This window comes from Archocentrus centrarchus, chromosome 3 (assembly GCF_007364275.1).
Source record: "Archocentrus centrarchus isolate MPI-CPG fArcCen1 chromosome 3, fArcCen1, whole genome shotgun sequence".
Lineage (NCBI taxonomy): Eukaryota > Metazoa > Chordata > Actinopteri > Cichliformes > Cichlidae > Archocentrus > Archocentrus centrarchus.
In genome coordinates this window covers 8,138,263-8,260,919 of record NC_044348.1, presented here as the reverse complement: position 1 = coordinate 8,260,919, position 122,657 = coordinate 8,138,263, and the positions used below count along the sequence as shown (strand labels likewise).

The window sequence follows — 122,657 nt, the reverse complement described above, 5'->3', positions numbered from 1 at the left end:
GTTCTACTTGAGGCTGGCTCCAATAGGGAGTCAGTCCCCATAGACTTCCTTTTAAAATGGCCAGCATTAAAATGCATATTTACAGTTTAGTACAGAAAAGGTTTTTGGCCTCTATGGATAATTTCATCCCTCACAACAACTCTGAGTGGGGTAAATATTTCTCATAACTCACCCACCTGAATTATTGAAGTGGCACAGCCACATTGATTGACAGATATCCTGACAAAGGAGTCAGAAAAAATAAAATATTTGGACCTTTTCACTGTGTGTGCTGCTGTAGCCCTTTGGAGCATATTTCTGTAATCTAACAAAAGGCCTTGATTACACTTCCCATGTCCGCAAGTCTGTAAGGGTCCAATCTGCTGAGTCTGGGTGATATAAATTTTATCACCAGGTGTGAGCTTGAGAGTCTGAGTGGGCGTCACTGTATGAGTCTGTGCATCGCACCCATATAGTTTATGAAAGCAGCTTGTTGTAACATACAAAAGCCAAAGTTAAACCAAGTAAAAACTGTCAACATGTGCTTCACAATGCTGCTTTTTTTTTATCTTTAATTTTTTTTCCTTGCTTCTCCCCTTCATGGTGAACTCCTATGTTGCGCCCTTTCTTGTTCCAGCCAATTTACTAACCAATCAGCATTTGACTTAACACACAGAGTCATCCAGAGTCAGGCTACACATTGCTGGGTTTTTGGGGGACGGCATCCCACGTTATCTACCTGTGGCCATCAGACTCTATAACTCCTCCCTTAATAGGTGACATTGTGTTCATCAGTGTCATTCACTTATCAGTATTCAATTGTACATAAAATTGTTTAAATTTCCATATACATTGTACATACACTATATACATTGTACATTGTACATACACTTATACATTGTACAAAAAAGGACTGTGCATATATATATAATGACACCTATTTAAAAATTTTTGCACTCACAATTTTCATATGTGTATAGATTTAGATGTGTATATAGTCAAAATATCTCTTTAGTCTTTATACTTTTATGCCTTTAGTGTATGTTATTGTGTTTTAGGTTTACTCGTTTAAATGAAACGGTTGCAGCTGTAACAATAGTAATTTCCCTTTGGGATCAATAAAGTATTCTGATTCTGATTCTGATATCCTTCACTTTGCATGGCCAAATACCTACACAAATGCATACAAATGTGCTACCAGGAAAACCTGCTTAAACAGTCATTGCTGGAACCTTTTATTGGATCAACCGTAACACAACAAAAAACATACAGCAACTGCGACAGTGACATTCATCTCAGTCTGAACGCAAATGGGCTTGGACTTACACGGCAGATAATTTCATCTTCTCTCTCCCAGGAAAATTTACCCCACCCACCCCCCAGCTTCTATAGCTTTATCTACTACAGCACATCTTCAGGCCTATTCTCTAGGCAAACTCACTGCTTGAGAACCTTTAACCTACATACCATGAGAACTAGGAAAGACAAGTTATTCTGAGGAATAGAGCGAAGCATAATTACCAACCGGCTGTTAGACAGATTGGCACAAAAGAAATCTGGGCAGTAAGGCACTGAAACAGAAGAGGAAGAAAGGCCTAATGGGGGGCTCTCATGGGGAGGATGGGGTTTTAGCCAAGGAGACATGTTATGGCTGGCAAGAATGTGGTCTGTCTGATTAATCTGGTAACCAGCCAAGTGAAAGAGATGCCGGGATAGGAGTTTGTTGGGTGGCACTGGCAGCGCCAGTGAGCAAATATGACAAAGAAAAACCATAATTTTAGGGCTGAAGAAAAAAATAAAATAAATTGTTTGGCTCCTGTATACAATAAAAGGTGTGGCTGTCATATCTTTTCTAAGAATTACAAGCACATACAGTATACAATATGTCCTATATTTAACAACTTCCCATTTGCAACACATTGCAAAAGTCTATAGCTTGCATGGGTGGTGACCTGCAGCACATGTCATTGTCTAGATAATCATGAATAGAATACAGAGGAAAGCAAAGCAGTAAATGCAACTGAGGATAAGATAAAAAGAAAGTAGAGCAAGAGGTTATGCTTTTTGCACAGTTCAGCATTATTAATGAGCAGCACACCCTGGTCTAGTGTGTTTTACCATTTCACAATGACAATGCTACTAACAGTTATAAAATTGGGGGGTGGGGGGGTTAACTGCTTGTCACACAAAAGTGAGCAACAAAAAGTAACAAACTAAAGTAGTAGATTTAGTTCTCTAAGTGAGGAAGTCTATGGCTTTGGGAAGGAATCTGAGCCCTATGCAGAATCTGCTGCTCTTCCCCTTTAGACTTCCGCTGGGGATTCATCACTAAGACAGAGACCAGACCTCCGAGCATGCAACAGAGCATGCTTGCATTTGTTAGTCACTCAGCCATTCCCCTTTCATTCCCCATGAATGGCACACGCTATAACCAGTGCTTCTTTTTAAAATTTTATTAACATGCTAATGCAGATATTGTCCCATTTTGTTACTGCTGAGCAAAAACTACATGTACAGAGTTCATGAATCTACTTGAGGGGTTCCTATTGGATTACTGACTAAGAATATTCTTCAAACATCTATTTTTCCATCATGGAGCTAAAATGCAGATTTCATGAAGCTAATGCAACTTGTATGTATGTGTGAGTCCTGCTGTAATGAACCAACAGCACTAATATGATGGGGAAAGAGAAAATCCCTTCACAACGGTATGTAACCTCACAGATCAATCCTCTTAACTGATTAAAGCTTTACCACAGGCTGCACTCCCTGCAGCCATTTGCAGGTCAGCCTCCTGCCGTTATGGAACAAACTGGCATTGACACTTATTAGGATCATTAGACCTGTCGCTATCTTCATAGAAATATTAGATTTATTTGCATTCATTTTGAGTGTATTGCTCAAAAAGAAATGAAACAGACTCATTTTATTCTGCTTTGTTAGAATGACCGTGCCTTACTCCAAGAAACACCAGCCTGATATCAATGGTCCAATTATTTTTGAAGTTCTTTCATTTTCTCCCGATTCCACTTCAGTCTTGACCCAGTTTGGCCACTTCAACCATCCAGCAACGTATTTGTTTCCACGCTTATCTGGTGTGTCACAGTTGAGGAGAATAAAAGTAGGTCAGACGAAATATGTGAGGGGCCCTGAAAAGAGGTTACCCAGCAGGCTAGATCATTGTCTCCTAACTGAAGTTATGTGTGTGTGTGTGTGTGTGTGTGTGTGTGTGTGTGTGTGTGTGTGTGTGTGTGTGTGTGTGTGTGTGCGCACGCACGTGTGTGTGTGTGTGTGGTCCAGGTATTGCCAAAGTCAAATATGTGTCTTCCTTATATGGACTAAAAGCAAGTTGCCTTAATATAAATAAACATTCAAGGCTTTAAGTTTTGAATAAAAGGCTAACAGTTGGGAAATGAATGTAAGTCACTGTCTTCTAAGCATGTGCTATTTTGAATATGTGTGTGTGTGTGTGTGTGTGTGTGTGTGTGTGTGTGTGTGTGTGTGTGTGTGTGTGTGTGTGTGTGTGTGTGTGTGCATGTTTGGCTTCTCTGTAATGGACTGGGTGCTCTTATTCAACTGATGCTCTATTTGTGGAAGTATCCATGGTGATAATGATTTGCAGTCATGGAAAAAAAGGGCGAATGGACAAGTGGACACATCTATTTGGCACACATGCAATCTTTGCTCTTCCTGCCAGTTTACCAGTTCAAACAAATGCTGGGAGAGTCTGATACGGGTTATGAGGGTAAAGGTGTTCCAGAAAGTTCCAGAACAATAACACGAGGACAATAAAATGTGGAAACAATATGAGGGAAGCACAGAGAGGGATTAGGGCATCATGATGGCTGAGGCAGAGCTCCAGTCAGGTCCTAAGAGTAATTCAGATTTGCAATAAGATGTTGCTTTACATTCCCATCATCACTACAGCTCCTGAACTCTACTTTCCTTACTTTGGTACAGTACAATCTATGAATACCCTGAGGCAGTGACGATGCTCTTTAGAAAACATTTACAGTAAATTACCGTTTACTGTAACCACAAGTTGATTTTATAATTCCCGCTCTGCTGGGGGCCTGTTTGGGGACAGAGAAAAAGTGCAACACTCAGCAGAGGCTAGCTCCTCCCTTGCTGCAGCTGCTCTCTTTGCAGTTCACCGTGGGGGGATTTCATAACAGCAGTCCAAAAAAGATAAAGACAACAAAGCCCAGACCATCAGTCATCAACCAATCAAAGCAGACATCTAAATAATACATCCAAATACATCCAAAATGGAATCCAAATGTTACCCTCGGTGCTGTCACCGTTGGCTCTGATACTTTAAAGTTCCAGAGCTGTGTGACAGGATTGAGGACATCACGGCATTATGGCATGAAACTGAACCTATGAAATGCATGACACACTGTGTGACAAAGTATTTCAGATCTCTTCAGAGACCCTAAATATCTGTTACTATTACAGTTATGAAAAGCTGTGGGTAGTTCAGCTGTAGAAAGAAAAAAAAAAAGTTTTATCAAAACTTTGGTCTCCCAAACTCAAAGGTAAAATGAAACTGGTTTCCAGGCAATGCAGAATATACTAGCCTAAGCCAACCAATCAACCAGTGAGTGCAAATGCAGAGATGGAACATTAGTCATCTATCATCCCACTCTGTGTTATTTAGCTTATTAAAACCAGGGCGGTAAGATAGAAGGTAGACAACGGATGACTCAAGAGGGAAGAGAGAAAGACAGAGTTTGCTTGGCTTGGCTTGGTGCTGTCAGGGTGGTTAGATAACTGAAGGTCAGGAGCAGAGTGTACTGTGCAGTGAGTCGCAGCGGGCTCTGAAATACTGCAGGCTGGGGCGACTGGGCGAGCTCTCTGCCCACACCTGACCTCAGCGCCTTTCTCCCATCCTCCACTCTCTTCCATAACATGCCTAAGCTCTCGCTCTCTCTCAACATCATTTCCCCCTCCTTCTCCCGATGGGCTAGACATGCATTCTTTCATTGGTGCTAATTCTTTCCTATTTTAACCTCTGAAACATCTGATCTGCTGATGGGCCAGCAAACAAGCTAAACAAACCATCTCATCATTCTTGTGGTGCTGTTGTCATAATTTTGTGCCGCATCATCTTTTTCATCCTTCCTGCCTGTCACCCCGATACTGATCTTGCTATCTTGGAAAGATACCTTACTTCCTAAAATGCACTGCAAGGAGAGATGAGGCTTGACTGCAGATACACATGTTCATCCTTTGCAGAATATATGAAGGAAAGTTCATGTTCTTCCACTCCAAAAAGCATTTACTACCATACTACATGACTTAATGCAAAGTGTACATTTTGCAATATCCCCTTTTACACCCCATGACCTGCAGTGCAGAAAACTCTCTTTTTCACATGACTCTGTGAAGTCTTATAAAATAAATAAACTAAGTACACCCCATGATTCAATAGCCACCTTTATCAGCAAAAACTTTAAGTAATAATTTTCTGAATAATCATCAGGTGCCCAGGTCTGCAAAACAAGCCCAAATCATCACTCCTCCACCACCATGCTCAACGAGGTGTTTATGCTGATATGCTGTGTTTGGTTTTTACCAAATGTGGTGCTGTCCATTATGTGACCAAACATAGTAGTAGAAGTATAAAATTACATAAAATAAAAACAACAAATATCTCTTTCCATCACTGTGAGCAGCCCAGTGTATGACTACATCTGTACTTGTCTGTATGGACAACTGGACACAGGTCAGATCTTTGCCATGAAACCTGTTGATACCATCCTATATTTATGAGTGCTAATGGCTTGCCAAACCAGATAGTAGAAGGCAGAGAGATACTGTAGATAACAGTGTAGTTATTGATGGTGCACTACTTTTTGTGTTTAGTGAAAGAGAAAAGTGTCCCTGGCTGTGGAGAATCTGTAACACAAAGGGTCACCTTGCTTTTCTTAAGTCTTCCTTTTTTTTCTTTTAGAAAAGCTCAAGTGTAATCTGCATACAGAGCAGCTCACAACTGAAGGTAACTCGTTTACAGATTAAGCCACGTTCCTTTAGCAGAACATGCTGACCCAAATCGTTAAGGTCAGAAGAAAAAAAAAAACCCAGATGATACGGGATTGTTACAGTTGTGTTTGGGTGTGTGAATAATGCACACCTGCTTGTGCGTAAGGGAAAATGTTCCTGCTAAGACCCCTGCAGCGGTCTCTGGGCCAGTGTCATGTGTGAGTGTTTGAGGATCCTGTAGTGAGGGTAGGGTATTGTATTTCTATTTTATTTATTAGCCTCTTATATAAGCACCAGCAGGGGGATGGGACATACTGAGACAGGGGAAAAGGGCACTGAGCTATGAAATACAATCAGGGTAGACAAAGTTGGACTGTTATTGAAACAAGTCAACAAAAAAAGTAGGAAAAAAAGGCTTTGCAATATACAGACTCATTCATATTATTGATTTCTCCTAAAATGTGTATTCTCTGTGTTAGCCCTGTGATGAACTGGCGATCAGTCCAGGGTATTAATCACCTCTGGCCCTGTGACAGCTAGGATAGGCTCCAAACCCCTATGACCATGAATTGGAAAAGCAGGTAAGAAAATAGATGAATGGACAACCTCATCATTCTGAAACTTATCATTAAAACACAATTTTACTGCAATTCAATACAGTGGATACAGTGGATACAGTGAAACAGTAAACCCAACCCAACTTCGGAACCAGGCTGCTCTATTGTTATTTTTTTTAAAATCCCCATATATCATTCCCTGTATGCCTATATTTTGTCATTACAAACAATGGCAGTAAGAAACATAGTTTTAAATAGCTCTATATAGCACTATTATCACTTTGACATTTAGCTAAATCTAAATCTGCTGAGAGGTCAGAGGTCAAATGTGACATGACATTTTAAGTCTTTATGTTTATCTTTCAATATGTTGACAATACACACCACACTTGTAAAATTATAGTTTAAGTTTTAAGGGTTTTTGTCAATTTTTGACCAATAAATCATTAAGTTGACCTTGAAGATCTTGGTGGATGTAAGCCATATTTTAATGGATTGTTAACACGATACCACTCAACACCCCTACAAACTTTTCAGAATTAATTCAAAGGTTTTCGAGCTATTGTGTTTACAGACTGAATGGCATGTAAATACTACCATAAACCTAACCTCCTAACAAGGGGGACAATTACTTTTTCAGGTTTGGATAACTTTTTTTCTTTTGATAAATCATTTAATTCAATTCAGTTCAATTTTATTTTATTTATATAACGCCAAATCACAACAGTCATCTCACAACAGGCGCTTTATATTGTAAAGTAAAAACCATAAAATAATTACAGAGAAAACCCAACAGTCAAAACAACCCCTATGAGCAAGCACTTTGTGACAGTGGGAAGGAAAAACTCCCTTTTAACAGGACGAAACCTCTAGCAGAGCCAGGCTCAGGGAGGGACAGTCATCTGCCACGGACAGGACAAAAGACATGCTGTGGAAGAGAGCCAGAGATTAATAATAACTCGTGATTAAATGCAGAGTGGTGTATAAACAAAGAGAGTGAAAAGCGGTGAATGAAAAAGAAACACTCAGTGCATCATGGGAACCCCACCAGCAGCCTACGCCTATTGTAGTATAACTAAGGGAGGGTTTAGGGTCACCTGATCCAGTCCTAAGTATAAGCATGATCAAAAAGGAAGGTTTTAAGCCTAATCTTAAAAATAGAAAGGGTGTCTGTCTCCTAAATCCAAACTGGGAGCTGGTTCCACAGAAGAGGGGTTCTGCCTCCCATTCTACTATTAAGTATCCTACCACAAGTAAGCCAGCAGTCTGAGAACAAAGTGCTCTATTAGGGTGATATGGTATTATGAGGTCTTTGAGACAAGGTGGGGCCTGATTAATCACAGCCTTGAATGTAAGAAGAAGGATTTTAAATTCAATTCTGAATTTAACAGGGCACCAGTGAGGAGAAGCCAATATGGGAGAAATCTGCTCTCTCTTTCTAGTCCCTGTCAGTACTCTAGCTGCAGCATTTTGGATCAGCTAAAGGATTTTCAGGGAGCTTTTAGGACAGCCTGATAATGAATTACAATAGTCCACCCTAGACGTAACAATTACATGAATTAGCTTTTCAGCATCACATTGGGACAGGATTTTTCTAATTTTAGAAATATTGCACACATGCAAAAAAGCAGTCCTACAAATTTGTTTAATATGTGTTTTGAAGGACAAATCCTGGTCAAAAATGACTAAAAGATTTATCACTATGTTACTGGAGGTGAAGGTAATGCCATCTGGAGTAAGTATCTGGTTAGACACCATGTGTCTAAGGTTTGTAGGGCAGAGTACTTTTATCTGAATTTAGAAGCAGGAAATTAGAGGTCTTCCAGGTCTTTATGTCTTTAAGACATTCCTGCAGTTTGATGTGTGTCATCTGGCTTCGTGGATAGATAAAGCTGGGTATCATCTGCATAACAGTGAAAATGCATGCAATGCCTTCTAATAATATTTCCTAAGGGAAGCATGTATAGTGTAAATAAAATTGATCCTAGCACAGAACCCTGTGGAACTCTACAATTAACCTTAGTGTATGAAGAAAACTCCCTGTTTACATGAACAAACTGGCATCTATTATATAAATATGATTCAAACCACTGCAGCGCAGTAACTTTAATACCTATAGTTTGCTCTAATCTCTGTAATGAAATGTTATCGTCAACAGTATCAAAAGCTGCACTGAGGTCCAACAGGACAAGCACAGAGATGAGTCCACCGTCAGAAGCCATAAGAAGATGCTTTGTAACCTTCACTAATGCAGTTTCTGTACTGTGATGAATTCTGAAATCAGACTGAAACTCTTCAAATAAACTGTTCCTCTGCAGATGATCAGTTAGCTGTTTTACAATTACTCTTTCAAAAATTTCTGAGATAAAAGGAAGGTTGGAGATTGGCCTATAATTAGCTAAGACAGCTGGGTCAAGTGAAGGTTTTTTTAAGTAATGGTTTGATTGCTGCCACCTTAAACGCCTGTGGTACATAGCCAACTAACAAAGACAGATTGATCATCTTTAAGATCAAAACATAAATTAATGGTAAGATTTCTTTGAGCAGTTTTGTAGGAACGGGGTCCAGTAGTTGATGGCTTGGAGGAAATAACTATTGAACTTTGAAAGATCAATTGAAGAGAAGGAGTCTAAATAAATACCAACAGTACTGAAAGTAGTTGTACACAAAGATACATATGTAAGATGGTTATGAATAATTTTAGCGCTAACAGTTAAAATTTTATTCATGAAGAAATTCATGAAATATGTAAGTATAACAAATATGCAAACCCCCCTAAGAAATCAGGAAGGAGACAAATACTTTCTCACAGCACTGTAGCTTCAACAAGGTGCTGGAAAAATTCCTCAGAGATTCTGGTCCATACTGACATGATAGCATCACACAGTTGCTACAGATTTGTCATCTGCACATCCATGATGCAAATCTCCTGTTCCACCACATCCCAAAGATGTTCTAAAGATCTGGTGGCTGTAGAGACCATTTGAGTACAGAGAACTCAATGTCATATTTAAGAAACTAGTTTAAGATGGTTTGAGCTCTGTGACATGGCAGGTTATCCTGCTGGAAACAGCCATCAGAAAAAGAGCACACTGTGGTCATCAAGGATTGGACAACAATACTCAGGTAGTCTGTGGCATTTAAACAATGCTCAGTAGGTACTAAGGGGCCAAAAGTCCATCCATCCATCCATCCATCCACTTTCTTCCACTTATCCAGGGGTGGGTTGTGGGGGCAGCAGTCTAAAGAGAGAAGCCCATACCTTCCTTTCCCCAGCCACTCCTCCAACTCATCTGGGGGAATACCGAGGCCTTTCCAGACCAGCTGAGAGACGTAATCTCTCCAGCGTATCCTGGGCCTACCCTGGGGACTCCTCCCAGTTGGACATGCCCAGAACACCTCACCCAGGAGGTATCCTATACAGATATCATCTCAGCTGGCTCCTTTTGATGTGGAGGAGTAGCATCTCTACTCTGAGCCCCTCCTGAATGACCAAACTTCTCATCCTATCTCTGAGGCTGAAGCCAGCCAGCCTTTGAAGAAAGCTAATTTCCTCTGCTTGAATCCATGATCTCATTCTTTTGTTCATCACCCAGAGCTTGTGACCATAGGTGAGTTTAGTTAAATCAGCTTTGCTTATATGCTCAGCTGTCTCTTCACCACTACAGATTCATGCAGCTTCTGCAATGATGCGGACACTGCACCAATCCATCTGTCAATCTGCCCAGTGTGCCAAGGAAATATTGCCCACACCATTACACCAGCAGCAGCAGCCTGAACTGTTACTGCAAGGCAGAATGGACCCGTGCTTTTATGGTGTTTACATTAAATTCTGACCCTATCATCCAAATGGTGTAACAGAAAGTGAAACTTATCACGCCAGACGACTCATTTAGAATCTTCTGCTGTCCAGTTTTGACGAGCCTGTGTTAACTGTAGCCTCAGTTTCCTGTTTGTAGCTGACAGGACCCATTGTGGTTTTCTGCTGCTGTAGCTTATCTGCTTTAACGTTTCACGTGTTGTGCATTCACAGATGTTCTTCTGCATACGTTGTTTGTAACAAGTCAAGTCAAAGTTCATTTCTATAGCATATTTTAAACAACCTCAGTTGACCAAAGTGCTGTACAGGTTATACAAAATGTATGTGATTATAGTGGTTTCATCGTTGCCATCTTGGTTGCAAAAAGCTGTGTTGAGAGGGGGCAGGGTTGACTGTGAAACCACTTGCTCATTGGCTAATGACTTTTCAATTTTGGATAAGCCTCCATTTTGAAACAGTATGGCAAAGATTTTAAAAAAATAGACTTAATTTTCTATTCAGCATTACCCATAAACTCATCAGGAAAGTGTTGACAGAAGTCAAGTCAGAAAGTCGTTTTCCCACAGGGAACCACAACTATTGCAACTTAGTGGCCTTCAGACAGAATGCAGGTTTAGGGCACTTCTGCATTGGCTTCACTTTTCAGATCCAGAAGCTACATCCGTGTTTTATTCTGTTTGTGAGTCACACACATGAAAACACATCACTGTTTACTTTGAGCAGCACCTGGCCAAATACTGACCTATCCGCTGCCTCTGCTTGGCCCTAATTGGCAGAACAGTGCACAATTTAGTCCTGAATTACAACCTCCAAGTGGCTCATGTTGGGTGGTGCGGTGGTTAGCACTGCTGACTCACAGCAAGAAGGTCCTGAGTTTGAATGCACCATCTGGCTGGGACCTTTCTGTGTGGAGTTTGCAGTTTCTCCCTGTGTTTGTGTGGGGTTTCTCCAGGTACTTCTGAGGGATAAGCGGAAGAAAATGGTTGGAAGTGACTATGTGTGGATGTGTGCCTGTAAGGTTCTGCGCTGCTGTGCCACAAGCATAGAAAATGTGATGTTACAGATTTCAGGTACAGGCTGAACAGCAGGGATATTGCTGTAAGAAACATCTTTGGTGATACTGAGAAAGAGGGGGAGAAAACAACAAAAGAAAAAGAGGGTAGAATGCTGCAGTCCTCCCCCTCTGTCTCACCCCTATTCAGTCAGTGCTGACTGTGTAGCAGTGTCTCCCTCACTCCCCCACTCCTTACTGTGTGAATATTGGGTTTACATAACCTACTGCAGTCTGAGATAATGCAGCGCACCACTACTGACGACACCTTCTCCTTAAAGGCAAACAAATACACACAACATTTGCATGCAGCAGCATTAAACATTCATAGTAGCACCATGCATAGATTAGTGTGCTATACTAAGGAGTACAGTTTCTACACACCATTGTTGTCTGAATAAACACACATGTACAAGCATCTGCACGCACACAGGCCCGTTCTGAGTAAATGAAATGGAAACGCTAATGCCCTTCCATCACTCGTTGCTGTCGCCCACAGCAATGAGTGGTTTAGTTGCATAAAAATATCAACAGCTCTTTAAATGCTGCCTTCCCTCTCTTGCACAAAAAGCCTGTACCATGTGAACAGCATTCATGAGGTCTTTGATACTTTCTTTTTTGCAAGTAGTCTCTGGACACATCAAAACTGTGTGTGTGTGTGTGGCACAGAGGAGCCGTTGTCAGGACAGAGAATGCACCCACTTTATGCAACTCTTACTTAATCACTTAGTATTTTACCAGTTCTGTAGGCTTGTTGGCTGCAGCCAGTTCTGTCTGGATGGGGCTGGGTAAGAGGTCACTTTCGAGGGTTGTTATCTATCTCTGGGAAACCAGTGTAATACTTGTGTGTGCGACACTCTGCGTCATTCTGGCTGATGAACTTGAATCAGTTACCAGGATTGTTGTTCCCTACATTCTCCTCTTTCTGTGCGGCTCAGAAGGGATCAAGTCACATTACCTCACTCAACCTCATTTGTTTTCTAACAGCTGGAGGACTGACACTGGACTGAACACTCTTTCAAGGTCCTACTACAGCTTCAGGACTAGAATTGCCCAAAGTCAGCTATTAAGTTTATTTTAAAATATAATGCTGAAATGAGCAAGCAAACAAAAGAGTGTGTGCTTTTTCTTTTTTTTTTAAATGAAGTATGCAGATTAGAAAAAAATAAGAGCCAATAAACAAAATTGCATTTCTTGAAAGTCAGTCTGTTTTCATATATCTCTGCACACCTGAAGGAGTGGAATATTCTGACATACCGAAAAGTTTTGCCTTGAAATTTTTTCAAGTTATATGGATGTCACTTAATGTCATACTGATGATCCTGCTAATGATATAGGGTGACTCCTGGCACACATATGTACAAGGTTCCTTAGTTCAATATCCTTAGTACTCTGATTGGATGATTGAAGCATTTCTTATGTGTGTGTACATATGTTGTTGCCCATTTACCTGATGAAGGTAAGCAAGACAGCGTGGGAGAGTTTTGTTTGCCTCTCAACGCAAAAATCTTGTTCTAGTCTGAAATGTCTCATTGGACACATCGCTATGAAATTCGTCCAGGCGGGCTACTTGGTGCTCAGAGGTAATCAGCATATGTTAGCATGCTAACCATACTGTACATAAAAGATGGACCTAGAGTTAAGCTGAGCCTTTTCCCTGTTGCCATCTTAATGTTTTGAAAGGGAATGAAGGGTGGATCTTACTGAGAAACCAAGTGACACTGCACACTCATACAGTTAAGTCTTGTCAGTAACAGGGAACAGCCACCCCAAAGCGTACCCGTAAAGTAGAAAACGGAAACGTTATATTCTGTTATACTGTGAACTAGTACCTGAGACCATAAAATATCATGACAGTGTGAGGTCATAGATAAAGGAAACCAAAGACCGCTTTTAAGAAGTCTGATTTCTTTTTGCAACCAGTGTCGTCGCCTGGTTCTTGCAATTCTGCAGTGGCTTCACTTTTTGGACCCAGAAGCTACTTTCATCTTTTATGTACAGTCTATGCATTTAACGTGTTTTGGGGGGGCTTTTTTGTCTTTACTGACACTAACAGTCAAGAGAGATGACAGGATAGCAGGGAGAGAGCATGAAAGCTAAACAGTGCCCCCCATTTACCTTTTTTTAAAATTATTTTTATAAGTGACTATATTTGGATTAGAAGGTAGAGTGGAAAGTTCTCACAAAATGCTAGCAAACTTGATTAGTTGGTACTAACATCATGGATGAGCTCTTAGTACAATTAGTGCAATACATACCAACACCATAAACACGTTTCAAGAGGTCCAAGTAAGAAATAAGTGATGCTTCACAGTTAGCACAGCGGCTACAGCTGCCTGTGCTAGGTCAACCTGCAGGTTGCTACATGAGGCTAACAGACTGGTTTTCCAATATGTTGAATAATAAGCGAAGTTAGCATGGTAATCTTAGCATAGCTGCAGGCAGGCTGTCATGTACAGTTTACATTTTATATGAGATTAAAAAATGTGAGATTTTCACATCTTTTAAAACCCTTTGTTTCCTGTCAAGAGTTTGCGATAATAATGGCGACTACACCAAACCAGAAACTGCTCATAACAATGTAATGGACAATTTACCATTATACCAGCAATGAGCAGCACTTTTAAGAGCTGGATGTTTAGCAGAGGAGTGGTAACAGCATCAGTATGGGTTAAAAAAGGGACAGGGGAGGGGGTACGAATGAATGCTTGGAGTTCCTAAAACTGCTTGTATACCAAATGAGTTTCTGCCAGTTATAATTCTGTTCCTACTCCTTCCTCTGCAGGGAGTTTACTGAGGGGGCTCTTCTCCCACAGCACTACAGCTCCTTTGTCTCAATCCCCAAATCCTCTAATCTCTTGCCTCTTCTATCAGGTGGGTTTTGGCAGTGCTGTGAGAACCAGTTGTGCCACCATCCCCTACTCTAACTACACTCCCCAGTTCTTTCCTCAGACATTCACACAAATGCCCCCCCAAACAAAAAGAAACAATGCACTGGTCAATTATATGTTTAGAAAAACAGAAAAGGAAATGCTGCTTCTATGCCATTAATTTAATCTGTTCGCAACCCACAACAATTATACCATTAACGGCCTCCCCTTTAAACGCAACAGTTCGTTTCATAATATCACAACAGCATGATTCATATATATGATTCATGATGTTAAAAATGCTGAAGAGGCCTTGGGAAGCTTTGGTTACATAAAACAACCGTTTTGGGGTTTTTTTTGTTTTTTTATTTCTCACCTCTTCTGTACACAACATAAACAAGCAAACACACAGACACACCCACCCACACACAGATCATAAGAAAAAAAATATACAAAAAAATATGGCTGTTTATATGCCATGTGGGCAAAGCACTGATAATACAGTGGAATGATGCAGGAAGATGAATTATTCGTCGTCCTCTTCCTCCTCTTCTTCATCGCTGATGACATACTTCTTAGCCCTTTTGGTGGCCATTTCCTCGTCATCTTCTGCTTTTCTCTTGCCTGACCCTTCACCCTCCTGTGACAGAGTACGTACAGCTTTTCAGGACTTTCAGATTTTCATTTACAGTTCAACAATGAGTGCAGAAAAAAAAAAAAACAAAAAACATTCTTGCTCTGAAGGACTGGCATTTGCAGTCCTGCTTAGTTACAAAAGACAATGTGAAAAGTTTAATCCTCCACAGTGTCCAGACTCACACTGCCCCCTGTCTGTCCGACACAACACTGCACCTACCTCATCACTGTCTAGCTTCTTGGCCTTCATCAGCCTCTGGGCTTTATCGTCATCAGACCCTTCATCACTATCTGATGAGTAGATCCTCGCTCGCTCCTCTGGACATGAGGCAGAAAGAGAAGAGTATGTGTATCAGACCTCTGTAACACCCAAAAAGGTCTTCATGTGTGAGACAAAATTATAAACAAAATGACAGCCGTGAATGTGAAACACATTCATCCTCACCCCTCAGACCACTTCCTCCCTTGTATTTGCTCTTGATGGCTGCGAGGCTGATCGCGTCCTCGCCCTCCTCCTCGTCATCATAACGATCCGGTTCCAGGTAGCTGCTGCTCAGGCCTCTCTGGTGCTGTTTCTCCCTCATCCTCCTCTGCTGGGACTCCCTGCGGATGGAGGCTCGCAGCCGCTCCTCCTCTTTCTGTCAAGACACACCAAAGTGGGAAGTTTCAAGTTTGACATTTAGTTTCTAGATGCTTACTTGTTTGTTTGTTTTTTTAAACACACCAAGTAAAAAGGTCACTGTTTTAATGACAGGTGCAAGGAAAGTCGAATTCATTTCTCTACAAAACCTGAAAGGTGGCCTTGTCGAAAAGAAGTTTGCCTCAGAGTTCAGCTTATTTGTTTTTGCTCTTAAATACTCTTATCCTGCTTATTGTTCTGTTATTTACATAACATTGGAGCAGTAATAATGCCATTTCCCACTGGAATGAATAAAATGCTCCATCTATATTAAAAGGACAGCTCAAGGCAGAGTGGCAGAGTAAGGATATACAAGAGAAAGGGGAATTACTTTCTCTAATATTCATCCTCCTGCCCCTCTCATGTTTGACAATCAGCTAGTGCTTAGTCAAAAGTATATCTAGACATCTCTCATTTTAATAATCTATATTTTTAAATGGGGACACACAGAATCCACTTATTTATTGTCTGTGACCATCATGAGGTGTCTGCAGTATATCTAGAGAAGGGGTTGGCAAACTTTACTATCAAAAGAGCAATTTTAAAGCAATTGTTGACTTCACACTTGGCAAGATGCAGTCAGACAAGTACCGTTCTCCTGGCAACCACCAAATCCAGACTCGTCCATCAGATTGCCAGACAGAGAAGTGTGATTCATCACTCCTGAGAACACGTTTCCACTGCTCTAGAGTCCAGTGGCATGCTTTATGCCACTGCATGAAACACTTTGCATTGTGCTTGGTGATGTAAGCCTTATATGCACACTCTTCTCGAGCTAATCTGAAGGCCACATGAAGTTTGGAGGTCTGTACTGATTGACTCTGCAGAAAGTTGGTGCACCTCTTATGCACCACCTACGCGCCTCAGCATTCGTTGACCTCGCTCTGTGATTTTAATGTGGCCTACCACTTTGTGGCCGAGTTGCTGTCATTCCCAGTTCCTTCCACTTTGTTATAATACCACTAACAGTTGACTGCAGAATATATTCAGTAGTGAGGAAATTTCACGACTGGACTGGCAAGGAAAAAATATCCACTGGCATGTTTTGGCGCACTTTGAAACAGAGACTTGACTTGGGTAACTGTAAAGTTATGCACGCCACTGCCATCTGAGTCCTACCTAACATTTATAAAATATATAACAGCTTAATAGCTTAAAACAAATTAGTAAAATTAAATAGAAACAATTTCAATTTGATTTTGACTAGAGTCCAGCAGCAGATCAAGCACACCAGTAAGCCAGCAGTGTTAAATCCACTGTTAAATTCTCTGTTTTCCTGCATGTGGCTCCAAAGCCATAAGTTTGACACTCCGTTATCTGAAGCAGGGGTGGGCAATTAATTATCCCGTGGGACCATGGGGCCGCACCAATAAGCTTATACAAGAGATAAAATTAATATTGGGCAGAACTGAGTTCAGCTCATTGATGCAGACCTCCCATGTGGCCCCTTGGGAAAATGAATTGCCCACCCCTATTCTAGAGATATAGAAAAATCCTCAGCACTAACACATTGTACAACTACTGAGCTGACATTATGTTTAGCTCTGAGTGTATCTCCAAAGGCCAGATCTTCATCAAAATTATGAGGGACAATTAGAAACCGTGGAAACTTAGACATATGAAACCTGTGGGCTGCTGTCATGTTTTTTGTACTTTAGTGCAAGCTAAAGCGTTTTAAAGCTGTTCACATTAACATATTTTTTAGTTCTATGCTCACAGCTGCCTTGCAATCAACTGAACGTGTAGCACTGCAGCCTTTAGCTGCTCCTTTCTGCTACTTACAGATCCAGTGCATCAGCACATCCTTTTTCTTAAAAGTAAAACAGCAGCTCAACTGGATTTCAGCTAGTGGTACTGAAACAGCCTGTTTGGAGAAGGCCTAAGTCCAGTAATGTAGAGACATAGTAAAGTGAATAATTATGAAGTATATTTAGATTAAAATTGAGACCCACATTCTGTAGAAATGTGAGACGTGCACTTTCCGCATGTTGCTACTGAACTGTAATTATGACGTTAGCCTAAAAATAAACTGTCACACATTTAACACGAGTGTGTGAAGTTTGATGGGTCTAGCTTGAACAGTAAGCATCTATGGTGTGATCATGAACAGCCTACATCACATCATTCTTGAGTTATGACCAATGTTAAAGTATTTGTGGAACCTGACCTCATGTCAAGGTCGTCTGAGATTTTTAGCAGATGCATCTATAGTGTGAATTTGAGCATCCTGGGTCACGTCGTTAGAGTTATGGCCAACGTTAAAGTTTTTGTGGCACAGACGCCGAGGCTGTGACAATACCTCGACTTTTTCTTCGGAACAGCTGAGCTAAAAAATACAATCGGAGACATGAGAGAATACAAAGTGCTAAAGTTGTGTTCATATGTTAAACTACATTCAGCCAGCACTGCATACCTCACCGCATTGCCTGCATCAGGTGGACAACACCGTAATTAACAATGCAGTCTGCAGTCCTCCTTTGAGCTGACAGCAAAGGCATCACCAGAACTCGAGACTTGCTGACTCTGTTTCCATTTCACTCGCCGCTGCATGACCTCATTATGTAAGCATGTCAGGTTATCCATTTATGTAACTGGCCGCGATGCTCGTCAACAACTGACCTCATCCTAACTTTTTTGGTGTCTGTGGTAACAAAAGCATTCTCAGTCAGGGCTGTGTGCGCTACCTTGATCATTTCGTTGCGATGGGACTCGGGATCTCGCCCAGCCATGGGGAGGATTCTGATCTTCTGTGTCTTGGAGCAGCGATCAGCCAGAGATAGGGTCATCTTCCTGTGGGTGGCGCTGTCTGTGGAGTGGGGTCTGGAAATGCAGAAAAACCAGGATGAATAATAATATTTTTCCAGAACTTCTTGATAAAAGTGCCTCTCTTTAAATATCAAGTCATTTCTGAGTAGGAGGTTTTCACAATTTTTTTCCCCCTTTCTCCTTCATTAAAAGACAAATTACACCTTTGTAAACTGACAAAAAAGAAAAAAAAACAAAAAACTATCATCATCGACTGCCAAACCTGTTTTAGCCCACACTCTTTAAAACTACCTTGTGGAGTTTTTAATATCACCCACTATATTTCTATCTTGGGCAAGCACATTGCACACAGGCCATGTGAAGCACATCCCTGCCAATAATGCAGAATAAATGAAGGAAACTAAAGCACAGGCTGCGATTTATAGTTAAGTGTCATCGTTCATTACTTGATAGCTCCTCAGCAATCCCGCATACATGTGATATTAAGTACATGCTGCTCTTTATATTGCGCTGTGCTCTCATGCTTCAATTTTATGAGCTCCATATAAAGATTAAAAACACTGGAGTTACACTGAGATCTTCTGATGTTATTACTTCATTAAGTACACCTGTTCAACTCCTCCTTAATGCAAATATCGAATCAACCAATCAGATAGCAGCAACCCAGTGAATTTAGGCATGTAGACATGGTCAAGACGACCACCAGAATAGAGAAGAGGGATGATGTAAGTGAATTTGAACGTGGGCATGGTTGTTGGTGCCAGAGAGCTGGTCTCAATATTTCAGTAAGTGTTGATCTGCTGGGATATTCCCACACAACCATCTCTAGGGTTTACAGAGAATGGTCTGAAAAAGAGAAAATATCCAGTAAGCAGCAGTTCTTTGGAGAAAATGCCTTGTTGATCCTAGAAGTCAGAGGACAATGGCCAGACTGCTTTGAGATGGGGAAAATAACTACTTGTTACAACAAAAGTATGCCGAAGAGCATCTCTGAATGCACAACATATAAAAGCTTGAAGCAGATGGGCTACAGCAGCAGAAGACCATACTTGTTGCCATGCCTGTCAGCTAAGAACAGGAAACTGAGGCTACAATTCACACGGGCTCATCAAAATTGGACAACAGAACATAGAAAAATATTGCCTGGTGTGACGAGCCTCAATTTCAGCTGAGACATTCAGACGGTAGGGTCAGACTTTGGCATAACAACATGAAAGCATGGGTCCATCCTACCTTGTATCAGCAGTTCGGGCTGGTGGTGGTGTAACGGTGTAGGAAAATTCTTGGCACACTTAAGGTCCCTTATTACCAACTGAGGATTACATAAATGCCACAGCTGCCTGAGTATTGTTGCTCACCACGTCCATTCCTTTATGACCACAGTGTACCCATCTTCTGATGTACCTCAAAGCGGCCAGTGAGTGTAAATGTGGCCTCACTAAGTAAGCATACATGGATGCAAACAATGTTGCCTAATAGAAAAAAAAAAAAAAAAAAGAAAAAGCCCCCTATTCTAAGTCTTGAATGACGTAGGAAATTCATTAATTATGTTTGCTTGCTTAAAAGTACACACTGTGTTTGTTTGACTTCACAAAAGACATCTGTTGTTCTGTTTTGCAGTGTCCCAGACTATTAGATCCCCATCACTCCAATCTTTTTACAATACAAACACTAATTGCTGACCTCAGCTCATTCATTTAATGATAAAATATTAACTGTGATGTAGCATCAGAATGATGGAAATGCTGCAGCGAATGAAGGTATACGCACCGCTACATGCGTGTGGTTTTAAAAGCCCTTGTCTATTTGACATGATGTATTTTTCTGTGACCTTAGCTTTAGGTTTATCACATGACCATAAGGCCTCAAGAATGAATAAGTGTCATACAGAGTGTCCTTTTGCTACTCAGAAACATAGGTAGTATAGTATATAATAGGTTTCATCCGAGTATATGTTGTAAGGATGTATCTTGTGAATGTTACAAGTAAAACATGAAGTCAACCTTGGATTATGAGCAAGAATGTAAGTAACTACACTTCTGTCATCTCTATCAAACTGCTCCTGATTGCACTCTGTCCCGGATCAAAACTGAATTAAATCATGCCTGAACTGATTTCTGGACACTGGGCCGTGCTCTTTCAATTGTAATAAAATTTGGTTCGTGTGCGCTGATTTTCCTCCCGAGAATACTGAGATTTATTAATTCTGCTGCAATAAAAAGCCTAAACCCTGATCTCTATGTTGGATGAATGCTTTTGTTGCATTCATTTTTGAAGTACCTTAAAGCTGCTTTCAAAAGAAAACAAACAAATTAAAAAAAAAAAAAAAAAAAAAAAAAAAAAAAAAAAAAACCCATCCTATCCATTTGTACACTGAGCACTTTGAGCCCTAATCCTAATCAAAACTCAAATGTTAATACTCCATCAGAACAAATGTAATAATGTTCTGTTTGGGAACACGCAGGACTGTTGCACATTAAGGCAGGTTTGGCCCATTAGATGCATGTGGTATGAAAGACAGAACATTCAGGTGGACTTTTGGGGGGGGGGGGGGGGGGGGGGGGGGGGACTAAGAGGCTTACAGAGTTCTTACTGGGAGAAACCTGTGCAGCTTGCACAAGGTGATCCAGGGACTTAAAGCATTCAGTACATTTCTGAAAGGAGCTTGAATGAAGGGCGCCATTGTGGTGGTGGTTGCTGGGTTTGTTTAGAACATATTTTACTGTCAGGGAGCCAGAGAGAGGAAGAGTATCCCTCACAACTCACAGTCTATGCCTGAAAGGAAAATGTGTGTCTCTGTGTGAGGCTCTGTTTCTAATAGCAGCCTGTCACCAAAGCCACGCTGGCATCTTAGTGCATTACCTGAAAGTGAGTTTAGTTTTGAACACAGCCTGTCCCTGCAGACCGGTGCCCTGTCGGATGAAAAGGTGATTGTGGTCTCCCTGGAGAGGAGCTTTGTAAACATCGAACACTTCGTTCCCCAGGTGGAGAGACATGCTGTGGAAAGAATGGGAAACTCAAAAGCATGCCAAGTACAGAGTTATGTCCTGATTGCAGTGTCACAACCCCGGCATCCAGCTTGACGTAATACACACCTGCCATCAGACCATTTGACAATGCGTGCATTGCTCTCTCGTGTTTCACTTCCCTCCTCGTCTTTCTTCGCTCTCCACCGGATTGTATTCTCCACCTGTGGGGAAAAGCCAATGAAAATCAGGTGACTTAAAAAAAAATCTAAATCTGTCATGCGCCTTCATCCGTCATTTTCAGCCTACACAAACAGCTCTGTACCTTCAGTTTGAGTCTGGTCCGTCCCTCTTCATCCAGCATTTCTTCATCCTCAAATTCATCCTCATAGTACTGAGGATCAAATGGTCTTTAAAAAAAAAAAAAAAAGAGCAGAGTTAAAGAACATCTAATTGGCTAATCGTCAAGAAAAAAAACATCTAAAATATTTGTATTTATTTACACTCCAAAGGCTCTGACCTGGGCTCCACAGACAGGAAATTGGGCAGCTTGACAAAATAAAGGTCGGATCCCAGATCAGTGCTGACTTTTGGGATCTCTACTTCGATACGGGTTTCAGGTGCAGGCTCCTCTTCTGCCTGCTCCCCTTCTATCCCATCCTCTGTGTCCTGGACACACACACACACACACACACACATACACACACACACACACACACACACACACACACACACACACACACACACACACACACACACACAGAACAAGTCAACAAACACTGTATGATTCAGTGACCCATGATAATAGGGATCGGCTCAGCGAGGCTTAGAGAAAGGCTTAGAGAAAGAAGGGATTTTGGTACTTGTATAAAAAGGACTCAATTAAAGAAGCTTGATGATCAGTACAGAAAAGAGACAGAGGGTGAGAGAACAGACAGATACCAGGGGCTGTCCCGGGGTCGGGGGCTTCTCTGCGTCACTGTCTGAAGAGATGTCGTCAGCTTCTCCAAACAGGTCGTCTGCTGCAGTTTTCTTTGCTGTGGAACAGTATGAAGAACTTTAATTACCATAAAGATATCAAACTTTACGTTGAACCAGTGAAGTCAGGTCTTACGTTTTCTGGTTTCGACATCGCTGTCTGAATCTGAATCGGAGGCAGCTTTTGCTTTGGGCTTCCGTCCTATGAAATCATCTTCACTGTCACTTCCCTTTGCAGACTCTGAAAAATAAAAAGCAGCAGGTGAAGAAAGCCGTCTCATTTCCACGTGCCACATTTATAGTACAGGATACGCAAGCACATCTTTCAGTCAAGGAAAACAGTTGACGTTCACAGTATACCTCATGCAAAGAGTCTGTGTGAAAAAAATAATCTCATATTAACCTCAGAGTTTTGAGCTAAACCTCAGAGCTCAGGATAAAACGTTCACAAATGGCCCCAATACATGAAATTTAATGTGTAAAGATTAACACTAAAGGCTGGCTCATGATCGGGTCCACGTGCAGCATCTCTTAGACCCCGGGGGTGTACCTGATTTCCTGTTCCTCGGCCCCTCATCGTCAGAATTTTCTCTTTCTTCGTCAGAGTAGTGACGTTTCTCCTCCTCATCCTCTGACTGGTCACTCTTAGCTCCTCCATCCCACTTCTCATCGTCTGATTGGTTCTCCCTGCCTGAACCGTCGCCGTCAGTGTGAGGGGTGCCCGGCCCTGACTGTGGAGTCCCCGGATCACTGTGCATGCTGAATAAGAACAAACACAGTTAAAGAAATATTCAGATTTCTTCTGTGCCAGAAGGTGGCTGACATTTCTGAGATGGACAGTTTAATCACAGAAATATGCATGACGGTGTACCACGCCTCCCACAGTTGGGATAGGCTCCACCGTGGTTAAGGAAATGGATAAATTGATTAAAATAAATATATAAAGAAAATCTAGTACTCTGACAACAAAGGAAAGTTTAACCTTTTATAGACTAAATCTTTACTTTAATCAGTGGTATTTTTAAAGATTAAGATGAATTTGTTGGAACCAGTGCAAAAGGACAAGGCTTTCAATGTTCCGGTTTAACTATTACAAGGGCAAACATATATCAGTCTCTCTCTCTGTACTCCATACGGATGTCTGCACAGGAATATGCAACATCTATATTCAAGTAACACCAAAAGCTTTCTGGTTTGTGTGTACAGTCCACTTTCAGTCTGAATTTTGTTGACCAATCATGTTTCAGCAGGGTCTGACTGCATGTAGGAGCAAAAACCATGCCTATGATAGGAAAAAAAGCAAGCTTACAAAAAATAACTTTGCATTTGCATTCACAGGCAATGATCAGCACAAGAAACAGGGCCACGTCACAGAAGGCAGGTTTAGTGAAAACTCTGAATTTGTTAACTCTGAGATGAGGGAAATTCTGAGTTTTCTGTTCCACAAATAAAACAGAGGGAACATAAACTCTGAGTCAGTTCCTGGGGTAACAGGCTCTGTGAAAATAACCTGCTCGCTGGCAGGTTTTCTTCCTCAAACTCTGAGTTCCTCTCTGACTCCTCCCTTCCTGCTGCACCTGACTGTCTCTCGGTTTCATTTCCTCATTCATAAAGTCAATATCAAAGCACCTTAATTTGTATATGTGTATAAACATTGAAATCCCTATTTGTTTTTCATTAAATCCAACATGAGCGCTTTTAAATTCAATAAGTCATCAGTGTAAGGATGATCACCAGACATCACTTTTTTTTTTTTTAATCAATTCAGAAAAAAAATAAATCTATAGCATACTTCTATACAACCGGTGACTCTGTAGATAAAAAGGCAGCTGCCAGGTTGTCAGTTAGTTCCACTGCACTGAAGCATTTACTGTATGTTACTGTAATAATCACTGTTTAAATAGAACTAATCTGTGAGAAGCTTTCGAAACATAAAGCACTAATCAATGAACAATCATTTGTCTTCTTGTAATCAGTCACACTGATGTTTGTATTAGTTTTTGGAAACAATGTACAGTACAGTGCAAAAGTCTTGAGCCCACTCATTTTTTTATATTTCACTAGCAAAACAAGAAAGAGGTCCAGCGATTTATTGGAATGTGCAAACATATATAGAAATACAGTAGATAAGGCAAAAGCAGAGTCGGTACTTTCCTAATGAGCTTGATCATCAGAATTTGGTGTGACCGCCTTTATTCTTCAACACAGCCTGAACTCTCTGAGGCAGCTTTCTTGTCATTTCTTTGAGTAGTCTTCAGGAATAGTTCTCCAGGCTTCTTGCCAATCAGACATTTTCCAGATAATATTGCATGGTGGACTAAAATCTGATGGTACTTTTGTGTGTTCATCAGTTTTAACCCTTTAATACTGAACCTGTCACCAGAGACAAGATCTCCAACACCACTGGCTTAAATGCAGCCCCAAACCATGACAGAGCCTCCACTGTGTTTTACAGATGGCTGTAAACACTCACTGTTGTACCTCTGTATATATTTGAACCAAGAATTTTAAATTTGGATTCATCTCTCCATCAGACCTGTTGCCCCTAATTTTCAATCCAGTTCTTGTGTAATCTGGCACACCTCAGCCTTTTCTCCCTGTTTCCCTTCCTTAAGAATGGCTTCTTCACAGCCACCCTTCCACTGAGACCATTTCTGACGAGGCTTCAGTGAACAGGAGATGGATCAGCTGAAGGACCAGAGGCCTCTCTCAGGTCCTGTGTCAGTTCTTTGCTGGATTTTTTTTCCCATTGCTTAAGGACATGACTTTCAGATACTGTTCGTCTACTGTAGGTAGTTTTTTTAGGCCTGACACTTCTCCTTTTGTATTCCACTTGTCCAGTTTCCTCAGATGTTTTAAGGACACACTGCACACCACGCTGAGATATACCAAGTTTTCAGCTAACAGCTCTTTGGGAATCATCCTGTTGGTTTTATGCCTGTGTTATCTTTGACATTTTTGTAGATTCAACTAAAGAAATGGGAACAAATTGTGTTTATGCAGCAGGCTGCTAATAACAAAGTGTCTAAAGATACAATTTAAAACTGGTTCTTTGCTCAGTTGTCTGTTACATAAGACACGACACTGATTCATTCCTTGAGTCAGTGTTAAGTGGCTTAACAAACAAAAAAAAAAACAGTAATTCCTCTGAAAACTGTCAGGTACAAGGACTGGACTGAAAATGAGTGAAAAAGCAGCCAATGTCCCCAAAAAACTTTGAAAGACCTTCAGAACACCTGGAGAACTATTGCTCAAGACCACTTTAAAAAAATAACAAGAAAGCAAAATATAAAGAAATGAGGGGTGGTGCAAGACATTTGCACAGTAGTGTAAATATGAGCAAAGATGAGGTTGGAATTACTTTCCGATTCTAAATTTGGACTAATTTGTTTTTTAAAGTTAGTCTGATTGCAATATTTTTCAAAGGTACAGTAGATGTATGAAAATCAAAAGTTTACTCTCTTCTCTTCCTGTTTTTAAATTTTTTTTTTTTTTTTTTTTACGATAAGTGTCACGTTCTTCATCAACATGTTACTGAATAGTCTGTGTTAATTGTACCGAAGGAATGGGTCACTCAGTGCAATAAAACCCTTTTTTTCATTGAAAATGAATGATTAATAAAGGTTTGACATAGTTTTTGTTTTAAATAAATAATAATAAATGTTTTTTTGAAGACCCCTCGGGGTCCCAGATATAGAGGAGCCTCAGGAAATAAGGGGGGTTTACTCACAATACGAAAAACATACAACATCACAACTAAAGTGTGTCGTTACTCTCTACAAATACATGCAAACGCTAACATGTTAGAACGTCATCTTCTCTGTGCCATCATCTCTAATTACATTGGTTAAGCAGTGAGTGTCGTACCTTCTGTCTGAGCGAACGCTGCCCCTGTCAGAACGAGGGGTCCCAGCACCAGACATCCCGCTGCCAGCCGGGCTTCCTCCGTCCGACCGGTGGCCCCCATCCTCCTCATCTTCATCCTCATCTCGATGGTCGCGCTCTGAACCGCTGTGCTGCTCTGCATCGGAGTGATCATTGTCCCCGCGGTCCGAGTGCATGCTGGCATCTGACTGGTTCCCTGACCGCTCAGACTGGTTGTCGCTGCCGCTGTGTTGCTCATCCTCACTGTCATCTCCAAACAGCTCCTGTTAGGTAGAAGACACATGAGTAAGTTTAGATGTACCATCACACCTCTCTACCGCAGACACGGGACACCTTCACTGTGAGATAAACATGTATAGCGTTTGCAAGATACTTTGAGGTTAGTTGAAGGTTTATTAAATCAATTCAATAAAAGACTAAAAGACTAACATGACAGAAGAAAGATAAGACGGGGCTATTTTTTTACTTTAACTTTACAACTTCTCAGAGGTCACTGTGGAAGCTAAGGCAGCATTTTCACTGCTTGTGTCTGTCTGTGGATTACACAACTGTCCCTAACTGATTAGGTGACTGTCTGAATGATGTCTGCAAAATCCACCTTATTCATACTGGGTTTTCCAGCCTCCTGGCCTTCATAGTCATCGTCGTCATCATCTCGGTCCCTCTCGCTGTCACTGCCGCTGCCCGAGGCATTGCTGGCAGAACGGGGTCTCTCCTGCTCCGAGTCTGAACCGGAGCCAGAGCCAGACTCTGTAAAGTGATAAAACGCACATTTTTTTCTGGTTTGTAGTGCAGCTTGTCATTTCACACATAACAGGTGTCTTTGGAAAAGCACTTGAGTGTCCGTTCTTTAACCTTCATGTGAAATATTAGAAGGTTTTCACACAATAATATAGATGTTATTCAGTACTCTCAATATTCCAGTGATCTGTCCAAACAAAGCATATCTCAGGGTCGTTTCCTCCCTCAAGATGAGATTTTTGTGGGCAACTGTGCATTTAAACGTGAAGGCAAAGAGTCTGTGTTGCCTTATCTGACAGAAATCTGTGCATTTTGCTTGAGTAAATGAAGCATCAATTAGCAAACCTGGTTAAAAAAAAAGCATTACAGCATTTTTTTTAATGGAAAATTTTTTTTTCATTAATTGCAACAAGTCATGCCAGGAAAAGCTTCCAGTTTTAAACTAGTTTTGGACAAAGATGATATCAGCTTCCCAAAATCAGAACATTTATCATGCAGCTTTTTACTGCAGTATCCCTTTAACAGTATGTGTATATGACACCACTATAAACAGCTCCTCTTAGTGGCTTTTTAGACTCTTTTAGCATCAACACAATAAAGTGCTTTGATTCTTTTCAATAATTTGTTTCCTGGATTTATTAAAAACAGTTATCTTGCTTTCTTTATCAGTTACTTGTCTAGCTTTTTAAAAATAGTTCTAGTTATATAAAAACAATATTAATATATAACTGGCAGCAAATAACGTATACACTGTATATTAAGACACTTTTGATTAATTACTTTACATCTGATAGTGCGTTGCATGTTATTTCATGTGCAGCTGGATCAACGGTAGTACTGAAATCCACATCTTTATACGGTCTCTCGTGCTGTTTTTTGTTTTTTTGCAGCAGAGCTGTGGGAATAAATGTCCTGTAGACGACAGTGCTGCACCAGGACGAATCCGATCTGGATAAGCGGGAGTTTCAAAGTTTTGTTTTTTTATTGTTTTTCTAAGTGTACGTAACCGCTGATCACAGGCGCCAGAGACACAAAACAACTTAGCGTTAGGCCCTCCATCTCAGCCGCATCACCTTAATCCACGGAAAACTGATTAAAAACCCCTGTCGCCCGCGCCAAACAAAAGACAAATCAAACTAAGCGAAGGATAAAATGAACCCACGTAGTTCCCATCAAAGTTAAGGTTTAAAATACGTCCTTACAATGAACGTTTTTGTCCATTTCAGCGCACCCGTGCAGCGTTCAGGGACCGCTCTTCACCATCGCGTTAACTTCGTGGCACTTTTCTAATTACACAAACTGATAATTAAGCATACAAACCAACCGCTACCACACAACATTACCTCGCTGATCATTGTCGCTGTCTCCATCACTCCCGAACAAGTCATCTATGTCCGCCATTTCTTCCAAACTGTAGTAAAAACGTGACCTACAGGATATAACCACCGGGCTTGAAGATTTTGTTTCCGGGTCAAGCTGAGCTTAAATGATGTAATAAGTATAATCAGGCGCTAGGGGGCGATGCGACACCCTACTGTACACTCGAGTCTTTTTCAAGAGTTTTCATTTTTCTAGATTTATTTTTGAACCTTTATTTATATAATTTACGATATACAAACTATACACTACTAAGTTTTTGAGTATTAAAAGTCTTATTTTCAGGAAAAAATAAAAAAGACATGTAGTAGACAAATACACAAATGTATGCTTGGATAGACAAAATCACTAAGCAGCAAGTGATATAATAGGAAAAAAAGGGCGTAATTTATTTTTAAAGTATTATAACTTTGGTGCCAGGGTGGCTCAGTGGGTGTGGCGCAGGCAGCCCAGGTTCGCATCTGATCCGTGTCCCTTTGCTGCATGTCTTCACCTATCTGTCTCGCTTCAATAAAGGCAAAAAGGCCCCCCCAAAAAACTTATAAGTTACATATTATAGAGTACATTCTATGATGTCAGGCTTAAATTTAAAACCTGTCTATTTGAAGTGTGTTACAGGTTATTTGTTCTGTCTAACAACATTCATAAGACTTTCCTTTGCTTGCAATAAATTGTGCAATGGCACACACATAATGAGGCCTTGTGTGTGACACTATTCGCTATTGTTCACTTTACAACAGCAGGCTTTTGTGATGCTTTGGAGAATTATATATAAAAAAGATATGAATGAATGAATGAGCCAATGTGACAGACTCACAAGATGAAGCCAGCAGGAATATTACGGTGGAGTTTAGCCTAGTCTGACGTCTTTTATTGTACATTTTAATAGCTGGTTTGTCTTTTTGTTTTTCCTGGGTAGACTGGTGTGTCAGTGTTGGGAGCCATCTCACTGCATCTGTAAGCCTTTATTAATCTTTGTTTATTACCAGATGCTGAAGCAGTGAGTCTTTTTTTTTTATCCATCTGAAACTGGCTCCACCCTGCATTGTTTTGTTTCTTAGAGGAAGTAGATCATTTCTGACACCACAGGATCAAATACATGCTCAGAACCAAGTGCTCTAACATCTTGCCATTAACCGTGTCTCAAGCAGTGTGTTGATGAATGAATAGAAACTGATTATATGTAGCAATGCCTGGAGTAAAACTGTATCAGACATATCTACAAAAAGCATTAAAGGGCTCTTCCTCTCAGCGTCTCGGTGCAGTTCAAATTCTTGGGCTGTTTACTGTAACTGATTTTGGAAATCGGTGGCCGACGCATGTTTCAACACCCTCATCTTTTGTTAATGTTTTTGTGTTAAGGGCAGGGTATCTTGTTACAGTGAACATACAGCATTTTGTGAGCCATCAGGGTATGTGTGTGAGGGTTACAATTATTGGGTAAGATAAGACTTTTAGTGAACACAAAGTGAGCTTTGTGCACGTACACATGTTTGTATTAACTACATGTATAGGGATTCTCAATATCACATTACTTTGTAACTCTGACCTCTTCTTCAAGGTCAAATAAGGTCAAACATTCATAAAATGTCTTTTATCTTGAAATTCTGCTGCCTTTGTTTTTATTGGCAACATCTAGGAAATTAAACTGGTATGTGGGGATTCTAAATATCACATTATAGTTTAATCCAGATATGTCACATTTGACCTCTGACCTCACTTTTACATTTCACATCTGCCTTTCTTACAAGTTGACCTGAAAATGTGATACATCTTTAAAAAAAGTATTGTCAAAAGAAAGAGAATGAGCTGCCTAGTTGGTTAGAAATATGCTGTTGTTATAATATTAAATAATAAGCTCAAGTTATTTCTGTCCAGTTATTTACAAATTAATGCCTATTATTCATTACCTACTCCTACATAATGTTTATGTAATCAAAGTAAACATCTGTCATGCTGCCCTTATCTGATTTTTACTACACTACAAACTCCTTAAAGTCTGTTTAAAAAGAACAAAGAAAGCAAAATGCATATATACAAACTACAATATTGTTACCTTCAAAGTAAATACTGCCCAGAGAATGATCTGCCTTTGCGGAGGTTTGTGCTCTCTGAGTGCTTCTATTTTTCTCTCTCTTTCTCTCTCAACACATGGCAGAATTTACTCAGTTATTATAAAGATGTTATATTTAATTATCATGATGAGTGGTAGTGGCATTCATCCAGAGCACCTTGGTGCACTTCAATTCTTATCCAAATTTGGCCAAATATGTTTTGGAGTTTTAGTCATAGTTAGATGGATACAGATAAACCTTAAATAGTGATTTTTATTTTATTTTATTTTATGCTCCATCTATCTTTCATGTGATTGGCTCTAGTAGGAGAAAGGGCGGGTTAATTAATGTCATTGGTTGAGGCTTGGGATACTCCCATTCTATTGGTTCACTCAGACGTCACTCATAGACTGTTCGGTTCTCTTTTCCTGTGTTACCGCCCTTGGGCTGAGTGAGCAATCAAGCACAGAAGATATCGCCTTGGGAAGACTGGTGCTATTTGGACATTCCCTAGAACGGTCCCATCAGCCTCAGGTAAGGAAATAGATAACTCTGTGAGGCTGGAATCAGTCATCATGACCAGCCGTATAGCTTTGCGTGCTGCCATTTGTATTATGTTCTCTGTGGCAGCTAAACGGCTAGCAACTTGAGTGAACTGCAAAGGTTAGCGTGTTAGCTTCTACATCTCATCGGGTTTGTTTCCTATGGTAGAGTCCATCCGAGAAATGCAGCTTAGTCACCAAGAGCAAGTGTCCCATAAACCGCTTGTTCTGACTTGAACTGAAATGTAGTGGCTTTTGCTAGGCGGCGATAATTACAGTCATTATGGTTACTGTCAGCGTGGGAATCATAAACATGTCAGGAACGGGTTAGCTAACGCCGTTCCTCAGCCCGCTATTTCTCCCGGAGATGAGGGCAGCTAAGTTTCCACCAGAGTATCACACTCGATAAGGTTTAAAAGGTTAGTAGTGCTGTGGGATATGTGGTCTTCTGTTCACGGTTGTTGCTTTACTGTGTGTGAGTATTGCTAATGTTATGCAGGTCTAATATAATGTGAGCTGCCCATCCCTGTCAGCCAGACAGTTCATTGCAAACAGGGAATGAATAGTTCCTGTGATTCTCTGTATAAAGGACATACCTTTGGTGGGATGGCTCACACCATTGTGGCGGGTTAAGGGAAGGCTATGTACTTATTGTCATTTTAATACCTGTCATAAGCTTTCTGACACTTTTTTTTTGTTCAAGAATTAACGTGAGGGTTTATTTGTGTGTTCGCAAAGGTAGTTTCATCAGCAGGGCTCAGTGGTGAATGAAGGGTGTGGCCCAAGACGTCTGTTAGGGCACTTGTGGGTTTTTTTTTCCTCCCCTTTAAGCCTTAGGGCAGGTGGCCTTCCTAGAGCTGGGAAACATGCATTATAACCAAATGATAATGTTGTGGTGATTGCTGACTTGACTTGTTTTTCAGCTCTGCCGCTGCTGCAGTATTGCAGAGAGACTGGCTCTTCAGATAGGTTTTGTTTACACCACATACCTTCACTGAAGGGTGAAACCTGGCTCTGAGCCACAGTCGTAAATAGTGGCTTTAGTTTTTACAAAGAAGTGACGAGCTTTCTTGAGCCTGTATTCATCCGATTGCGCCTGTGAGCTGTAGGGTAGGGCACTCCTTGAAATCTGTTCTCATTATATAATAATGTGGTGTGTCTGGAGAGTGCGGGGAGGTCAGGGGGAATACACAAATCATGTGTGTTTGTTAGAGAAACACCCCACTTCCTGTCTCGCCCGTGCCAGCTTTGTACACATGACTAAAATAAGTTTTCTTTTTCAGACTTTGCTTTTTAACTGTTGAATTAAAAAGGAAACTGTTACTATGAGCCACCAAAGCCTGTCGCTGGCCTATTTAAATCACTCATAAATTTTCTGACACCTATGTCTTACTGTTTTTACTGAAATATGCATCGCAATGAACATATCTCTGTATCAGTGTGATCAAGCCTGCTGTTGATACCCTGGTCTCTTTCCATCTGTTTTCTATCATTTCTAACACTTTCTCTCTCTCTCTGTCTCTGTCTCTGTCTCTCTCTCTCTCTCTCTGTCTCTCTCTCTCTCTCTCACTCACACACACACACACACACACACACACACACACACACACACACACACACACACACACACACACACACACACACACACACACACACACACACACACACACACACACAGAATGAGTAACAACAGGGTGGGGAGAGGAACAGCAGAGAGTAAAACTGGAGGAGAGTAGGTGGGAGGTGGAAGTACAGAGTCTTTTCCCATGGGTAGCGTAGCTGGGTCATTCTAACTATAGTCTTTTTGTGCTGCTGTTGGGGTGGTGTTCTGTAATAATGTAATACCAGTCAGTGCTTCCTGTTCATCTTTGAGCTGCAAATGACTATTCCCCACAGCTTCTGCCGTTGAGTTTGAAACCTCTCAGGCAAGAATTATACTTAGCTGAGATGAAATTAATGTGCTTTAGTTTAGCTGCCATGGGTTATATCATTTACACTAGGGATATCTGGGATGGTGTTGTATATCGTATCACAGCAGGTATGCAATTAGATATCAGACGCTCACTCTTGGAAGGAAGATGGAGCCCCCATGTTTGGCCTGAAATGTATTCATGTATTTTGTTTTGGCTATAATTAAACCAAAGGTACAAACATACTTCACATTGCACTCGCTCTGTTTCTTTGACTTAATTTCCTAAAGAATGGGGTTAGTATTCTTGCTATAAAATGCAGTGTAATTCACCACAGGTTAGCATTAAGGAATTATGGTTGAAGTGATACACATTCTCAAGAATAAAACTTTAACTTTGCAGATGTCTACTGCAGATAAATAAAAAGCATAGAATCTGCCCTGTCTGGTAAACTTAGACTGTTTTATTTATGGCTCTGTGTGTAGCCTGAGTGGACAGGTGAGCATAGCATGCCGACAGGTTTGCAGTGTTATTGGCCTCGAGCCATCTGTTGTTCTGTTGAAGGATTAGCAGACGGGCAGGAGGAGAAAGGAATCAATCAGATTTGACTAATGGATCTTTCTAGTGTCTCCACCTCGACCTGAGCTAACCCATTGTCATCATTATTCCTGTCTCTGTGCTTCATTACTCTGCTGTCTGCACACTCAAAAGTACTGAATAATTTGTTAGTGAAGTGGAAAGCTGGATAAATGGTGTTATGGTTCCAGAACAAGTGAAAGGAAAGACATCTGCAAAGCCATAAAGCCAGCATATACTCCCAATCACAGAATCACCCCTATCACAGAAAATGAACAATAGTACTCCTCCAAAACAAGCAAGCCAACACTTGTGGCGATATCACGAGAAACATGGTGCCATTCCATGAACACAGCCCAGCCTGCTGTTGTGGTATTTGGAGCATGCAGTGTGATTTTCATATGATTTGGATGCATGGGATGTTTTTATCCTGTGAGAGACCATTTAAATTTAAAACCTTTTTGGGTGAATGCTGCTGCTGAAGTTTGGTGCAGCAGCATTAAAGTGCTGTTTTCATCTCATGCAGTTTCTTGGAGTTTCTAATGTAAGCCTTCATGAATTCCATTTTTAAAAATTAAATTTACATGAATTTGCAGGCTGCTGACATCTTCACCACCTTCCCTGAGAAGCATCACTAGCTTAGCTTCACTGCAGCCTGATTTCCCTGCCTTACTGTTAGGAGTGATCCTGTCATACGATTGTACAAAATAACACTGTAGTGATTGTTTTCCAGGGTCCAATTAAACTCCTGTGAGAGTAAGATTACTGTCGATCATTATATTCTTAAGCTTAGATTTAAGTCGTTAGTGACATTTGAGCTTCATCTGCTGGCACTTAGACTTGCAAATGCCGCTGCTAGGACTGTTGATGTCATTTCAGAAATAAATGTGTGTAGCTCTTGTGCACTTATGGAGGAGATGAGGTGAAGAATTAGCTGAGGACAGAGCCTCAATTGTGGAGACAATGAACCGACCAGCGTGAGAGAGACCAACCTTGTTGGACTCCTGAGGAATTCTCTGGACTGGCACTGGGCAAATGGCACTGCATGGTTAAATGTTTAAAGAATCTTTTGGTCAGTATTTGTTCTGCTAAACTGTGTCTTTCAGAGGGCAGCGGTTAGCACTGTTGTCTCACAGCTAGAAGGTCCTGGAATCTACCATCGGCCACCATCGGCCTGGGGCCTTTCTGGGTGGAGTTTACATGTTCTCCCTGTGTTTGCGTGGGTTTTCTCAGGGTGCTCTCTCTTCCTCCCACAGTCCAAAGGCATGTAGTTAATTGGTGATTCAAAATTGCCTTTAAGTGTGACAGTGAGTACTAATGGTTTTCTGTCTCTCTGTTTTAGCCCTGCGACAGACTGGCGACCTGTCCAGGGAATGCCCTGCCCCTCACCCTATGGCAGCTGGGATAGGTGATTGTGATTTGTGATTGTCTTTGAAATGGTTGTTTCTGGGACCAGATCTGTGACCACTAGCATTCAGATGCTGTCTTCTAATGCCTGTCTTCTAAGGCTCAGTTTGACTTGACTTGACTTTTAGGGTTATCCATTAGGTGGTAGTATCTGGTACCAGGTATATATATTTTTTTTAAGTACCTGCTCAGCCAGGGTTCCAAGCGAGCCGAGTCAAGCTGAAATTGTGACGTCAACAGAATGCATGCCGCTGACTCACCAGGGAGTCACTACATCATTCATGAGAGCGGCTCCTTCACAAGAATCAAACCTGCTGTTTTTGAAACGCGGCAATGAGGGAAATGGCTACACACTAACCAACACTGTGGTCCAGTGACGAGGTGCAGACATTTTTGTGCTTGGTGGCTGATAACAGAATCCAGAGCTAGATGGAGCGACTGTGTTTGTACCGCATACAAATTATGTCACGGGCAGTAGGCAACCCCGGAGTTGAGTCTCCGATTACAAAGATACGCATTGCAGATGAGTTGCACTTAGTGGCACAGATTGACTCAGATTTATGGCATTAGCATTTATTCGCAAAGGTTTGCCAATCCGTCCGATAGTAAATGCATTCAGTCCGAGCTACGAACCTAATGCCTATTCTGAATATACACCTATATACACAGTTGTTTCTCTTACAAAAGGGGACTACAACTTTGTTTTTTCACTTCGACAAAAGACAGTTGTGCGAAAGAGTACAAGTTAGGAGAAAGAGCATCTGTGGAGTCGTGCAGGGAGTTTGGAAATCACGAGGTCACTCTGTGTTTGGGCCGTGGCGTGGGAGAAGGAACTGTCTCTTGATTTTATTTGACAGGACACACACTTATTGACTCCTTCACTTATCTGAGCTTTATTTAAACTTAACTGTGATGTTATGTTCAGGCCTTTATTCCCAAAAGACAAAGATACACATGCATTTCCTTGCCCTTTAGAATAAGCTTCCTTTCCTTCTTCCTCTGTCTCAGTATTGTTTTATAAACTTGCCCAAAATTCCCATTTGCAAAGAGTTGTTGGTGATTCTTATGGGATTGGTCAGATGATTTATCTGAGCCTGAGAAAGTTCTGTCTTTGTTCCAGCTGTGTGTGTGTTCACCATTATGACATCATCCCCAGGCTTTATTATCCAACCCAGCTGTGATCAAGTATTGGTTCACAGCAATGAGATAAACAGTCTTTATCTCAGTTAACAACATGCAATTAAAATGCCGTTTTCCTTGAGTCAGCTTAATAAGAGGATATTTCTGCACTGTCTCTCTCATCACAAATGTGTGTGTGTGTGTGTGTGCTTGTTTTCAGGTAACGTCTTCCTGGTTTGGAGCAGTAATCCCAGAGAAGGAGCACTGTGGCTGTGGTCTGGTGTTCGGTGTTGCTTAGCAAGCTATAGCTAGTACCATGGCGTTGTCGTACAAGAAGGATCTGGATAAATACAAGGATCTGGATGAAGATGAAATCCTCAACAAACTGTCGGCAGAGGAGCTTAAGCAGCTGGAGACGGCACTCGAGGAGATGGACCCTGAGGTCAGGGCTCGGTGAGGGTTGGAGGAGCTCCAGGGCTCCTCAGTGGGAGGAAGTTCCTTTGGAAAAGGGATTTATTGAGAAGTGGCCCAATTAAAAATAAAAAAATGTCTCTGCACACATGTGTGTTATTAGATTTCTTATATGAGTAGTAGTTTTTGCAAAAATTGAACTTAATTTAACTTGTTGTTGACAGCTTTATGACTGTTGCTGTGGTTGCAGTACTAGAAAGTAGTAGAAAGTAGACCTGGTTGATAAAGGTTAATAAGGGAATTCCCCCCCCAAAAGTCACATTTTCATTGTTTATCTTCCTGAAATGCATTTAACCTCTCTTAGTCACATGTAATGGTGGCTTTTTTCCTTGTACCCTGACAGTCACACCTCCCACTCCACAGTCTCTATGGTTGGGAAAATAATTTAAAGCTGCAGCGGCTCAGGCTGCCAAGTCTTTGTGAGAGGAGCGACGGTGTAATGAAATCCCCTCCAAGCCTCTGGACGTTTTCTTTAATTTCCATCTAGTGAGGCAAATCAGCCTGCATAGCGACCACACGGCCCACAGGAAACAGGCAGCAGCAATGGGGAAATAATAATTTCTGGATCGCTAAAGAGACCAAATCTAATTTGGTGTGCGTTTTAATGGTTGCAGTGCGTATAGATTTCCAAACATCTTTGTTTACCTCTGCCAAGTTTCTACTCACCTACAACAAAAGATCCACAAATTTCGTTTTTGTGTTAATTTCCTGTGTATCAAGTTAAACTGGTTTATCAAGTTTTTTTCCTCTTTGAGTAGCTTGTCATTCATATTTAATTTCTCTCATGACTGTCAAACATATCTGATGCCAGCTACCTCACAGACCTGAAAGGTGCACTGTCAGAAGTTTGTGAACAAATTGTGCCAAATATTGTTTAGCTTGGATTGTGCAGCTTTCTCAACATGGTACATAATTGTGGAAAATGCATTTAAAGCAGAGCAGCCTGCTTAAATAGATTTGATACCACAGTGGTGCAAGTACCGTCAAGGGAATCATGATGCATTGAAATCTTAAGGTCTAATGTGGCTCCTTGTCTTTTATTTCCAGAATGCTCTTCTCCCAGCGGGTTTACGTCAAAAAGACCAGACGGATAAGAAAACTACAGGACCGTTCGACAGAGAGCGTCTGCTCAAATACCTGGAGAAGGAAGCCATGGAGTACAAGGACAGAGAGGATGTAGTGCCTTTCACTGGAGAGAAAAAAGGTGTGTTTTTTTTCTACAGCGTGCCCAGCTCTCACCAATAACATCGGTAGCACAGTGCTATGAAATGTTAATACTGTATTATGAGGGGGAGTCAAGGTGCACCTGTATATGTAGAAGCAGGTCAAACCCAGCACTAGTTACTGTTCTGCTGTCTTTGCAGGTATTATTAAGACATGTTTGCACTTACATGCAAGCATGTCTGCTATTATGCAGCATGGAACAGTGTTGGGAGGGTATGTTAGGCCTGATTTAGATTTCTGCGTCGAGTCTTTGCAGGGCCTACGTACGTAACCAGAAGCTAGGGCTGTGCGATTAATCGAATTTTGATTTCGATTTTGGCTCCATACGATCACAAAAACAGTGTAATCGACAAAAAAACTATCATTATTAAAATGATTTTGTCACATTACGCTCTGAAAGTTTACTCTTAGGTCCGAATTATGCTTCTGTATAGGGTCTTTGTGGGACTTGCACTGTAACCGGAAACCCGTCTGAATCCGATGCCGTGACCTGACATGCACCTCCCGATTGGCCTTTCTGATTCTGATTGGCCTGTTCAGCACTGCCGATTTCTCCTGTGCACTTCAGACTACTTTTTCCCAGAGTTTATGAATTTATCAGTGAGGAATTAACAATAATCGCCTCAATATAAGGAATAATCATAGCATCAATATAAGGACTCACAGATGTCAGCAAATTTCTGGGGGGGAGATTGCTGAAACTATCTGAATGGATGTGAGGAACAAAGAAGTAAAAAAAACTACAGGGACAAATATGTTTGCACCTGAAAAAAAAAAAACTGACCACAGCAAAGAGTAAGGATCCAGGGAGGGGGAAAAAAAGTCCCAGCATTTTATTTGTTTCTGATATTTCTTCTGTAACTAACACACGCCGGCATTGACAGCACCGATTAGTTTACGTATGTAGTCCCCGCAACGACCCAGCACATTAGTCTAAATCAGGCCTTACTACCAGAGAAAGGGGGGTAGGGGATGGGGGAGGAGGAATCTTAAGGATTTTATGTACACAACACAGTAAATGATTGACAGGAGTTTTCTCACAGAAAGGTAAAAGGTGACTGCTACTGATAAACCGAATAGATTTAGTGTATATAACCTAATCTTCCTGTGTGAAACAGGTTTTGTGATGTATTTGTGGCAATCTTATCCACCTCTTAGAGGAGGCAAAGGTGAAATTCTTTGCCAGCAGAAAAGCAGAAAAGGGAGTTGAGTAGAAACACTAGTGGGTAGAAAATCTTTGAGATGAAAGAATTCCTTTTGTCGGGATCTCCAAAGATCTGAAAGCTCTACTCCCTTGTTGGAGAGGAAATATGGAACTGACATCTTCCCCTGACCTAACCATGGCCTGTTGGAATTTTGTGTGTGTGTGTGTGTGTGTGTGTGTGTGTGTGTGTGTGTGTGTGTGTGTGTGTATATATATGTGTGTGTCTGTGTATATATGTGTGTGTCTGTGTATATATGTGTGTGTCTGTGTGTGTGTGTGTGTGTGTGTGTGTGTGTGTTTGTGTGTGTGTATGCGCACGCGCGCTCGCTTGCAGTAACAACATGGAAAACTCACATCACTCTGGTGGCTCTGTGGAATGCAGCTGATTCTCTCTTCCCCTTGTTAGACTCACCCCCTGCTGATAAATGATGTCACGAGTGTTTGTGTCTCTAGTTTCAAAACTGCACATAATTTTCAGCCTGCTTGAGTCCAGGGTAACATTTCAACCTTCGGGCAACTTAACTCATTGTATTGAAGTTGCTTTGTTACTTGTCTGTATGATTGATGAAGCTACTTTCAGCTGCTCCCTTATTCACAAAGGCTCACTGCAGTGGGTAGCTCTGCATGTATGATTTGGCAGATTTTTATTTAGTTTTTTGTTTTTACACCAGATGCCCTTCCTGATAAACCCCAAAGGGATTTGTGTGGGGATTAAAACCAGGGATCTTTCAGTTGTTGGGCGAAATGTGTAAACCACTGTGAAGACACATGTGGTGATGTGTGATCAATAGAAGCCTGATAAGCATTTTGTTTGTTTAGGTTAGAGCGGAGGGCGTTGCTGGCGCACCAAGGAAAACACAAGCGCACAGCAGATGTGTACCACGTGCCTGCAATCCTCAGTTTTTCTCACGAAATGCTTTTATAGTTGAAGCATTTGACTTTAAGCGTCCATATAATAGAAAGTGACACTGATAGGATACTGCAAGGCAATTAAGCCCATTACTATAAATTCACTGCTCAACATAATGGTTCAGGTTGCTTGATTATTCTGGCTGCAAACACTCTAGTACAGTGTGTGTAACTTTGACTACTTCTTGAAGCTACAGTATATAGATGCCCCCTGAATCAAAACATCAAAAGCGCAAAATTATCAAGTGTTTTTAAATGAGGATTGCTAATTTTAATGCACTCACTAATTGTGTGTATGATTATGTCTGTTCAACATGTAGCTGTGCAGAACAGGCAGGCTGTGAGTTGCAGCTTTGATGAGACCTGCACACCCACGTAACAAGAGTGAAGTCATTTGTCACAGGAAACCAAAGACCAAAAAAAGAAATAAAGATAAGTGTAGGAACCGACCTGGTTATAAGGTGCACAAATCCACATGTTGGTCAGAATTATTTGGAAGAGATAACAAAAGCCGTGGTTTGTTATAAATACCAGTGACAGTTGACAAACCAGTTTTCATCTTCAGCTGACCTAATCTTAACCTCAGTTTGAGTTTGTTCAGTCAATGTATGTTGCATTTGTAAATGGTTGAAATGATAAACTGCTTATTCATAGATGTTGAGATTTTTCACAAAGTATTAACAATGACAAAAACACATTAGTGCAGGAAGTCAATACATGCGACTTGTCCTTGGTGTACCCTGCCTCTCCCCCTGTGACAGGGATAGGCTCCAGCCCCCCTGTGACCCTAAAAAGGATAAACAGAAGAAAATAAATGGATGGATGAAAGTCAGTACCTGCTGCTTTGAGTGACATGTGAAACCCGATGAGAGAAGTGTGCCTCCCTTTGATGCCTAATAGATAAGTTACTGATGGAACTGAGTATTTCATGGGAGAAGCTGATGTTTTTTGAATGGGAGTTGATTGGAGCCAAAGACGGAGGCAGAAACTAGCGACCCCCTGTGGTATTGTGCTTGAAGGCACATGCTCGGTCCATCTTTAATGTACAGTCTATGTGTAGGCCTCTTCACAAACTTCCAGTTTTGTTTGTTCTGATTCTGCGGTTACACACACAGTTTTTAAATATTTTTTTATACCCCAGTGTGATTCCTTCCTTTACTCAGTTGTGTATACTCCTCTGGGATCACAGTGATAAACGTCGTTCGGATCACGGTTCTCTTGGCCCTGGTTTTTCTTTGTTTCTGGAGAGTTGAATTTCGCTCCAGGGGGATTGGCACAGGATGCTGCCTGATGACTGTATTTACCGTTTATTGGCTTTCAGGAAGTGCCAGAGCACCCCACTAGGGAATAGTTTGAGCAATTTGAGTGGCTTGACTGACTTAGAGGAGGGAAAAGAATGAAGGCCTGTTCTCGGGTTGTTTTTGTTTAAGAAGACGGGCAAATGGCACCCGCTGGATGGTCTCTCTGTCCAGTGCGAGTGTTTGGTTGCCCCAGCAGTGCAGTTTAGATTAGCCTCGTCATTGTTTCATGACTTCCTTTTGCGCTTTCTGTTTCTTCCCTCTGATATGTTACCATGGCAATACTGGAGCTGTCAGACAGTCGTTGCTGGTCCAAGTGCAGCTACTCTTATGTACACTTAATGTCCTTGTCAGAAACATAACCAGTTTCATTAAGGATTAATTCAGTATTTTAAAAAACTTCGATAGCAGTCGGTGTAATTTTTTTTAACACACTGACCAAAAAAGAGCAAAACTTCAAATTAAATCAAATATTTTGTGATAAAACAGGTAGAAATGGGTTAAAATGAGACTGCTTTATATGATCCAGGGTCCCACAACCTAATGTCAAAGAAAAAAAGTAAAATGGTGTAAGGAGGCTCATTAACCAACAGTTTTTTTTGTTGTTTTTTTTTAACAGAAATGTGAAGGTTATATAACATCTTGTAAAACCAAATTTTATAAAAGCTGTATTGCCTCCTTTAGGTTTAGAATTTGACTGAAATGTTCTTCTTTTTTCCCCACAGGTAAAGTATTTGTTCCTAAGCAAAAGCCAATAGAAATGCATAAGGAGGAAGTCACGACCCTTGATCCAGAATTGGAGGAAGCTCTGTCCAGTGCCACAGATACAGAGCTGTGTGATCTTGCAGGTAAGAATGAATAAATGCCTTAGAGACTAAGACATCTTTGTTAAAGGGCTTCAAAAACACAAGTTTTTAAAACACACACACAATTGTTGAGAGCTTTCTCTGGGCCCAGTCTTTGCTGGGACCATAAAACAAAAGCTCCTTTCACTCTGTGCTTTACTGGGTTTCATGATGGGGGGAATAAAAAGGCTCATTGAGCAAAATAACAGCAGTGATCTGCTCTGCCATTTAGATTTTGTTACTTTTGCCAACACTGACCACTGGAGAACACACGCATACATGTTGGGCCTTCACAACAGTCACTGAGTATAGAGTTTGCTTTGGTTTGCAGCGATCCTTGGTGTTCACACACTGGTTACCAGTAGTCAGACGTATGATGGAACTGGAAGTAAAGAGACATACAACAGTGAGTACCATAAGTCATTTATCTCCGTTAATTAAAAAGTTCTGAAAAGCGCAGCTTCCTGACCTACTGTTTGTTTCTTAGATGTGGTCAAAGGGGAGAAGATGAACCCAGTATTTGATGAGCCCCCCAATCCCACTAACGTAGAAGAAACTCTGCAGAGGGTGAAAAACAATGACAGCACCTTAACAGAGGTCAACCTCAACAACATTAAGGTACGCAGAAACACAGGCTTTCACCATGTGTGTATATGCTGGCCAGTCCCTGGACCAATGGGCTGTGTCTTTTCTGGCTTTCCAGAACATTCCGATTCCCACGCTGAAGGACTTTGCCAAAGCCATGGAGAAGAACACGCATGTCAAGAAATTCAGCCTTGCAGCCACGCGGAGTAACGACCCAGTTGCTGCGGTGAGAGGGATTGGTTGGTGGGCTTCTCATGGGTTTGCTGGCACCTGAAAACTCCACACTCACGTCTTGTGTGTTGTCTTCTTCCTCCCAGGCGTTCAGCGACATGCTACGGGCAAACAAAACATTGCGAAGTTTGAATTTGGAGTCCAACTTCATCACCGGGGCAGGAGTGCAGGCTTTGGTTGATGCATTGCGAGACAATGACACACTCACAGAAGTCAAGATAGACAACCAGGTACAATAACAAGTTTTTTTTAATTTCTGCTTTTGTACTACAGTTAAAGAAAAAAACAATTAACAGAAGCCATTATCTGAATAATACAAGACTAGCTCAGACTTTCCAGTAATGGAAAAGAAGTAAAGGGAGATTTCACATCTGTATTTTTGGTTCAGCTTAAGTCTGAAACCAACAACGTACATGTGAAAGAACCCTTATGTATAGATCTTGACCCATCTCTTTGTGCGTACTGTAGAGACAACAGCTGGGGACTACTGTAGAGATGGAGATCGCTAAAATGTTGGAAGAGAACAAGAGCATAGTGAAATTTGGCTACCACTTCACCCAGCAAGGACCCCGATCCAGAGCTGCCGCAGCTATCACCAAGAACAACGACCTGGGTATGAAGCACAACACGTACAGACTCAAAACTCTGAGAGTTGTTTAAACTTGCAAAAGTTGGGTGAGTTGTTTCCGCTCACCCTGCCTTCCACCTGCCATCTGTTTTATGGGAATGTTGATGTCATCGCTGAAACATCTGTTCAGTTTCTTACGCCGCAAGACGTCAGTCCACAGTGACGACCTCTGCTCTCTCTTTTAGCTCCTCCTCAAGTCAGAGTCGCAGTAGCACAGGTCGGATGCATGGGTGTGGCTCCCACGTGTGTCGGCGCATCAGTGATAACAGAGATTTGTTTCACAGTCTTTGAATGGAGCATTAACTGTATTAACAATATGAACATTGACACTGCGTGATCCTGCAGCTTTGAGAGTGACGACATCTCACTTCTCGTTTCCTGTACATGCTGACACGCACTGTTGAAATAGGTGTAAACTTTGACCACACAGTTCATGCTGATTCACTTAGCGTGCTCATGATGAACTAACAAGCCTGCACAGGTTAAAGGTTGTGTAGCATGCTTACTTTTGTTGTTGTTCTTGTGTTATTGAAGTCTTTTTGGCATTCGCTTATTGTACTCTTCCTCTCTAGTCCGCAGGAAGCGAGTGGAAGGGGATCTGTAGAGGCAGCGCGCCACCCGTCTCCCAGCCAATCCTGTTTTTCATCTCATTGTGGAATAATTTCAGCCAATGCCCTGGTCTTTCTCATCTCACTGTGTGGAAACTTTAGTCTTGTGCCAAACTGCGGGGCAAGGCAAGCTAAACCAGAACATACATCTGAGAAGAAGGGAAATAACTGGAACTGCCCTCTCCCGTACACATGTTCATGCTTATGTTTATTATGTTGTTATTGAAGGTGTAAATCTTAGTTTTTAGTCATTCATTTCAGCTGCTCCTTGTTTTTTCTTTTTTTTTTTTTGAGCCTTTATATTATCTGTCCTTACTTTTTAACTGCTTTGTTTTCCTTTTATACAATTCTGCAATTATTTGAGCTAATCATGAACATTACCAAGTAACGGCAACGTCAATAACAGCTCTATAAAGACAGTAACTAACACCTAGAAACCTTTGTGTCCTGATAGTTTGCTATTGAGGCTAAAGCTTCTTGTGGAGTTCCTGTATTGAAAAAAGCACTTATTAGAACAATGGGGAGAGCTTTGAAGTTTCTTGATGACTTTAGCTTCAGGAGGTGATGTCATCCAAGGCTTGGCCAATCTACTAGAGACACAGTGGTTATTACTTAGAGATGACTATCAGACTGCTGGCCACACCTGACTGTACAGCTGCCTGTCAGCATTGTGTAAACAAGCAATGTTGTGCAGCATAGTTCAGTCATGGCTCTTGGTAACACTTTACATGAGCAGTTGTTGGTTATTACAGCTGTCTTGTAAAGCCAGAATTACTGCTGAGCTGGTGTGTGGTGTGCACACCAGGTCTGTCAGCCAGTGCTGGTATTGTACTATCAGACCAAGTCACAGACTGTAATATCAAAGATGGATATAGTCACTGCAACATCACCCATTGTTTTATGAAGTCTTGAAGTCTCGTGTTTTGAAACCCAATGTGATGCACGCTCATGCCGCAACATAAAGGAAGTCCCGCCCTAAGTCGCATCCTACTTTTATCATTCTTTTTGATGCTAGTGAGAACCATAACTTAAAAAATATACATTGTTTTTTTATTAAATAAGACTCTAAGTAGCAATTGAGGCCATAAGCTTCAGCTCAAATAGGCAGCAGGGTCACTTATAGACTTCTATAGACTTCTATACATAGACTTCTATACAATCAGTCGTGTTTTTGAGAACGGAAGAGTTGCCCCCTGCTGGCCATTAGAAAGTATGCAGGTTTGAGGCACTTTCTCTTTGGCTTCGATATGTCCATCTTTCATGTTCAGTCTGTGGTTTGACTTGAAACATCCTACAGTGGCTGTTGGTTCGCTCCTCATGTATAATACATACTTTATTTATCAGTATGATATTGCTTTACTGTCATATTCTAAGATCTTGTTTTGATACGGTTCAATTTCTGTTGCTAGTTTTTTTTTTTGTGTTCACTTTATTCTCTTGACAGGAAACTATAACTGTTTTGATATTTTGGAACAAGCAAAGCTACGGTTGCACTGTAAAAGGACCATGATATTATTGCCAGTCATGGCCACAAAGGCCTTGATCTGCTCCTACAAATGTCTGCTTAATATACTTGGTTTCACTGATGCTTAACCATGCCAAAGACTAACACATGCAGTGCTTAAAGTATCAATAGTAGACTTAATGGTTACTGGCTCAGGTTTGGCTTTGTCACAAATCTGGCAAATGGAGTCTGTCAGTTCACAGTAACCTATAAATTTTTTGCATCATACATCCATTGTTTTTCACTTTATGTGGGATGTTCATAGCAGCATCTTCATCAAGTAGTCCAGTGAAGTGCGAGGAAGGTATAGCAAATGGTTTGTATGAAACTTTCTAGTTGTAGTCCTCAGGTTGACTGCTTGTGAAATGTTTCTCTGATCTGCGTCTCCTCGATGGCTCTCAATTTTAACTTTTCACTCAAACTTCCACGCTCTCAGCAGTAACAGATGTCATTTATTAAATATTAGATGACAATGTGCTGCGTGTGCAACAAGTAGACTTTCTTTAGCTTGAGATGGTTATAACAGGACTAATTCAGGAGTTACTTGAAACTTGTATATACTGTTTATGTGTAATAGGAACAATATGCTGGCATGAAGTCATCACCTGTGAACATCATGTTTCTATTGACCAAAAATGTTCTTTCATCAGCCTCACATTCTTCGGACAACAGCTGTTCTTTGGGTTTTTATATCCGTGCACTTTTTCCATGAGCATATCTACTTTGTTTTGTTTTTTTACAACTTTTTTTTTTGTTTTTTTTTCTGGCAGACACTCTGCTATAGGAGAAAACTGCTTCTTTGCTTGAACTTGTTAATAATACTTTGATTCATAATAGCTATATTAATTATATTAAAAAAATGCCATCTCAAATTCAAAGCGTGCACATACCCATAATGTAATATGTGCACCACTTGAACCTTCACAAGTCACTGCTGAGATTTTTTTTTGTACCTTAAATCAAAACCCAGGTGTTAACACAAGGATTATGTATTATAGTAAAACCACAAGACTGGTAAAACGCACTGCTGAATATAAAACAACTTCAATAATAAATGTTTTTACATAATCTGTGTGCTCTTTTTGTTGTTTAGTGGGTTTTTTTGTGGGGTTTTTTTTGTTTTGTTTTTTTTTGGCATGGCATAAATTTTGAATGACATTTCATATCAGATGTTGTGAATTTTCATAAATCTGCATTTGGATCAGATTTATTTACTTGCTTTCATGTACAGAGTGCCTAATTAAGGCAGCAGCTGGCTCCAGTGAGCTCTGCCGTCCGGACACACTTCAGTTCAAAGGTGTGACGTCTCCATCGTGAGATTACTGAGCTTTACAGATAAAATGTATTCCGGGCACTGATACCAGAGGCAGTGACAAAGACTAAGGAGTCTGAGGTCCAGTTACAGATGTGGCTTATTGTGGCAGATGCAATGCCACACTTTGTTCTGTTTATTAATATCTCATTAGTATCCTCATCAGTGGGTACTTTTTGTGCCATCTGGTGGTAGCGAAAGCACAAGACTAATCAGTATTCCACTGCACTGACTGGGATAAAAGTGATAAAGACCCACATCAAATTTTATTTTGAAACCTATCAAAGGCTGTTTATGATTTGCATACAGATCTGATAAAATTTTGGGATTAGCAGAGAGCTTAGTAAACACTTGAGAACAATTAGACTTTTTTTTGGTAAAACAGCAGTTTAGGAGATTGTAAACAGCTCTTGCTTGTACATTTATTATTATTATTCGATGTAATACATTTCTGGGACTATTTCTCTTCCAAGAGCTGAAAGATTGCTGTAATAACAGGAGGTAGCTCTGAGCTGGAGGACTTCTCACTGCGCTGATCCGTGTGTGGAACAACTAAGAGACTGAGATTATATTTTGCCTTAGTCATCAGAATCTTACCAGGTCTGAGATCATGTGTGCATTTTTAATTTCTCTTAGCTACGTGAGAGCGGAAGGAGCAGTCAGCTTTAGGCTTTGGTACACACTGAATAAGACTTAAGTCTTACTGTGACATGCAGTATAAACCTACTAATCCCCTGTTTTTTGTTTTGTTTTTGGGTTTTCTGAAAAACCTTCCTGTTCAAAGACAGAGCTTACTTTATTCATCAGATCCTACTACTGAATAGTTTGGAGAATGCATACAAAATCAAACTGCATGTTAAAAACAGGCAAATATCTCTCAATTTATTGTTTAGCACGCCTTGTATAATGAGACTGTCACACCTTTATGTTCACACTTTCACATCACGTAGATTTTTTTTGTTATCAGTATAAAGCTACAGAATTTTCTTTACATTATTGTTACATAATTTATTGTGTATAAATGATTTTAATTTTGTAATTTCAGTCACATATTTTGGGACTCTAAAACTCTAAATCTGTTTAGGGACTACATGATAAAAGGAACGAAAGTCTCTTGGATAACATGTAAGGCAAAGGTTATCAATTTTGTACATTTGCTGTTAAATAATCTGGCAAGTAAATGAATATTATTAAATAAATTGATCTCGGTGCACCATAAACTTCAACGAAAAACAAACAGATTCCTTCAATTCTTTTACATTTTTTCCAAATTCTAAAATGTGAATTTATTGTGCAAATTTTCAATCTGACTGCACAGAAGGAGGTGAATAGCAACGGTTATTGTTGCCATTCTGGTATCCTACTAAATCTGAAATATATGACAGTTTTGTGTGTGTGTGTGTGCCTGCGTGCGTGCGTGCGTGCACACATTATGATGTCATCTGTACCATCTTTGGATAAAGGTGACATCCTTTTATCATTTTGAATGAGCAAGTACAGAAAAAACAAGCTAAAGCTGTTGCAGGTGCAGAGCCATGAAAAACTGACCTGATGATGGCGCCAGAGGAAAGATCGAGGGATTGCCAAAGTCAGCAAGTCATCTCTGGTTGGCCCAGACTTTATTACGTTTCATCGCAGCTCATGCAACAATTTTTTAGACTTGCCATCAAACCAAATGACAAAAGTCAGAAGTTTATTCTCCAGGGAGCAAAAAAAAAAATCTGGTTGACGGATCAACCAAAACATCCCCTGACATTAACAAGCTCAAAAAACACACATTTACTAAACTGCCTTACTCTCTTTGTGTTACCACTAAATCATAGATTTAAAACTGACATGCCAAAAAAGTTCAAAGAGTATTTGTAATGACTGACAGATGGGCCTTTTGGTTTGAGAGGAACTCTGGGTGGTGTGGAGGAATACACCCTTTAATAAGATCCAGTTTTAAGATTGCTTGCACATGCTCGAGAGATGATGTAATCTACTCGTATATGACTCCATCCCTCTCTGGGTTTCCTGTGCCAGAGTGTTGTGGTGAGCTGCCGTCAGAGAAAACTGCACTGCTGGTAGCGAACTGTGGCCGGGGTGGGGTAGTGAGTGACTCAAGTGTTTCCACTCCGTGAAGATGGAGGGAATGAGCAGGTTTATGTCACGCCTGTTAACCAAAGCAGAGGGCTTTATTTGAAAGGAAAAACACAAACCCAGAATCTGAATCTCAAAGTAAACTGTACAGTTGTGCTCTTATGTAAGTACAGTATAACTGTTCCCTCAGACCATAACTATTAATAAGTGCTGCCCCCGCATGTGGAAAAAATAGCTTCTAAATATCAGCTTGTGTTCTGTGTCTTTATCTCAGGTTGTTCAGAGAGTACTGTCATAAAAAGGCTATGATTAGTTTCAAGCAAGTACAAGTGAAACTTATGAACATAAAACCCCAAAGGAGACATTAACTGTCACCTCAAGCTTAGTTAGCAACCTCACCCCAGTGCACATCACCATGCCTGTGTTAGACTACTTATTGATCAGAATCAGGCAATGGTTGCAGTTTATAATGAATATAAATATACATAACCATCAGAAAATGAGTATTAAATGGATAGCATGGATAGCATTTCCCTCAGTACACTGATTAACTGTTATATTAATGCAGCTGTAGATCAGGCTGGATTGGACATAGATGAGGCAGCGATAAGCATCAAACATTACCGAACTGGATGGATTTGCCTCCACATGACCACGAGTCATGCAAATGAGGCAGAACATCCAAACAGCATGATTTCCTGTTTCTATTTTCAACCCTCACCCGTCCCCATCTTTCACACAGACGCTCTGTTGTTTGTTCTTTAAACAGGAGTGTCCACCTGCAGTTGTCATTTAGATTTTCCTCCAGAACAAGAGCTGTGATTAGCCGTGTCAAAGCTCTCAGAAGTCCCTCTCCATTCTGACCTCATGCAAAAGGCTCTCAGATTCCAAAGGAGAGGAGAGAACAGGGAAGGCTCTTGTATGCTATTCACAAACATTCAAGCTAAAGGCAATCAGGCACTCACTGAATTAAGTGCTACCTGCCAGTGTAATATGTTTCATCTAGAGTAAAGCATATTTAGTGCCTCTTAATCTTGATTGCAAGTTAAGAGTTGATACTATATGTTATCAGAACAAAGAGAGCTTTGATGGTGTCCTCCAGCACTGGCTCATACCTGACAGGGTTATGTAATAAGTGAAAAACTGTGAAGTAAGTGAGAGGAAATAAGCACCATCTGTGAGTATGTGTTTGAACTCTTACTTCTAAACTTCCCCTCAGATCTTTGACAAAAAGCAGATTTGGTCATATCTCCAGGAGAAACAGACAGATCAGTTTATGCAAGAGATGATGGGGAAGATATTTTTTACCTCTCTACTAACATTTATGTAAAAAATAGCTCTAATGATAAAAAAGAAAAAAAAAGTGCATTCTGTCATAAATGTCAGCTTTGCTGCCAAAGCAATGCTAAAAATAGAAGTTATCTCAGCCTCATAATGTCAGGAACATTCTGCTGAGGGAGAGTGCCAGTGCAATTCCTGTTCAGCGTGGAAAACTAATTATTAGCAGTGCTATAATCCAGTGGGTTGATTGTAATAAAACGTATGGGGGACCCACTGTATGCAGGAATAGAGCCTCCTGGCTATATGTTTCTCAGTGTGAGTACTGGCTGTCAAATATTTTTGGGGTAAATAACCCTCCTAAACAGTCTGTTTATTATCAAAACAAACCAAACCAAGAATAGCAGATCTCATTAACAAAAAGGCTCTTCTAAAAAAATGCAGAATGGATAATAAGCCTACATGCAGGAGGTCAGAGGTCACGGGCCCCTTTTTTCACTTTCAGAAAGTTACAGGCTTCTCCTGTGACTAACTTACACCACCTGGTGGTTGAAAATATTAGACACTGGGCACAGGCGCAAAATCAAAAGTTGTCCAGTAGGGGTCAGAGAAGAGGCTTTATGTAGGAAAGAGCTCCTGAAGGATTCTCAGGCAGAGCATGTTCACAATAGTTTGCGGACGCGCGCGTTTCATTTGACGGTAATCGTCAGACAGCTGAATGAGTTAACGGCGTTAATGTGTAAAAACTGCCTGTAGCCTATCAGAGTGCTTCCGTCAGAGAGACTTGGTAACGACGGGTTATTTTTTTTAATTTGAAACTTATTGAGTAAAAACTGACTTCAGCCCCTCGCAACACTTTAAAACTAGCTGAAGGCTGAAAGACCTGGGGCCATGCAGTTTACATGCAGGTAAACTGAGTGATATTGCAGCTCTCTCTCTCTCTGTAGGCGCTGCTGGACCGGAAGGCTGCTACAGACATCGTTGTCATGGTTACAGTGTGACAGATGACCCGCTGCTGTTGCTTCTCCTCCTCCTTTTCATGTTGCCTTTGTTTGCTTTGTTTTTTCGCCTATAATAGAAAGAAAAGAAAGAAAGAAAGAAAGAAAAAACAGGGAGGGGCAATGCAAGTGATGCAGTCTGATTCCTGCTGCGGGCCGGGCAGCCAGCACGATCTCCTGCATTGACCTCTGAGGAAATCCTGAGAGCTCGGTTCATATTTAAAGTCCTATTATATTTTTGATGCCTTCACTTCCACAACAAAACAGCCTTTTGTTTCCTCCATCCTGCACCCTTGTGCGTTGAATCAGTGAATGGTGTGGAGCAAATGACGTGAACAACCTAAAAAATGTTATCTCATATCTCATAACACTGAGAGCAATGAATAATTCATGCCCCGAGCTCTTACTTCCAGCTCTCCCTTTGTGCTCTCACATGATTTCCATTAGAAAATGTCAGACGGTGAGATTACCTCTGCACCGTCTCTAACCAAGTGAAGCTAATTGGATAAATTAATCATTGGGAGATCATGAATCCACTTGTTGCTTCCCAGGAATTGTTTCTCAGTGAATCAGATTTCATGGCGGTACATCCTGTGCATCCCAGAGTACCACCTGCAGCCTTTGTGTTAAATAACAAATTCACAGCAACTACTTAAATTACTTTAATATGCTAATAATGTTTGCACCACTTTAAACTGACTACCAGACTACCAAACTGGCAAATCAGACAAAAATGAAAGGACCAACCTAAAAAAAAAGTAAGAATAAAACATTTTCATCAGTGTCATCTTTAATTAATCTTTTTGCAGCCTGCTTTAAAAGAACAACCGTTGCTTCACCTTTTTTTTGCATACAGCACGTGCATTTGAATAGAAATGTAGCTAGAATAGTGCCCGAATGTTAAATTATGGCACTCCTGTCGTGATACAAGCTAATAAGAGGAAACTAACTTCCCCGAGATGGAGACTGACAAAAGGACAAACAACAGATTTCACTGCCTCTGTGAATTCTCAATAACCACGAGCCACACGGAGTGACAGACAGCACAGACAGAATGCAGTGAAACTTTCCACCCGGCTTCCAGCGAGTGATGAATACGCAATGAGAAGACTTCTGTTCTTCAAAAGTTCACAGATTGGCTTTCACATAATTGGGCTATTTAACTCTCGTCCTATCGACATATTTTACATACCTTGGATCGCCCCACCAGGACCCCAAGAAGGATTTGCTGTGAGAAGCAAAATAATGATAATAATGACAGCAAAACTAGTTTCTTCTTAAAGCATTATTAGTTGTGTAATTAATGTTATCTGAATAAAACCCCTAATCTAAAATAACTGAAACAAACACACAAGCAGGCAGCCCAAAGATGTAACCTCTCTACCATGACCTGGGTTCTACTTTGAGACCCCCCCCCCCCCCCCCCCCCCCCCCCCCCCAAATGACCAAGCTCAAAACACACTTGAGGGGAAGCTCATTTCTGCTTGTATCCACAATCTCATTTTTTCAGTCACTACCCAGAGCTTGTGACCATAAATGAGGGTCAGAACACAGATCGACCTATAAATCAGCAGCTTTGAGATCAACTCTCTCTTCAACACATCGCTGCAGACACTGCACCAATCCATTTGTCAATCTCACGCTTCACTCTCCCCTCACTCATGAACAAGATCTGAAGTATACTTAATCTCCTCCTCTTGGGGCGGCAGCTGCTGCCGGACTTGGAGTGGGTGCTCCACCCTTTTCCAGATGAGAATCATGGCCTCAGAGTTGAATGTGCTAAATCTCATCCATCCACTTCACACTGAGCTGCAAACCACCCCAGTGGAGGCTGGAGGTCATGACTCAGTAAAGCAGATGAGATCCCGAGACCACCAAACCCTCCACCCTCCACCCACTGACTGCACCAAGAAATTCTGTCCATAAATAGTATGAACAGAATTGGTCACAGAGGGCAGCTCCTGTCTGCCCAGTCTGCCAACCAAGTTCTCACTGTGTTTATACAGAGAGCAGAAACAGCTAAAGCTAATTAGACACAACAGGCAGTTATAGCATCCAGTTTGTCCTATGCTATGCTTACTGTAGGACCCATGGCAAATATTAAGTGAACAAATAGTTCACTTTATTAAAACTACATAGGTGTAATTGGAAGCTTTTGGTTGAGGACCTCAAAACATTTGTACTTTTAAAACGCAATAATAAAAGCAGACGTTGTCAACTCGAACTCCTATTCGACCTCTAGTAAACTGGCAATGATCAAGTGACTTGCTGCTTCTCATTTTACAGAACCCTCCTCATCACATGCAGGCTGCAGATTTTCATCACACCCTGAAGAGAGAGAGAGAAAAAAGAAATAATAAGATCAAAAAGCTCAGACAGTGAAATCACCATTTAATTGTTTGCTCTCCATTCTGAGAATTAACGTCAGTGTTTTGTTCATGTAATTGAGGTCAATATAATCGCAAAGAGTACGGAAACATTTTATTTTTATCTGCAGTCAGTTAGTTCCTCAGTTGGCAGACTTTATTATTCCTGAGCTCCGGAAAATCCCTCATGTGCTTTTTTACCTTTTGCCATGCAGTGATGATGGAAAACATGTTGCCATCATCGATGACTGTTAACCATGTCCCTCTCATAGAGGCCTCCTAAACACTGTGTCCAGATGTCACATGCAGTGGTTGGTGGTCACACAGACCTCCTAAATATTTACACGCAGTGTCAAAGTATCTTTCCAGTCTTCATTCCACTTTTTTGGAACCTCGTAAGGTGTTCGTAATGAACACAGTACGAGATGATTTTTTTAAACCTACCTATCCCAGTGTATCTCTTTATGTTTTCCTGCTAAAGGTAGCGCCGGTAAAACGGCTGCATGACCTCAGACACCTGTCTCCCCTGTTTGTTTCTGTTGTTTGTATTTCTCTTGGATGGGTGTTCTGGAACGCAAATTTCATTATATGTTTACATATAATGACAAATAAAGTCTTCTTCTTCTTCTTCTTTTGTGTTGAGGTATACATCTGATCAGCCTTATTATAGTTTGGATTTTCCTTTAATAATAATAAAAACAATTCTGTTTAGCTTTTGTTTTCCAGTTGAATGTGTTTCAGTTTCAGGGAGGGCTTCATTGTTTCTGCTGTATGTGTTGACAGGTTTGACTGATGTGACCTCATTAAAGACTAAAACGACATTTTCTTTTTAATTTAATTTGAGTTAGTTTAGCAGGACACTTGCAGAGTACATCTTTCACCAAGGGCAATACTGCATTTTGCAGTTTTCAGAATCTGATTTGTGCCAATATTTAATGGTTTTCCCCCTCTTCCACATGCATTACCTCTCCAACAATGAGATTTGGCCTAGCAGTTTTTGCACACTCTTGCTGACAAGCAGAAAGACAAACTGCACATACCTCCATAGTTTCAGCAGAGGAAAAAAAAATGCACCATCCCTCAAAAAGGCCTTAAACCTAGATTTTTATCCTGAGCCCCTACATAATGAAGCTAAAAGATTGTTTTCCTTTGGTCTCATTTAAGTGCAGGCCACAGTATTGACAAACATATCTGCATTTACTCATTCTTATTGCTTCACAGTAAATTAAAATTTTTAGAGTCTCCGAAGGGCTGCGCTCAGAGCTACTTTCCTCAATCCATGTTCTCCTTGTGGAAGCAGTGTCTGGGTACAGAACCTGGTCCTGACCTTTTTCATTTTGAACTTGGGTAGACACTTTCAAATACTCCTACTCCTACTACAAGTAGCAATTATACATTTTACAGTGTTATAAATCCTGATAGTATATAGCAGGGATCCTCAAATCCAGGCCTCGAGGTTTGGTGACCTGCAGGTTTTAGATGTGTCCCTGATCCAACACACCTGAGTCAATTAAAGCAGTCATTAGCAGGACTCTGGAGCGCTTGACTGCATACTGAGGAGGTAATTCAGCCATTTGAATCAGGTGTGTTGGATCAGGGACACATCTAAAACCTGCAGGACAGGCTGGATTTGAGGATCCCTGGTATATAGTGATTTAGTTTAGTTTACATCACCTTTTTTTTTTAGCTAATAAGAAGTTCTTCTGGACTTCTGGGTGTCAAACATGGCCTGCAGGCCATAATCAATCTGCCCCACTGGATGGCTTTAAAAGAAGGGCATTATTTGGACCTTTATCTGTGTTTCCATCAGTTTCACAGTCTTCTAACTGACAAAGTCATCATCCCATGACCTGTCATGAAAGTAAGAAAGAAAAAAAAATCATCTCAATTTAATAACAGAAAACTTCCTTTTTTCACCATTCACAATAAGATTTTCTACTTTTTACTGAATTAAATTACATTTTCTGTGAATTCACACATAGTTTCTGTATTTTTTTTTTATCATGAAGTCCTTTATTTCTTACAGTATAATAAGGTATGCTGACAGGTTCCTTTAATTTACTACAGCAGCATTTCTTTGTTATGTATAAAAAGTGAGATGCATGATTTAATGATGGCTCATGATTTAAAGTGAGTTTGACCCCCAAGGCTCTTGAAGCGTATCCCGCCACTCAGAAGCCATGCTGGTAATGCCTATGGGCACTTATTTTGGTAAGCTATTTTAAAAGCTTTGTGAAAACCGAATTATCTGTCAGATCTGTCCAGCTGAAAGAGGACAGTGTATTCCACATACTTCGGTCACTTAGATTAATACTATTGGTCAATTTATTGTTTAGAAATCTTTCAATCAGGGTTCGTCATTTCCGCACCAGCAACGAACACCTAAATATACCTCAAATCGGCTCTTCTGTTGTTACTTATTTTGAAAGTGCAACAACCGGAAATTGTATTATTGTGTTTCCTCCCGCACGTTCTGGACGTTTTTACGTCAATGTAGCGGATCAATGACTAAAGAGAACTGTGAGGTTGTGTTACCCTAAACATGTCTCTTTCCCCCCCGGGCTGTATGCTCCATATGACCCGGGATGGGACTCTCCCCGCAGCGTAAATCAGCGATTTAGTTTACTGCAGCGTCGCAGCTGGAGCGGTAAAACAAACAGAGGCGTTCGGGCTGTTTATTTATTCAAGAGAAGATGGCGGAGTTCTCGCCCGTCCTGCCGATGCGGGATGGAGGAGGACGATTTGCCCAACCCATCTTCCCTCGGTCCAGGTCCGGTTCCGAGTCAGAAAGTGAACTGTCCCAGAGTCTGGCCCGGACCAAGATCCGCTCGTACGGAAGCACAGCCAGCGTCACGGCCTCCCTGGGGGAGAAATACATAGAGCATCGGGTTACAGACAGCGATACTCTGCAGGGGATTGCTCTCAAATACGGTGTCACGGTAAGGTTGGGTCTCAGCCACAGCAGCGTATGTTTTTATGTTTACTTTGCCGGAACAGGACATGAGGGGTTGGAGTATTTCATCACATCACATCACAGTGAACAAGATAAGAGGAGCAAACACTAAAACGCACATCAGGGAAGACGCTTACTCTTACTTTTCCACGGGCTGAGTCCCCTTTTAAAGTCAGGAACTCAAGAAACCTGAGTCCACAAAGTTGTCCGAATTGTGAGAGCACACCTGGGGACTATTTCCTTTCACCTCGTGAGAACAGAGGCTTACTTCCTAATTTTGCATTCGCTTTTATACCTAATGCCTACCAAAGAACCCACCGAAAAGCAGCAGATCATTCAGATTAGAAAGAGTTGTGAAGTGTTTGTTTAGAGGGCTCTAAATTCCCACTCACAACAAAAAACAATCCAGATGGGCGACAGCAAGAGTGTCCACATCTCAGATTTCCTCAAAAAGTCCACAGTGAGTTAACTGGATCTGCATCATTGTTATCCAGGGTTAGAAAAAGTAATCTACTTCACACTTTACGCTATCTTAAAAACCCCCCACAGGATATTTACCCGCAGAGGGTTAGCCACTTCCTGTTTTTTGACAGTTTTTCTCTAAAAGTACCCCTATTTAAAATATTTAAAGACTGGCTTCCATGTGGACTAAAGCAATACAATATACACTCATAAGCCACTTCATTAGGTACATCTGTTCAGCTGTGGGGAATATCTTCTTGGCACACTTTTTTGAGTCCCTTAGTACCTAGTGAGCATGGTTTAAACCCCACAGCCTACCTGAGTATTGTTGCTCACCGTGTCCACCACTGCATGACCATAGTGTATCTATCTTCTGATGGCTGCTTCCATGTCTTTTGTGCTGTGTTGCAAAGTTCAGATTGTCTCAAACTAGTTTCTGAAGCATGACATTGAGTTCACTGTTCTAAAGTGGCCTCCACAGTCATCAGGTCTCAGTCCAGTAGAGAATGATTGGAATGTCATAGAAGAGGGGACTGACATCATGGATGTGCAGCAGGCAAACTTGCAGCAACTGTGTGATACTATCATGTCGATATGGAGCAAAATCTCTACTAGCAAGGCATAACTACTGAAATAGCCAGCGAGTGTATTTAAATTGCTGCTATCATATATAAATTAGCACATCTAAGATGATTTTGTCCTCAGACCTGGTGACATGGGTGCCATCAGAATAACAGCATTATAGAGTTTTAACATTTTTTTTTTTTTTTGGCTGTTATCCCAATCTTCCAGATGGAGCAAATCAAGAGAGCCAATAAGCTGTTCAGCAATGACTGCATCTTCTTGAGGAACAGCCTCAACATCCCAGTGGTGTCAGAGAAGCGCTTCATATTTAATGGACTGTCTCTCGAGTCTCCTGATGGGGATGGTGAGGCAGCAAGTCAGGAGGCAGAGGCACCTTGCATTATCACACAAGATATTGAGGGACCCTCACCGCCCCCTTCCCCACCCCGCGAGGACTCCAAACCTCCCCAGCCTCAGCCTCAGCCTGAGGAGCTGTCAGCCAAAGACTTCTTACACAGACTGGACTTGCAAATTAAACAGTCAAAACAGGCTGCGCGCAGGCTGAAAGAAGAGGAAGTGAGGTGAGGTGTTAAACAGCTGCTAGCAAACTGCTTCTTCTTTTATGTGTGTTGACAAGTAAACGCTTTCAAACTACCTCTGAACACCTGCATTAAAATAAGCCCTTTGGGCTACTCCTCCTCCAGTTTCCCAATCAGAGCTGTGCTTTTTTTTTTTTTTTAATATTTTAAATCATAGCATCCAGTCAGACTTTGTTCTGGTCGTGATGGCTGACTTTTGCCTCATGGTCAACAAACTTTGATACTGTATCTGGTATTGACCAATGACAGATCATAAATGCAAAGTCATTTATGATCTGTGTTTTGTGTGTTTTGTTACTGTCAGGCTCTGTTTCTCCAAAAGCACATGATACTAAGCCCTTTTTCACTCATGACAATGCCAAGACAGTCAGGTCCAAAGTTTCCCCTTCTCACATGTGTCACACAATAGGAAGTCACTGAAAATATATTTAGGAAGGGCTGATGCCAGAGTGGAACGCATAGGTGGCACTCACTCACTTGCTTTTAAATTTCCAGACTGCTGCCTGCTCTTTTCTCACACGGACGCAGTTGAGAAAAGTTCAGGGCTGCAGTGAATTTGTGGAAACTGTCTACAGCGCAGCATCATCTAAGGTGAATGGGGCCCGTCTCCTCTTTAAGCTCAGTGGGAGCTTGTCAGAAGTCCCAGTCAGCAGGAATATGGTGTTTGGAAATGCTCTCACAGAAGAAAGAGCGAAGCTAGGAATACAGGTTTTTGCCATTCTGCAGTACTAGACAGACAGCAGTGTTATGCAGCAGTCGGGTATTTAGCGGCAGATTTGACTTGCCCGTGCGTGTACTCCTGACTCTGCATGCTGAGACAGAGAACGCTCTCATGTCTGCTCAGTAGTGAAGCAGTAGTGAATGTCTGGCGTACCACCATTCATAGAGAAACAGGCTTTGTTGGTGCTATCAGTTTGGAGGACTGAGTCACACTGTGAGTCATACTGCCCCCACTCTCTAGTATTTCACTTTAATATTTGACAAAAGCAAGAAAGTGTAGCGGTTCACACATTCGCCTGACAAGCAAAAGATCCTTGGTTCAATCCCAGAAGGAGATATATATCAATACGTGGGGGGTTGTGTCAGGAAGGGCATTTGGTGTAAAAATCTGCCAAACCAGATATGTGGAGCTACCCGCTGTGGCGGCTCCATGTGAATAAAGGAGCATCTGAAAGTAGCTGCTACATTCGAAAAAAGCAAGAAAACAAAGATTCATTTCTTACTGCATTCTCTCTTATCCCATCCTGCTATATATCATCCCTTTTACTACCTACTAAATACATTGCAGTAGCAATATTATGTCTCTTATTTCATTATTACATACTTTTCTATTTTTCTTTCATAAGATAAGATAAGATAAAACTTTAATAATCCCACGACGGGGAAATTTGCGCATTACAGCAGCTCAGTACAGAGAAAAAATGAAAAGGATGAGTAAGAACAAATAACTAAACTAAAACTAAAATAGAATAGAATAAAATAAAATAAAATAGCAAAAAAAATCTCGCATCCATCGACACATTTCCTATGAATCAGATTTTTGATGAACCTGGAACTCTGGGTCTGTGCTTTGTTGTTACAAACAGCACGCGCCTTGAGTAAAGAGAGTTTTTCATTTCTCTTTCAGAGTTTACCTGCTGGCCTCAGCAAATCTGAGCTTTGTGCTAAGCTCCACTTCTGACTTCAGTCACATGAAAGGCTGACTTGTAGAGCTGTTGTGTGTTCATACAAACAAAGGCTCCCTTGTTTACACAGAGTCATAGGGCAAACATGAGCAGCGTGCTCGACTTCCTGCCTGGGGTGAAATGAACCGCCAGCCCTTGAAGCCAAACCACTAACTGACAGGCCCGGCTGTCCCTTCAGAAAACCTTTTGTCGTCATTTAATTTGATACTAGTAGCTATTTTATCACGACACAAAACCGTTTCATCTGTAAAGGGGCAGTTCACCCCAAAATCAAATTTATGTGCTTTCCTCTGTTCTGTAGTCCTGTCTGTCTACCTTCTCTTGAGTATAATTGGAAGTAATTGGTAGTACGTAAATACATTTAATTATAGGGTTAACTGTCCCTTTATAATTTAGCTGCATTATTGTACAAACTCAGTGACTGTTATGCAGCTTGGTTTATCTGCCTTTATTTATGTGGCACTTTTAGAAACGGTTATAAGATGATGATGGGTGAAGGACAAAGGGATGATAAAGAAAGCATAACGGCAAAATAAGTTTGTGGTAAACAAGAAAAGGCAGAGTTGTTAAGCACCTAAATATCTAAGGACAAATTGGGATTACTGCTCAAAAATAATTAAAGGAATGCTTTGAAAACATCAGATCTCAATGGAAGAAAAAGATCATGCTGGACATCTACACTGATGTGGACTGGGTAATGAGTTAGGAATGAAAGAATGCCACAGCGTTTGATGGGAATGAAAATTATCAACCTACAGAGGGATGAATTTAAAGACAACCCAAAAATTCAAAGTGAAATAGATGCAGCAGGTTAACCTATTTTCCTGAAATCTCATTGCAGCAACTGAAAATAGTACTTTGTATGGCGCCTTCATGCTTGTATGCTTGCCTGATGTCGGGGCATGCTCCTAATGAGACCGTAATGAGGGGTGGTGTCCTGGGTGATCTCCTCCCAGATCTGGACCAGGGCATCACTGAGCTCCTGGACAGTCTGAGGTGCAACCTGGTGGTGTCAGATGGACTGAAACATAATGTCCCAGAGGTGTTCTATTGAATTTAGGTCAGGTGAGTGTGGGGGCCGGTCAATGGTACCAATTCCAACTGACCCACCACCATTTTGTTGGGTTCTGGCAGTGCTCATCCTGCTCCTCCTTACACAGAGGAGCAGGTACCGGTCCTGCTGATGGGTTATGGACCTTCTACAATCCTGTCCAGCTCTCCTAGAGTAACTGTCTGTCTCCTGGAATCTCCTCCATGCTCTTGAGACTGTGCTGGGAGACACAGCAAACCTTCTGGCAATGGCACAGATTGATGTGCCATCCTGGAGGAGTTGGACTACTTGTGTAACTTCTGTTGGGTCCAGGTGTCACCTCATGCTACCAGTAATGACTCTGACCCTAACCAAGCAAGATGTAACGAATGCCAAAAGTAGATGAAACTGATTAACAACCTCCCTCTGCTACTGAACTGACCAGATCAGTATCCCAAAAGTTTAACTGCTTTAATGCTGCACTCTGATTTAAACAGTGTTCCTTTGATTTACACACACACACACACACACACACACACACATACATACACACACACACACACACACACACACACACACACACACACACACACACACACACACACACACACACACACCAAATCTGGTGGAATTTGAGGCCTCACTAAACTCGAGGCCTTCACTGCATCATTAGAATAAACAACCCATTCTGGATCTGTTGAACTAATTCGTTTTCTATGAGGGTTTCTTGAAAACCAAATGGCACTGAGAGTGAGTTTGTTGTGGTTTAAAAGGTTGATCTTATCCTGAGTCAAAGGAAATCTGCTGCACTATGTAAGCAGATTTTACGTTCAAATTTAAGGTAAAAAAACTTATTTTACATCCTCTTTTGATGCTGATCCTCTCCCCTAATTAGGTAAACTTTCAGCATCTTGTTGCTGTATTAGTGGTAAAAGCTGACAAAATGTTAGAACTTATGCATCTTAGGGCAGTGGTGTTTTGTACTGACGGGCCCTTTTCTGGACAGATGAGCTCTGAGCTGTGACTGAGAACAAGGCAGCTACTTGGTTAGCCTCATCTGTTATTCACACACTTACCTGGGCACTGTGGTGACCAGTGAAGCGGAGGGAGGAGTAACAGAAAATATGTGTCTGTAATCATGCTGAACATCTGTCTTTTTTTTTTTTCTTCATTTGCAGGAGCAATGAGGAGAATTACACGGCCCCCACGACGTCATACCAGGAGATCTGAAGAGCAGTCTGTTTACCCAAAGTCTCAGACACACTTGCCCATGCACACACCACCACGACCTTGTTGCTTTTTTCTTTTACCTTTTCATGTTTACCAAACCATGTTCAACAAGTGTCATGTTTGCCTTTTATTTGCAGTTATTATGATGCATATTACAAGCCTGTTTCCAAGAGAGTTGCAGTGCTGTGTAGAATGTATGTGTATAAACCAAATGCAACAATATAAAACTCATGTTTAATTGAGAACAGGACACAGACAAAACTTTTTGCTCCAGTAGATGCTCAGTGTGATTCATGCCAAGAACTGATTCATGATGGAACTGCTAACAGCTATCCATCCATCCTTTTTCCTTTCACTTACGCAGTTCAGGGTCACAAGGGGGTGGAGCCTATCCTAGCTGTCATAGGGCAAAAGGCAGCACACACTCTGGAGAGGTTGCCAGCCTATCACAGGGCAAACACAGAGAGACAGGCAACCATTCACACTCACACCTACGGGAGGAAGCTGGAGGACCATCTTGCTGTGAGTGCTAACCACTGCGCAGCTGTGCTGGCCTGCTAACAACTTATTACATTAAATGGGAACAGGACCCCAGTGTGTCTTTCAGAAGTGAATATGTGGAGCTTTTCACCACTCTGTCACTCATATCTATGGAAGCTTGTTTCTGCTGATGGAAGAAAAAAAAAAGTTGCCATCCATAAGTCAAAATTTCAGGGTATTATTTTAAAAAATTTGGGCAGCATTGTGCAGCAGCAGTGGTTAGCGCTGTTGCCTTACAGCAAGAAGGTCCTCGTTTTTAATTCACCATCTGGCTGGGGCCTGTGTGGAGTTTTGTTTGTTCTCCTCATGTCTGCGTGGGTACTCTCCGGGTACTCCAGCTTCCTCTTGCAGTCCACAGACATGCAGTTAGTGGGGTTAGGTTAATCTGTGATTCAAAGTTCCCCATAGGTGTGACTGTAAGTGCGAATGGTTGTCTGCCTCTCTAGGCTCTAGCCCCCCTGTGACCCCGAAATCGATAAGCAGAAGAAAATAGATGGATGGAGAAATTTCAATGGAAACAAGCTTCCTATTTATCCGCTGCCATGTATCTTTTTTGGGGAAGGCCTAAGCAAAGACAATACCAGACCACATTCTGCACATATTCCCAACAGCATAGCTCTGGAGAGTCTGGGTGCTAAACACCCACTGAAAGCTTGTGACACATTACAAATCAAAATCTCTCAAAGGACGCTCCAAACTGTTAAGGAGGTGATACAACACACTGAGAGACCTTCGCCTGACTCAGCTTTTTAACATGTTGCTGGCAGCAAATTTAAAATGAGCATATATTTATTTATTTATTTATTTTTCATTTGCATTTTACACAGCACACCACCTTCTTTTGGAAGCGGGGTTAAATTATTTTTGTAGTTTCACTGGGTAGCTGCATCTACAGGAGTATCTAAGCATCCACGTATATTCTTGCAAAGCTGCTGTACAGAACCCACCTGCTGAATATATTCTCTCACACACACACACACACACACACACACACACACACACACACACACACACACACACACACACACACACACACACACACACACAGGGCGCTACGCAATGCCAGAAGGATTAGCTTGTTAGACTTGCTAACCGCTTCTGATGTTCTAAATCTCCTCCTAGAACAGGATCATCGGAAAGTATATTCAGGCCTTCCTCATCAGTGTTTACTCGGTACGAGCTCACCCCAAACGGAGGCGGCGGATGGACTCATGCCTTTGAATGCCGTTCCATTTGCCCTGTTTGGGAGCAAAAGGGACTGCTCTTATTATTTTATTTTGTGAGTGTGACTATATTATTTATGTGTGGAGAACTGTCTGTAACAGTTTTATTGTGCTTTTAAATTCTGTTGGTTTTATTTGGAAATAATAAATGGATATTTAAGCCAGATATTAAGATCTCAAGTTGTTTTTTTTTTATCACAATGAGCATGTGGATGACTGTTTCGGTGTTCCTTCTAGCGCTGCTTCCTCATCAGTCGAGCACACGGGTAAAGAAAAGGCAATGTTTTAATTGCTTTTACAACTTTAGGAAAAAATCACAAATATTTACATTTAAAAATACTTTTTTTTTTTTTGCCTCTACAGAGATAGAAACGTTGAACTGAAAGACGTGCAGAGAGAATTCATGAGTCAGACATCGCCCCCTATTGGGCTCCAGAGGAATTACAACAGAACAGGCGTACATAGGGCACTGACATACACAACAAATATATTTTTGGTAAAGTAAAAAGCAAGAATACATTAGGCTCTTACACATACACTGGGGAAAAAAAAAGAAATGTAGGCTAACAGGTTACATACATTGAGAATAATTTGATATATGTATGTTTCGCTGCAAAATTGTATTGAAAACATGGCAAAACTACAGCATTATACCCATAACATTCATCTCCCACTGGAGTCAGGTTGGAGTAAAAGCTAGCACTATGTGTAGTGAGTTTGTTACATAAAATCTGTTAAGTGTGATTTTCCTTTTAGTTCTAGTGGGTATTACTCTCGTCTCCGCGTGCAAACATATCAGTTAAGTAGCTGTAAGGAATAATTTAAGGAACTAATTTTTGACAGCATTGTTGACAGCATTATGAATTCCCATCTCTTAATACACTTGGGAATCTCTGGGAGTTCCCCTAAGCAGGTAGTTTTGAATACAACATATATACCATGCTTTCTGCAATAATAAGATGTAGTCTGGGATTTTGTGGGAGATATTTATATCAGATTGAGTTCTGTTTTTTTTTTTAACATTTTTTTTTTTTTTTAGGCCAGGTTGGTTACAGGATGGATGACAGTGCTACAGACTGCTGTAGATCCTCTTGATGGTGTCACCTTCGTCTTTGGCGATGATGCCCTTCTCGATATACGAGTCAACCTGCTGGTCCATGAAATCCTTCAGCTTGGACAGGTCATAATCTGGGGAGGTGAGGAAAACGGCAAATGATGGGTTTTATGGGAAGATCAAGAGGATATGGGAAAGATCAGACGTTAAACTCAAGAAGTGCTGCCTTCTTAAGATGGAACACCCAAACAGGCTTCAAAGAGGATTAAGGTCATGTTTGTCTCAGGCTGAAGTGCACGAAACAAGGTCAGAAGATCGCAGAGTGAAACACACTCGCCAGTTAAATAACATAAAAAAAAAATTCCACCTTGCTGAGGACAAGTAATTGTCATTTGAAACTGCGCCATATGGCTGTGGCTATATTTAGAGTTGAACACAGCCTAACTCTGCATTATCCATCATGGTAACAAATGAGCACAAGCAAACAGCTGCTGCAGCACCACCTCTCCCTGTGCTAACAGACTCTGAATGAAGTGGCAGCAGGAGGCTAGAGGAGAGCCAAAAAGTCACACAGCGCCTTCCTAATGGCATTTCTAGCAGAAGTTATTAAACTGCTCGAAGATACAGTTGCTTTGACAGACATGATGTGCACGAAGGATTAACAGAATGTGATTAGAGACAGCACCACTTCTCTCAATCTTGGCTCTGAGGAGCCAAGAGCCCAAACCAGGATGTGGCCTCTACGTCCATCTGCTCTTCTGGCTAATCTCTATAGCGTGTAGGCGTAAACACACACCGAGTCTGCTGAGATTGTCCTAATGGGTGCTTCTGGCAGAGTGAACACAATAAATGGCCCATCTTACACTCGGTTTCTATGAGGGTGTTTTTGATTGAAGGGTTTTTTTTTTTTTTTTTCTCTAGCTCTGAAAGAGGACAGGATGAAGATGAGAACTTTGGAGAGCAGTTTAAAGTGGTTCGAGTTGTGCTAGAAACATAGGGCCTGGCGGTGTGTCATGTTAGTTACTGAGTGTCTCAGTATGGGAAAATTGGGTGATTCTCGGGCACATTTTGACCCTCTGTGTTTTCAGTCTGAACTTGTCTTTTCTTACACCATTATCAGTCTGTCTCCTGCCCAGATCACTGACAGGCAGGCAGGGAGGCCCCTGTTGTCCCAGACAACTCCTCCGCACACTTGAATGCTAATGAGGTGTCCTAGATAGAGCAAGGTCAGAGATGAGCCCCAAACAAAACTTCCCTGCTGCTCTACTCCTCTCTGCTATTCAGTGCTTTAAGCTCAGTGTCAGTCTCTTGTTTTTTTCTTTTGTCTCTCTTCTGTGTTTAAGAAGAGAATCTGGGTCACACGTTTTCCCTTTAATTCCTGTTTTTTTGAGCTGTTTGTCTGGCTCACCTATTGATCAGCTCAGATTAGATCAAGCCAGTGAGCACAATAAATATAAATCTCACTTAGCTGGAACAGTTTTTTTTTTGGTTGTTTTTGCCTAAAGTTTCCTACTGAGATGATCACTAGTGGACGGATGGCCTGAATAGTGAGAACTCATTAACATTTCATCCTGCTCTGCTTAATTAAGCACCACTGGGCATCGATTTTACTCTGTGGAGAGCCCAACAGCAGGTTTCTCTTGTTAGATGAGTGCACTATAGTGTGTGAAACTACCACAGTTTTCACAGCTCTGCAGAGTGATACAGTTTCTGGGGCACATGCAACTTTCTTTATGGACACTGGTAAAGGAAATACATTTGATTATACACAGACACTATAAATCCTGAAACAGACACTGATGGCTGACATTTTTGTGTTGTTGTGACAGAGGTGCTACCTACGGAGCAGAGTCGATATCACTGAATATATTTCTTCTTCATGGATACCATCAATGATGAGGAACAGGTAGGAGGGAATAAATGAACTGACCTTTGTCCCTGAACAAGCCAGCTGTATCACAGCAATTAGGACAACTCATTTACAGTTATCCATATTCATGAACTCTGGAGTGGAGCGTCTATGTTAGCATCCCACTCTCTTTAAAATGCAAATCAAGGCGAACAAAAGAGGCTTCAAATTTTCTCTTCTTTGCTGTGTCACCTCAGACCTGTGATCTACAGCTGTAAGGACACCGCGTTTTCGAAGGAGAATAGCTTGTAGTTCCGGCTCTTGATGCTCAACAAAGCAATTTAGACTAGACACATACTGATCATTCAGCAGACACACAAGAATCAGGTCTGTGCCCAGTTTCCCTCATCTATTGTTGAATATGAGGACATGTCTCACCGTCTTTGCCTTCTTCTTTGTTGTGTTTCTTCAGCCACTCGATGTTCTTCCTGATGGCCTCCAGATAAGTCTCGGACTTGCCAGGCTGACCTGAAGTAAAATGAAAGAGGAAATGAAGGGAAAGACACACAATGATCTTCCTCATTGAGATATTACAAAATTCAAAGCATTTCAGCTCAGATTAGCCTTGTTTTCACCAAAGAATGAGTCAGTGCTATCTTAGGTTTAATCAATAATAATCCTTATTTATACCGCAAAACTTTTCTAAAGAAAATAGTGCACTTTATTTTTTTCTTTCAATTGCTGTGGAAACACAGCAGCAGCAGCAGCAGCAGCACAATAAGGCGAGACTGCTGGTCAAAAAAAAGACACATTTTTAATAGAAAAATGGATCTTTGAGATGTACAGCAAGAGCTTCAAAATCCTTTAAAATTTTTAATAAAGAGATCTTCTCCTCTTTCATGCCCACTCCTCACCCTGAACACTTTGTGCTGTATAACTTTGGCACAAAACAAGAGTAATGCTTCACAGCATCTAGTGACCGGAAGAGCTCACTAAGAGGACGCTGACAGAGGAGGTCAGGAAGAGAAATCGGGGAGTAGGACAAGAATAAATCTCAGAATGGCTTCGTAAATGAAAAGGCTCAGCAACAGGTGGGGAGCTGGCCTTCTTGTTATTGGACTTTTAAGTATTAGTAGCGACATACTGCCATAATAGGCCAAGTCAGCCCGTTCTGACAAAAGCTGTGGGCTCGACTGTTCAATGGAGATCGCTAACCAGAAGCCTGGTTTTGACTTACTGTTGCTAATTTGTTTTTAAAATTTTTTGGCCACAGCAGCTTTATTGGCAGTGTAGAGGGACAGGAAACAGGGGAAAGAGATAGGGGAAGACATGCGGGCATATCGGCAAAAGGCCAGGAGTTGAACCCGCACCGCAACGCAGCATGTGGGTGTGATCGCCTGCTCCACCACTGAGCTACCCGGGCACATCACTATTGCTAGTTTGTTTTTAAAGTGACAGTTTTCAATGTTCAAAGATAGGAAGTATAAACAGTGCAAAGTAAACTAATGCATAAATTAGTGTCAGCAAAGTACATGCAGTCTTTTTGAATATGGGTAAACCTGCCAAAAAAAGGTGAGTGACACCAGTCCTGCTGTTTTTCTGTTCAGTTCGATACACCAGCAAAGAAACAGTGGTCAGAAATAGCATAAATACAACGTTGCAGTGGCTACTTTTTCTACTTTTCTAAACTCAACTGAATGATCTTCAGGCTGACATGACAAACAGCTGCAGAAATTACTCATTACTTCAACGTCCATCATTGCACTGCACTGAAAAAGGGTTCTTAATCAGCATGTCTGCCCAAGTGGGATATTTCTTTCAGTGCTGATCAGAGCTGGGGCTGATACATGTGAACCAGGAATGAATGACAGTTGTACCCTTGTTCCCCACTGAAGACAAAAGCCAGACCTTAGCGAGTGTTGTAAGTGTTGGTTTGCACTTAGATGCTGATGATGTATTTGTTTTCTTCTCACACCATTCAAGGCTTACATCGGAAAGACTCAATAACAGTTGCATATTTCTGCTTTAAGTTTGTGATGATTGATAAATCACAGATTAAATCTGTATTATGATGCATATCCCAATTTCTTCTGTAAATGTCATATTATGCAACTGAGCCTTTTAACACAGAGATAAACCATAGTTTAGTAGGCAGTACTCTGTATTTCCTTCATTTCCTGCTGAAATGTCACAGTGGCAAGCCTGCTCTGTGATTCATTTGTTTTTCCTCTTTATGCACACCTGTGTGTTTGTGTGTGTGTGTGTGTGTGTGTGTGTGTGTGTATTAGATTGATGAGTGGGTACTGTGCAGCAGACAGACACAGAATAATGGCAGCTGTGACAAGCTTTCATGTGAGTGCTATTGGACTAGCCTAGTTCAGGGACTCGAATGCACAGTGTTGTATATTTCAGTGGCAGCTCTGCTGAAAAACAAAAAGCCTGAAATGGTAGTCAGAGTCTGGTTGCGAGGTAGAAAAGGGCGATACGCTTCATAGAGCTAATCTGGTGGGATTTCAATATTTGTAAATCATGTATTTATTTGAGATGTTTAGCACAAAAAAAAAAACCCCATAAAAAAATGAATGCAAAAAACTTAAAAAAAAACAAACAAAAAAACACAAGAGCATTACTTATTGTTTGTGAGAGCAAAATGATTAAAATGGTATCAAATTATTTTAGATTTTTTTCCTTTTTATAAATCACAAAAGAAAAAAAGCTATTCATGCTTCCTTTAACCATCACGATTAGGCAGTGGACTGACTGGTCTCGGTTGACGGCTGCTCTTCCTTGGTCGAATCTTTCAGGTTCTCATATTCCTTCTGCATCTTGGCAGCTTCAGCTTTGGTGTTGTCGTCCTCATCCAGGTTTTTCCCTACAGCAAAGTAAACAGTACAAGAAGCATTAATATTAATGATTTATTAATATTGTGTAAAAAAAAAAAAGTTTTCTTTTTAATGGTGGGCCATCCTGCAGCTCTATGTCTAGAAACAGTGACTTTCTTGAGACTCTGTCATTTCCTGACAGCTTCTAATGCATGTAATCCTCCAGAAAACACTAAATTACTGTTTTCAGGTTTCAGATTTGAGAAAATATTAAACAAGATACAGTGTTCTTACTGGTGAGCTTTAGAGGTGTTTGTGGGTGGATTTATTTTAATCTCCCAGCACATACAGGCTGACGTTTCTTAATGTTAAGCTAAGCTGACTGGCCAAAGGCTGCAGCCTTATAGGCAAAAGTGTATTTCAGAAAAGAAGTAAAATAAAATTAGAGTTAAATCAGAGTTCTGCTTTGCTTACATTTTTCTTGTTAATTAAGTTATTCCCATAATATAAAAATGTCAAACTACATTTTCTATTAATATGTTAAAGCCATCTAACCATCTAGAATTAAAAATGATCTAATTTCATTAATGTTTGACACGTTTGGAGGAGAGCCTCTGCAGCTGCTTACCGTTCGGTCCGGGAAATTCAGGCGGCATTAGCGACTGTCCCAGCTTGTTCTTGGTCTGCATGGCGATCATAGCGTCCAGGTTCTCTGTAGGTGTGTAAAACAGGACAAACATTTAGTTTTCACTTTGGATCTCAGCAGCAGCGTGCTGGCACCGCACAGTGAACAAAAGCCTCTTAAGTGCTTGAGTGACCCGCGCTTTTCCTGTGTGACTCAGAGGCTGATTATCATTTAAAACGAGTGCCATCTAATTACTGAAAAGAAGTCTCAGGAGTACAACAAAAGGATAAACACAATCTTGTGTTTTCCACTATTATTTCTGTTAATTTATTTATGCATGGCAGACTGAATAGAAAATAGATGCAGTATAAGGAAGCCTTTTCAGGGATAATTTATGCACAAATCAGTTATCAGTGAGGGCTGCATTTATCTGTTATATAATCCTCAGGCTATATGGTCATTACGGTCTCACGTAGGGGTTAGAAAACATGGAATGAGACAAACAGATCATGCAGATTAATCATCTAGCACAATCTGGATTAACAAAGGGGTGAACCTCATGTTCAAAAATAAAGGAAGCAGATGTTCTGGAGCTACTCGCATCCTAGAAATCAGCTGAAATGAGACAGTCTTTATCAAGCGATGGTAACACCTGATCTCACATCCCCCTGTTTAGCATTTAGAAGGATTATTGAATCATTTAATACATGATTAATAACACACTACAGTACATCAATGGGCAGCTATAAGGACCTCTTAAGTATGTTTGTCAAGATGTTTTTTCTACTTAGTTATGGATTGGTAGAGTTTGGTTAAAAAATACGACTACACATAGAGCAGAGAAGCAAAGGACTTTTTGATGGTGGTCTGGATATTAGGACAGGAGGACGACGAAGAGATAAGACAAACAGAGAGGCTCCATTTTTGCAGAGCTTTGGAGTTTCCTCTTATATTTGCTCAGTCCGGCTCGCTCCATTTTTTCTCTTATTATTCAACCACCTCATTCTCCTCTGCACTTTCTGTGTATTCTGTCCACCTCCTCCCACCTGTACCACAGTGGAAGCCCATTATTTTATTCTCTCCCTCAGCACACACACACACACACACACACACACACACACACACACACACACACACACACGCGCGCGCGCCACATTTCTTCCTCGCCCACTCTCTTCCTCCATCTTACTCTTTAGCCTGAGTCCTGCATCACCCGCTGGCAGATTGACAGCTGTGTGTATTCGGTTGTGTACCTGTGTGACTCACTGGAGCACCGCAGGCAGATGGGCATGGAGGTGGGGAGGGGGAGCATTTACACATTGTTTTTCCATTATCTTATCACAACCTATGCTACATAAAGCCAGAGAGGTTGCCTAGGAAACTCACATCCGCTGTCCTGGTATATGGCTGTTTTGCTCTTGTCGGTGACATCAGCAGTGGTCATTTCCTCTGTTGTAAGAAACAACAATGGCCAGCTGCTACCAGGGGTCATTCAAAGGAGAATCTGTTAATCTTTTTATAACCTACATACAACAGGTCAGCCTTCCCACGTCTAAGGATTGTCTCTTTTCTGCTTTCTGTATTTCTCTTTTTAAAAAATATCTTTAAGTTTTGAGAGAACAGGCAACAAAAAAACATCAGTTTGAGTTCTTGAAGCTTGTGATGGGCATTTAAACAGAGAGAAAGATGATGAGTGTGGACTCACAAAGAGAGATGACAGCTGTCCCTTTACAGGTGCCTGACTTTTCCACTGGCCAATGATGTGATGGCCATCCATTACCAAAAAAAGAAAAAAAAAAAAAGAAACAGCCTGCTTTTACAGGGTGCCCCTGACACTAATCTGTCTCTGCAGGCTTTACACTCCACTGCATCGGCTGATAGGGAACATTAGCTTGACTGAACGCAAACAGAACACGGGGGAAACGCTCACGTAACCCATGGAGGCAGAGAAACGCGTGTACATCTAGCTGGTTAATGCAATGGAGAGGTGAAAACCTAAATCTTTTACCCACATGTTAGCTACACATTCAAGCACAACATGCTCAAATGTTGTTGCCAGTAATTTGCTGTTTGGCATCAAGTGACTGTAACAGAAAAAAAGGTTTCAAAAATATAAAATCCATATTATCGCTTTCAAAGATTTTCTCCATCTGTTTTGTTAAAAATTAGAAATCGACTCTAATATGAAGTTTGCATGTCTCAGCCAACAGTTTCAACAGCCACAATAATCATATTTTTCTTTAAGGCAAAGATTTTAACAGTTATTAGGCAAAACATGTTTGTTTCCATGCCCTGTGATTGCCAAATGTCCATTTTGTTTGTGCTATTTGTGCAAAACTGTGTCCTGCAAAAATGATGCAGTAACTTGATTGGTGATTGAAATTGTAACCCTTTTACAAATCCATGCAATAACTTCTGTCACTCATTTGGGCCAATTTTAGGGAAAACTGGAAAAAAGTTGAGGCAAGATTTTCGAAAACTGTATAAAAAATGTAAAAACATCATAAAATGTCATAAAATTCAGTGTGACATGAAGGGAAGCCATATGGTGCTTTAAACACTGCCTAATTCATGGATTCTAACAATTATTATGAAAATCAGTTCTTAAAAAGTTAATAGCTCTGATCCACTGCTGCCACTAGAGCTCTCGAGATGCAAACATAATCTGTTCCCAATCAGTGGAACTGAAAAATAGAGAAGATGAAAATGTATAAGAAAAGGTAATACACTATGGTACCTCTGCAGCTCTGCTGCTGGCCCCCCATTTAAAATGGTTAAAATCATGTAATGATGCTGTCCACCGTCACATTACTAGCCTCATGGGACTTTTTATAGCACTCAACATGCCAACCACATAAAGACCTTAAATTGCAGCTGAACAAATCCAATAAATTGACTTTGTGCTACTTTGTCATTACCAAAATGAAAAATGATCTGTCAAGATGAACATTACTGAATAATCGCCCTGTCCTGCATTTACATAATATTATGTACCACAAACAGAGCAGGCTCTTCAAGAACTGTGGCATCTATTATACAGTTCTGAACATCTCCAACCATTACACAGTATTAGCATTATATATTATGTCTTACCCAGATAGGACACACCCTCCTCTGGCGTGATGGTGCCGTACTTCACCATCATTTTGACAAAATCAATCAGAGTCTTCATGATCGTGATCAGTGTCTCTCGTTCCTGGGTGTCTTGTTCTGCAATAGCAAAGCAGAAGACAAATCACAAACCAGTATCTAATACTGGTAACATGGCCTTTGTGCTACCACATGGTGTTTGACTCTGGGGGTTATAATGATTGGATTATAAATAATTAGTTTTGCATGCGCCTGTGTGCATGTTTGTGCACTTTCTAGACCTGTGAAGGAAACAAAGGTAGACAAAACAGTAGAGCCACATTAACAATCAAGCCCTGTTCTCGATCTGAAGAACTGCCATCATTGCATGGAAAATACTATAACATATATTTGTGGGTGTGGTCTAATGTGTCACAGAAACCTTGCGGGCATGTTTATTTTTGTACCTGAGTTGAGACTTTTAAGTAGACGGTAGAAGTTTGGGAAGTACTGCAGGTCCTGGAGCCCGTCCTCGGGGCTCACCTCATTGCCGTCGTCAGCGTCTCTGTCCCATGTGTTGTCCCCCTCTTCTTCTACATCTCTGTCCACCTCTTCCTCAATCTCATCGGCATCCTCGTCCTCTTCGTCTTCATCGTAGCGTCTCCTGGGTGGCTCCCATGTGTCCTGAAAGTATGTTTTTTTTGTTATTGTTGTCATTCTTATTGTTTTTACCATTACTGTCACCATTTCTTTTTTTTTTTTTTTTTTTGGAGGTTTTACCGTGTTTGTGTCAGAATCCTCATTGTCTTGCGCACCCCTGGTTTCTTGGTCAGCGTCTTCAATCTCGTTGTTCTTAGCGTTTTTGGTGATGAGATCCTGGAGAGCCTCTGCCACCTTGTACTCCAGAGTATCTGCCTGATTTTCTGTGATCTATAGAAGGACAAAGTAAAAGAGGCAGACTGAGAACGACTCTGCACGGTAAAGAAAAATGGGCTGTAAGATGGGACGGAGCACAACAACGCGTGATGATACACTGATGATAAAACTCCATGTATCACATATTGATCACTATTGCTGAGCTCTCCATCTCAGGGAGGATCAACAGAGTTTTCTATTGACTGGCAAAAAAGCAATTCACAGCCGAAATGGTGAAAACAAAGCACATTTCACACGTTTCTAAATCTAACCCACGAGGAAGCAGTGAGCGCAAAGAGAGGGAGGGAGGAAAGGGTTCCTGCTGAGGAAATGCTATGCAGCATGCTGTGCTGAATTGAATGATGCAAGCTTACAACTTACCAGCCCCAGTTTGAGCAGTTTGGAGACGATCCTGTCGAACACTCCTCTGTCGTCTTCCTCGTAGATCTTATTGGCAATCTTCTGAACAATGGCGTCTGCCGTCAGCGGAGTGCCGTCAATTTGGCGGAAGCTTTCTGGGTCATCTGAAAGGAGGGGACACTTGTGTTAACTTTCTCAAGACACTTTTTAGTTGTTTTCACAAAAGCTTGCGGTTAAAATCCTTTTCTTTCTTCTTTTCTTTGCTTGATTGATCTTTTCTGTGCTTCTTCTCTGTGTCTCTGTTTCACCATAAAATGTCAAACTTGGACCTGGAAATGAAGCCTCTCTCTTATTAGATTTGTTAGTAACAAGTTGCTTCCCTCTCCTCACGTTCAGCATACATTTCCACCTCCATTGCTGAGTATGAAATGTGCAACTGTTACAGCTTGATTCTTACATAACATCCTCTGCTGCTTCTCAAGGTCCAAAGACAATAAAAATAAACAGTGCCAGGACACTTTCGCCTGCACTGGCCGACTGAATCATCGCTGATGCATTTAGCCTTCAAACACCGGGCCCTATTTTTGCCTCGCACGACAAAATGAGAAATGAAATCTAGACCGCGCCTGCCAAATTTAGCGTAATCCAACCAGCGACTTGTCATTGCCGAGCTGGCTGCACGAATCGATAAAGGGCAGCGCTCAGTGCTTTGTGTCAGAGTCACCTCACCTCAGAGACAGCTCAGACGCTGATGATAAAATTACATGCAGTGAAATGTGTGCACAGCTGATAAAATCCAATGCAGATGTCATGAAATGTTTGTGTTTTGACTCAGCTTACAAATATGAATAGAGCAGTGACTGTAACTAGAGATGAATGCATTTTATGTCATGTCTTAAGTTAAAACTAGACTGTCACAAAGACATTATTCCACATGGGCTGGAGACGAGACACTTGCAATCATAATCAACCATGTCGAGCCATGTGTTTAAAAGGCTCCTCTGAAGAGATTAAAGAAGAAGCTATCACTGTAGCTGAACATCAGCGCTCCCAAACGCAGTGAGGGAGAGGATAATCTTTCTCGCATTCACGTGGTCTGTCTCATCCCCATCGCACACACACACTTTCCCTGCCTACTCTTCCTTAAAATGTCTGCCTGGTGGCCTGCCAGTAAAGGACGGAAGCACGCAGCATGAAGCCTGCCCGTAGCAGCGGGGGCAAAGTTACAAGACATGAAATTATGACAGTGTGTACCCTGGTACTTGCCGTAGTCCATCCCGTTCTTTGTGGAGTCGTAGTCCTCAGCAAGACGTCGGCTCTTGGTGGAATCCGATTCGTCGGGAACGTACTGATCGTCCCTCTTCTTGACAGGCACCTCGGTGGTCTCCTTAGATTTCTGGCCGTCAGCCAATGACTTGAGCATGGTGAAGTCATCACGGTTCTGTTCTGACTCTGTCAGGCAGCAGAAACAGAAAAAAGTGAGTGTTAAAGATGAACTCCTCTTACATTACTGTGGTTTAAGCAGTTTTCTTTTTCCTCAGTATGGATGAAGTCTGTTTTACTGGAAGTGCTGCAACATGATTCCACTCAGCAGGCGGAAATAAAGTCATTAATTGATTGGCAATAAGGTTTCCCCTTACCAGCTGACTGTACTGCAGCCTTCACGCTGTCTGCCTCGGCAATCTGGGGAAATTGAACAAATAATTTGTACTCAGGATATAAGCTCTGATTAATAATGTTTGCTGGGTTAACACCCGGGTTATATGACAAGTGGCCATAAAGCCCAATTGTCCGGATATTGGATGAGAGGAGAGAAGTTTACCTGCTCTTGTAGAGGTCTTTCTTCTGTCAGCTGTCTATTGTACACAGTTTTATCTGCAACATAAAAAAAAATGCATACAATTACTAAACACCTGGCTCACCAAGACTCTGTTACTGATAAACAGAACCAGATTTGAAAAGTTATTATGAAAATAATGCTGGAACCAGGTGGAAATTATTGTTCAGGAGACTTTATTATGACACTGATGCCAAGGAGCAAAGGCAAACAGACACATGGCCATACCATTCTGAAATTCTAACCTCACATAGAGTTTATGTTCCCTTTGTCCTACACTATCAATAAGCAGCCTGACTGTCCTTGAGGCCCATCTGAGAGCCAAAAGACAAAACAAAAAACTACTACTACCAAAAAAGGGCCAAACAGAAGACAGGTCATTGTGTTACAAAAGGCTTCTTAGGGCTTGACCTTTAAAAGGTCTCCCCAGACAAGTAAAAAGTCACCAAATACAGGGGTAACTCTAAATAAATAAATAATCAATACATATCTTACAACTGTGTATTGCAAACAACCCATAAAACAACTAAAAATGTGTCTCACTTTTTAAAAACTTGATTGAATAAATCTGCAGCTTTTATGCGCATGTAAAGTGGTGCGTTCCTGCTCTCCTGACTCGCCGCTGCACAAGCAGAGCTTAATCGGATTATCAAACAAAAGATTAAATTGCAGCGAAAATAGACCACAAGCGGCCTCGCACCAAGCGCCTTTAAAAACACCACCAGTCGGGCACCGCCGAGCTGGACCTCAACTTTAAGGAGTGAGGTTTGTTTTTTGTTTCCCATAATTTATCAGTCAACAGGTTTAAAGCTGAATTTAAGCCGAAGCTCCCTTAAACAGCATGCATAATGTTTAAAACCTACACAAATATCTACTCAAACGGATACTTTGTATTTTTTTTTTTAAACATTTCAACCACCATGTACTAAATAAAGACTTTCATGTCCGTGTTGAAGACCACTTTATTTGGGGGACATTTTTAAAATCTCCATTGTAATCACTGGCGGTCTCCAATCAAAGTGCTCTACCAGCCCGCAGGCTATTCTTACAAACGCTTTGCAGTGCAAGACTGCTACGACAGATTTCAACTCACCATCCACTGAGGCTGTAGGTGTGGGGAAGGCAGTTATCTGGCTCACTACATTCAGGGCAAGGAGCTGGAAAAGGACGAAAAGGCCAACGTATTTTGACGCCATCCTGAAATAACTTGTCTGACTCCTCACTGTCCTGCTGCCTGCGGTCCGGTTTCCTCCTCCACAACAAAAGTGCTGAATGTGTGGACAGCTCCGCTCCGCTCCGGCCGGCCGCTGGTGCTGAAACTGCCGCGGAGGCTGCGCCCTATGGAACTCGCTCTCTCAGACGTACCGGGCGGGGTGGGGCTGGTCAAATCTCCACTGGAGCTGTTGACGAGCCGCGGTGCTGAAACCAGGTCACGTCTCTATAATTATAACAGATAAGCAGGGAGGCTCTCCAAGCCCCGTGTGAGCTACTGCATCACCTGCCACGGCAGTAAAAGAGCCCACTACAACAAGACCTGCCCCCCTCTGCCTTTACAGAGGAGGAGGAGAGGGAGGGAGGAAGAGGACTTTGAACACTGTAAAAAGTGTTGGCGTGAGCTTGCAGTCCACCTAAATATTCATATCAGTCCTCCATTTGTGACATGTGGAAACAAGGCTGAAAATTTCGCACTCAGTGATAGAAAACTTGAGAACAAGTCAGATATTTGATGCGTGAACGTTTAGACTCATCAACCAGTGACAATTTTGCTTGGAAAAAAAACCAAACATTTGAAAACACGGGAAACTGCACTGAAAGTAAACAATATGTATACAGGATCAGTTGTTTAATTGTTAACCCATAAAACTAAAAAGACTAAACAAAATCTTGAGCTGAATAAATATTTTTTGCAGGACATGAGCAGGAAAAATCCGCCCAATTCCGTGCGTCATTCACAACCTGCGTCATGGTTGTAGAGCTTCTACTTGTCAATAGCAACCGATATTAAAAGAGCAGTTTAGCACATAAACAAAGGGTACACATGGGTTTTTTATGACCGCTTTCCTTTCATAGGTCCCGTATTGCTAATTAGATCTAGGCTTGCTTGTTTTATGAAGGAATCAGCGGGTGACATTAAGGTCAGTTTTCAGTTATTAAAAAGCGCCTAGCAAACGTGACTTTTGCAAAAGGAGTGTAGGAGAATAACCTCTTTCATTCAAAGTACTCAAAGAGGGGTTCATCAAATAGGCTGCATGTCAACTCAGATGTCATCATGAAAAGGCTTGTAGTCTGCAGTGCACTAATATTTCATATGTCACAGCGTGAAAGGAAGAGGTGGAGTGCAGGACTTCTTCGCAGCATGCTGCCTGGGTGCAACCAGCCAGTCATTAGGAGCATTAAGGCGTATGCGTTGGATGATGTGGCATGTCACTGTTAATCCTACAGCTTATGAAAGCTTTAGCTTAAAGTGCATCCTGGTCAGTAATTGGACAATTCTTCTTCTTATCACATGTTGGTTTGACAAGCTTCACTACTTTTCCTCTGGTGGCAAACTAAATGTGTTCACTGACAGCTGCTTTCCTCCCCTTACAGAATATAGGAGCGAACTTATGAAATCTCTTCCCTGTTAACATTTAGCGTCAGTTTTGCTGTTATTGGTTTATGGGTGTGTCTGTTGTTGAAATTTTGTTTGCATTAAACATAAAACACGACACAATAATGCCAACCATGTGATATGGCTCAGTGATCTTTTTCGCATATTGGTTTGTTGGGAAAAGCCCAGGTGTCATTTTATTACCGACATTATTAGAAAGTAAACATTAGTTCATGTTAATAAAACGTTGATTGTTCTCAGCTTTAAATTAAAAGAATTTGTTTGTTTTTTTTAGCAGTGAACAGTATTTATATTCTTATGGACAATACTGTGCAAAATCAACCTCTCATTTCTTTGTTTGCTAGGAAAATGAGAAATAGGTGTTAGCAACATTTGCAAGCATACACTGAAATACAGCATATAAGGCAAAAACAGAGTTTGTACACTTCTAAGGAGCTTGAAAGTCAATATTTGGTATGACGACCTTTATTCTTCAACACAGCCTGAACTCTCTGAGGCAGCTTACTTGTCATTTCTTTAAGCAGTCATCAGGAATAGTTCTCCAGGCTTCTTAAAGGACATTCAAAGCTCATATTTGGATGTTGGCTGCCTTTGGTTCTGTTCTCTGTCAAGATGAGCCCACACTGCTTTATTATTGTTGAGGTCCGGGCTCTGGGGAGGCCATCCATCCATCCATGGACGCCACGTTTTTTTTAGCTTCCCCACACTAACACAAATTTGATATAAGTTCCTAGTTCTCTGTCTTACATCTGAAGGAATTTAATTGGTTTTGCTTATTATCTTCAGCAGAGTGTAGATGCTTTGAAGCTGTAGAATTGATCCTGCTACATCACTGTGCTCTGTGTGGTAGAAAATCTTTACCACCTGCTGTGGGATGACTGTGCTTCCTGTCCTCTGGCTGCATCAGCAGTCTCAGAACAGGACCACTGCCAACACCAGATTCCCTCTACAGTAAGGCCAAAAACCAACCAACCAACCAACCAACCAGTATCACTTAATCATCCAAAACAGAGTTTTATGATGTGCAACAGTAGCTTTAGCTTAAATTTCTTAGATTTTTCCTACTAATCCCACATATTTGATTTTCCCCAACAAATCTTTTCTGTATCTAAGCTCACAGTTTGCCATGTGCAAAAAGTAGTTCACTACTGACACCTTGTGCGTGATAGTTGTAATCACATTCACTGTTCTCTAATTCCTCCAGAAACAAAAAACTATTTTCAACCCATCCTTCAGGAGAAAATTTTTTTTTCTGATACATGATTCCAAGAAGAGAAAGAATAAAAGTTAAAGGATGAATCTATACTCTTGACATGGCTCTGAATGTACTGTAAAATACTGGGATTTTATCTCATTAACAAAGCGTATGATGATATAAAGGAAACAGAAGGCTTTTACTGCACGACTTACATGATATCTAGTGAATATACTGCCATCATGTGTTTAGTGAGTGAAACACAGTTCATGCTATTTTTGCCCCTTTGGTTGGTTAGTATTCAACATGAAAGTTCCTGCAGCGAGCGAGTAAGGCAGAATCTAAATGTTAAAGCATACAGTGACACACAAATGTGCTTTCAATTGTGTGGCAGCAGACTGGGAGGAAGGCCTTTTCATGCTTCCCACTGTGGTTCCCTGACAGCCTGCCCTTATCACCTGACATCAGTGACCAACCTTGCTAATGCTTGCTGAATTATCTGCGGGGAGGTTCCAAAATCATGTGGTCTTTTTGAAAGAGATGTTAAAAAAAAAATCTTTTTCTTATTTTTAAATTTGGGGTAGGACCCAAACATTGCTGTCTAATAAATATTAAAAGTCACAATTCACTCTTAGATGAGTTCCAGTGTAGGCTGCATCATCAATTCAGGAGTGCACCCAATATCTTGGACTCATGAAAGTCCAAGATTTATAAACACTGATACGGCAGAGTCAAGGTGTCTTTCTTTCTTTATCCCACAAGTTCTCCATCCTTGTTCCTCTGGATAGATCCTACCACGGCTCACATAAATTCTGAGAAAGATCCTGGAGAGCTTTGTACTTAGCCTGAAAAAAAATCTAGCAAGAAGTCTTCCCTTAGGAGTGATTCTCAGAGGAATGTTGAGCTAGAAAGGGTCTGAAACTCCTGTGAAGATGTGACACATTCATTCATTCGACTGTTTGATTAGAAAATGAAAGCACAGGCTTACCAGCACAGTTGCCTATTCACATGCAACATTTATGATTATATTTTTTTACTTGTGTATATTTGTCTCGATGGTAGTTTTGCGTGCCCCTTGTGTTCAACTCCAGACACACTTACACACATCTTCACTGTGTGCAAAATGAGCCTCTCTCAAGGCAGGTTGACTCAAAAGCACAACCAGGTGGTGAAATCTCTGGTGGCAGCTATCGAGGCCAAACAGATCAGCCACCGGTGTTACTCCCCTCAGAATTTTGTGTGCAGTTCTGACACCATCATTCATCCGAGAAGGGGAACAAGGACAACAAAAACCTCTATCACTGACCAGGAATGAACCTTTGGAAGGAGCATGTGACTGGGAAATGTTGGCTGATATTGGTCAACAGCTTATAATACCAACAGAAATAGTCACTTCCATCCTCTAGATTATAGAACTGACAGTACCATGGGAGGATGCCACAGTTACTCCTGTGGCCAAGCACCACGCCGCACCATCAAGGACATTTCAGGGACTGCTGAACACTGCAGTCAATAGCTGTGGATGGGGAGGAAAGAGGAAAGACCCCGGCTGGGCCCTGAGATGTTAGGGACTGGGAAAGCTTGCTGTGTCCATGAATTCACTGTCATGGTTTATAACAAGATGCAGGAGCCAAATGCAGGACTCATAGACAGGCTGAAGGTAACACTCAAAACTGACCTTTATTTAGGTACTATAGCAAAGTCCAGAAGAACAAAACAAACCATGAAATCACAAACATCAGGAGAAACAGAGAACACACAGGTTAACAGACACACTGATAAAAGATAAAGGGAGACTGATCAGACATAACATTAAGACCACCTGCCTAATATTGTGTCAATCCCGCTTTTGCTGCCAAAACAGCCCTGACCCATCAAGGCACAGACTCCACTAGACCCCCGAAGGTGTGCTGTGGTATCTGCATCAAGATGTTAGCAACAGATCCAGTCCTGTAAGTTGTGAGGTGGGGCCTCCATGGATCAGACTTGTTTGTCCAGCACATCCCACAGATGCTCAATTGGATTGATCATTGTTGTGCTCCTCAAACTCATTCCTGAACCATTTTTGCTTTGTGGCAGGGCGCCTTATCCTGCTGAAAGAGGCCACAGCCAATCAGGGAATACAGCTTCCATGAAAGGGTGAACATGGGCTGCAACAATGCTTAGGAAGGTGGTACGTGTCAAAGTATGGATGGATGGCAGGATCCAAGGTTTCCCAGCAGAACATGCCCAAAGCATCACACTGCCATCACCTCCCTCCACCTATCGTGGGTGAAGTAACTATACTCAAGAAATCCTAACCAGAATGCTAATGGAAATAGGAACTGAAACAAAAAACTAAAGGCTCAAAATAGTGAGGAACATGAAAATCAAATATAAATATTAAACACACTGAGAACCAAACAAAGCATCAAATAATAAACAAAACTTCAAAACCCAAAAGAACTCAAAACTTTGACCCGGGAACCATGACATTCCCTTTTTGTAAGCCCGCATTTCTGCACGTCCAGTGGAAATAAAATGCAGCGCGTGACAATATGAGAAAGTGTTGTATTTGGTTGTGTAATCATTCTGCTGATGGGGAAGTCCACAGGGTATTTCTCTAAGTGTCAAATATCTTGTTGTGATTGCTTCCATTTCATCACCTCTGCGGAAAACAGTCAAAACAATTAATTGTTCTGCACATCATAAACCCGCTGTCATTCAGTCAATATTTCTCCTAGCTCCTTTCACAATTTTCCCACTGCATATGAAAAGTAAAAGTCTTATAAGTCCTCCTCCTGATAGTTTTTCCACCTTTAGTTCTCATGGGCTGAAATGTGTTTTAAAAAACCTTTAACATCCTGATATTTAGTCTTCACATTGTGGAAAATCTCACAAAGCATCATAATTCAAAGAGTTTTATCAGAATTTCATCTCAAGGAAAAACTCTTTGTATGAGGATACTTTGTGATGTTTAGCTGCTAATGTATCCTTGAGCCGTGTACTCTCGGGGAGAGATGAAGTCTTTAGAGCCAGCCACTCTGTAACATCATGCGATGCAGTTTATCAGGGCCTCAAAAGCCCTTAGCTCATATAATATTCATCCTTTAAACTCTTTACATACCTCGATGGTGTAAATCAAAGATTCCTCTTTGGTACCTTCAGCATGCTGTTTAATACAATGCCTAACATTTCTAAGAAAGCTGACAGCTGGAGTTACCTGCCTGTGCCCTGAGCCTGATCTGATGTTGTTGTTTGAGCCTGTGTTTGGGGAGAAGAGGTGCTGAGGAGCACTTCTCACACGGTATTTATTTGTCTTTTTCTGCTGTTTGTAAATGCCATCTGACTCTCTTTTGTGGAGACCGAAACACGAGCATTCTCTGGAGGGAAAAATAGATGGAAAGACATGAAGAGTCTCCTCATGTAAGACCCAGAAGGAAACATTTAAGACTTCAAAGTCAGTTCAGTTCAGTCCACAGAGGCAGTGCTTTTGACGTGTCATCTATTTAGAGCCTTCTTCAAATAGTCTGTCGGGGAAACACTTCATTTCTTCTTTTTTTTAAAAGAGAGCCCCCCCTGTGGTTATGTGGGACAAATAACTGATTGTATGGCTCAAAATATGATTTTTTAAATTCACTTTTCCATCTGCGGCCTGTGCAAACAGGGATTTCTTTGTTCTGTTTGAATATAAACTTTGACAGATAATTAGTTACACTTCTTTTTGTTACTGGCAGCTGTCAGCTTTAGCAAAACACCGACGTGTGTAAGAAGTTAGATCACCACCAGGGGTCTATGCTTTCCTTTCATTGGCAGGAGTCCTCTGGAGGAAGGAAGAAGCAGACAGAAAAAGGCACAGAAAACCTGAAGCAAAGTCTGTTAATTTAAGGTAATTGCGGGTGAAATGTCAGTGCATGTGATGCTGCTAAATCCCAGTTTATAGTTACTTTTCTCAGTTACTTGCTGTACTACCTTCAGGCTGTTGCAGTAAATGAGCCAGTAGTTTGCTATGTTCCTCACAAACATTTTGAAAGGTCACACATCTTTCAGTGGGGATCAAACATGTGACCTTCCAGTGGTGTTATCAACAGTTGGGTCTCTCTTTAACCAGCTGACATTAAGATATAATGCTACCAACTCCTTCTTCACCCTCTGATCCTCTGAAGATGCAGCTTTGGGAGTTCAGCAAGCCACAGGGCATTTTGGTCCACCATCCCTTTTGTATTTTCTGTTCTGTTTCATGTATGTGTGGCCTTCCTGAACCTCTAACCTTCTGATGAGAGAATCTCATTTGTTTTGAGGTTTTGTTCATGTTTACAGGGAAATTATGAATGAATATTAGATTATTTTGCACAACTACCTTTCTAAAGCCGTTGTAGGATGTCTTCTGTGGTTCTGGAGGTCTGAAAAACTGACCCCTAAAAAATAATCACAAGGATTATTTTCCTTTGGTTTGGGAACTGCATTACAAACTTGATTTTAAAAGATATGGGTTTATGCGAGTTTATATGAGGTGGTTTGGGTTCAAAGAAAAGACCCCTTTTGGTGGCATTCTGGGAAATGTCAGATCCAGTGTTTTTCCAAGCTTGACCCACACAAGGGACTAAAAGTCTTGATATGTTACAGCTGCACCATGTTGTATCTACTTAAAGATTAAGATAAAGTTTGAATTAGGGTTAAAGGAAAGGTTAGTCATTTTGGGAATGAAAAAAAAATTGGATCTATTATTGAGAATTACATGAGACGACTGATACATTGTTATTTTGGTACGTTAAATATAAAAGCTACACTGAGGTGATTGCAAGAGTCGGTCTGTTGCTAGTTAAATATGGAGCTTTAAATATCCTGGTAGGGAGATTTTTTTTTAACTTTCTTACCTAAATCATCCTAAGAGTAAAATTTTGCTTTATTTCATATGCTGACATAGTTATACATAACATTTTTGTTCTGCTACCAAAGCTATTTTGGTGAACCACTACTCCTTAATTCACTTTTCTTTCCATATTATCAACCACTTATCCAACTAACACCACAGCAGGGTTATAATAGTTTTGGATTTTACATTATCGTTTAGTTTTAGTTAGTTTTTACTTTTTTTTCGTTAATTCAGTTAGTTTTAATTAGTTTTCAGTGGTTTTGCTCATTTTTATTTTTGGTTTATTGCTTAGTTTTAGTTTAGTTTCGTTAGTTTCAGTATTAGTTTCAGTTTTTCATACTTTGTCAGGTGCACGATTCAAGGCACAAGAGTAACTCTTGTGTAATAAAAACTCAACCAAAGATACCGTTTAAAGAAATATATTCAACAACCAACTGTTCACAGACAGCAGCACTACGTGCTAAATGTGTGTAATATTAAGGACACACATGAACATCAACAGGGAGAAACAAAGAAAAATATGAACTCCTAAACTCAATAAATTCTACAATAAACTCCCAATAAAGTTCAGCGTCAGTGCAGCAGATTAACAACAGCTTATGTTTTGGAGCTAGCTTGGTTAGATGCTCGATATGTGTCCGACCTCATGTCGCATTTCTGCTTGTGTAATTGGATTGTGTGTGTTAATTACCTTATGGTCGTGTGCCGGTGTTTTATATGCGGTGCCGGCTGGGACTTCTTTTGGTCCTGGCTCTTTGTGCTCAGTTTTTTGTCTGCAAACATATTTGTCCTTGTTTGTTCACTTTCTTCATTTCCTCACGTCCATCCCGACTGTTTTAGCAGCTCCCTCCAGGAATTTGCTGACATTTGTGAGTCCTTATATTGATTGTTCCTGATTGTTATTCTCTCACTGATAAAGTGGCTGGAAACGCACAAGGACGGAACAGGTTCATCACAACGTTGCGGCTGCAGTCTCATTTCTCCGGAGCTGAACGCCAGATTCCGTCGGTTCAGAGCAGTTTCCGTAGCTTCCTTGTGCGCTTCTCAGGTGGACTTTGATGTTGGTGTTTTTTCCTCACTGAGATGTGTTCCATACATTTTTCATCATTCACAACAAGACTCTCTTCTATCTGTATTATCGGACTCAAAGAAACTCCATATGGGACTATGCCGCTTTCTTGGCAGACGCACACAGCTGCCCGAGGGCGCTCCCAGCTTAAACTCGGAGAGCGGAAAATGATCAATCCATAAGGCTTTTAAATAAAATGACAAACAAGAAAAGGAAGGTCATTTTATCTATAATTTTAGTTAATTTTAGTTAGTTTTTTAAACTCACAATACAGTTTTATTTAGTTATCTTTTTTCCTTTTAGTTTTAGTTTTTATTTATTTCAGTTAACGACAATGTTTTTTCAATTTCAGTTTTCTTTATTTCGTTCGTTTTCGTTAACTATAATAACCCTGCATCACAGGCAGGCTGGAGCCTATCCTACTTTACAGTAAGCCAGAAATGAGGGGTACCCCGCTACAGGGTGTCAGCAGCCTTTTATGTCTAATCCAATGCAGGGAAATCCACAAAAAAGTAGAGGATATGTGTGTGTGTGTGTGTGTGTGTGTGTGTGTGTGTGTGTGTGTGTGTGTGTGTGTGTGTGTGTGTGTGGTCTTCTTTTCCTGTAGCAGTTCTTTAATTCAAACTTGTCAGCATTATAAATTATGCGTTTGGCCCACGTTTATATTTCTTCTGTGTCCAGACTGTTTGATTTAAGAAGCTGGAACCAGCTGGAGATTTTGTGCAATGGCAGGGAATTAGGAGAGCAAAGATTTATAGATGTAAAGGAAGTTTACAGTTAATGACATGAAAGTAACTGTTCAATAACCATTGCTGCATGACTGATTTGGTGCCTGCATCTGGTTGACAATAGGCATCTGAGTGCAAATGGGTGCACATTGGGTGGGTGGTCTCTGTGTTCTGTGTTTTCTGTGAGGGAACAGAGACATAAAACTGGACTTCTTCACTTGCTGCCAGAGTTACTCTGCTGGAGTCGCACCAAGCCACTAGTAATATGTTTTTCTGGCCTGTGGAGCAGAACAGAGCAGAGGGCATCTAATGAACCAGAGATAACAAATTACCAAACTTTATGGTCATTTCACAATATGCGCAGATTTATGTCTGGTGTGTGGGTCAAATGGACAGGAAAGCAGTAGCTTAATAACCCATTTGTGAGTTTTTTTCCCCTTTAAAAAGTAATTCTAGTTTAAGAGTAACTGTTTAGCAGTCAAGCAAATCATTGTTTTCTCTTACATGTTGACTACAACATGAGTCATGAGAGAAAATTAGCATTATGACTGCCAACAAGCTTTCCCAGCCCACATGGCGCTACTGTTGTCAAAAAAACCCGGCAAAAATAATGATTTAAAGAAATCTTTAATAAAGGACACGTGTTACACCCTCGTTGAGAAGATTGACACAGATACATAATACACACCAGGTCGTAATTGGTCTTATGTACAAACACTACACAAAATTACTCATGATCCCATACAAGCACATGCAGCCATCCTCACACACACACACACACACACACACACACACACACACACACACACACACACACACACACACACACACACACACACACACACACACACACACACACACACACACACAGAAAGACTGGTTACTATGACTGATTATCTTCCATATCCAAATATACCTACTGCAAGTTTTTTTGGCCATTGGTACAGTACACTTTTGCACACAAAGAGGATGTAAAATGCATACAACGTGAAACAGGCGGTCTTAGCGTGCAGAAAGGATTCCACTGAGTGTAAAGACTGTCCAAAAAAAAAAAAAAAATTCCCTCATTGAACCATAACAGCAGGATGTTACAACAACCTCCATGGAAATGGATGCGGAAGAAACAGGAAGACGAGAGCAATAAGAGGATGTGGCGGTCAAGTGAAAAGGACATACAAAGGAGAGACCAGCAAGAAAGGGAGCAAAGGGAGAAAGAGCTTGAGGTGAAAGGGGTCAAGTTCAAGAGGTTAAAGCGTTCCTTCGTCCAGCAGTTTGTTGATGCCATTGCAGATCTTCCTCAGAGAGAGTCTGTACTCCTCTCCGTCTCCGTACAGCTCGGCCAGGAACTCCCCGTGGGCAAAATGGTTGAAAACGTGATCGATGCGGGCATGTGAGCGTGCGGTCAGGTGCTGCTCGACCAGGGCGTGAAGCAGGTCCCTGCACTCCAGCAGAAGCTCTGACAGAATATTCCTGTCAAAGGTGTACTCCACTTCGTAGAAAGACACCGCTGTCATGGCTGCCTGGTTCATCTTCTTCTTGAAGCGCTCCACTGTGTCCAGCTCATCTGGGCTGAACTGGTGGTTACGGTATAAGATGCCAATCTTCAGGGCAATCTTGATGACGTCCTTGATGATTTTGTGGGCCTCCTTCTTGCTCTTGGTGAACTCCCGGCTCGCCTTGTAGAGCTCGTCCAAGATCTCACTGCTGGTATCATCTGTCAGCATGTTTGCCACTACCATGGTGGCCATCTTACTCAGGATCTTCTTCTGGGCCTGTAGGGCCAGAGAACGGGAGTTAAAGCTCTCCTGCCCTAAAGGAAGAGAAAGAAAAGAAAAGAGACGTGAGCATTCATTTATGGGGATAGTGATGGCCATTCTGAGGTAGTAGTTGTTTGTTTTGGTACATGTAAATTCTAGTGTTTAGTATATTGCACTGTGGGAAAACCAATCCAAAATGAGAAGGTAGTCTTGTTTACAAATCAGTTAAAAGCATAAATTAACTCTGTGCTAAACCTTTCAGAGGTGATAAACAGATCAGATTAGTTTTTTTTTCCAGCCTTAAATTCAATTCAGGTTTATTTATATAGAAACCAAATCACAACAGTAGTTGACTCACTTTATAATGTAAGGTAAAAGATCCTGCAATATCATGAAGAATCAAACGGCTCACTACGAGCAGGCACTTTATGATGGTGGGAAGGATAAACTTCCTTTTAACAGGAAGAAACTTCAGGCAGAACCAGGCTCAGGGACAACCAGGCTCAGGGAGGGGCAGCCATCTGCCGTGACTGTTTGGGGGGTGAGGTGAAAGAAAAATAAAAGAAAGAAAAAAGAAAGTAAAAGCTGTACATATCTGCAATTATCATTATCATCATCTTTAGTTAGACTCTTACATATTTGCATGCACATAACAGCTGAATTCCATCTGGACAAGCAGGCTTTTGCAAGTCACTCGTTTTCATTACATGACAATGCTTTGTCCTTGCATAAAGAACTGTGTGTGCTATAAAAAAAAAGTCTGATCTTAAGTAGATATTTCTTATTCAAGAGAAGACGGTGGCTTTTTTCTTTCTTTGTTACACAACTAAGTGTTGTGTAACAAGAAAACTGGTAGCAGTTTAATATGAGGAAATATGAAGGCATGGCAATGATACAAGTTCCTTTTGGATCAATCAATCAATCAATCAATTTTTTTAATTAAGAGAAAGAAATTGATACATAAGACAGGCTGAACAAGTGAACAAGGAGTAGATGAAATGAGATGCAGCCACATTCTGCAGCAGGGCGGCGGCCTTCCTGGAGCTGGCAGCGGTTTCGCGGGCTGGCTACGGTAGGAATGACTATCTTCCCTGGAAAACATCAAACAGCTGTAGACAGATAAGAATCCTTTTTGCACACTGTCGTTTTCCAAGTCCAGATTGATCACAGTTTTAGTCTGCATCCCACTGAAGCCACAATTTATCTCAGCGAGCGAACATCAAAGGCTCCTTGTGTCCTCATGAAGCAATGCAAGCAGCCAAACACGTGTCTGTGTGAATGTGAGGAGTGGGAGGATGGAGAGGGGTTTTATTTAGGTGCCACCCAGCTTCAAATTACACACTAGATAACTCCTATTATGATTAAAGCCAAGGAAAGAGGCTTCACTTTCCCCCTTGTTCCCTGGGCACGTTGTCAACTGCTCCCTCCTCCACATGTACACCCAGAGTGGGAGAGAGAGGGTAAAAAAACTGTGGATGAGTGTGTCATTGCCCAGTGGGCTTAGCACAGAGCAACAGATGAGCCCATATTCAAAGAGGAACACCTGCTTAGTTGTCATTATAATTTTATTTAAACACACAGCTACTGTACGTGACTGTTTAGAATTCACAGCATTGTCACATCATCTGGTTGTGTGTTATTTCAATACAAAAGAGTTGTTTGGGGGGGGGGAACAATTGGGAAACCTTAATCAGGGGCATTTCATGTAAATGTACAGAAGTGACATTTCCTGTGTTGGTCTGCAGCTAAATGACATTTCATGTATATATAATTAGCCCTCCATGACATTTAACAGCAGATGTCTTTGTCTACAGTCTTTTCCCCCAACGCACAAAAAAAAAATCTGATGTCTCTTTTCACTACTCCTTTGTAGAGGCTCATGAGAGCAGGGGGTGAGACCTATTGTATGTTAGACAAACCTGTGTGGTGGGTGAGCATGAGGATGTAGAAGTTGCCAGTGCTATTTAACTCACGAGGTGTCACTATCTCTGGTATTTATATGAGTTCACTTACTGTTTAAAGGCAGATTTTTACTCAGAACAGGGATAAGTGTGTCATCCTGACTGTAATCACTATGAAAATGCCCATTTCACTTGTGGTCTCTGAAGCAATGAGCTGCGTAGCATAATTCCTACGTTTTCAGGTTTTAGAAGAGTACACTATTTCATCATGGATTCATGTGTCACAGTTGACTACATATAAATAAGCTGTAAACGTAGCTTTGATGAATTATCCCCATATAAACCTGACAGGGTGGAGGTGCTGGAAAACTAACAGTTGTGGAGCAGCATTTGTTTGGAGTCACATTTCTGGTGATTTAGCAAATTTAATATTGCCTTTCGCTTCCTACCATTTCGTCAGGGAAACACGTGGCTTGTTAGCAGCTAAATGCTCCACTTTAATTTCAGTATGTTTGCCTGCTGTTTGCACCTGGACAGCTTACAGCAGGTTTATCGAAGCTTTTAACCTAAAATGCACTGTAGTAATGACACAATATCTGATGATGACTGTGGTGAGACTAAAGCCAAACCTAAATAAGTCACTTAACATGTAACTCACTATGCCACTCTACACCGTAGCTCTGCATAGATGTTAAAGGATAGTCATATTTCAGTTTTGTTTTCCTCTTCAGTGCTGATGACGCTGTGTGTGTGTGTGTGGAGCCAAAGCACCAAACATTTGCCTGGCAAAAAAACTCTTGGCCTGTCTGTTGAAGAACTAGATGAACATTCAGGCAGGACTCCTACATTTCCCATTTATTAAGGATGTCTATCAATCCTCTCTTTACCATCGTGACCAGAGACAGGATACAGTAAGACTCCAACAGCTTTATTAAGAATCCAGAGAATTACAGCAAACTGACACCAGGTTCAGAAATGAGTAAATAACATGCATATAAACACTCAGAGAGCTGCACACTCGTTTCCATGATATTTGAATAGCAGCACCACAATATATGTATGACTGGTTCTGATTAGGCAGATCTGTGTCTGTGCCTCTCATCAACAGGCTCTCTTTGTCACAGTCATTTCCTGTTCCTCTGAAGCAGCTCTTTGTTCCAATGAGCCTCTGATATTCAGAAACCCAACTGGATAGATTTCTGAAACCCTGGCACACTGATAAAGGTGACAGCTTGCTCCATAAAGCCAGCCTTGTCAGACCAGTGGTGGTGCTTGCGACTAGTATGTGTGAGCACTCCATTTCAAAATTAGTAAAAACAAATAAATGCAAACAAAATCAAAACAATATCTGTGGTTGTTATGGCAAAGATTTATTTAACTTTTACCTAAAAGCAGAGCCTGAACTGTCTGGACATTTTCTGTTTTAGCCTGTTTGTCTGCAGAGCTATAAGTAGACTAATTATCATCCTGCCACCCCTCAACACTCAGCCCGGAGCCTCTTTTTTGAGAACCAGCAGGTGGCTATCGACTCACTTGCCTTGACCCCTGTCTCGAGTCTGTTTGTGCATCCCAGAGTGATGAGGAATGTAAGCAAAAATGAAGGAGTGCAGGGGGAGGGGAAGAAATTACTGAGAAGACTGGACATGAGGCTGCTTGAGGTGTGAGTCAGAGTGCTGGTAAAAGAAGTGGGTGATTCAGATACTGACTGGAGATTTAACACATAGAGTAAGTGAGGCTGGATGATTATGGGAGTGAACAAGGAGACGGTGAGAAGTCCAAGCTTCCCATCTCTCTCTCTCTCACACACACACACACACACACACACACACACACACACACACACACACACACACACACACACACACACACACACACACACACACACACACACACACACACACACACACAGCCAGCCTGTCACCCAGAGGCTGTAGTGAGTGACATGCATGAACCAGAGTGTCAGAATAAGTTAAGGAATAGTACAAGCTGTCAGGGTGAGACACGGCCAGAAAACTGTATGCTAACTTTCTCCTGCACTGGCACTTCTTCTCCTACCTGCTCATTATTTCCTTTGCATCACTCTCCAGTGTAAAAGTTTTCACTAAACAAAGTGGCTGCTCTGAATAAGTTGATGAATACAAACCGGGAGCAGAGCACTCCACTAAATGCTAAATGAAGCCAGTGGCTTCTGCGACTGGCCCATCAAAGGGGTTACATAAGCATGTTTTGGGAGCTGGTGAAGTTTACTTTTAACATCAGGATTAGTAAGGTGCTTGCTGCTCTCTGGCCACGGCTGTTGACTAGACAGTCTCTCTTTGTTCCGCCTGGTGTTTTTAGAGGCCTGAGTCAACAGTTTCTGCTGCACTGCATCAGAACATACATCCAGTGTGGACCGGGGAGACCAGCCAAGCCTGCCATGCTGAAGGTGTTGGGCTGGGAAAAAAAAAAAAAAAGTCCATCTGGACTAAATTTTTGATTGCAGCCAGAGACACTTACATCAAGAAACTGACCTTTTATAGCAAATGGCATATAAACTCAGATGAGAATAAGATGGAAAAATATTTATTTGTCAGTTTAGGGGTCCCTGTGTGAAGCTAAGATAGCTGGATGCTGACTGTAGCCTTATGTTTCACGACTAGAAAAGAACAAATGTCAAACTTTGGCTCTAGTAAACAGCTAGCTACTTTCGGCTGCTCCTTTATTTACAAGGGGTCACTACAGCGCGTAGCTCTGCATATTTGATTCAGCAGAATTTTTATAATAGGTTTCCTTCCTGGTGCACCACCCAAAAGGGATCTGTGTATCCTCTCAGGATCAAATGAGCAATCTTTTGCTTGTGAAGCAAGTCAGATTTTGGATTTTTTAAAATCTACATCAAATCAAAATTGATATGCCCATATGAACTGAGCATGAGCTATGACACTACCTGCTCTCCATGCTGACCCTGAGGCTTTTAGACTAAAGGAGGCTGCAGTGATGGAGTGAGCTGCTGCTCCAGTGTGAGGTCATAATGAGCAGATGTATAGCTGAGGAATGAGCCAGCAATAGTGAATGGCACATTCTTATACAAGCGTGTCTTCAGCTCTGCTTGACCTGATGCTTTGCGATCTTAAATCTGTCCCACTCAAAAAGGAATCGTTCATCTTTAAAAACTCCTTTCTTAGGCACTGAGAGGAATCTTGACAATTAATCCAAGAAAATAAATGTTTTCTTTGGACGACAACTGAGCTGGTTCTGGGCCCCGAGGAGATCTGTTAAAGCTCAAGTGCTAAAGCTTAACACTTGATGAAAGGCTTGCTAATCCGGACATTTTCTGTAGCATACTCGTCTGTGAGGGGGTGAGGGTGGGTCCCGAGGCTTGTGTTGGTCTTGTTCCAGACTAATCAGAAGAATGAGCCATTAGCAGAGCCAGCAACTAAGACTGACAATGGCTGGCTGGCCTTTACTGAGTCAACACTGGAGGCACTTTTCAGCCGGAAGTGTGGAACACACAAATTTGAGGCGACTCTTGTGTGAGTGTAAATACTGTATGCATATATTTTGTGTATATCCTTAGACCAGAAAGAAAATGCTTCAAGACAATCTGAATATAGTCGTCAACACAATTTAGAAGCAACGCTACCTATTTACAGAGATGTTTGTGTAACTGACATGAAGGGAAAGAGGGGAAAAAAAAAGGCTTTTTTCGTGGACCTGTCTGAGCAGTTTATTTTTCATATTGTCTGGACTGTTTTTAGAGAGCTATGAGTCATTTACTGCAACCATTAGGATGTTATTAGTCTGAGACATTCAGGGTTTCTAAAAGAGCTCAATATCCTGATCCCGTCAGGTAACCGCACACACACACACGCACGCACAGAGTCTATTTCTGCTTCCAAAAGCACTAAATTGACACAGAATCATTTCTTGGAGGCCTAGCCTAACTTAAACCATTCCAGCTATTTCCCTAACCCCAACATTAACTTAGTTTTTAGTCTAAAATCAGATATTCAATGTAATGTTGACTTGTTTTCCATGCATAAAAGGCAGGCAGGTCTCTATAATATGACTACACACATTAATGTCCCCACAACATCAGTGATACAGGCACACATACTCACTCACACATGAAACATAATACTTGATAAGTACGCCCCGTTACTAATGACAGCAAACCAGGTCACAGTCTCAGCACAGGTGTGGGAGTCTTTTGGGTTTTTTTTGTTTTTTTAAAGCCAGTTAAGACACTGATACACTGGCAGCACATGATTTTGTGTTTGCACAACAGACATGCAAATTAATTCCAGTGAAGAAGCGTAACAGTAAATGATGAACATGTGACAGCAAAAAAGCTGTTATGTGCTCTAAACTTCCTTCCACAGTCCAAAGGCATGTGTGTTAGGCTTAGTGACGATTCTAAATTCACCATGGATGTGAGTTGGATAAAAGAATAAAGTATAAAAGAATAAAGTGCTGGTGTAAAGTATGTACAACAATCAAGCATAACATTATGATCACTGACAGGTGAAGTAAATAACACTGATTATCTCTTCATTATGGCACCTGTTGGTGGGTGGGATACCGTTGGCCTCAAAGTTCATGTGTTAGAAGCAGGAAAAATGGGCAAGCATAAGGATTTGAGCTTAATGAATTTGGCCAAATTGTGATGGCTAGATGACTGGGTCAGAGCATCTCCAAAACTGCAGCTCTTGTATGGTGTTCCCTGTCTGCAGTGGTCAGTATCTATCAAAAGGGGTCCGAGGAAGGAACAGTTACCTGGGGAACACCTGGCACCAAGATGCACTAAGGGAAGAAGGCAAGCCAGCGGAGGCAGTGTGATGGTTTGGGCAATGTTCTGCTGGGAAGCCTTGGGTCCTGCCATCCATGTGAATTTTACTTTGACATGTTACATGTACCACCTTCCTAAGCATTGTTGCCGACAATGTACACCCTTTCATGGAAACAGTATTCCCTGATGACTGTGGCCTCTTTCAGCAGGATAATGCACCCTGCTACAAAGCAAAAATGGTTCAGGAATGATTTGAGGAAGACAAGAATGAGTTTGAGGTATTGACTTGGCCTCCAAATTCCCCAGATCTCAATCCAATTGTGCATCTGTGGACATCTTTGATGCGCTGGACAAACAAGTTCTGATCCATGGAGGCCCCACTTTGCACCTTACAGGACTTAAAGGATCTGCTGCTGACACCTTGGAGCAGATACCACAGCACACCTTCAGGGGTCTAGTGCAGTCCATGCCTCAATGGGTCAGGGCTGTTTTGGTAGCAAAAGCGAGACCAACACAATATTAGGCAGGTGATCATAATGTTTTGCTTGATCGGTGTATGTATGTATAGTTAAACTGTAACTTGTAATATAAAGTGCTTTGAGTGATCAATAAGAATAGAAAAGTGCTATATAAATGTGAGTACAGCACCTGTTGCAAACCGTAAATACTGCTGACAGACAACCCAGCTCAGAGATGCAAAAAGGTTCATAAACAAAAAAGCTGTTGAGCTCTGAAAAGCTTCCTTGTTGCCCGTTTATAGCATCATCAAAACCTCCTGGTTTACACTGACTTTCCATCTGCAACCAATTTTCTATTCATGGGCAGCAATGTATTGTATGTCTCTCTGAAACGAGTGGTTTCCAGGTCATTCTTGGCACTCTGCAAGCGCAATAATTTTCCCGACATTCAGGTATTTTCTTTAATAGGAGAACAGAAGTACAGTGCAAAATACCCCTTTGCCTCATGCACACAGTGAAGCTGAACTTCTGCAGGAGTTGATCCCTCACAGTCATATAAAGTCAAGATAGGTACTGACCAATATGAACTTTTTTTTAATATATCAAAGATTTGGCTTTACTGAATATTTAGTCCTGCATCAAAGCAATGTATGAGCATCATATTGCAAGGATAAAGTTAAATAACTCCTTATCTGAAAGAGGAAGGAGATAGGAATGCTGTTTTTAGTTTTACCCCGTTTGCTATTTATATCAAACCACTGGCCCAAACTATCTGTCAAGATGGGGAGCTGAGGGGAGTAGCTATAAGGAACAGGGATCATAGAACTAACCCTTGCATGGATGACATGATGATATATTTTATGGATTTAGATTCCTCCCTTAAGGATGATGAGAATCACAGAGAAACTTGCAGAATCTAAGTGGATATCTCAAATGTTCAAATTCTCCTCTTTAACTATGTAACTGCAGGAAAGCACCAGACTATATATATATATATATATATATATATATATATATATATATATATATATATATATATATATATATATATATATATATATATATATATAAATAAATAAAATCTTGAAGGTGCACAGTGCCAAACATGATTGGATCGACCAATACATGAAAAGAGATGTAGGAAGATGGCTACGATATATCTGCAGCCCAGCTTTGCCCACTAACTGACTGGGGTAATGATAGCTTTATGGCTAGATGGAAAGAGACCGAGACATATATTCCTGGCTACCACATCTAAACGACTCATTCGCTCCGTGGACATATTAAATGACTGATTGCATGTCAATATTTAAATAGGAAGCTTACCCTCACCAAACAGCTTAAACTGAAAAAAAGGAAAAGAATTTCCATTGAATGGCTTTAGATAGTATATTTAAACAGTGATGTATGATTTTAGCCTTTAAAGAGTGGAGGAAAGAAAGGAATGAGAGCATTTTGTATAGTTATTCAAATGAAAAACAAAACAAAAAACTAGGAAGTTTTAGGATTTAGGAGAACAGATTTGTATGTGGGTATCAAGATTTAGCTGTCCTCAATATAGAAAATATTACAAAAAAAGATAAAAGGGAGGCACAAGAAAAAAACAGCTGAAACTGAATGCCAGGGTTTAAATTCCAAAATGTTTTACATTTTATGCAAAACTTTAGTAGGAAAATGAAATGATTTCATCATATGCAGGTAGTGACACACAAAGCCTGTCATCTATTGGTGATGCCATTTTGGAGTACAAACAAGGCAGCAACAATGTATCGATACCACGAATATGTCAGGGAAAATGCTCCTCACACAGCAGAAGTAAACAAGGGTGGCAGCTTGACTTCCACTTCTTTTGCCGTGGCCTTTCCGCTTGCTTTTGGTTCCCAATAAGGATTTGCAGCAGGCTCTCTCTGGCTGCATTTACAAGGCTTTAGGAAAACAAAGGAGTGGGTCATTCAGTGATCGTAAAGGGGGTTTTAATAGCCTACAGGGTTGGTGTTAAGCGAGCCCAGGAGACCAGTGGACTGTGCCAGCTGGTACCTCGACAGTGGAGCTGGAGGAGGGACATATTTATTTTCCACTGTCAGTCTCGAGGCTACCGACTTGTTGAGCTGCTGTTTGTCAGACTCACTGTTTCACTGATATACAGCCTTGTAGTTAATAGACTGCATAAAGACACATCACGGTGCCTTGGTACATAAGGAAAGAGCTGCAGAATGGAAACCACTTTTGTCATTTCATTTCCCTCCTCCACTCGCCCTGGACCTGCAAAAGTCTCTGCATAGGCGTATTTTGGACTCCCACAATGCTACTCAGATGATGACTCAAGCATAGCGCCCCTGCACACTGTCTGTTGCAATGTATGTGTTTGCTTCTAATCTAATAAAACTTGAGAAAGCTATGATTTCTACAGAGAGAAAAACAGTGCGATTCAGCGCAGTGAAGCACAATGATGTGCATTATTCATGACATGTAAAATCTGACTCTGAGCCAGTTTCCAAAGGGCAGTCTGGTGCTGAAAGAGGTCAGCCTTGTGCCTTTAACAGCTGCTCAGGATGCAGAGCAGCATTCAGAACATTAGGGTTAATAAATAACTCAGTTTTAATACTTTAATGACTTTGATTTGTGTAAAGTGGAGTTAACAGAGTTTAAAGTTTAAATTTAGTGTGTGTGTGTGTGTGTGTGTGTGTGTGTGTGTGTGTGTGTGTGTGTGTGTGTCTGAAACTGAAGGGCACTGGTTACAGCTCTTGCTTTAAGGGAAGCATGATGGCAGGAAATGCAGATTTAGTCTCCTAAAGCTTTTAATACTGCTAACTTAGAGCAAACATATGACAAGACAAATGGAATGCTGCTTTTTTTGTGCTGTTAATGCTTTTTGCAGGTGTTACCTGTTTCTGCCTTAAGCTGATTTTTTTTTTGACCCAGATGGGCAACATGGACAGTACGAGGCACAAACGTGACTACATCAACACAAAAATTACACGAGTACCATTATGATAAAGGTCATAAATCCCATACACATGATGGAACATGATGACAGTACATGACAGCAAACAAATAGATGTCAGCGAGAAAAATCCTGTGACTGTTTTCACTGAGTCTGCTGCAAGCTCTGATAAGTGGAAACACAATGTTGGTATGAAAGTGTGTACTATATATTCAGTCAACCTAAAGGCTGATAACGTAGGACACCTTTTATGAGCTTTCCTTTGATGGATTGATTTAGACTCAACTTGATAAATATGATCGGCATATACTGTATATCAGCTGATTTTTTACTGCAGATACAGCATATCGGTGTGAGCCAGTGGCTGAGCACAACATTAGCTCAGGCAGGACACGGAGTCAAGCTCAGCCTGCCATCCTGGTACAGCAACTGATAACAGCTCGTCTCAATTCCACCTCACATCGTCTGATGGCTCAGCAGATACCACATGGGGTGCACTTTTTAAAATTGCTTTAGCCTGCTTACAGTTGCTTCTGCCTGTGCAAGCCTCTTTGCAGACCCACATTCTTGTCATGCTATTTCTGACCTAATAAATGTCACATCTGTTATCACTGATGCATGCTGTCTTCTGTATTGAGCGGCGTTGCTACTGATATTCCTGCCTGAGTCTTTATATGTAATAATATATGTGCAGAAGGGTGGGGCAGGAAAGAGCCATAGCAAAAAATAAATTAATGTAGATGGAATAACAAGTTTGCTTACAGTATGTACACAATGAAATGTGTGCATTTCGCATGCACATCTGTTTTTAACGTGCGTGCTAGTGTGCTCCAAAAGCTTTTTGTATATTTAGGTGCACAGCTAAAAAAGTCAAGATAGGTACTGACCAATATGAACTTTTTTTTTAATATATCAAAGATTTGGCTTTACTGAATATTTAGTCCTGCATCAAAGCAATGTATGAGCATCATACATTGCTCATACACCCCCACCCCCAATTTTTTGTCTCAGTGTGGCTGGACAGCAGGTTGCATGTTTGTTTTGGAGGAAACTGAAACTATAAGTTCACTGTAGTCATTAGCAAATTGTTTTCTGTACTCTAAAAAGCCTAAAAATAAACCCTTCTCTAGATTTTGTTGGTAGACTTGTAATCAAAGTGAAAGGCAAGCGTGGAATGAAACAATAAAAACTGAGGCATAAAAACCCTCTTAATGAAGCTAATTGGCTACTGCACTTAGGAGTCATCTGTGTGTTATTCAGAAATGGTTTCACTCAGCATTACTCAGAAATACTTAATGGATGAATATCAACCAGGAAAAGCTTTAAAAAGGACTAAATATAAAATGGAATGATGTATGTTAATGTAGCTGTAATGAAGAGGTTTGTGACAGAGTTTGAAACTATAAGTGTGTTTATCCTGGGACTGGTTTAAATGTCCACTGTGATGAAGAGTCCAGGGAAAAGCACTTAGGAGCCTCTCTCATTCACGAGGGACACAAGAACAGATTGCCTTTGGCAGCCAAGCAGCCTTATTTAATGCTCCATCCTTCATCTCTTTCTTTGTCTCTCTGTCTCTTAGTTTTAATGGCCACATCCCTGCTGAACCAAAGAGATTGGGCGAAATGAAGCGTTTGCAGAAGATGTCTGATTGATTAATGTGCCGCTGGCTTGATGTCCTGTCACAAAAAAAAAGGGAGGAAGAAAAGAAGTAGGGTGAGAGATAGCGGCTATTTGACCCCCACCTTTTGCTCTGCCCCTGGCTGTCACTGCAGTCACTCCTTGTTATGAAGACCAGAGCAGCGCCTGGTCTGCTGAGGATGAGAAGTGGTATCCAGGACATCCTGTTAGGATTGAGCGTGGACTGCGGGGTCCTGTGAGATTCTCGCCATTTGAACTTTCCTCTGCTGTAAAGCAAATTTCTTCACCAGCTGTGGTTTCCACGTTTGTGCCATTGTTTAACTACAGTAAAGCACCAGGCCACAGTTACAAAGTACTCTGCCACGATCATCAGCTGACAGATCCTATTGTGATGATGTTGGTCTAAGGAAAAAATACTCAACATTTCTGTGAGGAAATGGCAAATTTGCCTCTGTGCACTGAACAAAAATTCATAAAACAAAGGAACTCTATTGACAGCTGACTAGAAATGTGTGTGTGTGTGTGTATATATACCTGTGTGTGAACTATAATAACAGGGTGTGAGAGTGAGGTCTAATAAAATACAGGGGAGTATGATATATTCAGCCCCTCTGATACAAAGTTTCCTCACCATTTTTCATCTAAAAATAAAGAAGCCATGCCTTTTATAGAGTTAGAGGGCGAGAGAAAGAGGGACGTACGTTTTCCTTTCACACCTTTCAGTCAAGATTAATAATAGAAAGCTGAAAAAGGTCAGAAAAGAGAGAAAAATGGAGTATCTTTCCTTGAAAAATGTTCTGAATTAGCACGGACGGGGGAAAAAAAAAGAAAAATCCAAACAAATAGTGCTTCACAGCAATCTATACGTCTGCAGATGTGTCAGGTCATTTAAATGAAGGAGTGTGGAGGAGTGATGGAAAGAAGGATGGAGGAGGAGGTGGGGGTGTCAAAGAAAAAAGAGGTGAAATCATATGTCCACAGTTTGATTGCCTAGCTCCTGTCAAACTCCCTTAACGTCAGACATAGCCGCGCACAACACCCTAAAAAAAAAAAACCCCTCTCCCCCTCTCATTCTCTTTTCCACCGTGTACAGCTGTATGAAGAACTGGCTGCAGTGTCTTTGTCTTACACACATGAAGCTCTTGTCTCTTTTTCATCTGCTCCCCTCTGTCCATTTCTCAGCACATCTACAGCACTGACTGTCAAGGAAGCAAGCGTTTTCCGGCCCTGGGTGAGTCGCTCCTCTCATAGACCTCGGCCAAGTCTCAGCATGCTGTGGCATCGTTCACAAAGGGACACACACGTGCTCGCAAAGATGCGCGCACACACAGATACTCGCATGCAGAATCATCCAGGCCATGACAGCCCCCCCCCCACCCCCCCGAAACTCTGGCCTCCTGGTTTGTTTACTAGTTCACCCACTCCGAGTTCACGCAAAAAAATGAGGCACTGAAAAGACTCGAATCTCTTACAGAGGAGCTCAGTCTGTCACTGCCCTTATACAGAGCTGTAGGCCTGCCCCCTGCCCTAGCTGTACCCACTTCCATTTAAAAACCTTACAGGGATGTTTGTAATGTGGAAAATGATGATGTATGCCATGCACTTCAATTAGCAGCCTTTAGCAAACGCAAGCCCAAGATTTAAACATGACCCTCAGTTAAAAGGTTGCTCCTGCTTTGATTGAAGCGATGAAACTGGATATGTTTTGAGCTTTGACCTTGTAGGCCCTCCCGCTCTGTGCATGACATGCTTTAGTGTAAAGCCAAAGTGCCTCTGCCGCCTTGGCTGCCAACACACCACTAACTAATGACCAGGAAATAACTGTGGTTCACTCAGACTCACATAAACTCTCTCTCTCTCTTTTACACATACACATTTGTATATTTCTAACTGACTTTTTAGTGACTGCATTTTTCTTTCGACTCCTTATTACAAGCCTAAACTGAATCAGTTCATGTCCAAATCGAAATCCCGGCCTCTAAGGATAACAGAGAGTAAAGTTTTAGCTACCACGAAGACTCGTGAAATGTCTACACCCACAACATAACTGCCATGGCTACCTCTGTCTGCTCTGCTGCCTCCTATCACACTAGAAATAGTTTTAAAGGCTTTCTGAAAGCAGGATTAGTGTGACACACCGCTAACCTGACTGTTATGAAATATTATGCTGAGCACAGATACTTTATCCTACCATAACTACATAATGCTGTAATCAGCACAGTTTGTTCAGTTCTCCTGGAGTTAAGTGTGAAGAGCTCTGTGTGTAATTGCCTCCCACTCTGCACTGTTTTCTGTTAAAAAATTTTTGGGAGTGGGAGAGGAAAAGTCCCAAATTAGCTTTTTACCATCTGCATGGTAACTTTTTTTTTTTTTTTTTTTTTTTTTTTTTAGGAAATGTAAGTCAGAAGAGACACATCAGACTTTTCGTTGGCACTCATGTAGAAAACTCTAAGCCACAAACTGGACCTAAGGAAAACTTTTCTCTTCTTCGAAACATTTTCTATCACAGATTGGATCTTTAGGTCCGTAATAACACCAATACACGTGTGTGCACTGCAACATTCACAGAGCTCTCTAATGCCAGTCCAGCCTTCATTTAAGGCATGCTGCTTTCTCCCCAAAGAGCTCGTCTCTCACTTCAGGCGCCACTACTGACTGTTTGCTTTGCTTCGAATGGCCCTCCTGTGAAACCACAGCCATCTCCTCCTTATGAATGTGTGTGTCTATGAGGTCTTTGACCAGAATGCCTGTTAGAGTGCCTCTGCGGTCTAACTCCGTGTTTCAGTAATGGCTCAGCCACGGGGAGACAATTCTCTTTCCAAATGTCCCACAAACACTATGAAATGCCACAGTATTATTGTGTCAGTGCACGCATGCATGCTTGTGCATACAGAGGAAATGCACTCACGCACAGATAGTGACCAAAGAGTTTTTGTCTTTTGCTTCAGTTATAGGAAAAAAAAAAACTATTTTCTCCTGAGTCGTCTTTTCCACTTAGGGCTTCACTCCTGCTTTTTTTTTTTTTTTTTTTTCTCAGTTCGTGTTACAATTTTCCAGAACCAGCTCCTGGTGTCTTGAGTGTGGGTGTTTGTGCGTGTGCGTGTGTGTGTGTAGACAGGGCTGGGTGTAGTGCAGTGAGCACTCTCCATCTGTGTGCCAGATTAAAGGCAGAGTAAAAAAAAATAATAATCAGGGATGCATGTGCTGGGAGACCAAGGATATGAGTGAGAAGAGCGGAGGCATTTTTTTTTCAGCATGCCTGTGCGTATCTCATCTATGGGAGTGTTGCAGTATACGAAGGGCTGGCCTGCTCTGCCTGTCTCACATGTGTAAAGCATGTGGCCAGTCTGCCAACATGGCAATCGTAGCTTTTCTCTGATTACTGAGTGCTTCTGGGCTCGTCTGATGCATCAGAGATAGCTGAAGTGTTTGTGGAAACTTGAAATGGCAGTTAGCAAGGAAAATAAAGCAGTTTTCTTTTTTTTGGGTGTGTAAATACATGAATGAATAGCAAGGATAATCACCTGGCCCAAGGTCAAATTTCAGTTGTGTCATCAGACAACATCTGTAGCTTTGTGTTTTTAATAGAAGCACAGCAACAGCCCTCGTGCCCCTATGGATTTCACAGCTGTTGTTACAACAGCTAAACAGCTTCTCTTTTCAACAAGTCTGCTTTTCCTATGAACTGAAAGTAAACACAAATGCCTGGAAATAGATCTATACAAGGCTGATGGAGTTATGGTGTTAGAGCGAGTCGTGTCACCAGGATGAATCAGCCAAAAGCAGAGCATGTTCAACATAATGCCACAGTAATGAAAATAAAATCAAACAATAAAAAACAGGAGTGTCTGAAAGTCCTGAAGCATTACAGTTTAGTGAAGTGTCTAGCCTCTATTTTGCACCTATTGTGCGACATACACAGGAGAACAGGTGTACAGGCAGTCAGCCTTGCTTCAACTCATAATTAGGTGTGGTCATCCCAGCTCCACCATGGGAAGGAAGGACAGGAGGGCTGGGTGAATCAGTTTGTGGGAATTGGTATGGTCAGAGGCATGCTCAGTGCATGACTGGATGATTATGGGTAAGAAAATATGAGAGCTTCTGTTTGAGCGTTTTTCGTTTTTCCAGAGCAGTTGCAACACAGCTCTGTGTACTCTGTGCGCAGAACAGTGTAGCAAAGCCAGAAAAAACACAATGAAGAACAATATTAGTGTTTGTACTGATGCTCTGTCCTAACTCTCCCATGTCATAAACACTTTCCCCCAGCAGAACTTCTTTAAACTTGTGTCCTTTCAAGATGAAATTTCAGGTGTTTTTGTTTTTTAATAGCATGTCACCTTTACTTTTGTATAAAAAGGTTTGAGGCCATTGAGGCTTCTTTAAAAAATATCCATAAGTTTTCACATGGAAAACATTTTTAGTAAAAGCAGAACATGTGCTGCATATATGGTTGGCATCTATACACAGCCTTCTCAAGTATCATAAAAAAACATGGAGAAAGAGTGCCCATGCATGTGACGATATCTCCTATTCAATTATAGATCTAGCTAGCAAAAAAAAAAAAAAAAAAAAAAGAAAGTCTAAAAGCTGTCGTGGGATGCACTACCAACAGGGTAAAGAACCAACAACCGTGTTTTTCAAAGTGCTGAACTGGAAAAACTGAGCTTTTAGGAGACAAAACGGGATACAGGCTCAAGACATGAGGCGCCATCACTGGGAAGAATGGTAAAAGCATTAAGCAGCATGTCTGAAGCATTTTTCACTTATAAGTAGAATATCAAATGTCTTTTTAGGCTTTCCAAATTTTGCTAACTTAAGCTAAAGCATTTTGGATCATTAAGAAAGCTAAGCAATGTTATTATGTGTGTAAGTAGCTAATAGTTACAGTACCATATTACCCTTTCACAGCTAGCCTGATATAGAGTGATAAAATAATGACACAGTCAAATCTAGGATGTTTTTAGTCATTTTTTTTTTCACTTGCATGTTGTAGTGTCTGCTCCATCCCCCTCCAGCTGGCGTGGTTCTCTGCTTTACTGCCCTTGGAGATCTAGACTCAGAACCTACAGGTGGGTGCTGAGGTGGAGGTGTTGTAGCCGTGACTGTGGCGCGCACGCAGCAGAAGAATGAGCACGGCACTGGTAGCTAAACCTTCACGATGTGCCGGCTGTGGTGAGTCTGCTTGCCTAAACTATCTATCAGGCTTTTTTCAAACAAACTTTTTCTTCTTGTAGACCCTTTTCTTGTTCTTGGCATAACTACAAAACACATGGAATCACAAGGCTACTATTTAGAGTTTGATTTATAGATGGGTGACCAAACGACTCTCTCCTGGGGGGGAGAAATATTAGCTTTGATATTATCTTCATCTGGGTTTATTTTTGACTTTGCATGTGCATAAAAACACACTCAAGTATTACATGAATGCACAATTTTCTTTAATCGAGCCAAGGTCAGGTCAGGCTAGTTCTTTCTCTTGGGTTATCCTAGAAAGGCACTGAGGAAAATAAACTATCGCTAATTGCTCATGAAAAGGGCATGCTGTGGTAAAATGAATGCAGCACAGAAATGTAAAACATCAATCTTTTTAAAACAATAACCATTAACTGCTCAAGGGCACGGAAGATGGTTGAAAGGTCAAAGTCACCTGAAACATAATGCGTCACTATTTACACTGTTGAAGCTATAAATGCGTGTGCACAAAGCGTAGATTAATCATATATCCCTCATCTACACATCCAGGGATAAGGGTCATGTTTGTGTGTATGGCAGAGTTTCAGAAGAGACCTGTTTTTCCAGATATGTTTTCTCAGCTTTCATTGACCTTATCAAGTGAGCCAAGCCAGATTTTTCCACGGTAATGTAGGCACTGCAGCACAGCAACAAAGCTCTGTGCATTATGAGTCAGGCTCTTGCTTTCTCTTGACTTCGGAAAAATATAGCTCTCACATCACCCTTCATATTCAACATGTGCAACATTTTTTTTAGGGCACAAAGGATAAATCGGTCCTGTTGTATTACTCTGCCATGACAGAGGTCTGGTTATGCTATGCTGAAGGAAGCCTTAGCATGTCACAAAATGAAAAATGTTTTCAGATTTAGCTCTCTGGAAAACGGTGTACGCCACTTCATGTCAAAGTGACATGAATAAAGCCTCTTCCTTTATGGTTTGGCTTAACTAGTTCATTATCTCACTAGTTTATGATTTAGCCGTGAACTGTATACCTGAAGTCAGTAGATGATACAAATATGTCATCACTTTCTCATTATGCCCATAAAGTTCTCTAACTCTTACATTGAGGTTCCTCTCCACTTGCAAATGGGCTAGAAGACAGATAATGGTGCAGATGGACAGGCAGATGGTCAGAGTTCAGCAGAGCATCATTAACGCACAGAGCTCCACGGCTTCAAATAAAACTGCAAACACCCACACCATCAACATTATCTGGCATTAAATGATAAAACCACCTGACACCTAGAGCAGATCTACTAACAGTTCTAATTTTAGGGGAATCCACAGCAAGAAACACGAGCCTTTGCAGGGAGTTCATGAAAAAGCAGAGTTTCACTTCTGTTTTTTTCACAGCTATTTGACTGTTCCTGTGTGCTGCGACTGCTGTGAAAAGAAAAAAAAAACAAAAAAACAAGCCCTCCTGGAAACACATTTCATTCTGAATCTTTAAACTCAAACATAGCTCCATGAGGATGTTTCATCTCCTGGCTCTCTCCCACAGAATCGGCCGCCCACATGCATGCCATGCTGTGAAATCTCCAATAAGTGAGTTCACTTTAAGGAACATTTGTGCAGCTACCTGTGTGTTTAATGTATAACTCCCATCTATGCAATTAATCTTTGCCCTGTACTCTGAGACCATAAATCCTCTTCTTTATGAAACAACCGCACCTAACTTCCAGCAAACGGGTACAAGCTTCACGAGGAAGAAGGTGATTTTAGCGTTCAGGGAGTCTGTGCTCTCTCGCTCTCTGGACGTGTTGATGAACAAACTGGCTGCACGTGTTGGAGCTTGCCTGTTCTTGGCGGTGACTGAGGTGGCTTTCATCCACGCACTCGGGGAACCTCTGCCAGTCACCAGCATCACTGTACATACATCCGAGCTCACGGCCGCTTGCCTGTCATACATCTTAGAAAGCCTTAAATGCTGTTGGTTCTTACATTTGGATGCACTAAAGAACGACTCAGATTTGTAGGCAAGCTGATCATCACTGGAAAGAGCCTGCATGCATGAGTGAAATGGCACTGAGTTGCAGTAAATGTGTTTATGCTGAGAGTAAAAAAATGCTGAAAATATGCTGGGAAAAAAGGAATAAAGAACTCACAGACCTTCCGAATTGAAGTCTGCTTAAATTCTAGTTAGCAGGACATGCCAGAAACTGGTGTTGTGGTGACCTGTAAGGGTCTTGTGGCCTTACCTGGAGAGAGGTCTCCGTCACTCTGCTCTCCAGAGTCTGAATCCATCTTTCCCTGCAGGACACTCGGAAGCTGCAGAAGCTCTCTGATTCTCTTCTTGCTCCCTTTCCTCTTTACAGGAGTTTCTGGTTCCTTAACCCAGAGAAAAGAAATATAAATTCTTGTGTTTTTTTTTTTTTAATTTCTCCTGGTGAGCTGAACTTCCCCTCCCAGCCTGGATCACTGCAGCTGTGAGAGGAATGCTACTAGGCTTATTTGCTGATCTTTCCTCCTTTTTTTGTGCTCCTTTCCTTTTAGTCTCTTCTCTTCTCCTGACTCCCTCAGTTTCCCTCTTTACTTCTCCCCTCTCATCTACTTTCCCCTTCTCTGGTGCTCCCTCCCTTCACTGGCTCAGTCCGTCCCCCTCTCAGCTTCTCCCTCCCTTTCCTTGCCACTCGGTCCCTCCTCCTCCTCCTCCTCTTCCTTCTCTCATTCGGCGCTGTCACACTCAGCCTCTTCACGCTCTCTCCACTCAAACTCTTTCTCTACCTCTTTCTGTATGCTGTAAGTGCCGTCTCTTCCTCTTTCGCTCTTCCTCTCTCCCTCCCTCTCTCTGTCTCTGGGTAAGAGTGCTGCCTGTGTTTTAGCAGAGAAATGGGAGAGACTCATTCACGGCAACTTGAAATTCATCTCCAGCAGTAAAAATCCCATGACCCCTTGTTACTGGCTGTTGTGAAAACAGGAATTTTTGTGACTGCCACAAGGACTCAGGCCAGGTAATCACTGATTGGATCCGGAAAGTTGTGGATTATTTATGTGCTGCAGGAAAACTGATTTTGATATGGATTCCATGATGAGTCATACTTAGAAGAAAAAATAAGTTCATGTGTGCACATCGTCACTCCACCATCATATCACCACTATCAAAAGGACATTATTTGCTGTCTTTTCTTAATGCCATTTATTTGTTTTTCAGTTTGCTGCAGAGAGCTTCTTGATGCTTTGGTTACTTTTGAAACCATTTTGAGAGAAAAATGATTCACAGCTTTCTTTTATATTGCCCTTATTTGTCTTCTGGGCATGATTTTTCTTTTTTTTCATCTCAGCTTTCCAATCTACAATTCTGAAATTCTGAATGTGGCGTGCCCTTGAACAACACACTTAAAAGCACTCGCTGCTTTAAAATGCATGAACATTCCAGAAATACAACACTTGGAGAGCAGATATTTGTCTTCAGGTAGATGGAAACCTGAAAGGCTAGAGATCCGTCTAGAAGTTTAAGTAAACTTTCATGAAAAGTTTAAAGTAATACCACAGTGCTATTCTCCTTTATAAAGTAGTATTTACAGTATACTTGCAAAGCTGGTGTTTGTTACAAACCTGTACTAAACTGAAAGGAAAGTACAATGTCACCACACCGCAGTTCCAACCCACAAAGTAGAATTTGGCATATTATTGTGGTTTTATGGTGTCCCACAAACCATATCTGGGAAATTGATTTGTTTCTGTGGTGGCGGTTCACTCTCACTGTCTTCAGCAACTTTGTTTCCAGCAGCTGCTTTAAAAGAAAAGCATGTGATAAAATCCTACTGTTGTGATGGACTGCAACCTGTCCAGGGTGTACACCACTCTGTAGCCTATGCAGCTGCAAAAAGAAGACAACACAAAGTGCTAAAAACTGCAGTTTTTTTTCCAATGGAGATTTTTTTTTTTTTTTGTCTCTATAGCTACTTTTCTCCTTCATAACAGAACCCTTCTGCTAACTCAGCTAATTGAAGTCACTGAAATGGTCCTCTTGACCATGATAGTGGTGTTAGCACCTTGAACCTGGAGCATTTTTGATGGAGTTACAAACACATGTCCACCTGTGTGGGTAATTTAACTGTAGTAAGGATGCAGTGGAAGTTACAGCACATTCTCTCTTACTGTCTAAAGGCGGTCCCTATCTGAGATACACGTGATAACATGACAGAGCACTGATGTTAAATGTGTAACATTATCTCAGGGTGGGCCTCAGGTTTTAATGAATTTTTGTGATACGAGTTGAAGCTGTTGGTGTGGAGGCAGGTGGGTGTGCAGTTGGAGGTCCAACAACAGTTGCAGGCATTAGCGTTTCCCAGGTGTGGAACTCACGCTTTCTCAGCATGAACTCTGGGCACCAGATGGCATTAGCCTGCCTTCCCAAAGCCCAAGGCTCAATTATCTCTGACCCTGTGTGTATTTGTGTGTGTGTGTGTGTGTGTGTGTGTGTGTGTGTGTGTGTGTGTGTGTGTGTGTGTGTGTGTGTGTGTGTGTGTGTGTGTGTGTGCGCGCGCAATGGCAACTCACTTGTGCAATATTGCAGTGAAAAAAGATAACGCCAGTAACAGCAACAACAAGCTGGGCTACTTTGAAGCTATGTACTTCTTTGACCTGATGTGAAACTGAGAGTGTCTGTGTAGGCTGCGTGAGCCTGAATAGAAACGTACAATTCTCATGCCCTGAGACTGAAAAGCATTACAGAGAATCTGCACCGTCTTTGTTTGCTTACAAGAGGGAATCGACTTTTACAAGAAACCAAAAACATAAAGAAGCTTAGTCTTGAGCACAGGTCAGCCTCTCTGGACTTTGAATGTGAGCACTGGTTAAGGTTCAGGAATTTTAACTGACTCATCAGCTTTGGCATTAAAAGTGACCTTAGTAATGTGGGGCCATGTAGTTATTGTTATTTTAGTGTTGTAACTACATGCTACTGTTAAATCAGCTGTGTCTCTCTGGACCTGGCAAACCAACCACACTTCACTGATGTGAGATAATGAACTCTAGTAAAAGAAATGTTTATATCAACTACCACGATTTAAAAATATGTCATTACAAGGTTAGTATTCATATTAGTGTTCAGAAAGGTACATTGTACAGTGTTAAAAAAACCAAATGGCCTTTAGGAGAGCCTATCCCAGCGTGGAGATGGGCTACTTTGTTTCCAGATCACCAAATTAGCCCATTAATTTACAATTATAAATTACAGCAGCTTATCATCGACTTGGGAAAACATTTTTTAATTGCAGATTTTTTGGTGGTATCTAGGACAAGATACAGTTTGGTACTTCTATGCTTACACTGTTACAGTAATGAGGGCTGATGGTAACAACAGTGTTGGTGTTATGTGTGGACCTTAGGGGTTCATTCCCATCCAACCAGGTTACTGTTCCCCCTCAGCTGACATACTTTTACAACTACAATTAAAATCAAATCACAGCAAACAGTTTGGTGATAAAATAGTTAAACGCCCATCCTGGCAGGAAGCCATTACTGTATGAGCCAGTTCAAGCTAAGCTAAATGTAAATTTGAAACAGTTTATGAGCAGAAATTGTTCAGTTTACTCAATTTTCCTGACATAGTTTTGAGAGAAATTCGCAGACAGTGAAGTTAAGATAACAAACACTGGAAATATAGGAAAGTCTGGCTGTTCTTGATTGTGTCATTGCTTAGCTGTTTTTGTGTGCACTCATCCAATCAGCATAGGCTGACCTTCCAGTTCTTTTGCTCTGGAGCCTACATGGGTCAGCACCGATGTTAGCAAGCTAGCAAACAGAGGCAGAGTTTGATCAGGCATTGACACTATGTGTGTTATGACATTAGTTGCTGATTACACATTTTAACTTTTCAGTGGTCAGAGGTTCAACAAAAGTTCACAAAATGCAGCAGCTAGCATGACAATCACTGTGAAGCTGATAAGTTCACTGCCATGTCAAAATGTAAGCGTATAATGAGAAACACTCAAAGTTCTTTTATTTATACAGCATGTAAGAAGTAAAGTTCTTTTATGTGTCATTTGTGTGAGATGGGCATTTACCCCAAATAGCATAAAGTAGCATTCCCAAGTTCTGTTACTTCACCGTAGCTGAGCTGGTGTTAAAAATGTTTTTGAAATTTTTGTGTTCCACAGTTTTTGCAGCTTTTGCATTGTCACAGGAATGTGTGCATATTAATTGGGGGATGCAGAAAATGTATAAATGCTGTTATACCTGATTCTAGTCTTTGCAGCCGAACACAGAACACACACAAAGAATACCCGTTCAATCAATAAAATTCATTTCACTTTCCACGTGTGTTTAATTAGACTGTGGGATTGTAAACATTAACGTTTAAATGTATCCGGTTTTAATTTTCAGAGCGCTAATGTGCAGCCATCACCTTAGAAATAAACAACACCACTGAGAGGGATAAAATTATTAACTTGAATTAAAATTATTATTTCATCGCTCTGTGTAATAAATCCCAAGATCAATGGTTTTCTGCAGCATTACTCTCTTATCTTATTTGCAGCAGCACTGCATTTTTGTTTTTATATTTTATGTTATGATTGGTAATCACTATTTTATCATCATCTGGTAACATCTCTGAAGAGGCGGCTCTCGTGACCTGCCCGTTTTTATGTGAGCGAACACAGAGCCCAAAGCAGACAGCCCGACTCAACAGAGAGAGTTGATAACCACTGCTGTGAAGCCCGTTATCTCCGACTGGGGTTTTAGGTTTTGTCGAGCCAGCTAACACAAAATGTGCTGAACCTCTTTCTTGTTTATCCCTCTGTTGTACCAAACTTTGAAAAAACTCGGAAATCTTCAGGCTTATTTTGAAAGCAAGCAGGAAAGGGAGGGGGTGGATACAAAAATAATAATAATAATAATAATAAGAGGCTGAAAAGCTTCCCTTAATGATGAGTGCAACCACTCTCTTCTGATGTTCAATGGGAAACAAATGGGCTGACTTTGCAAAGTGGGCTGCCATGAAAAGGCCATGAAGTGAGAGTTTGCCTTTGATCCAGTGCCTCTACTGGCAGAAAGCCTCCCAGTCTGGGCTTCTTCAGACAGACCAGTCTGATGAGAGAGAGTCTCTCCTGTTTCAAAGACAGTTGCGCTCCGTAGCCTCTTTTACACAATTTTTCCTGTGACTGCTGAAAGCCCTGAAATATGCTGCTCATACGAGCACAGCGAGGCTGAGAAACACTCACGCAGGCAAATTACTCTGAGCATCACGTTAAGCAGTGTCATAACTGACTGTAGGAGGTACCGTTCATATTGACAGTGTTCTGACAATGTAGAGACATGAGCACATTGCCAGTTTACCCTTTCTGGTGGATGTTTCCATGGCAACCATGGCTCTCTTTAATGAAGCACGAATCCAGCAGGGGACTGAAACGGAGAGACAATATGGCCAGTGGCATTTGAAAATTTTAGCACGACATAGTGTGTGTGTGTGTGTGTGTGTGTGTTTCTTGGCAGTGAATAATATGTAATCAATCAGATGGTCAATCAGAGCTTGAGGCAGGACAGTCTGAAGTTGCTGCTGGGCTGTTACGTCTGAGTTATTTTGCAGCTGTCTGGCTTCCTGCCTCTGTAAATCTGTCATGGAAGAACTGAAAAAAAAAGGTTTGGAATATGTACATCACGTGACAAATGAAAACCACAAATGAAGAAACATGGACTTCCTAAAGAGAAAGAGCAGAGTGAATATTTAGAAGAACGTCAAATTTGGCAAGCTTCAAACATGCAGTCCAGTGGAGCTGCAATATGCACATTTTCAGTCCTCTTAGGTCACCCGAAATAAAATTGTATTTGTCAGTTCTTCTTTAGATATTGCCCATACTGACACAGAAGCATGCAGGAGAACACACACACACACACACACACACACACACACACACACACACACACACACACACACACACACACGAGTCATCACAGAGTTATTTAGCAGATGCCGGGTATAACAGGCATCCGCTTTGGAGCCACATTTTCTCGTATTACCTTCTCCACAGTGATGGTATACTTTTTTTTGCAGCACTTACTGTGGCTTAAGAGATGGCAAAATTGATTTGTTTGTTGATCAGTCTGTCATTCTGGTTCAGAATCAAACATCTCTGGCTGTTAGCTGGATTGCCAAGAAATCTGGTACACTGATGGAACAGACGTCTGCAGAGGATGACTCTTCAGTGATGCATCAGAGGTTGAGCTCTAATATATTTGATTGACTTTTTTTTGAACTACCATCACCAGGTGAGAGTTTGTTGACCTCTTTTCTCCCTTTATGCACAGTTATGCAAAGCAAAACTGAGATTTTCATCGGCTAAGTCTGCTTTCGGTGTTTCTCTGAGCCCCTGGTTTAAGTACAGCTTATTTAAATTGTTAAGAAATACATAAATTCACAGACATGCACTTGAGAAAGGCTTTTGCTTCAAACAGAGGTTTGGGTCTAGGAACCGTGGTGATGTCCACTGCTCAGTGGACAGCTCAGCTCTGGTGTTAAAGGATTCATTAGGTGCCATTTCTCTGTCCTGTCTGGCCTTTCATGTGAGGCAGTTTCAAACCAAACAGTTCTGGGGACTGACTTATTTTTTTTTCTGACTGCACAACCAGTATGGTAACATGACATACTGTAGCTTGCTCACAGTTAGCATAGCAACAACTACAAGCAAGCCAACAAGAAGAACACTGTGATTGGAGGTGTGTTCGCTGTGTGCTGTTTAAAAGGAGATTTTAGACTATGCCATAGAAAATATTCCTTTTCAATGACACAATTGGGCCCTTATATGAGGATGTGATAATTAAAACCCCATTACACCCTAAGGACACTCAGTAAGTGTTAACACATTTGTTAAATGTTCTTAGGAACTTAAATAGATACAGATATTTTTAGCCTACTTTTCTCTAACTCTTCTTAATGTTATTAAGCTCACAGATATGAAGATTACTATGAAAATAATTTTTTTCTTTGCACATTTGCAAGATATGTCTCACAAATATCCATCACAGCTACTGGGTTGCATCTAAGATGTTTTCCTTCCTGATTGAGGGCAGAAATAAGATTGGGGGTTGATGAGACTATTATGATTCATTTGCTATATCCCAGGACACCTGCAAGGAACAGCCTGTGATCTGTCACACACACACATACACACACACACATTCATGCACACACACACACACACACGCACACACACACACACACATTCATGCACATGTGCACAGAAAACAATGTTACAGCGACAGTTCAGAAACAAATATGCACACACACTGTCACTCACACACTGACTATACTTGTTGCAGAGGTGGTGAAATGGTTTGCTGCAGGTACTGTTTAGCCTACCAAGCAGCTCTGTGTGTTTCCTTTCCTTGAATGACTCACTGTGATCAGCACATGCAGGTCCCAAGAGGTTGCATCAGTAAAACTGTGATGGATTTACTTTAAGTGTGTCACTCTCTTGTGTCACTGACAGACAGCTGACTGTCGACACGCACTGCACAGCTGAAACCCATATCTACAAGCATAGCCTGTTTGATCACAGTTTCTCAATCCTCTCTCGAGCACTTAACAGCAAAAACATGTTTGCCAAACAGGCTTACGCAGTTGTTCAGCATATTCTTTGATTGCTTCAGGCGAGACAATGCAGACTGAAGCATCTGAGTGTGAAATGTAGTAGCCACTTTTGCTCAGAGGCAGAGCAACTGAACATAATGAATCGACTGAGTGCTAAAGATAACAATCACTTAATTGTGTTAGGTTTTACTGTGCCCTCTCCTGACCAGTGTTAGCAATTGCAAAAAGGGAAGCAAGTTTTTTTCTCTCACGCACACAATATATGCATACACTGTCCCTTTATCTGTGCCTGTCCTGGGGTAACCTTTAACACAAATCTGAAATTTTATAAGGAAATAAATTCTGTGGTCAAGGGCAGTTTTTTTTGTAAAATAATCTCCAGAAAAATGCTTTGTAGAGCTGAAAGTCACACGTTAGATCTTGACTGGACTACAGTTAGACAAAAAAACAAAAAACAAAAAACTGCATTGGTTGTCTGTGCATTATAAAATGGCACTATTTGTCTTTCACCTGCATACATGGTGGATATGCTGGTTCCTCCCTCAAGATCATTAATGTCTGTATCTCAGTCATTTTTGACTGTCCCCCCGTGGTCTCAGCTCATACAGAAAGGTGACTGTTCCTTTGCTGTCACTGCGCCGAGCTTTGGAATGATCGACCAAGCAACCGCAGCCATTTATCACCTGTGACTGTTTCTGTGTCCAAGCTGAAAACACATTTCTTGTTATGAATTTGGCAACTACTGATCTCTGGAATTCAATTCATTATCAGTAAGAATTAGTTGCAGTAAAGTTTCACGCACTGAAAGAAACACCCAGGGTGATACAATAGAATAAATACCTGAATAAAGAAAATAATAGAATAACACATAGAACAAATAAAAATTCAGACCCTACAATAGATTAAATACTAAAATATGAATACTAAAACTCCTGTAAAGGGATTTTTTAGCATCAAAGTGAGTAAAAAAACAAGGCCTGGGAATGCCTTGGGGATGAGCTGGAGGAGGTGGCGGGGGAGATGGGCTTCTCTGCTTAGGTTGCTGCTCCTGCAACCCAGCTTCGGATAAGCGGAAGAAAATGGATGGATGGATGGATGCATATATAATTATTGCATATGGAACAGTTCAAATTATTTTGCTTAAAATATTTACCAGGTGTTGAGGGGCCAGACAGCCTGTGGGTATGTACTGTTTCGGAATCTGGTTGATTTTGTGTTGATGCTTCTCAGTCTTTTCTGTGAGGGGAGAAAGTAAAAAAGGCTGTTAGCTGGGTGGGAAAAGTCCTTTAAAATCAACAGGCTGTTCTTGTGCAACCTGATTTTATAAATTACAGCAATAACTGGCACTTCACACCCAGTAATTTTGGATGCAGCGTGCACCACCATGTTCAGCTGCCCCTCCTCCTCTGCAGACACATTCCCAAACCAGATGGTTATCCACAATGACTTCCTTGGTCTTTGAAACATTTTGAAACATTCAGCTCCAGGTTGATTTTTTTTCCTATTTCTTAAGGACATGATTTTCAGATACTGCTGCAGACATGTTTTTAGGCCTGCCTCTATCCCACGTTTTTGGGAATCACTTTATTGGTGCAAACATACTATTTTACTCTTGTCAAAGTGTTGTATCTTTTCATAGATTCATCTAAAGAAATGGGAACACATGATGTGTTTTTATGGCAGGCTGCAAATAACAGAGTGCCTCAAGATACAGTTTAAAATTGGTTCTTTGTTAAGTTGTACAACACTGGTCCATCCCTTCAGTTAGGTGCCTTTTTTGTGCTTGAATGATTCATAGGTCAGTGCTAAGTGGCTTAATAAACAAAAAACATTCCCTTTAAAATGGTCAGGTACAAGGACTGGACTGACAATGAGTGAAAAAAGCAGCCAATGTCCAAAGAAAAACTTTGAGAGACCTTCAGAAAGCTGGAGAACTATTACTCAAGACCACTTTTAGTCTGGATCATTGGAAGCAAAATATAAAGAAGTGAGGGCTGGCTCAAGACTTTTGTACAGCACTGTAGGACAGTTTGTTGTTGTGTCATTGTATGGAAGTCGTGTGTATCGGTATAAAAGGAAACTTTGTTTTTCTCCCTTTTTATTTTGCACTCTTTCTGTGATTTGTTTTTATTTATTCTCTGTGTAATGATTTTCAGGGCTCATACATTCTGCTTTATTTTATTATTTTTTTGGTAATAAAAAAACCTCATTTGCTCCGTGTTCTTAAAAGATAAATTATACAACACATTTAATGACTAATTATTCTGGTGATTAAATTTAGATCTGTTGGTGTGAGAGATTTTAAAAAAGAGAGAGAAAACCACGGGTCAGTGCTTGGAAAAAAACTGGACTAATATGCATGATATCCAGACAAAATGACACATTTTTGTCACAATAATTTATATTTACTTCAGTATTAGCAGGTTTAAACTTACATTTCACATCATGCATACAGTTTTAGTACAAATACAATCTTTATGTATACCAAAATATAAAACCTAGCTTTCTGTAGTTAATGAAGCTCCTACATTCTGTGTAAAAGTATAGGTGCAACTAAAGGTTAGAGTCTCAGAGCGTTTGCCAGCTGCTTCTCTGTCTGGGTAAGAATCTCATGTGGAGACGTTCAGCCTCCTGCTGGTGCTCTACAGGCTGCTGGGAAAGGTCATTAGTCTGTGGGAGGCGGTCCAGGGTCAGGCCTTTGTGGGGACAGACAGAGTACCGAGACAGCAGTGTCACCAAAATGGATTTCATCATCACCATGGCTATGTGCTTGCCAATGCACGCGCGAGGGCCTGAACCGAATGGCTGAAAGTAACGTCGAGGAACCTGGAGGAGAACAGGAGACAGAACGAGAGGACAGATGAGGGAGGAAGTTGAAGAACCTGAAAATGTAATTTCAAGAACACACAAAGCTCAGATGTATCAGGACTGCGTGGGCGTGGCTTCATCATGGATTGAAAAAGGTAACACAAACAAAAACCCACATCATCAGATTCTATTCAACATGTTTCTCATTGCTCACTGGTGCAACTTCCACCTTTTTTCAACCCTTAAGTAAAGTATGCATGAAAAAAACAAAAAACAAAACACAACTAAAGCATTTTTTTGGTTCAGCTTTACCTACTGGTGGATTCCAGTAGGTATTACAAAAGCATTTGTTAAGTTATTTGGTCTTGTGGATTGGAGCCATGCAGAGCTTGAACTCAGTAAAAATAAAAAAATATGAAAGTGCTACTCACATTTTGTTCAAAGTTTTCCAGATTAAATTCACTGCCTTTGAGGAAAAACTCCGTCCGGTGCATTCGGCCTGTGTTCAGAATGATATTTGTGCCCTTTGGTACTCTGTAGCCTTCAATGATGTCATCAGACAGGGCTCGGCGCATGGTGAAGTCCACCACTGGGTGGAAGCGCAGGCATTCGTTGATGAAGCTCTCTAGCACCTGCAGCTTGTGAAGGTCCTGGTTCTGAAGCTGCCTCTCACCTGCAGCAGGACATTTGAAATGGACTTGACATGACTGCCGTAAACTCGTTTGACACTTTATTAAGTTCTTTGGCCTTCTGCATAAATAAAAAAAAACAAAGAATCTGCAATAATCCTGTATTTGAACTGTCTTACAACTTATTGTTTTAAATGGGGTGAGAAGAATAAAAGTAAGACCTGTCAGTATACGTGCCAAAATATAACTTTGATGTGCAACAAATCACACATCCAGCATTAATCTCTTCAGCGTTTGATCATTTCTTAATTGTCACAACCTCTTACCAACAAGAGTGTCTATCTCCTGTAGCAGCTGCAACTCCACATGTGGATTTTGCTTGAGGAGCAGAAGCATGAAGAAGAGACTGATGGACAGAGTGTCCGGAGCTGCGATCACCATCTCCAGCACACACTGCGTGACATTCTCAGCAGACAGCTCACCATGGTTCTGAAAACACACATAAATGTGACTGTGTTGTCTGTTTATTCCAGTATTTCACACTGCACAGAGGAACTGCTGAAATGTCTTGAAAATAAAAAAAAGAAAAGTGAAAGGTTTTACTTTAAATTAAAGTTATTTGCGAAAGGGAATTCTTCTTAGACTGACTTGTGCAAATATGAGCTCTGCAGTGAAGTTGATGTTGTCCAGCTTATCTGCCTGCTCCATATTTCTCCTCTTCTGATCTACAAGGCGTTCTATGGCATCTTGCAACTCCTTGCTGTGAGATAACAGATAGCAACTGATTAAAAAAAAAAAAAAAAAAACTCTAAAGTTGCGCTTATGTATACGATTGAGAGACTCACGCCGCTGTCTTGTGCATCTGGTGAATCCAGCCAAACTTGAAGTAGATGTCAGGTTTGATAAGCACATTCTGCCACGTATGAAAATACTTTTGAATCTTCAGCAGCAGCTCCTTCTCTGGATGCAAGTGATCATAAATATATTAAGAACACAGCACATCAGTCACATAAATTTACTGTCTTCGCTGACACCGACTAACATGTTAAAACTGTTCCCACGTATGTTTGATCCACTTTGAGTCAATAAATTCTTTATTTACAACTTGCATGGTAACATAAGTGACATATACATATATGCCTATTCACCATTGAGAGGCACTCCCAGGAAGAGTCTGTTAGAGATGTCGACCACAGTGCAGCGCAGCAAACTTAGCACATCGACGTGTCCCAGGCGGTCCAGGTCATCTAGGTGAGCCTGTGTGGAGGACACGCAAACTTCCACCGTCTGCTGCAAATTTGGGCCTGTCAGAGCTGACAATATGACATGGTTTCATGATTTAGTTTAGACAACTATATATATATATATATATATATATATATATATATATATATATATATATATATATATATATATATTTATCACAGTTGAATAACTGGCTCTATCAATAAGTTCTTAAAATTTTTCAAATTTTACTTTAGCAAAATAGGGTGCGTATCTTTTTCCACAGAGTTACATTGTTGTTGAATATGATGCCTCTCTCGTTCATGCCGATGCAGCTGAGTCCCTGCATGCTCCCAAAACGTGAATTATAGTTTCCGTTCTTCAGAACATGGTGCACTGCTGAAGCCCTGGTTTTGAAAAACACACTATAACATATCCTTTTTACTTGCTTGTTTGGTAACATCAGCTGAGTGCAACCAACCTGCTTAGTATGAGGGTTTCTTCTCCATTGATCCAAACTCTAACAATGTCTCCATACTTGTTATTGTAGTAGTTGCTTGCTGTGCCTATGCCAGTCCAGATAAATCTCAGATATGACAGAAATGGACCCAAACCCAGACAGAAAGAAGGACCTGTTGTAGTAAAAAAGCAGCAAATGTACTTCAGCTCTTATTAGATTCTGTATGAAAACCTAATCAGGACAACTGAACCTACCTGGTACAGTTTTCTTGTTGGTGTGACTCCAGGCAACCAGCAGCAGACAGACGAGCAGTATCAGCGTTCTGGTTGCAAGTGATATTCCTGGTGATTGGAAAGCAGTGGTATTTGGGGTCATGGAGACCAGATCTGGCATCATGGCATCTAAACCTACAGGAGTCATTGCTCATTCACAAGCAGAGATCAAATCCTATGAAGGGTGACATAGAACTGCCTGCACTAACCCTGAGGGTCCAAATGCTGGCATCTGCCTCTTTATAGGCGGTCTGAGCTGGTAATAAGGCAGATCAGGGTGATGCAAAAGCCACAACATTGGAGGAAAAAGGTAAACAATACTCTTGCAACCTTGAGGGATTGGGTCTGTGCCTGTGCCCTTGGCTTTACAGGACCTAGTTCAATGGGCGCGCGCTGGCGTGAGCTTGTGTTTGACATTTTGTCCATGAGACGTTTTTCACCTGCTTTAAACTTCAAAAAGAGTCAGTTTGCCTTTGAGAGTGTGAAAACATCAATGCTGTTGGCTCATTCTGCATTTCAACTGCATTTGCTGCTACACATCACATCACACTCACACATGTGATAATATTAACATAAATGAATTTAGGCACAAAATAGCATAAAAAAAGCACACATTATCCATTTAATCCTGGTTTCCTTTCATTTTCATTCACAACTCGCAGTATTTGACATTTTTCTCAGATTTCTCCAGCAGATCTGTAAAACATTCAGTTGGATCTTTGGCTGAAAAAGGAAAATGTGAACTGTTATTATCAACATACATTTTATAGCAGATGTTGTGCCCAGTGAAGGCAGGAATTATAAGAGAAGACTCATGATTTTTAACTTACAGTTACACATAACAGGGTTATTAAAGGCAGATACCATACTGCATTTGTTTATTTGTTTATCCGACCAATACATGAAGATAATATGCTGGAAATCATACAGCATGCAATGAATGGACATTGAAAATTATCTGCAGTTATTACCCATTTTGTTCAGGTCTCTGCGAGTATTATAAATTCTAAAAATTTGCGACAAAACCCATGCTGTCTGCTCTTGTGTCTGCCTTTGTTCCATCGTCTCATTCAGCATAAAGAACTCTGTGAATTCACTCACTGCCCACACTCCAGCCCAAGAATGTGCACAGTTCAAATGACTGACTGTGTGCTGTGCCCCTGCCTCGATAACGATGCCCTGTATGATGCCCCGTGTTGCGTAAACCTAGATTGTTCTGCGTGATTAAGCATAGGACAATCCCCTTGTTTCTCCTGAAAACAGATGTTAATGTAACCTTGTCTCTGGGCCCTGTGTGTGGTCAGCCACATCTTTGTCTCTAATTCATGTTTAGGGAGGTTTTTCACAAGTGAACAAACAAAATGAACAGAAAGCTGATAAAAAAATATATTAAATGTCAGAATGTGTATGATGTGTAGAACTTTGATGGTCTGCGCTGTTGCTCCCCATCAGTCTGGGAGGGTTGTGAGTGCATTTCCAAACAATTTGAAGTCCATCATTCTGCAAGTGAGAAGATTATTCACAGGTGCAAAACATTCAAGATGGTTTCCAGTCTTCCCAGGAGTGGACCTCCCAGCAAATTCACCCCAAGGTCAGACCATGCAATGCTCAGAGAAACTGAAAAGAGCTACATCTCAGACTCTACAGGCTTCAGATTGTTAAATGTTAAAGTTCATGACAGTACAGTTAGGAAAAAGACTGAACAAGTATGGCTTGTTTGGAAGGGGTTGTTCTCCCTGAAAAACAAGAGATCTACAAGAGAATATCTGAAAAAGAAAAGAATCGAGGTGCTGCAATGACCCAAAGTCCTTAAGAGAGCTGTCCGTAAACAAATGCCCACAAATCTCAATGAATAAAACAAATCAAGTTGTAAAGACGAGTCATGTGTGTTGTGTATTTAAATAGACTGCTAAAACCAGAATGCTTTTTAAAATCCTGCCCTGATGTAAACCTTAGACGTGAAGAGGGTGCAGCTTCCTTTTTCACATTAACATAACAGAAGGAGACACCGATGGTTTTGACACGCTGCAAAAGAGAGCAGGACGCACACATATAGGCAATCAGCTTTATGCTGCCTGAACAACCTGAGGAATTTATCACACGATTCCGTTTAAGCGGCACTGGAGAGTTGGCCATGAGATATGATAACGTTACAAAGATGAACTTGCTTCCCCAACCACCTCTGCCTCTGCACGACTAGCAGCTACGTGTGATCGCACGTCCAGCTTTGCCTGTTTGTCCTCATGTGCTTAAACTACACTTTATTCTTTTCTGTTATTGTCTGTGATTTTTGTAAATGGTGCCATTCAAATAA

At 41.2% G+C, this 122,657-nt stretch overlaps 6 protein-coding genes across 7 annotated transcripts; 2 read left to right on the top strand and 4 right to left on the bottom strand.

Annotated features, from left to right (window-relative positions):
* Window positions 1–14,563: 14,563 nt before the first annotated feature.
* leo1 (LEO1 homolog, Paf1/RNA polymerase II complex component) lies at window positions 14,564–28,377 on the bottom strand. The gene is made up of 14 exons (XM_030726494.1): window positions 28,257–28,377; window positions 26,771–26,922; window positions 26,155–26,435; window positions 22,838–23,046; window positions 22,424–22,528; window positions 22,252–22,346; window positions 21,830–21,978; window positions 21,635–21,719; window positions 21,439–21,533; window positions 21,206–21,340; window positions 18,262–18,397; window positions 15,344–15,536; window positions 15,119–15,216; window positions 14,564–14,902 (listed from the first exon to the last, which is right to left on the bottom strand). The coding sequence occupies exons 1-14, from the start codon at window positions 28,312–28,314 to the stop codon at window positions 14,789–14,791; spliced, it is 1,905 nt and encodes a 634-aa protein (XP_030582354.1). The 5' UTR covers window positions 28,315–28,377; the 3' UTR covers window positions 14,564–14,788.
* Window positions 28,378–30,746: 2,369 nt separating this feature from the next.
* On the top strand, window positions 30,747–46,448 carry tmod2 (tropomodulin 2). Its single transcript, XM_030721597.1, has 10 exons — window positions 30,747–30,878; window positions 36,119–36,340; window positions 37,417–37,573; window positions 41,730–41,852; window positions 42,181–42,255; window positions 42,337–42,467; window positions 42,553–42,660; window positions 42,752–42,895; window positions 43,134–43,278; window positions 43,866–46,448. The coding sequence occupies exons 2-10, from the start codon at window positions 36,215–36,217 to the stop codon at window positions 43,895–43,897; spliced, it is 1,041 nt and encodes a 346-aa protein (XP_030577457.1). The 5' UTR covers window positions 30,747–30,878; window positions 36,119–36,214; the 3' UTR covers window positions 43,898–46,448.
* A 9,463-nt stretch (window positions 46,449–55,911) lies between these two features.
* lysmd2 (LysM, putative peptidoglycan-binding, domain containing 2) lies at window positions 55,912–63,893 on the top strand. The gene is made up of 3 exons (XM_030758141.1): window positions 55,912–56,380; window positions 57,649–58,001; window positions 61,913–63,893. Exons 1-3 carry the CDS (start codon window positions 56,135–56,137, stop codon window positions 61,962–61,964), a joined length of 651 nt encoding a protein of 216 aa, XP_030614001.1. The 5' UTR covers window positions 55,912–56,134; the 3' UTR covers window positions 61,965–63,893.
* A 174-nt stretch (window positions 63,894–64,067) lies between these two features.
* Window positions 64,068–77,769, bottom strand: scg3 (secretogranin III). 2 transcript variants are annotated; one of them, XM_030758127.1, is made up of 12 exons: window positions 77,352–77,769; window positions 76,244–76,296; window positions 76,062–76,104; window positions 75,676–75,873; window positions 74,443–74,585; window positions 73,927–74,076; window positions 73,614–73,830; window positions 73,171–73,287; window positions 70,081–70,164; window positions 69,392–69,502; window positions 67,069–67,158; window positions 64,068–64,915 (listed from the first exon to the last, which is right to left on the bottom strand). In XM_030758127.1, exons 1-12 carry the CDS (start codon window positions 77,452–77,454, stop codon window positions 64,797–64,799), a joined length of 1,428 nt encoding a protein of 475 aa, XP_030613987.1. In that variant the 5' UTR covers window positions 77,455–77,769; the 3' UTR covers window positions 64,068–64,796. The 2 variants fall into 2 exon arrangements, with proteins under 2 accessions (XP_030613987.1, XP_030613992.1); XM_030758132.1 differs by having other exon boundaries at window positions 75,688–75,873; window positions 77,352–77,768.
* A 9,558-nt stretch (window positions 77,770–87,327) lies between these two features.
* tnfaip8l3 (tumor necrosis factor, alpha-induced protein 8-like 3) lies at window positions 87,328–108,005 on the bottom strand. Its single transcript, XM_030723244.1, has 2 exons — window positions 107,614–108,005; window positions 87,328–88,526 (listed from the first exon to the last, which is right to left on the bottom strand). The coding sequence occupies exons 1-2, from the start codon at window positions 107,657–107,659 to the stop codon at window positions 87,964–87,966; spliced, it is 609 nt and encodes a 202-aa protein (XP_030579104.1). The 5' UTR covers window positions 107,660–108,005; the 3' UTR covers window positions 87,328–87,963.
* Window positions 108,006–117,503: 9,498 nt separating this feature from the next.
* Window positions 117,504–120,512, bottom strand: cyp19a1a (cytochrome P450, family 19, subfamily A, polypeptide 1a). The gene is given in 9 exon segments (XM_030718411.1): window positions 117,504–117,776; window positions 118,190–118,431; window positions 118,714–118,876; window positions 119,036–119,147; window positions 119,233–119,347; window positions 119,536–119,700; window positions 119,864–120,018; window positions 120,093–120,243; window positions 120,326–120,512. Coding segments are annotated over 9 exon segments (1,542 nt in total). The 5' UTR covers window positions 120,492–120,512.
* Between the last annotated feature and the right edge of the window lie 2,145 nt (window positions 120,513–122,657).

Bases quoted from the DNA above. Each gene is read 5' to 3' on its own strand.
- leo1 (XM_030726494.1), bottom strand. From the start codon at position 28,314: ATGGCGGACATAGATGACTTGTTCGGGAGTGATGGAGACAGCGACAAT. The intron at 26,923-28,256 runs GTAATGTTGTGT...ATCACTTTACAG, and splicing joins CAGCGACAATGATCAGCGAG to AGTCTGGCTCTGGCTCCGGT. The intron at 14,903-15,118 runs GTAGGTGCAGTG...ACTCTGTCACAG, and splicing joins AGAAGCTAGACAGTGATGAG to GAGGGTGAAGGGTCAGGCAA.
- tmod2 (XM_030721597.1), top strand. From the start codon at position 36,215: ATGGCGTTGTCGTACAAGAAGGATCTGGATAAATACAAGGATCTGGAT. The intron at 37,574-41,729 runs GTGTGTTTTTTT...TTTTCCCCACAG, and splicing joins TTTCACTGGAGAGAAAAAAG to GTAAAGTATTTGTTCCTAAG. The intron at 42,468-42,552 runs GTACGCAGAAAC...CTGGCTTTCCAG, and splicing joins TCAACCTCAACAACATTAAG to AACATTCCGATTCCCACGCT.
- lysmd2 (XM_030758141.1), top strand. From the start codon at position 56,135: ATGGCGGAGTTCTCGCCCGTCCTGCCGATGCGGGATGGAGGAGGACGA. The intron at 56,381-57,648 runs GTAAGGTTGGGT...CCAATCTTCCAG, and splicing joins CTCTCAAATACGGTGTCACG to ATGGAGCAAATCAAGAGAGC. The intron at 58,002-61,912 runs GTGAGGTGTTAA...CTTCATTTGCAG, and splicing joins CTGAAAGAAGAGGAAGTGAG to GAGCAATGAGGAGAATTACA.
- scg3 (XM_030758127.1), bottom strand. From the start codon at position 77,454: ATGGCGTCAAAATACGTTGGCCTTTTCGTCCTTTTCCAGCTCCTTGCC. The intron at 69,503-70,080 runs GTAAGCAGCTGC...ACTTTGCTGTAG, and splicing joins TGAATTTCCCGGACCGAACG to GGAAAAACCTGGATGAGGAC. The intron at 67,159-69,391 runs GTCAGTCCACTG...ATTTTACTTCAG, and splicing joins GCAGCCGTCAACCGAGACCA to GTCAGCCTGGCAAGTCCGAG.
- tnfaip8l3 (XM_030723244.1), bottom strand. From the start codon at position 107,659: ATGGATTCAGACTCTGGAGAGCAGAGTGACGGAGACCTCTCTCCAG. The intron at 88,527-107,613 runs GTAAGGCCACAA...CTCTTCCTTTAG, and splicing joins TGACGGAGACCTCTCTCCAG to GGCAGGAGAGCTTTAACTCC.